Here is a 132,248-nt window from a genome sequence, read left to right as displayed (position 1 = left end):
AGGAAAGTAAAAATAAAAAATAAAAAAATCAACGCTAGCAATTATACTTAATTATATCAAAACGAAAATGAATGTGATGAAGAGGACACTGCCGTCCTCTGCCATCCTGCTTCTTCTTTTTCCACGAGATGGGTCCGTTGGACGGTGCCATCATGCATTTTTTCCATGAGTTGGGTCCGAGAGGAAATTTCCATCATGCAGTTTTTTCCACGGCCTAAAAGATTTTCAGATTAAAAGTATAATAAAATGCAAGAACGAGATGGGTCCGTGGGATGGGAGACCGTCGCCGTCGTGCAGTTTTTTTCACGGCATGGGTCCGCGAAGTCCTCTATAAAAGCCTAAACCTCCTCCCTGTCCTCTATAACAAATATTGATCAGCATTTCTTTTTGATATTAAGATGGGGCTTCTACTTCAGATGTTGATGGTGTTAGTAATGATGGTTTCCCTGCAAGGATGGCTGCCTCTTGGTTGCTTGGAGGAAGAGAGAATCGCTCTGTTGCACCTCAAAGATGCTCTTAACCATCCCAATGGCACATCCCTACCCTCCTGGAGAAAAGGTGACGCCGAGTGTTGTTCTTGGAAAAGTATTGAGTGCAGCAGCAGCACAGGTCGAGTCACCATGCTCAATCTTGGGAGCGTAAGGAATCAGGAACTGGGAGATTGGTACTTGAATGCCTCCTTGTTTCTTCCTTTTCAACAACTCAACACTCTGTCCTTGTCAGATAATCGTATAGCTGGTTTGGTTGAGAAGAAAGGTTTGCTCTCGTATTACAAAACATTTAGATTAGTTTTTTCAAATTAATCAAATAAGGTGTTGTTTAATTAGTATCATTTTGGTTCTCCACAGTAATTCATCGAAGAAAATAGAAATCATATTTAGTAATAAGGACTTGTTTAATTCCTTACAACAACAAGAATTATTCAATTACCAATATTATTATAATCATGACATCATCACTGTAACAATTACTCTTTTTATTTTTACTTTTACCGCCTCAACCTCTTTACTTAAAGTCTTAACAATTACATATCTCTTGATCAATCATAATTAAATTACTTCAATAATATATTTTTTTATTCTTTACGTGAAGTCTTAATTTTTTTTTTGTATAGGTAGTTATGAACAGCAGAGATTGAGCAATTTGGAGCATCTTGACTTGAGAATAAATCACTTTGATAATAGTATTTTATCATTCGTGGAGGGATTTTCGTCTCTTGAATCATTATATTTAGGTTATAATAAATTGGAGGGGTTAATCAATTTGAAAGGTTAGTTTTTTTATGTACTATTACTTTTAATTATCTATTAAATTTAATTTTGTAAAACACAATTTATGTTTTGCAGTGTGTTAATTAACTATTATTTTTATAAATATCAAGAATCTTTGAGCAGCTTGAAGAACTTGGATTTGAGCGGCAATAATATTAACAAATTGATAGCCTCAGAAGGTAATTAGTAACACATTCACATTACCTACCTGGTAGTATGAAGACAATATCTGAACCCATATATACAATATTAATTGTTTTTACTTTTGGAAAGCCTTTCTATACGTTTCTTCTCTAACTTGCAGGTTCAAGCAACTTGAGTATTCTAAGGCTAGAAAATATCACAACCTATAGAAGTAGCTTCCAACTGGAATCATTAGAAGCATTTTCAAACCTCACAACACTTTATCTGAGCTCCAATGATTTTAGAGGAAAAATATTAGGTAAGTTATATATTATATATAGTGATGTTTATATATTTGGGTTTAATTAAAAATTTTAATTTGTTACTTTTGAACAGAATTGCAAAATTTGAGTTCATTGGAAGCGTTATATCTGGATCGTTGTTTTCTAGATGAAAATATCATTCAAAGCCTTGGAGCATTGCCTTCTCTAAAACACATGTCGTTGCGAGCACTCAGTAGCATTGTACCTTCTGGAGGTAAATTAACAAATTTCAACTCCACTATTACTTATTATTGATCATTCTACTTTTATGCCTGCTCGATTAAATTAAATTCATAATATTAAAAAACACAAAGAGACAATTAAATTTCAAATTTAGAAATTAACTCAATTGAAATCTTTGTTTTTTTTAAAATTCTACCATCCTTTTAATATTAATAATATTTCACTTTACATAATGTTTTTAGTTTTTTTAGCCATGATTAATAAGTAATAAATTATTTCTAATTTTAATTCCTTCTACATTAATATAATTTCTTGATTGTGGTAGGCTTCCTTAATCTTAAGAACTTGGAATTCTTGGATTTGAGTTATAATACTCTCGACAATACCATCTTCCAAACCATTGGTAACGTTGATGATTCTTACTCTCTCTCTAGGTTATATATTTTTCATTAGACACTTGGAGTCTTATTTTTTCCTAAATTATAATGTGATCAGGTCTATGTGACTTAAATCATCTCCAAATGCTATATATGTATGGCAATGATCTCAGTGGTTTCTTGCCTCTGTGTCTAGCAAATTTGACTTCCCTTCAACGATTAGATCTCTCTGACAATCACTTGAAGATCCCTATGTCATTAAGCCCATTATACAACCTTTCAAAACTCAAGTATTTTGATGGTTCAAGTAATGAAATATATGCAGAAGAAGATGATCATAATCTGAGCCCAAAGTTCCAGTTAGAGCACCTCTCTTTGAGTGGTCGCGGACAAGGTGCGGGAGCATTTCCCAAGTTTCTTTACCATCAGTTCAACCTACAATATGTGGATCTTACAAACATCCAAATAAAAGGAGAGTTTCCAAATTGGTTGATTGAGAACAACACAAACCTACAAGATCTTTATTTAGAAAACTGTTCTCTTTCGGGTCCATTTTTGTTGCCAAAGAATTCTCATGTGAATTTGTCATTCCTAAGTATATCCATGAATTACTTTCAAGGCCAAATCCCTTCAGAAATCGGAGCTCATTTACCAAGGTTAGAAGTTTTATTGATGTCAGATAATGATTTTAATGGAAGCATTCCTTCCTCATTGGGTAACATTAGCTCGCTACAAGTGTTAGACCTGTCCAACAATGTTTTGACTAGAAGAATACTTTCGAACAATAGTTTGCAAGGGCAGATCCCTGGATGGATAGGGAATATGCCTTCTCTTGAATTCTTGGACCTATCAGGGAACAATTTCGTTGGTCCTTTACCATTTAGATTCGGAACTTCTTCAAAATTGAGATATGTTTATTTGTCTAGAAATAAGTTGCAAGGACCGATCGCAATGACATTTTATGACTCCTCTGAGATATTTGCATTAGATCTTTCCCATAATAATTTAACTGGTAGAATTCCAGAATGGATAGACAGGTTATCTAACTTGAGATTTCTACTCTTGAGTTATAACAATCTTGAAGGTGAAATCCCAATTCAATTATGCAGGTTGGACCAATTAACCCTGATTGATCTTTCTCATAACCACCTTTCTGGTAACATCCTCTCTTGGATGATATCTACTCATCCTTTCCCACAACAATACAATTCTCGTGATTTTGTGTCCTCATCACAACAATCTTTCGAGTTTACAACGAAGAATGTATCCCTTTCTTATAGAGGCACCATTATCCAGTACTTCGCAGGATTTGATTTCTCATGCAACAATTTCACTGGAGAGATTCCTCCTGAAATTGGAAACCTCAGCATGATCAAGGTATTGAACCTTTCGCATAATAGTTTGACTGGACCAATTCCACCAACATTTTCGAACTTAAAGGAAATAGAAAGCTTGGATCTTTCTTACAACAAACTGGATGGAGAACTCCCACCTCGACTTACTGAGCTATTTTCTCTAGAAGTTTTCAGTGTGGCGCATAATAATCTATCCGGCAAGACTCCTGCGAGAGTTGCACAGTTTGCCACTTTTGATGAAAGCTCCTATAAGGACAACCCTTTTCTTTGTGGAGAACCGCTACCCAAATTTTGTAGTGAGGTTATGCCACCATCACCATCACCATCACCAATTTCAACGAACAAGAACAACGAAGATAATGGTGGCTTCATAGATATGAAGGTTTTCTATGTGACCTTTGGGGTTGCATATATCATGGTATTGTTGATGATGAGTGTAATTCTGTACATAAATTCATATTGGCGACGAGCTTGGTTTTACTTTATTGAGGTGAGCATTAACAATTGTTATTATTTTATTATGGATAATCTTCCTATTTTATCTTTGGGTTTTCATAGCCTTGGTGCATCGTTTTGTATTTTAGTTTTAAGACTTAAACAAGTTTAAATGCAATGTTATATTGATTTTCATTTGTGCTTTGTTTTTGTTTTTAGCTTCTATATGACATATAATAATGAAGTTTCTTTACTGATTGCTCTATGATTGGATTTATAAAGCCTAGGACTAGTAGTTTCTACGTGAATTAATAAGAGGATGCCTTTGTATTCTGGATTGGGTTTGGCAGACTGGATAAGCCAGGATTGCCGAGGAAGAGGCTGTTCAGGTTAGGCGAACAGGTTTCCATAATCATTAGTTATATAATCAATCCTAATCAGAATTTCCCAAGAAAGAATTAACTAAAAATTTTAGTTAATGCTGATGAACATGAGTAAATGATTTGCTAAAGAGAAAATCATGTATTTAAGAACCATTGCTATGCTACAAGTTGATCCTAAATTGAGACAAATCTATATATCCAGTTCGGAGAACCTTCAAACAAAAAGAAGAGTTAAGCCTTGTAAAATTGGCTATCATCAAAAGGACAAGAAACAGAACAAGAAGAATCAGCCTCGCATTTCTTACATAAGTAAAAAAATCCATTTACTGACGGAAAGGAGGACTCTGCAACAAGTCTAAAATATCCTCTAGAGTGCAGTGACCCTGCAACCTCATAATTACCTCAGAATGCACCGACATAAAACACACAGGAAATCCCAAACATAAGACTGTCTTATACCTCTGGTAAGTGAGATGTTAATCCTTCTTCAAGCGGCAATGTCTCAATCAATGGCATTATCAAATGAAGCTTCAGTATATCCCCTAATCCCAAGCCAGAGCACATAATTAGCAGAAAAAAAGGTTGTACAATCCTTTCACAGCTTACAGTACGTATAGAATAAGCATTAATAATTACCTTCATCTGGATCACCCGAACTACCTGCAACATATATCATCACATCACGCGGGCCAACCTAAGTGCAACAAACAAGGATATGGTCAATTGCAATATTTGAGCAGAACATTCCTCCAGCACCAATATTACTCAGGATTTATTACAAGCCTTCCAATTTCATTGGTCCTGATGAAGAGGTTACATCATTCATTACATCTGCACCAAGGTCTGGGACAACTAAGTTTCCAGTCCTGAGTGATGAGCAAAAATCAATCACATTAGAATAAAAGAAAATGGCCATGTAATATATACTGGGCCATTTCTTTTAGGTAATAAAAGTGTTCCTTAACCTTTTAGAAGTTATTTTACAAAGAATCATAAGAATTAAATATGTATATACACAGACAAACACCAAGTTATGATTCTAAATTTCCATATAAAAGATGCCCCAAGTTTTAGAATTTACCCCGAGGGCAAGTCTGTGCTGGGAATAACAAGAGCATCTCTGAGCACTCAAAGTTTCATATCCGAAGCGAGTTTTTAAGAAACTGCTCGTGTTTTAGCAAAAGCTGCTCTCCGCAGTCGTATCGATTGGCTGAAACACCTGAAAGAAAACTTCGTTCTAGGTGGTATGATACCCGTTGGTACCGGATTCAAAGGATTAGCGCACTGTTCAAGCCAACATAAGATCATTCCTTTCAAAACCAAAAAGAAGACTTTATTCGAGGGGGGAATGAGAGATATTTTGTTTCACCACATAGAGTTAATTGATTCTTACATTTCAAAAAATTTCTATAATATATCAGAACAATCATTTATAGGATTTAACGATTCCTAAGAGTGGATTCGTCCTTTTAACTGTCGGTGGTCCTGTGATTTCTTACAGCAGGGCATAAGGGGATGAAGGATTTGACAAGGGCTAAGGTGGGTGAGATGTTTCTGTCAAGAAATGATTTTGAAAAATTTCTTGATATTTCTTGAATAACTAAGATAGGAGTCTTGATCAAGGCAGGAACATAGGATCTCCAAGATTATTGACCAGAATGAGAGAAGGGAGGCTTATTCTGCTCCACTGACTCTAAGTCTCAAAGAACAAAAAATTAGTTAGCTCTATATCCTTACTCTTACTTGCTATATCAACTTTTAGAGTTGAAGTATCATCTTTGAGTATGCTTCTTTGTTATAATAAATATACATTGATGAGATATTATCTTCAAGCATGTCTTCAAAAACCTGGAAAGGAGTAGAAGCATCAGGCTCTTCTTTCATCAAGGAACTCTGCCAGACAACAAGATAAAGCAGCAACGTTGCTGATGGAAAAACTTCACTCTTGAATGAGTGCTGAAGTTATAAGCCAGGTCATTAGTTTGAAGGTGTAAAACTGGTTAGTAAAATTTTAGGAAGATCAATTCACATATATGGAGTGTGTAACTAAAATAAATAAATAAATAAACAGAAAGTAGAAACAGGAAATCCAATTAGTCTAATATGATCTTTATGTGAATAGAGGTTTTCTTTATGAAATTATGGAGATGGGAGGAGATAAATGCAGATGCAAGATAACAAAAAAAAAACCCTCTATGAGAGAGATGACCATAAAGCAATTATACAACTTTCTGATGTGAAATTAGCAAAAGTGATTTATCAATTACACCAAATTATTTGCATTTAAAAGATCGGGGGAGGAAGGGGCAGAAGATTAGACTTTGTATTTAAATATAAGTCAAGATAATTAGGAACAAAATAATGACGAGTAGCATAGTAACGGGTGAAAAATTATAAATTAACTAGTTTCTTGTAAAACAAAAAGAAAAAAATTTATAACTCTCGATCGGGTTATTAGAAAATTCTGAAAATTTTTATGGAGCTTTCTAATATGATTCCTTAGCTTGGGTTAAAATTTCATAATTTTTAGAGAAATTCAGAAATTTGATGAAAAATCACAATTTAACTACTTTTACGTTATTGGACGTAATTTTAAATCCGACCATCAGATTGAGCTGAAATTTTATAAGGAACCTTAAAATATATTAAATAAAATCTGGTTAAAATTTTAGGATGAACGAAGTTCAGTAATACTATCAAAGAATAAGAACCATTAAATGAAAGCAAAAAGACTCATTAAGGATAAAATGATAATTTTTTAGGGTGTTACACTAACAAAGGACTAAAAACACAAGTATTTACCAAATGTACAATTAATATAATAGTTGACAGAGTTACATAATTGTGAATCATCTTTAGATTTTGGCTCCTGCAAACATGTTACATAATTTTTCAAAATCATGCAACTAACAGCTGAGTCAATGTTACACATAAGAGAGTGAAAAACACAAAAAATGAACCTGACCTGCATCCAAATGAAAAACTTTTGATCATCTGTATTGAATTTCAAGATGTAAACTCTTCCCAAAGCTTGATTAACCTAAATAACCCAAAGAATTATGAAATCTATGATATTACAATCAATTATTAGAGTCAAAGATCTCCCATCTAAGAAAAACTAAGAAAAAAAAGTGTACCTTCTCAAAAACAGCCTCTTAAAAAAAAAAATTCGATCCTATCAATCAAGACGTCAAGAAAAAGCTATCAAGTTCTCACCAAAAAGAATTTTAACAAAACAAAAAACAGAAAAAGAAATAAAAACCAATGTTGGAAGAGAGAAACAAAATCTCAGGCTCAAAAACATAATAATAAATAGGATACATCTTCCACAACATTCAAATTTCTATCAAGCCACTGGAAATGAAGCAAACCCTCATCACCCTGGAACAATTCAAAAATTTCCACTTCAAACAGGAAACAAGATGCTAGAAACACACTATCTAGTACTTAAGATAAACGAAAACAACAAAAGTAACTAAAAATCTTTACACAGGCACAAACTCTATATAACACAAATAAACCAAAAGACACCAGTTTACCCTTCCAATGCGAACAAGTCCTTTTCGAGAATCAGCAACAACCCTTTTTCCATAGAAAATCATTTTACCAGCAAGAAACTCCAACACAATTTACTACCAACAAAACAACCACAACACCATAACATAACCCCATCAAGAAAAGCATACTTGTACATCCAAAAAAACAATTACAGGCTCTAATTAATATGAAACGGAGATTTTAAGCAAACCCCACAATTTTAAAGGTGATTTTATTTACCTGCATTGCTGAAATATCTTCAACTGATGAAGAACCCATTTTTTGCATACTTCCTTTATAAAGCTTCATTTCTTTCAACACTGCAAAGACGGACAAAAAAGAAGGAAAAATCAAAAACCCAAATCATAATCAATAACAGAAAAAAATAAAAGAAAATCCGAAGTTGGAAAATTAATGGAATTATTTGATTGATTTCTAGAGAAAGAGAGCTTGGGGAATTGGAGTGTTTTTATTATGATGGTTGTGCTTAGTGTGCTGTGTTGTCTTGGGTTCGGTTGCTGTGAGATTACCAAAATGACACTCCAAGTTTGAAATTGCTGTGAGATTACCAAAATGACACTCCAAGTTTGCCAAATTTCAAACAAACAAAGCAAGATGCTTGTGGCAAATGTGGGTCTTACCTGCTATCTATAGTTACCAGTATATTCTTCGCGCTGCAGCAATTGAATATAATTTTTTTAAAAAATATATTAAGAATATAAAAAATATTAATTTGTTTTCAAATTTATTAATAATTATATAAATAATATTAACAATAATAATAATAATAATAATAATACTCTAGACCCAGAGAGCTTGGGTCTGCCAAACCCAAGTTATTTTTTAAAAATTTATTAATAATTAAATAAATAATATTAACAATAATGAAAAGAATAATAATTATAATTATAATTAATTAATTAATTTTATAATTCAAATCAAATACATGGTTGTTTTTCAATAGTAATAATATTTTTTAAAAAATTTATTAATAATTATATTAAGAATATTAATAATAATATTAAACTTGTTTGTCTTAAATTCTTATAATTTTTAATCCTTTCAAATCAATAGTAATAATATTTTTTTAAAAAATTTATTAATAATAATAATAAATAATAATAATAATTTTACCCTTTAAATTTTATGGTTGTTTTTCAATAGTAATAATATTGTTTTCAAATTTATTAATAATTATATTAATAAAAATCAAAATAATAATATTTATAATACTCAGGTGTCTGGGTCTGTAGACTTGTGTGTTTGCCAGCCCTAAAGACCACGGGTCTGGCGTGTATCCCTTACTTGACCCAAATAAATAGAGAATAATTGTGCATTTTAAATGTCAGGAGAAAAAAAAAACACAAACAACTAAAATAACATCTTGCTAAAAATAGATGAAAAATTGAAAGTGAAACTATTATTACAATTTACAATGAAATATCTCTTGATTTACAGTAATTTTTCCATACCATTTAGTTTTTATTATAATTGGACTAGCCAAACAAATCAAACCGATAAATCACCTATTTAGATTGAATTGGGATTGTTTTTAAATTGTTTTTGGATATTAAACTAGTTAGATTTGTGCAAACCAATAACCGGTGATTTAGTTAATCAAACAAAACATGGGTAAAACTGGCTACATCTAGTTGAAGTATGAAATGCAGGGGTAAGATGACTAATCTGCAGAAACACATGGAGGCAAAATAGTGATTTTAGATAAAATAGCACTATAAAAATTTGTTTTTTGACTTAGAAATATATTAAAATAATTTTTTTTATTTTTTTAATATCAGAATATTAAAATAATCCAAAAATATAATAAAAAATTAAATTAAATTAAAGTAAAAAAAATTCAAGATTTTTTAAAAGTACAATTGAACCGTAAAAAAAATACTACCTAAATGAAATAGCAGAGGCATATTTATCATTTTTCAATTCTATCCCCCAGAAACTTTTCTCAGCTGGGTATAATATAAGAAGTGTTTGGGTCAGTGGTTGGATTGTTTTTTTTTGTAAAATTAGCACAGTAAATTAAAAAGATTTGGTGAATTGACAGAAGTTTTAAAAAAATTTGGTGGAATAGTATGTAAATTTAACCATTTTTACTTATAAATATATTAAAATAATAAATTTTTTATTTTTAAAAAATTATTTTTAACATTAACATATTAAAAAAATAATAAAAAATATAAAAAATTAAAAATTTTATATTCTTGCACCGAAGATTCTGTATTTCGGTAAGGATGGCGTAGCTTTGCTGTGGAGAAGGTAACTAGCGAACTTCGTGTAACATTCTGAAAGGTTAATTAGAATGATTATCAGAAAGAAACTAGTTTGTATTGAACCCTCAGTATCTTCCACTAGCTTATTTATCTGCAATGTTGGTTTAGACCGTCAATACCATACAAGCTTTGAACATGACTAGGTCAAAGGCATTTCTATTTTTTGCGGTGGATGGATGTCACTTTGAATTTGTTTTTATTTGTCAGGGCATGTTTTCAGATATCAGGAGGTTCATCTTCAGGCGTCCGAGAGTTTCTTGAGGGTTTCCTCTGCAGCTGGAGTTTAGTGGATGGAAAATACCATGTTCTTGTTGCTGCAGAAGCAGATGTTGATGCCCAGGAAGGATGTGATGGGAGGTATCTTTTGGAAGCTGACAGGTATATATATGGAGGTTGTTGAAGTCTATGCTTTGTATCCGAAACACAAAAAGGTCCCATAGTTTCTTCATATCTCTGTAAAGCTCGCAACTTTTTATCATAAACCAATCAAGTCACCATTTTTATCACATAAATAAAAATCTTAAGATAAACCCAGATTAAACATATTTGCTTGTTTTCTCTTATCTAAATCATTCCCTTTTGATATTAAAAACGAGACAAATCATTTAGAAATAATACATGGAAACCAATACTATACGGAAACCTGTTGGAAACTTTATGGAGAGTTACCTATTTGGAAAAGCAGTACCAAATAAAAATATGTTTTTATTGGATGTTTTTTTATTTTTTATATAGAAAATCAACTTTACTTTACCAAGAATTATCTTCAGGGAGTGGAACATTTGATAGATTATGATTTTTGAAATATGTATATTTCATTACCTAATATGTGTATTTCATTACTTAATACAATTATGGACAATATTATTTTTCTTAACATCACAATTTCAGGAAAAGAATGTTCATGATATTAAAACAAATAAATCATTGCCAGGTACAAGAGTATTGCAAACACAAGGAGAAATACTATAAAAGGATCAAATTGATCCAAATTTCAAGCTTTAGGTTTATACTAGAAAAAAAAAAACTCATATGAAAGGTAAAGACATGTCTATCATCCCAACATAAGATCAACTAAATTCTCTGACAGATGGTGCCAAGAATGTTCTAGATATTCATACTTCTATTGTTCATTTAAATAATAAGTGCATAGACCTTGACTTTCCTATAGCTATTAGAAAACGAGTTCAATCATCTACCAACCATCTCATTGCTAAATATTTATCTTACCAAAGACTTTCAAATAATCATAGAGCTTTTACTTTGAAGATATTTTAATTGTTTATTCCAAAAACTATTCAAGTGATCCAAATTAAAAGTTAGCAGTAATGAAATAAATGAATGCTCTTAATATAACTGACAATTGAATGTAGTTGACTTATCAAGGGAAAAGAAGAAAGCAGAGTGAAAATGAGTGTTTACTATTAAATGAAAAGCTAATGAAAACCTAGAAAAGTATAAGACAAGGCTTGTGTCAAAAGGCTTCACAGAAATATACGATACACTTGCTTTTCTAAATGGAGACTTAAAGAAAATATCTTTATTAGCATACCATATGAGTTTGAAGAGGGAATTAACAAACATAAAGCATGTAGACTAAAAAGTATTTATATGGCCTCATGGTTTGAACACATTGAAAAGGCTATAAGACATCAGACATCATGGTACCGACATTGAATCCGGCCATCGATCACGAGGTTACTTCAAAATCAAGCAAATCATTTTATGAGCAAATCATTTTATGTTTCTATAAACATTCAGGTATAATTCTTATCTTAATTATTTATGCGGATGATGTAATCCTAATAAGTGATAACAATATCGAGCTAGAAAGACTTAAGAAGAAACTTGCTGATGATTTTGAGATTAAAAATTTAGATGCTTTAAAACATTTTCTGGGAATGGAAGTTGGCAAATATAAGAAAGATGTATTTTTCACTCAATGCAAATATGTACTTTATTTACTTGATGCAACAAAATTGTTGAGATGCAAAGCAACTGAAACACCAATTCAAGCCAACTTGAAGATCCAACCTGCCAAAATTGAAGAAGTGGTGAATCAAGAGCAATACCAAAAACTCGTGGGTAAATTAATTTACTTGACCCATACATGCCCAGATCTAGCCTTTGCAAAAAAGCATGGTCAACCAGTTCATGCATTCACTAACATTTTGAAGTCAATAACACGAGGAAGATGAACATTTACATATTAAAGTCTATACCGATGCCGATGCAGATTAGGCTAAATGCATAATTGATAGAAGATCAATTTCTAGTTATTATGTTGATACTTGACAGAGCCAAAAATCAAAGTACTATGACAGAGTATTGCAGAAGCTAAGTTTACATCAAAAAAAAATATTAACAGTGGAATAACATGCATCCATAATATGGATCCATATGTTCCAGCCACCTAGAAAGTTGTTAAGATACTTACAAAGAGACTTGAAAAGAAACAATTTGACTACTTCATCAGCAAGCTGGCGCTTCCTTCTAAGTAGGAAAGTAAGATATATGATTTGATTTAGTTTTTGTATTCTCCTTTAAAAGAAACCGTGTATGAACTATTTTGATTCAAGTCAATATACTAATTTCCAGAGATTACTCTGTCTCTGTCTCCAAGAAGTAAAAAGGAACCCACAAAAGGGCAATTGCATTTATACACTGAGCTATAAGTACAATATATCTCACTAGTTGAAAACGTTTTCCTGGCTATCAATGCATCATCATGACGCAATAATTTACCTCGTCAGGAACACATTACCACCTATTATTAACTGCCGGATAATTTAATGGATGTTCTCATCTGTCTCTTTAGCTCTGGATTCTATGGAAAGAGTTCAAGAATGGTGATAGCACGATACCGTATTTTGGAGCTCATATAAGGGTATGTATGATATTAATTTCAAGGGCGAGCTCGAGCTGCTTGACTGATGCCCTAGAAGAATTTGAATACACGCGGCACCCGGATTCTTAATCTTTTCCACCTGCTTCTAATCAGCAAAGGATGCAGACCAAGTATATGTTCTGGCATGAAATCGTGCCTAGTCAGTATACCCACAACAGGGGACCTCTGCAGTGAAAGAGAATTAACATTAAAACATAGACAGCGTATGTGAATATGCGAGGGGGATCAGTCTCCTCGCTAAAAATAACAAGGAAGGTCCATAGTTACATGCAGAAAGAGGACACAACAAATGCAACCAACAAGTCATCACATATGAAATCTGATAGGCACTCTAGGAACAAGGTATACTGAAATATTAAGTAAATTGAGAGCAAAAGAAGCCAAGAAAAAGTAGAAATAAAGTGGAACAAGATTTGCTAGGCATAGTAATTCAGGAAACTGTGGCAGGGAAAGTTTTGTGGGAAAATAATTACTGGAAAATAGTAATTTGTTGCTTGCAATTTTCTGTGCAAGTGCAAAGACATACAAACTTCTGGAATGGAAAAAATAATTGAGCATGCTTGAAGTAAACAATGCTTTCACGGGAATGAAAAAGGAGGAGATTACAGGTCAAAGGGAAGGGGATAGAAGTTCTTATCAAGTGCAGTGCCTTCAATTTGTGAAATCTACAGGTAGAATTTTAGAAAAGCTAACAGATGGTACAGAAGTTCTTACACCAGATATCCTGGGCATCACCAATAAATGCCTCAAACCAACTTCTCGGAAAAGTATGAGAGCCTTGGCCAGTGACATTGTCTCCACAACAGTGTATGGTGAAGCATTAGTAAATGGATGTAGATCTAAAAACATCTCCATCTCTTCTTCAGTAAATCGTAGTTCCTCTATCTTGTCTCCATTGCCTGAGCCCCTCTCTGCAGAATCACCAGCAGAGAACAGCTTTAAGGCATCAATGCTTGTAGGCACTGGAGCGGACATGAAAGCTTTCTTCTTTAGCAATTCAATAAGATGAGCACGGAGGATAAGACCATAAAGAACTGGAGGCTCGGAAAGTGGAGGCTCATCAACCACAGGAAATCCATTATGCCTTGTAGTTCTCAGAACATGTACTATGTTGCCAACCTTCTCGATGCCCTGAAAGACCTGGAGTGGACCAGTTACTACATCACCAACAGTCAACTGCCTCATATAGGGCTCAGCATGAGACTCTAGGTAAGGAAAGCCCTTTGCTTTCATGATAAGATCAAAAATATTACCATTGAAAGCATCAGCCACAGTCTTGGAAATAAGAAGAACAAGCATTATCAAGGGTAGCAGCAACAGATTATTGGTCAATTCTAGGATAATAACACACAGAGAAACTGTCATCCTCATAGATCCACCTAAAAATGAAGCAGCACCTAGGACAGCATAGAGGCCATGATTAAGACTTGAGTGCGAACCAACTAGCATTCCAACAAAACGTCCATAAGATGCACCAGTCACAATAACAGGAACGAAAAGACCCGCAGGGGCAACAATCCCACAGCTAAAGATGCTAAGAAAAAAGCAGGTCACAAAGAATATGAGAATTGACGAATATTGAAACTCGGAGTTGGTGTTCTTGCTGAAAAGATTTCTTACAGCATCATCATTTGTGTTAAATATAAGGCTGGCCAGATCATTGTAATGTCCAGGAGGACATTGAAATTTCTTGAAGTTACCAGACCGGCCTATTGTTGGACAGGATTCAGATGCATCAGATGGACAAGGTTGGCAAGAGGCAAGCCACGGTAGTCCAAAAAGAAGACAGGATGTGGAAACAGAAATTGCACAAGCAAGAAAAATTTTGTAAGCAATGCCTTTCCTGGATACATCAATGAAAATGAGTCACGAATCATATGTTATCATATTGAGAAATGATTTTGTGCAAGAGAGCTTACTCGTTGATGAGGTTGTAAATCCGAAGAACCTTGTCTGAAAGGAAGTTATACAAACTTCCCAATATGCCTCCTATAACTCCAAGGGCAAGCGCAGGAGGAACATCAAGGAGGTGGTATGTAACACTTGCTGAATACACATCAAACATTATGAGCCCTCCTTTGCCAAATAACCCACATTTTCCACTTAAACAAAAATCAATCAGAGCGCGCAGCACTATTGCAACTACTGCTGTTGTGAAGAAAGATCTCCAAAGAAGGACACTTCTCCACCTGAAGAAGAAAATATTGATATTAATGTTGAAAAAAACTACCTCGGAATTTTCCACGATGTCTGATGGTCAACAAAAACTAAGCCAAATAACCAATTGCTGCATTGATATGAAGAAAAAATTTCAGCTTCAACCTTGATATCTTGCTCCCACCAGGAAGGAACTAGATAGAAATAATTGGCAAGAGGTACAGCTCAAACACATTGCATAGGAGCAAATTCTTATGTCCATATAGATACAGTGCAAATGTAGAAGTAACAGTGACAAATGAAACACGCAATGGTCAGTGAATCAACATGTACAAACAAATGAAAGTGGTGGTCAACGTGCAACAGGCAGCAAACTGTAGAAACTTTTTAGTTATATGAACCGGTCCATCCAAAAGGGGAGGTGGAAGACTATTAACTGACCCACATTAATATTTGCTCAAGTGAACATGGTGATATTATTCTGTCATTTATCTGAGAAGCCACTAATAAAATTTTACAATAAAATGAAGAGGCTTATCCTTTTTTGGGACATGTTTTTCAACACCAAGACAATAAGTACTAATCAAAGAATGTAGTAAGCTGAAATGAAAGTTTGATGTGGATTGCAAAAAAAGTTGTGATGAAAAAATTGGAACCATGACAAGTTAAGTCAACAGCAACAGCAAAGGAAGATTACAGAATGTTCAATTGAATAGCATTTCCAATGCAAGAAACATACCAAGATGCCATTTCTTCAAGTGCAAACAGCACACCTCCAACTGGGGCGCGGAAGCCAGCAGCAATTCCAGCAGCTGATCCACATGTTACAAGATCTCGTCGGTCTCGGTCATTTCTGAAAAAATGAAGCCATCTCCATGTTAATCTAAATCTTTTGGATCCACCCTGACCAAGCAATGCTGCAACACATGCTCCAGTGTGCACCATTGGCCCTGCCTTTCCAACAAAAAGCGATGAGGAAACTGCAGATATGCTTCCAATAATCTGCAAAATGAACAAAAATACATGAGACTTTCTGTAGCCATGCAAACAACAAACTGCTCTTAAATTTAAGCAGAGAACATCAACAAGAAATCAGATTAGCCAAATCGCCCACCCAAATGGAATACATAGTCAGTCAATGCAAGTTATAGAACCCAAGCTATTCAAAACAATCGAAAATAGAAAGAAAAAAAAGAAAAGAAATATTCCAAATCCCACCTTAACAATCAAGGTTCGCAAGGAAAATATTCCTGGCGCATCCACACCATTCAGGTAAGCCTTAACTTCTGGAATACCTGAACCAGCAGCAGCTGGTGCTATAAAAGCGGTGATGATAGATGCAAAAAGGGTAAGAGTCAAATTAGAAACTGAGAACACAAGAAAAGCCATCCCAAACCTGCAAAAAAGAATGCATCAAATACCATTCCCACTCTCCCTGAACTCAAAACCCTTTTCTCCTCTTACAAAACAAGATTAAAAGAATTTTCTTCACAACAAGGAAATCAAAATATTTTCTTAAACATTCCAACAAGCCACAGACAAACAAAAAGAAAAGAAAAAAAGAAACTAACTTTCATAGTAACTTGAAAAAATAATCTAAATTAGCTCTGAAAAACAAATCGTTACAAGGAAAAATCAATTCCTCACTTCATATACATAGAGAATCAGAAAGAAAATTATAATTGAGTCTCAAACTTTGATAAAAAAGTAAAAGGAAAAGAAACGAAGATGTTACCATAAATACTAACGCATTACCTTTTGGCCAGCATCATATTGGAGGTGACCACAAACTTCAAGCCAGCAATATTTTCCACAGCAAGATTGTTAAAAAACCCAATAAGGCTAACAATCAGGCCAATCAAGAAACAAAGCAACCACTTCATGAACACATACTGGAATATTTGTATCTTCCCACCACTCCTCCAATCTTGTTTAAAGAGATCATTCTCAGCAATCCTGCCAAATTCAAAGCCAAAAAAAAAATTCAAATCTTTAACTGAAATAAACCAAAAAAGAAAAAGAAAGTAATGAAAAGATGAGATTTTGGAAGCTGGGTTTTACTCGTAATCAAGACTTTCAATGGGGCAGACATTAGCTCCAACGATGGCAACTTGAGAAGTGGAGTTGACATTTGATCTTTCAGAGGTAAGAAGAGGAATGGTAACAGACTCTTGGTCGTCGTTTGCTTCTCCATTGATAGAATTTGTTGCCATAGTATTTTTTTTTTTCTTTTTAAGGTTATGTATCTTGGTTTTCCTTTTCAGTTATTGACCACCATTGGCACAGACAAGAAGAGAAGAGAGTTGCATGTTGTGATTTGTGAGAAGGAGAGACGATGAGTAAGTGAATGTATTTGTGATGGAGTGGAAGTGTGGAACTTTGCCTCTGATTTTTCTTTTCTTGATTTATATATATATATATATATATATATATATATATATATATATATATATATATATATATACACCCATCAACATATATTATACAATAAACTCAAAGAAAAACCTACTTTCACCGTAGCAATTAACGGTAGGAATGGCAAATTTGTAATTATTTCCAATTTATTCACCGTAGCAATAGCAGATCTGTAATTTTGTGCAATTTTTTTAGCTTTTTAAAAAAAAAAAAAATACTCAAAGAATTTTTCCTTTTATTTAACTGACCAGGTTTAATTTATGATTTAATTTGAACTAAATAAAATTTTCAAGTTTAATTTTTTAAACTGAATTTAATAATAATATCAAAAAATTTCCTACCATCTAAATTTTTTTTATGTTTAATAAAAAAATTTCTCCAACTAGCAGCATAACATGATTAATCATAGTTGATTTTAAAACTCATTAATTTTTACATTAATTTGTTTTAAACCCATCAAAATTTCTTTCTGGTGATTGTTTGAATTTGGAACCTTTAATTTGAATCTCGAAAACAATGTCACTTCATTAACTCATTAATTTTTAGGGTTTGCTGCTTTTCACTCAAACAACACCTTGTAACGACAAAAAAGAGAAGAAGTGCTCCTTGCTAGCGATGTCAGGCTGATTTTTTTCCCTGTATTGTTCTCTTGCAATTCCTTGTCAAACCAGGCCTTAACTTCATCCTGAACATCAAGCAGACTTGTCATGATCCTACAAGAATAGTGGTCTGGAAATGTGAGAGAATTACACGGCTATTTATCATTATGTTCTTCAGCAAAGAAAATTAAACGTCAAGGGCAAGCAAATCTAGCTCATGTTTTGTCATCTCAATCATGGTGATGGTTCTTCTTCTTCTTCTTCTTCTTCTTCTTCTTCTTCTTCTCCGTTGATACATGAGCAATTCCAATGGGGTTTAATTATATGTTGTATCAACCAGTCATTAACCTTATTTATTAGTATATCTCAACTGGGTCTTCAAAAAATCATAAATTCTGAATCAGCTCATTTCATGGAAAATGTCAACTTCCTTCGAAACAACATTATTTTATCGTGCAAGGCGTACCATTATGAGGAAATTCATTGATGATCTCACACGACTCTTTTCCTCTATTTAGTATTCACAGTGATCGATCTCTCCCAATCTCATGAGAGTCACCTATCTGCCCATAAGCTGTTGTCCACGTTTGAGAGGAAGCTTCGTGTGACGCCACTTTGCTCGGAAGCAGGGGACTGGCTGGTGAATTGCAAGCAATTGAGAAAGAAATTCTGATCGATTAATTGGAAAATTTCTTTGCGCGTGAAATATTTTGGATTTTTTTTTTAAAAAAAAAACATGGTTATTGAAGATATTTAATTTCGAATTAAAAATAAAATTTACTTACTTGAAATTTTGTTGAAAGTTAATCTTCAATGTAAATTTTTCAACATGAAACATTAGTATGATTTAAATAAATTGTAAATTAATAAAAAATTGATGTCATAGAAGATAAGCAATTCCAATCAGTCATTAACCTTAAATTAGATCTTTAATAACTTATTAGTAAATCTCATTTGGGTCTTCAAAAAAAAAAATCATAAAGTCTTAATCAACTCCTTTCATGAAAACTGTCAGCTTCCTTTAAAACAATATTATTAAGTATAATTTTAAAAGCCGAAGGTTTTTCTTTGTGCAAAACTATAATGTTCATTCTCTTGTATATTATCGTGGATGGGTTGTATGTAAATATTTTTTTTCTAATTTGGTTCTTAAATTTTTTTGTGACAAGTTAATCCTAATTAAAAACTAATTATTTTTAATTTATTATGAAAGGATAAGATTAAAAAAAGAGACCGAAATGAAAAGGACATCAAATATGGGTGATGTGATATAAATTTTATAAACGACGCACTTTGTTTCTTGAACTTTAAAAATCATGTAAATTATACAATTTTAGTACCTCAATATTTTTCCAGTTTAATTTTGTTACAAAAATTTATTTATTTTTATTTTTTAATTCCTGATTGAAAGATGAAAGAAAGATGATTTGCTAAATTCTAGCTATGGAGAAAAAAAAGTATCGTTGATACCGATTCACATAACTAAAACAGACAATATTTGTGTAAAATAGTTCCATTTAACCAGGAGAGTTTATATTAAATATTTTTTACCTTTAAAATTTGTTAAAAATATATATTTAAACTCGAGTTGATTTTTTATTTCACATTTATTTTTATTCTTAGATGTTTCGAGACAACAAATAAATTTATCATGATTCTTACAATGATTTTGTTATCAAATATAGATTAAAAAACAGTTTTTTAAATCAAATCCACCTAAAAAACATAAATTAAAAGCTCAGTCGCGCAAAAGGCTTACCATTCCGCCGCGGTTCGCATGATTAGTTGTATCGTACAAGGCGTCCCGTCTTGAGGAAATTCATCAATGATCGCCAGCTCTTTTCCTCTATTTACACACAGTGATCTCAAATAATCTCATGAGCTTCGCCCATAAGCTGTTGTCAACATTTCAGAGCAAGAAACTTCGTGCGGGGCCCATTTTGCTTGGTGGCAACGGACTGGTCGGTGAAAATGGCGAGCAATCGAGAAAGAAATATCAATTATCCATTGGTGCTTGCAGGGCTGGAATTATTTTTCTTTTTTCTCCCTTTTTTATCGCTTTTATATTTCTAATGCCAATCTCACTGGTTGGTGGATGCCAGAGCAGGTAGGAGTGATTGAGAAGGTGTTTCATCTTAATTTTTAAAATGTTTTTTATTTAAAAATATATATTTTTAATTTTAATATATATTTAAATTAAATAAAACATTAATCCAACAAAACCCAAACCATCATGTTGATTTTTTAATAATCTAATCAGATTAATTCTAATAATTTTTTTAAAAGATATTATTTCACTTAAAATAATTAAACTAGATTATTCTTCTAGTTGGGTTCACTGTAAAATCATAGTGTTTTTTTCAACGTGATGCCAACTAACTTCACTAACCATTAGACTTTCTGGGCTTGATGGTTGCTTTAGAATAAAAGGAGAAAAACTGATTTAATATAAAGTTAAAAATCAAAATTATCTTTTAATTTTTTAAAAAAAAACTATAGCATATGATTATAACTATGTCTAATTAACATCTTGATATAAAAAAAAATTATATATATAAAGGAGGCTCCCCCCTTTCCCTTCCATCAAATGTAGAGACGGGGAAAAGAAGGAAGGTACGTAACATTACGGAGGCTTCAACAAATATAAAATCAGTAATTATATATATACTCCAAAGTCTGAACCGCAACTTGCCAAATAATTTATTTTTGGCATTGGAGTTCTCATGATGAAGTGAAAGCAAAATCCAACTCTTATCCCTTTTTAATCACACAATATGAATCATTGCTCGTTGACCAACATGACTATTAGATTAAAAAAATAAAAAACCTAAAACATGTGCTGAATACTGTGCAGCTAGCACATGTTACATTCGAACAAATTTATTATTTATTTTGATTATCGAAGTTCTATTTCGAGCAATTTGAAGTTCAATTGATTTGCATCTTTTTAAGTAGAGATAAAATTGAAAGAATAAAGATTGAAATTAAAAAGACGTTAAACATTAAACATAGATGATATGATAAAGATTATATGAAAAAAAAATACACTTAGATCCCTTAAAATTTAAACAAAATCAGTTTCAGTATAAAAAATTATTTATATTATTTTCAATCTTTGATTAAAAGGAGAAGAGAGAGAATAGTTGTTGGATTGTGGCAATAAGAAAAAGCAATCGTTTAAACCATTTCCAACCTTCAAAATGAATTTTGAATAAAGATTATATGAAAAAAAATATACTTAGATCTCTTAAAATTTAAATAAAATCAATTTTGATATAAAAAATTATTTATATTATTTTACAGTTCATGATTAAAAAAAAAATAGAGAGAATAGTTGTTGGATTACGACGAGAAGATCCAAGAAAAGGGTGCCTAGCTAGCAAACTATACAATTTTTATTTCATGGCTTTTGCTCCTGATCATGTGCAGCATATGCATGAGGAGGCACCCACTAAATATATCAATATATTTATACAAAATTAAAGTTATTAAATGGGTTAACATGTCCCAACGATATTGTTTTAAATATTATTTAAAATATAACCTGGATAATCGACCATATTCCTGATTCCCCCATGATACCAAGCAAGGTGCAGATATCGTTTGGTATTGTGTTTGTAATTGCGTTTCATCAAAATTTAATTTTTTTTTTTGTTAAAATTGAGTGTGGTTTGTACTTTTTGAATCATTTTGATGTGCTGATGTCAAAAATGATTTTTAAAAAATAAAAAAACATCATTAACATGCATTTCAGCACGAAAAACTATTTGAAAAGTACCCGCAACCACAATGTCAAACACGCTCATAATAATTGTGTGCAAAATCTTGGCTTCAACCCCCAACATGGCCACTTCAAGCTGGCTAAGATACCTCAAGGTTGCGAATATTTTCACAGAGCCGATTGAATCTAAGCATGCTTAGGGTATATTTGTTTTTTAAATAGCTTTTGTGATTATAATTTAAAAAAACAAATTTAGAAAAAATATTATTAGTTGTAGTTAGTTGAATTTAGATACATGTTTGGTAAAAATTATAATTAAAATTTATGTGTAGCAAAAAAAAATATATAAAATATTTGGATATAATGTTTTTGTTTTTTTACAAACAGTAAAAAGGAGACTAGTAGAAATATTTACAAAACTCAATTAAAAAAACATATAAAAACTGCTGCACAAAACCTAAACTTATATTTAAGTGAGCGTTTGGAAACTCAATTTATTTATTGTTAAAAATTAATTTTTATATATATTTTCGATCGTTTTGATACGCTGATCTAAAAAATAATTTTTTTTAAAAAAAATATATATTATTTTAATATATTTCAGCATAAAAAACATTTTAAAAAATAACTACAACTTCACACGACATAAAACCTAGTTTTATACCATCCTAAATATGTTGCTATGTTTAAAAATGAAGAGAATAGTTGTTGGATTACGACGAGAAAATCCAAGAAAAGGGAGAAGATCCAAGAAAAGGGTGCCTAGCTAGCAAACTATACAATTTTTATTTCATGGCTTTTGCTCCTGATCATGTGCAGCATATGCATGCGGAGGCACCCCCTAAATATATCAATATATTTATACAAAATTAAAGTTATTAAATGGGTTAACATGTCTCAACGAGATTGTTTTAAACATTATTTAAAATAAAACCTGGATAATCGACCATATTCCTGATTCACCTATGATACCAAGCAAGGTATAATAATTGTGTGCAAAATCTTGGCATCAACCCCCAAAGTGGCCACTTCAAGCCGGCTAAGATACCTAAAGGTTGCAAATATTTTCACCGAGCCGATTGAATCTAAGCATACTTAGGGTGTATTTGTTTTTTAAGTAGTTTTTGTGATTATGGATCCAAAAAAACAAGTTTAGAAAAAATATTTTTAGTTGTAGTTAGTTGAATTTAAATACGTGTTTGGTAAAAATTGTGATTGAAATTTATATATAGCAAAAAACATGTATAAAATATTTAGATATAATGTTTTGGTTTTTCTACAAACAGTAAAAATGAGACTAGTAAAAATATTTACGAAACTCAATTAAAAAAACATATAAAAACTGCTTTACAAAACCTAAACTTATATTTAAGTAAGCATTTGGAAACTCAATTTATTTATTGTTAAAAATTAATGTTTTTATATATTTTGGATCGTTTTGATATGCTGATCTAAAAAATAATTTTTTTAAAATAAAAAAAAATATCATTTTAATATATTTCAGCATAAAAAACACTTTGAAAAATAACTACAACTTCACACGGCGTAAAACCTAGTTTTATACCATCCTAAATATGTTGCTATGTTTATTTCCCGGCTAACATGAAAGCTAATAAAAAACAAACGCAGTCTTAATTACCAACTTGGAATTGTATGCCTCTGTCAGTCCACACAAGTTACTACACAGTACAGTTACCAAATTTAAATACGTTGCTTTTCATTCTTAGTTGTCTCTATATTATTCCCTTTTAATTTTTAACCTGCCCTCGATCTGTCCTGGATTATGGGATCAATGCTAAAAAATGATTGGGGCAGAACACTCCTAGGGACAGCAACATGAACTTATCCTTAGGAAGTGAAAGTGCTTGGTAATCTTCATGGGTGTCTCCAGTTGCCCATGCCATCATGTGGTGCCCACTGAGATTCAGGACAACGTTGGATTTTGATCACAGCATGGAACCAACCAATAAAGAAATAATATATTGAGATGCTTTCCATACTGGTCGGTCCGATTTGCCAGAGCATCATAAGCTTTTCCAGAATAATTGGAGACTGCATAGCTCTAGCTCTAGTGGGTACACAATATTTACAGAATAACTTTTTTTCCATTCTCTTGTTTTTTCCAAGATCCAAGCCTCCTAATCAAAGTTAGGAAAAATATAAAAATGGGGCGGTCCATTTTAGGCTATATTATTTTTATAATTTTTTTCAAAATTTCAATGACCATTTACCATTAAATAGCAAACGGGGCTGACATGCCCACTTGTTTCACTTATTTTCTTGTGTATTTTCCTCACAAACCTTATAAACGTAATGGTTTTTCATAATAATAATAATAAAACTTTAATAAGAGTAAAAACAAGTTCAAAAAAAGGGTTCTACCATCATTAACTGTTTTCTATTTAACATCAAATGACCATAGTAATTTTTTTAAAAAAAATGGTAAGATTGATTTTGAAAAACTTTAAACTATAACAAGAGTTAGACAAAGTCTGCCCTGTAACAAGCTTTTTTTTTTTTTAGAATTCCCTTTAAAAAATTGGATTTGATCCTTGTAAATTCATAGTTAATTTGGAGATTAATAAAAAAAAATCTAGATTTCTATATTACCGAGTTAACCTAGACTAATTGTTTTTATTAAAATGGTGTGGTTTTGTTCTTTTAAAAATAAAAGATTTATTGGGTTTGTATCTAGTTAACTAAGTCAATCGGGTAAAAAAAATCTATTCATATCAATTAGTTTTTACCAATTTAACATCTTTTTCTGGTTTAATTTAAAATTCAGTTAATTGTAAATTTTTTAAGTTGATTTATCAAGTCTAAATTAAATAAAAAAATTCAGAAGATGATCGATTATTTAAAATCTTGGATTAGCTTCGCTTATTATATTATTAAATTGTGGTGACAAAAAAAAGAGAAAAAAAAAAGAGAGGCACATGCTTTCTCAGGCTCCCCTTCTCCTAACGTCCTAAGTTGTTTAAGAACAGGGCTGGTTGGTCCATATGGGCCTCAATATTGGACTTAAGAACATTTGAAGTTAAACAAAACGGGCCATACTTTCAACTAGAATATGGGCCAAACTGGGAAAAACCTCAGCCCAGCATATATTCATAAAAATTCTTTTCGCTGCATCATCTTTATTTATTTTTCATTAAAATTGTCATCATTTTTAGAGCAATCAGAACTACAAATTCCAGTAAAGTGCGCCATAAATATTATTGAAAAAAAAATCTTCCAAATAAATAAATATGATATATTGAGTTAAAATTCACTCTTGTTACTTTACAAGTTTAGGATGGTTGGGAAGTAAATATCTTGTTAATATTATTTTTTTTAGAATTTGATCCAATAAAATTTATAATAAAAATATTTTTTATAAATACATCAATTGCAACGAAAATTAGCTTCACAATTCCCATAAGGTGAGAGGCTTGCTTGGACAAATTTATAATTTGAAGATTAATTCATATTAGATTTCAAGTTAAATCGAAAAGATATTAACTCGGCTTAATTATTATATTTCTAGTGTTTTGGTTAATCCCAAGTAGGTTAACTTTGTGAATTATTTTTAAAGAATTAATTGATATTGTTTTAATAAAAATAATTAACCCCAAACCGAATGATTAAAGCCGTTTTCCAGGTTAAATATTGATACATGTTAATAAATGATGATTGGTGGTATTAATGAGGAGGATTACGTTTGGCAGTGTGGTAATTATTGTTTTTCAAATAATTTTTTGTGCTGAAATGCATGTCAACCAACCTAATTCGTGATAAAATGATGATGTAGGAAAACTGCTCAAAATTGACCTTCAATTTATAGTAGAAAAACTGTCGACTATCAGCCTACCAACCAACCTAATTCGTGATAAAATGATCACAAGTTATATGTTTATATCTCTAAATATGAGCAGAATTTATTTATTTATTTATTTATTTATTTATTTTGCAAGTGAATGATCACATGATTGATCAAAGATTTTGTTTGTTGGGTGAAATCATTCTCTTGTTCTTCTTTAATCACTGCTGATCATCATCAAAGTCCCTACTGGGGGAGAAAACTGCGATATTAGGTGCCCTCTAATCATTCGCATAAATTAATTTGAAGATATTTTTACAGTTAATTACATGAAAAAAAATGCTTGAAAAAAAAAGGAGAAGAAAAAAGAACCAGGAACTACTTAGTCGAAATCCATTATATTGAAGAAGGCTTGAATGCCAGTGTTTAGTCTTATCCCTCGGTGTTATTTTTGACGAGAGAAATCTTGAACGTTGTTCAGTTTGAATCTTTTTGGGGAAACTTGATATTAATTACTAATTTAAATATCCATTCTTATTTGAGTCCCAAAATGATAAATTCTATTAATTTAAATTCTTACTATTTCCTAATGTTAAGTGAAAAAATAAAAAAAATAAGTCAAAAGATGAAAAAAACCATCGTCTTGAATTAATTTTTTAGGCTCGTGATCCCGATCATTAGACCGGAAGCACCATACATAATCAAATAAAAAAACTTGAAAGTCCAATCTCTAACAAATCAAATGTTGAAGGATAAAATAGAAAAAAAATTATACAAAAAGATCTAAAATAAAAAATCATAATTAAAAAAATGAAGGTTAAAATCAAAATAAAAAATAAATTAGAAGGCAATAACAAATTTTTGATTAGAGAGTTAAATTGAAAAAAATAATAAAAGGACAAAAATAAAAAAAATAAGGATCAAATTAGAAAAAATAATATATCATAAACTAGGATTAAAGGATGAAATCGAAAACCATCAAAACTTTTATAAATGAGTCAAATAAAAAAAAATAGAAATTAAAAGAAAAAGGATGAAATTGAAAAAAATGATATGAGACAAATTAGAATTAAAAAATTAAATTGAAAACAAACAAAAATTTGACAAAATGATCAAGGAACTAAAAGGACTAAAGTTGAAATATAAAAAAATAAAGAGGACCAACCTATATTTTTCTGGGTAGGAGAGAAAAAAATAAAAAAAGTTGACCGATGTCAAACCATCTACCACCATTGACACACACGGTATTATGAGAAAAAAAGATGCAGTGACGCATCTAATAATATGACGAAATAACATTTTCTTTAACTGAGAGGTATTGTATGTGCCATTTAAAATGTGGTGGTACATCTTACATGCTAGTGTATGTGGTGCACACTTCAATTTTTTTTTTAAATTAATTAATATTTAATTAATGTTAAAAAATAAAAATACTATTGATTATCTCAGTAATTATAAAATACCAAACCTGAACCTGCTATTAATTTATTTATTATTTTAAGGATAAACTTGTTAATTTATTGTGCATGATTAAATAAAAAAAGATATTTATACCTTTTTTTTGCTAGTTTTGATTATGAAGGAAATTAATATGCTTAAGATGGAAAATACAATTATATTTCCAAATAATTTTTAAAAAGTGCAATTAATTTTTTTTTAAAAGAGCAAAAACATCATTTCACGAACAGTACATAAATCGAATTGCACAGTATTTTTACTTTTAACTTCTTATTGTCAAACTCAAAATCAAGTACAGACGTTTATCTTGAATTGGAATGCATGGTGACTAAAGTAAGACATAATCACTTCAACTCCAATAATGTTTTTTTTTTAAATGATTTTTTTAATTTTATTTTTTATAAATATTTTAAAATAAATTTAGATTAACATAAAAAATCCACAATTTAAACTTTCAGACGGAGTGCTAATGTGATAATAATCTGAATTTTTTAAAAAATATTTAATATAAAAATCTAAAAAATATTAATTTAATAATTTTTTAGGTAAAAAACAGGTTGAATAATAAAAATAAATACATAAAAAATAAGATGATAAATAAGTCAATTAGTGGCTATCACCTATATATATATATATATATATAAAAAAAAGTCTAGCGATTTGCCATCTTATCAATGAAGCATTATCAAAGGAAAGAAATCACAAGCATCCAATAAAATATCTCAATCTCGTTGTCCTAAAAAAACCAAAACAAAATACATAAAGAGAAAAGGTCGGATTTATGTCGGCCAACGACTTTTCACTTACTTTCTTGCATGCAGGTAAAAAACACCAGTAAAAAATAAAAAAATAAAAAAACCTAAAACTAAAAAGTTTGATTTCCACGGACACAACTTTTTTCAAAAAAAAATTAAAAATTTAAATTTATTTTTTTTTGAAATTTAATTTAATTTTTAATATTTTTATATTGTTTTAATGTAAAAAATTAATTTTAAAAAATACAAAATACAAAAAATATTTTTTATGTTTTAAATATTTTTAGATTATTTTAATGTAAAAAATAAATTTTAAAAAATAAAAAAATATTAATTCAATATATTTTAAATGAAAAAAAAAATCGAAAGCAACTACTGCAATACCACAGTAACCAAACGGCCTCTGAAAAACCAACGGAAAGAAACAGTAAGCAAACATTTTCTAGCCTCAGAAACTCGAAGCACACAAGAGGAAAGGAAACTTCTCTCTTCTTCTGTTATCATTCACACACACTACTACGTTCTTTCCTTTTCACTGCGTAGCGTGTACTGATCCAAGAACACAGGATGTCCTTTTTTGTTGGCTTAATTTTCGGTCTTGCTGTCGGATTAGCTTTGATTGTCGGATTTGTTAAGTCTGAAAACGCAAGATCCAAGCTTCGGTCTGAGCTTGTAAGTAGCTATCTGTCTTACTTTGATGTTAATTATGTTGTTTTAACTATAAAGTTTGCTTCTCTGTGTTTTTGGTTTCTGGGTTTTGGCTAAGAAGTTGTAAAGTTTGATTTTTTGTTGTGTTTTTATTTATTTGTGTTTGTGTTTCTGGGTTTTTGTTAAGTTATTTCGTTATGTGTTTTTTGATTTCTTTGTATGTTTTTCTGTTTCCGGTTTCTTCTTTAATCATAATTTCAGGCAACAACTATAGCTGCTTTTGCAAGAATGACAGTGGATGATTCAAGAAAGATCTTGCCAGCTGAGTTCTACCCTTCTTGGGTTGTCTTCTCTCAGCGCCAGAAGTTAAGCTCTCGCTTGCTCCTACTCTTCCATTTTTGGTCTCTGTATATGTTATGTATGTGTTAATGATGTTACTTATTTGATTTCTATTGCTTTTTTTATTTCTTCAGTTGGATTGGCTTAATCAACATCTTACAAAGATCTGGCCATATGTTGATCAGGTATTTTGCTACCATGGGGTTTCACTGTTTCACTTTTCTTCTAGGTTATTATAGCATTTGACTATCTAGTTATTAGAAATAAAGGGTCATTGTCAATTGGTTGCGAGAAAGTGAATTAGTGTATCTATAATTTGGTGGGTGTAGGCAGCTTCTGGCCTGATAAAATCTTCGTTGGAGCCTGTGCTTGAGCAATATAGACCGGTTATATTGTCATCTCTCAAATTTTCAAAATTTACTCTTGGAACTGTCGCGCCCCAATTTACAGGTTGGCTTTGTTTCATTGTATTTAACGTTGTTAGATTTTGGTTATAAATTTTTTATTTTGCAACTGGGATGCCATTATTTATGATATTGGTTGTTATGCCTAGTTTATGTCCATCGGCAATTACAGATGTCTTGATAGGTTAGTTGTAGGAGGCATGCAGCATTTCATTTGGTTTTTGATGTGCTCTAGTGGCCCATTTCTGTGTCGATTATGAGTTTCTGTAGGAGAATTGTTTCAGGGAATATTTCTGTCTTAATTGTTTTGATATGGCCGAAATGGTGGTCTTTGTAGATTTAGTTCCTGCATAGGGTATGGCCAGATGTAGAATCCGGTTTTCTGTGCATTGTAATTGTTACAGGTAATGCATATCTAACATGAAATTACCAAAGATCCCTTTGATATTTAAACAAATAGAGCCACTTGGGCTCCAACAATAGAACCAGAAAATATCTTAACATTATATATAGAAGTATAAGTTAAAATTAAGGTAGGCTCACTAATAATGGAAAAGACTTTGATACTCTCTCTCGTGTTTGCTTTCTACATCATCAAGGTCAACCTATCTAACAGTAATATTTTGGTTATGGTCAGATGTAGAATTCTGTTTTCTGTGCATTTTAATTGTTTGGTACAATATTTTCCATGGTACAAACTGGCAATCCTAAATCAATGTTATTTTTAGGAGTTTCTATCATCGAAGATGAAGGCAGTGGCATCACTATGGAGTTGGAAATGAACTGGGATGGGAATCCAAGTATAATACTTGGTATTAAGACTAGATTTGGCGTTTCTTTGCCAGTACAGGTAAAACAATAACAAAAATTCAGAATATCACCATGTCAATCCTTTAAAGGCAAGCTAGCAGAGAATATGGAATCTTTATCCTTAATTTTGACATAATCTCTATACTCGTGCTGTTGAAACTCTGCTTTACCTGCCGAACCATAATACCTATCCACGCTACTGTCTTTTCACATTGGATTTGTTACAACTTAGAAATAGTATTTTTTGCTGAATGTTGTAATCAGGATGGGACTTGCCTCCCTAATGCAACTGCAGGTATGGTTGTCTCCAAAACTTGATATTGTCCTAATCTGCATTGCATTAGAAGACTTCATTAATAATATTAAATGATCTAAATAAACGTTCTGGAAACTGGAAGGTGAAAAATAAAGATGAACCTCTAACTGCTTTCCTGCTCCAAGCAATTTTTCTTGCATGAATCTTCTGAAAATCCTACAAAATATGCTTCTTTCAATATATTATTTCTCGTGTAATCATTGGAAACTTAAAAGGTTTCCTGGCTGATGACATCTTTTATTATGCTTCCGGATTTCTTCTTCTGGTCGAGTGTAGAATGTTAGGACCATCCCACCAGGTGTGCACATGTATCAGCCGTATGTCTTATTGTGTTAATATGACGAGTTTTTCTATTCATTCAAGAATTTATTTTTGTACCCTGTAACATGACATTCAGTGCAGCTTGTCACCACTTCATGCTTTGCCCTCTCTGTTTAGTTTCCTCTTATTTTATTCCTCTTTTCCCTTTTTCTGATCTTTTGTATTCAGGTGAAAGATATCGGATTTACTGGGGTTTTCAGGTTGATCTTTAAGCCACTAGTTCCTGAGTTCCCCTGCTTTGGAGCTATTTGTTATTCTTTGAGACAAAAGGTGCAGTATCTATTCTCAAGAGTTAGAAATTTCTAAGATTTGAAAAGGATATGTATATGAATTTACACCTTGGGGGGGGGGGGGGGGTTCTTTGTGTGTATTGGAGGGGTGTTGCAAGCAAGCATGTATCTAGCAAATTAATAGAATATTTTACTCGCATGTTATTCAAATAAGTTATCTGGTCTAATTACCAACGGACCTTAGTATGCGACTATCTTAGTATCTACTAACATATTTGGATTGCAATACCCACCAACTAGCAGCACATGCGGTCAATTCTATGTTGTTCCCTTCAGATCAACCAACATCCATTTTTCAATCATATGCTTTTGAAATCTTCTTTCTTCCATGTCTTCTATCTTTTGATATATATATGCAAGACATTTTTTTTATGGGACTGGGAGCTTGAAGTGTCATTTGAATGGGAATGGTTGCATCATGCTGTCCAAATCATAGTGGTCTGATCCAAAGCTTCAATCTGATCTATTTGACTACAAAGAAGTGAATTTAGACAAAATAGCTAACTGTGCTAATGTGTTCTTTAGGTCTCTCTTTCTCACACATGATCATGAGCTTGTGCATGAATACACTGAGGAAGTATAAGTTTTTAGCGTACATGGTTTTGTCTTGCAGAAAAAAATGGATTTTACACTTAAAGTTATTGGCGGTGACATCTCTGCAATTCCTGGACTTGATGATGCTATTCAGGTTTGTACAACCCATTGTTGGCCTCCTTCATTTCATCATATGATAAAAGAAATGAAAGTACAACAATTCTCTTATTTAATTCTAGTTCATGCATTTAATTCAGTACTGGATTAAAAGTTTCCAGTCTCATTGGCATTTATATTATTGTCTTAATGATGGACTTAAGATGTTTAGTCTGTCAGTTGGTATCCTGGTAGATTCTGTCAAGGAGATTAAAGTGTACAAGTTCCTAGTTTAGGTTTGTGAAAAGGTACATGATCTTCATGGCTTTGTGAATGATTTGATGATACCAAAGATTTGAAGCTCCATTTGAATTACAAATTGGATTTTTAAGGACAAAGTGCGACAATTCACAAGTTCTTGAATTGAAGTTAATCAAAAGCCATTATCACTGCAATTTGGGATCGATCATTGTGATTGCATAATGAAATATTCTGTTGGCCTATGAAGATTTTAGACCTAGGCTGTGTTGTGAGAGACTAGATTATTTCAAGTAGGTAAATTGTAGATCATGGGTGAAGCATGTTGCTTTTTTCTTATTACAAGGGTGTTTTATATGTTCGGTCATAAGCAAATACTTGATTGCTTGTATATGGTGCTTGTGGAGGATGGTGGGGGCAAATATTCTATTTCTTGAAAAACAACAGGGCTTTACTTTCCAGATTTATGTGACAACATGATTCAAGCATAATAAAGCTGCATGTTTACTCATACAGGAGACAATACGGAATGCTGTTGAAGATTCTATCACCTGGCCTGTTCGGAAAGTTGTTCCAATTTTGCCTGGGGATTACAGGTATATCAGTACACGGAAAGAGATAGAAACCAGAACTTTTGTTGCACTTTCATTTTTCTTTCCTTATAAAAACCTGTGTCATTGATTGCTGGTCTCTCAATATTCATTGCATGATTGTAGAAAAGCATTTGGGTAACTTGAATGATCAAGTGTAACACCATGGGCTCATCACCCAAAAATACTTAATGGATTGGCTTTTGAGGTCTTGGACCAAATTTGTATACTGGAGATCTCCCTCATTCACACCTTTTCACTTCATTGAAAGAGTTTAACAGGAGTCTGATATCACATGATAACTTGGAAGAAGTGTTACAGAATGATTTCCTGCAATTATTCCCAATATGGATGTTAGACATGCCATTCTTTAAATCTTGCAACCTTTGGAGGGCCACAATCTGTTTGCATACCATTATCACGCACTCTTCAGACAGGCTGCTTATATGTCTGCTCAACTTGACACCTGTTCCCAAGCAAACATGGAGTTGTGTGAGGTGGCCGTGGTCCAATATTTCTATACAAGACAGGCATATTTCCAAAAAATGCAAAACAGTTGCTTCTGGAATCACCAAGTACAATAAATGTACTGTTGATCTCCTTGCACACTCACCAAGTGGTGGACTTTGCACTTTGCATTAAGTTTTCATGCTCAAATGTCTGTTGACAGTCTCTTTCTCTTTAAATACATGGTTCAGCTGCCCAGAAGTGGTGATGGCATTGTTAGTGGTTCAGTTTTTCTTTTCAAATAGCTAGAGAGAGGGTGGGACCATAGGACTGCTCATAAGGGGGTGATGGCATCGTTGGTGGTGCTTTTTCTCCTCTCAACCTGCTAGGATGGGACCATGGGAGATGGGGCAGGGTCTGGTGGTGGTTATTGGTTGCTACTGTTTTCTTTTTAGCAATTCATTGAAGTAACTAATAATGTTATTGTGCAGTGACTTGGAGTTAAAGCCCGTGGGAATATTGGAGGTGAAGCTTGTGCAGGCAAAGGATTTGACAAATAAAGACCTCATTGGGAAATCGGATCCCTTTGCAAAGTTATACATACGCCCTTTACCTGACAAAACAAAAACCAGCAAAATAATCGTGAGTGTCACAACACTCTTTGGTAGTGTAATTTAAGATAACCTTTTCCTCGAGCGGATTTTTTGTTGCATAACCTGATTTGAGATATTTTCCCCTGCAGAACAATGATCTAAATCCAATATGGAACGAACACTTTGAATTTGTTGTTGAAGATGCATCCACACAACACTTAGTGGTAAAAGTTTATGATGATGAGGGGCTACAAGCATCTGAGCTTCTTGGATGTGCCCAAGTAAAGCTAAGCGAGCTTGAGCCTGGTAAAGTGAAGGATGTGTGGTTGAAGCTGGTCAAAGATTTGGAGGTTCAACGAGATAATAAAAACAGGGGGCAGGTGAGAACACTCGTTACCTCCTTTCGGAAATACTTTATCATGAAAACTCAGAGAGATCTTTTATCTCCTTGGAACCATGAGGGACTGTCACAATTCTATGGTTGTCTCAACTATTGTATGATTTTAGGTGCACCTGGAGCTTTTGTACTGTCCTTTTGGCGTGGAGAATGGCCTTGTCAACCCTTTTTCCTCTGACTTCTCAATGACCTCTTTGGAGAAGGTACTTAAAAGCGGGGAAAATGGTACAGGAGTTATTGGAAATGGAAATGAAGTCACACAAAAGAGAAGAGAGGTTATTATTAGAGGAGTTCTCGCTGTCACTGTCATTTCTGCAGAAGATTTGCCAATGGTGGATTTGATGGGTAAGGCTGACCCCTTCGTTACACTAACAATGAAGAAATCAGAGATGAGAAACAAAACGAGGGTAAGGTTTCATGCCAAACCATGAAACTTTTTTAGTAATATTTTTAAATGCTATTCACTTGTGATTTCTTCATTAATCTTGCCCTTTTCACTTCTAGTTATTTCTGTTCCTTGTGCATTTCTTACGGTGAATGAGACCCTTGAAGAAGGGGGTTTAATCTATCTTTGCATTTCTGCCTCATGCTCTTGGCTTCTTAAAATCTTCAGTAGTACTGTGATTCTTATTAGCTGCAGAGCATAATTTTGCTTCATTCTTGATTTCCTTGTGCAGGTCGTGAACAACTGCTTGAATCCTGTTTGGAATCAAACTTTTGACTTTGTTGTTGAGGATGGATTGCATGATATGCTTATTATCGAAGTTTGGGATCATGACACATTCGGGAAGGTAAAAATAAAAAAAAACGTTTGCTGTATTTTTCAAGTTCATCATTCATTGGTTACATGATGGTATAGGTGTGATCATTGTTATCCCATAGTTCTGTGGTTCAATTGCATTCTCGCAATTATCCCCACAGGTTGGTGCTATGATGACCTGAAAGAACATTTTAATAAGAAAATTTGTGGCTTTGTTTGAGAGTAAGTCAAGCTGCTCTTATTGTCAATGCTATTGAAATTAAAAAGTTTTCATCAATTCCACTATTATTTACGTTTTTTGGAGCAATCATCAAAATGCTCGCTGTTTACTGCTTGCACATCGTACTCCAAAATTAATGTCTTTGTAAATTATGTGGTGGAACTGACTTCCGAACTGGATGCTTATATGAGTCCCTTGTCCTTGCCCTCCATTAATTTTCTGATGTTAAGCATATTGGTCAAATGAGTGGCTTTGATACTATATAAAAACTGATCTCTGCACCACAACTATGTGCATATCTCAGTATGGGAGTGCGATGGTGGTGCCTGTGCGCATTTTTCCTGTCAGGATCTTTGGTGCTTGGCATTTTCAAGCTTTTAAAAGAAGGGAATCCTGATAAATAACTTAAGATCTAGTTACTTTGATGGATTTAGAGGCTACTGCACTGTGCATGCCCTCGTTTGCTGACCTTGTGTCGCTGTGATGATTATTGACAGAGTTTTTGTTCTTAATTTTATATTTATTCAGGATTATATGGGAAGATGCATCCTAACTTTGACCAGGGTCATATTGGAAGGGGAATACAAAGAGTGCTTCCAACTTGATGAGGCTAAATCTGGAAGATTAAATTTGCACCTCAAGTGGACGCCACAGCATATTTATCGTGATTCTTGAATTAACCTGCCGAGTTGCAGCCGGCGAGAACTTTGGAAAGAGGCTGTGTTAGTTTACATGTACTGTAGTGAATTAGTTGGGATTATCTTAATGTAAATATATTTAATTTATTAATAAAGATTTATTTATTTTTAATATTCATTTATTTATGAATCTAGAGTAAATATAAAGTTTTTGAAACAAAAATGCTTTATAAAAAAAAATTATAAAGTTATAATTATGAGATTTTTATTAAATCAATGTATTGTTTCTAAAATGTTCCTGGTTAATGTTCTATTATGATTGAATATTAATTGAAATTATTAAGACTAATATATATGTTATGTTTTTATTTTTATGAAATGAAACCGTTGTTCTTGTAAGTTAAGATATGAGGGAATACCTAAAACTAATATGTAGGTACTTGTTAAATAACATGTACACTGAATTGATCTGCATAAGAATTCTACATAGAGAGATCACATGTATATATGTAAAGGCTTATGTAATAGTTGTGTAAGTGATTATTAGATTTGAGATCACTAAGTTATTTTATAAAAAGTGTTATATTTTGATATTGCTACACGATTTAATTAAGGGTAACAAATAAATAAATATTGAGTATAACATTAAATATATTAATATATTTAAGTAATCAAGAGGGGATTCATCACTCTAGGTGAATTAGAAAAAAAAAATATTTCATATGTTCTCAAATAGTATTAATTATAAATTTTTATAAGGTGAAATGAGATTTGAAAAAAGTTTTAAATCTTATTTAAATAATTAATGATTATGTTGTTGAAAATAAACATGACTTAATATAGTAAACACACTTTATACTATAATGTCTAAATCAAAACATTATTAATGAATGAATAATTATTACATCTAGACACTGAAAGATTAAATCAAACTGCATTTTTTTTTTAATATTTGGAGGATCATAATATTTAGAGGATCATGACAGGTTGCTATATATTGTATTTGATCTTCAAATATAAATCAATCAATTGTTGAATTGATAATAAAATAATTTTTTTAATCCTATTTTATTTAGAATTATGATTTATATTTGGACTAACTTATTATAAAACCTAATGGGTCACACACATAAGAACCATTGATTAAAAATTAAAATGTGATGATTAATCAAGTATGACATGATTGTAAATACATTTTAGAAATTAAATACTAAAGTGTAACTTATACAAGGAATTACAATTCTAAATCTATAAAAATCAAGAAGAGATTTAATTGAATAAATTTTTAAAATTATATTGAAATAATATATGTGATATTATTCAATGGAAAAATTAATATTTTGTTATTTATAGAGATTTTAGGTTTTTCTATAAATAGAATGTTATATTTTTTATTTTTGTAAAGTACATAGTAAATAGTATAATACACAAAACATTTGAAAAAACACACAAGAAAAGAGTTAGCATTTAAAGACATAAAAATCTCTCTCTCTTAAAAGAGTTTATGAGATTTCTCGCTAGTGGTTCGTGTGAATTACTGTTAGAGGCTAGACACTTAAACGACTTATAATGAGCAACAACTTAGGCATGAAGCAATTATTTAAAGCAAAAAAGAACATCTAATTTTCAGATAATTTTGTATAAACTATAAACAACTTTAAATCTATTTAACAAGAAATTGAAACTCCAGAAAATTTTAAATCTATCATTTTCGGTGTATATATCTGTTCCAAAAAACACAACAGGCTCTTCTTCTACCCATCCAGGAGATGCATATAAATGAAAGCATGCTTCTTAAATATGTATCCTCCAAAGACTGGTCGTGTTATCATCATCGAATACACCACAAAACGTAGAATTAAGACAACTTTCATAGTGATTTGTTGTCGCTCTAGACCTCTAACTATAAGTAGTAAAAAACTATACATGAAGTACACTGATCATTCTATACTCGTACAAAACCTAGAACTAAGACAGCATTCATAGTGAATTGTTATCATTTTCGGTGTCACTCTATGCCTTTGACTGTAAGTAGTTAAAAACGATATATAACAAGTAGATTTCCTATCTTCGCATAAACACAGTTATATGTATTCAAGGCCATGTAAACAACGCTTAACTTCAAGGTAAGGGAGGGGCTCCTTGATAAGAAAACATTTTCTTCCTCTTTTAAGTTATGCTTTTTGCAAATTAACGTGATATTTAAGACTTTTTTCTCCGTCATCAGTGCTAAATTACGTATCGGGGGTCCCCTAAATCCACAAAAAAGACTTGTTTTACAGCTAATCAACCTACGCAAGCCTAGTCTCCTGCACCTTCCAGCCCATCATAATCTTGAAAATACCAGGATCTCTATGGGGTTATCAGCAACCTTTCAATGCCATGCACCCTTTTTAAGCAATCAGCCACTTTATTTCCATGTATTTGCACATTTAGTCAACTATAGTCTTCAAATAGAGGAGCTTCTTTTTGTTTCACAGCAATCACTTCCCATTTATGACTCATCAATTCCACCAATATGTGTATTGAATTGCAAAATAATAAAGAGATTCTAAGTTTGTGAGGGCCTACGACCAAAAAGAAAGTTCAAACAAGGATCCCATGCATTTTCATTTGTTTTTTAGTTTTAAAAATTGTTTTTTTTATTTTTTTAATATTTTAATATTCTAATATGTTATGTTAAAAATAAATTTTTTAAAAGTAAAAAAATATTATTATAATATATTTTTAAATAAAAAATACTTTAAAAAATAATAATTACCACAATACAAAATACCCCTGAAACCTCTAAACAAAAAACAGACAGTCAATGAAACAATAACAAAAAAAAAAAAAAAAACAAAAGGAAAGAGGGAAGTATATAATCAGATCTCATATAGCATCCAAACCTTCCATCTGATCTCAAATACGAAGTTTATTAGCATGATCAGTATTCTCCCTCCTTGACCATCGATCAAGGTAATTCAAAGGTAATTGTTGAAATCTAAGGGAATTGAGAGAAATACCATTTAATTTCATGATGACTCGAGAATATACGATAGAAAAAAAAAATCCAAAGTCATTTTTTTCAAGAGAGAATATTAATGAAGAGACTAAATTTTTTTTAATATTTGTGTGACAATGGAAAAAAAAGAAGAAGAGGAAGTTCATTAACATTCATAAATTGAAAACGGGACTAAACAATATCAATAATTAAGTTTGTGTTTTTAATGTGAATTAAAAGCATGCATAAAACTAATTAAATACTGCTAAAATATGAATGTAATATTCTAATAAACAAATATTGCTAGAGCTTGAGAGATAAATCAAGTCCCGATCCATCTGTTTGATCACTGTTTGGAGGCCTGTTTGGTCGCTGGAGATGATCAGTACTGGGTGGCATATTGAAGGCAATATTTGATGAGGGAGAAGCACAAGGGTTCCGAAATAAGCCACTGTGATCCTCAAACCTTGAAGAAGAAGAAGGAGAAGAAAAATTCCCAAACGGGACGCCAATAAAAGCCTTTGAACTCTCTGCCCTTAGCCTATCAACTGAAGGCTGTGTACTCACCATAACTTGCCTAGACCACCCAACATGCCCATGCCGATACCCTCCGAAGGAATTCCATGGATAAGGCTGTTTCTTGTGGATCAAGGAATCCATCCGCACCCCAACCAACCTATTAAAAGATCCATAATATTGGTTTGTTGGAAGGCTTGAATAGGGATTGTATGGAAATTGCCCAAGAGTTGCACCAACATCCGACCCTTCATGCTTCTTGGCTAGTGCACGCTCCTGTTTGTGTGCGTTTTGGTGACCTCCTAGGGCCTGGGATGTGGAGAACTTTCTCCGGCAAAAGCTGCATGAGAAAACCCTAGGCTCGGTACTTTGCTTCGAGGCCTCATCCATGGACTCTTTTGCATGAGAAGAACCAACATTAATGGGGCTAAAGAGATTGAATTCTAGCTTCGACCCGCGGATCGAACCGTCAGTGTGAGGTTTCAAATCGAGCAAACCACAAGCACTCGATTTATGAAAGGGTGGTGGTTCGGATCCTCTGACAACTCTCTCTTTCATTTTCATATTTTGATCATGATCACCACAATCTTTATGTGGTTCTCCTCCGGAGGCAGCTGCTGATATGCTAGAAGCCTTGGAGGGGCACCATTCTGGAACGATCGAGTCCATTGACAATATAAAAGAAAGATCGATCATCTTTTTATTGAGTCTTGAATAAATCCAGTATCTTTTCAAGAATGGAAAAACAATCCTATTTCGTAGTAATTATTACAAAAAAATAAGAATACATATTCTTAAGCCAAAAAGTATATATTAATTAAAGACCATGGCTGTATAATTAGGAAAAACAAAACAAAGTGCTACGAAAAAGGTAATTAACGCCATGTTCTTTGGAAGTAAGTGGAGCAAGAAGACAACAAAATTGCATCATATTGACTTGCCAACCATGGATGTAATAATACTTACCAAAACAAGAAAACCCTTAAATTTAATAATGTCAATAACCTAAGTATGTAAAGAATGTTTTTAGGAGAAAATCATGTTTTCATTCCCATTATGTAAAAAATATATTTGGATAATAAATTCTTAAAAAAAACATGTGCTTTTTTACTTCATTAAAACAATGTGATTGAGCTTTTCCTATTATATTTCGTACGAAAATGGGGCACTAGGGATTGTTTTCCATAATTAAAATTTGTTTCTAGAATTTACAAAACTGGGCACTAGCTAGGGTTTCCAGCAAGAACTTGCCTTCTTCTTGGGCTTTGAATTCCAAAACCGGGCCTCACTTCTTTTCCAAATCCAAATTCAAAACCATAACAATTAAACCCAGCCCTAACCAAGGTCAATTAAAACAAATCAACATTCCAATTTTTTAAGTTAAAACGTCTTCTTTACTCAATATGTTTGAGGTGAATATTCGTCTAGTCTTTCAGTATGCTAATTAAATTACAATGCCTTCTCCTATAAAAAAATAAAATAAAATAAAATAAAATAATAATAATAATAATAATAATATTATTATTATTATTATTATAATATTTTTGAATCATGGTATCTAAAAGTGTATTTTTCAAATAACATCTCTTTATATATCATGAGTGAGTAAATAATGTGCATATATATATGTAAACAAAGAAATCTTATTCAGACCCTGCTCAGGTTTAGGATAATAATGCATATCAGCATTAGTGTCATATAATATTTATAAATCCTATTATTTTAAAATTTTATTTTTAATTATATATGGTGATAAAAAATCAATAATATAAGTATGAATAAGATTTTATGAATCATTTTTTGTTAAAAGAATTTTTTTAAATATTAATATTAAAATCAGTAAAAAAAATGATAAAAAAATCTTATAAATCATTTCATCGCAAAGAGCAAAAGGTGGCACAAGAAAATTACTATGGAATCAATTTAATACGTACTTTGACAAATATTAACTTGTTTTTAAATATCTTTAGAGTCTTAACATCAAAAATAGAGTGCCAATAAAGTCCCTTCTTTGAAAATTAAAACCTCTCCGTTCACTTAATTGTTGTCAAATATATTTTAAATATATTCAACACCTATATATATATATATCACACATTAATTCAATTGTTCTCTACTAATATTTTTTTTTAAAATTCGAATAACTATGAGATTCTATTAAGTAATCACATGTTTGAGAGAATCATGAATGCTTCTAATTTCACTAATAATTAAACGAATCACACATTAATTAAGAACCTCATTAAAAAATACACAATATCGTCTTCCGTTTATTTTCTGCAGACTACATATCTATATTAAGAAGAAATACTTTACTTATACATACATGTGTGTGTATATATATATAAACTTAATTTAAAATATAATATATTTCAAAAATCTTTGGGGATATGTACATATATAATAGTTAATGAAGCTTGCCACATCAAGCTTGGCATTCCCCAAAATTTGATGAAGTTTTCATATTAGTGCTAAATCTTTCAATTTATATCTATTTCGACTTTTATATAAAAAAAAAATTAATTTATCCTTGAATTAAAATTTAAGACTTATTTTAAATTATATATATGCATCCCAAAATTTAATTACTACTCTATCCATTACTATTTTATTTTATTTCTAAATGTTTCCTAATGATTTTTCTTTTGGCACTCCCTTCCTGATTGTATCCTAGAGCCACCCCTGCATGTATACTTTTTGTGTATCTAACTCATAGAGATCACCTATAAGTCTATAACATAAATATTCAAGTACATATTCTTTAAGGTGGATTATGATCTAGGATCAGAATTCAAAGCGAATCTGTGAGATAAGCATTTTAATGAATGGGCAAATATCTTGCCTAATTAATATTAGGAATTTAAGTACTTAATTAGAATCAATATTGCTCAATAGTTAGTCCAATGATGATTTTAAAAGGATATATAAAGTAGTGTTATTAAACTCTATTTGACCTAATAATTTAATTAATTTGATGACTTGTTAATTCAAAACATATTTTGGATTACGTTTTATTTTAAATTAGACAAGAGTTGATCCTTTTAATTTGATAAACAAACTCACGATTCAATTAATTCAATTAAAACTTAATTTGACTTGAAAAGTTCAAATTAAAATCATTTTAATTTTTTAAAAAAATCTTGAATCTACAATTTATTTTGAATTAATTACTTATGTTAACTTATCCAACTTATAACTTAAATTTTGATTCAAGTTATTTGCCGAGTCGAGTATAATAATGTTGATGTAAAGCATACTAACACTAACTATGAAATTGTTTGTTTCATATATAGCATCATTCATGTAAGAGATCTTATTATCGAAGGTTTCTAAAGAAGAATAGGAAAGAATCTGATTTTATGGCTCTAAAATGGCATGTTAATCTACCAAATCCCTGGCAACTACCTATCTGATTTCCTTGCTTTTGTGTTATCTTCTACTATTTTTCTTTATCAGGGTTTCTTTTTTTTTCTTATTAATTTTCTGTTGGGTTAAGACTTGAATTAAGAGTTGGTGCCAGCCCTCTTCAGTATCATTATGGTATCTGTTTAGAATCAAATTACAGGAAGTAATTTGTTTCTTATTCTCACTTGAAAAACTAAAGTGGAACCTTTGTATCTTTACTCAATTAAGCCATCAAATCCCATCAATGCTTCACACCTCAAAACCCCATATTTAACTTACACCTTCCCCATTTGATCATTTCATTAATTAACATCACTTGTCCATGTAAAATTTTCAAAAACCTACCAACTAATATATGTGTTCTTGAATTGGAAACTTTTTTGAGCAAATATCCATCACAAAAGATTGATATTAGAGGATGTATGATAAATAGTATCGTCGCTTTTAATGAATCCGGATGTGATTTTTTTTCTTTCTTGTGTGATTGATCTATGAAGTAATTATGAATAATTACTCCTTAAATACTCTAGAATTGCTTGCCCGTATAACTCATTAAAAAGAAAAGGCAAAAAAAATGCTTAAAAAAACAAGTTGGGAAAGATTATAAAGACGACCTTCGTACATAGTAAGATCTCATGCATCAAGTTTCACAAGGCCATATATATCAAAAACGAAAAAAAAAAATTGCATTGACATTTATAAATTGTAAACAAGATTAAGATGCAATGAAAATATTAACTAATTAAGCATTTGTGGTGGAATTCTAATAAACAATATTAATTTGCTAGAGCTTGAGAGACAAATCAAGTCCGGATTCATCTGTTTGATCACTTTTTGGAGGGTTAATTTGCTGGATATGATCAGTAACGGGAGGCTTTCTGATCGCGGCAATATTGTTTGATGATGGAGAAGCACCAAAACTGCTGCGAACTATGCCATTGTCATCAAACCTTGGAGAAGATGAGGAAGTAGAAATTCCAAATCCACCACAAAAAGCATTCAAGCTCTCTGTCCTTAGCCTATCAATGGAAGGCTGTGTGTTCATCAAAGTTTGCCTGGGCCAGCCGCTATGCGCGCCATAGCGATGCCCTCCGGGGGATGTCCATGAAGAAGGCGATGCCTTGTGAATGAAGGAATCCATCCGTGCTCCGAGTGTCCTATTTAAAGATCCATAATAGGGGTTTGTTGAGAGGCTTGAATAAGGGTAATATGGCAAGTGTCCTAAAGCACTCGCATCCATCTCCCGACGCCTCTTGGCTAGTGCCCGCTCCTGTTTGTGTGCGTTTTGGTGCCCTCCTAAGGCTTGGGATGTGGAGAACTCTCTCTTGCAAAAGTTGCACGAGAAAACCCTAGACTCGGTTTGCCTCGAGGTCTCATCAGTGGACTCTTTTGCATGAGAAGAACCAACACTCATGGGGCTAAATAGATTGAATTGCTTCGATCCGCGGATTGAGCTGTCACTAGAAAGCTTCAAACCCAGCAAAACTCGAGCACTTGATTCAGGAAGGAGTGCTGGTTCGGATCCTCTGGCAGCTTTCTCTTTCATCTTCTTCGTACTGTCCATCTTTGTTTGATCAAGAGCACCACCATCTCCATGCGGGGTTCCCTCCGAGGTTGCAGATATGCTAGAGCCCTCGGAGGGAGACTTCTCCGTACCACTTGATTCCATTGAGAACTCAAGAAAGATCAAGTTTAAGTTTGGTTTGGCATAAAGATGGTGAAAATCTTCCTCTTTTTATTGAGTCTTGAGTCGATGCGGTATCTTTTCATGGATGGAAAGAATCACGTTGTGTGGTTATTACAATGAATCAATTGAGAAAAGGGGCTTGAATGATGACGAAGCTTAAAAGATTTTGTTTCATTAAATAAGATTTCTCACACAAATATTCCTAATATGTGTTTGGTTGCACAATCCAAATGAGTCAAACTTCCGTACGAGGGAGATAAGGCATGATTTGGTGGCTTTCTGTGAATCAAGGTAAGGAATTATCTTTCCATTTATGCATGAGCTACTGTAGTCAGTTGTTATTTTATTTTATTTTATTTTATTTGGATAATGGCTCATTACAATTACAAATACAATTATATTATATTATTATTATATATTATTATAATTATAAATAAATAAAATAAATCTGATCAGAAACAGAAACAAAACTGTTTACTAAAACAATGTTATACAGTGTTTTGCTTTTTAAAAAAAAATATTTGGTCCTTTGGATTTATTCAATTTGGTTACTAGCTAGCTAGATTTTTTTTATTTGTTCCTTTAATGTTGTGTTCATTTGGGAATAGGTTTTGCAATTTGCTTTGGCTGCCTATCTAGTAGTGTTGGGGAAAATTCTATGGCTTGGTTGATGTTTTGTTTGGTAAAATTAAATTTAGTTTTATTGATTTAAAATAATTAAAGTTATAAAGACGGAAATGGAATAGTAAACAAATATTCAGCTCATTTTTTGTCCTAGGCTGAATTACATAAGCATGGAAAAGGTTAGTAATTTTTTTATTCTTTTAATTTTTATTTTTTTCAATTAAATTTTTTATATTAAATTTATTTGGAATTGGATTATGCCAAGAAAAAATTCAAGTACACGGTTGATGCTTATTTTAGCAAAATAAAATTAAATATTATTGATCTAGAATAATTAAAGAGAAAGAGGGTAAATTTCAAACTTGTTGGCGCTTGTGAAGGAAGCTGTCGCATTCTAGTAGTGCAAGTGGCTTCCCTTGATAGTCGAGCAGCAGCTGTTTTGGTGGCGGTGGAAGCGGCTCGGTAAGTTCATTCCATTAGGGTGGCAATGTTGATCAGTGGGCAATGGTGAGGCTCTGGTAACCCTTTTTTTATTTTCCTCTCTCTTTTCTTTTTTATATTATCAATCTTCCCACTAAACTATCCAAGGTTGCAAAGTGTACTGCCATTTTATGTTTTTTTTTTCAATTTTAGTTTTTATTTTTTTTATTATTATTTGTTTTGCTTTAGAGCTTATTTTTTAATTGAATTTTTTTCTCAACTTCATCCTTTAACATTTGATTTATTAGGGATTGAGTTTTATGATTTTTTTTGTTCATCTTTTATGGGTTAATCCCGACCTCATTTCTAGATCAGAGGTTTGAAAAGTTGATCTGGTTAACTTTGATTGATTGTTTTACATTATTTTTTAAAAATAAATATTTTTTTCAATTTCATTCTTCAATATTAGGCTGATTTAGAATTGGACCACGTGATTCCTTTTTTTTTTTCTATCTATAGAGTTATTCTAATTTCATGACATGGGTTATGACTTCGACAAGTTAGCACGAGTTGGCTTGGGTTTTTTTAAAATTTAATTTTTTTTATTTTTATCATTTAATTTGTTTAGGAATTGAGCTTCATAATTTTTTTTATTTTTTTTTTTATTAGTTTATCTCATTCACATAACCCGAGTTTCGGGGTTGGTTGGCTCATCTAGGTTGGCTGGGTTGTTTTTTTATGTCCTTTTAATTATGTGATTTCTTTTATTTCGTTTTTGTTCTTCTACATTGTGTTAGTTAGTGATTGAGATTTGTTTTTTTATCTAATTTTTTTTACTATGGGGTTATTATGATCTCACAAGTTTGGCCAACTAATTTAGATTGGCTCGGATTTTTTTTTCTTTTATAAAATTAATTTTTTTTTCAATTTCATTATTCAACACTATGTTTGATGAGTGTTGACTTTTGAATTTTTTTTCCTCCTTTTATTTTATGTCAGATTATCTCATTCTCATGTCTCTAGTAACGTGTTGGGCAATTTTACCCGAATTGACTCGAGTTCATTTTTTAATTTCTTTTTTTCTTATTATTCTTTTCTAGTTCCACCCTCTATCATTTTGTTAGTTTATCTTTTTTTTTTAATTCTTAGATGAATTAAAAGTATATTTTAAATATTATTTTATTAAATTCTATCTATTTTTTACTTTGTTATAAAGTAAGATTATAAATCTTTTCATAAAATTGAAAAAATATCTTTTCCAAGTACGTTGTTATCTCTCAATGTTTAAAAATATAACATGATATACCTCAGATTTTGAGTTTATTATCGATTTTTTTTCCTTTTAGAAAACATGTTGGCAATATCTATCTACATATTTTATTTTTACGTTAAAAAAAAAATCCACCCCCAGCACAGCACGATTCAAGGATCTAATGGTAACTATCAATGCTTGCAAGATATCTTCTGGAGGTTTCGAGCAATGATGGACTGGAGCCTGGACTAAGCAGGAGGCTCATGTTAATATAATCCATCTATCCTTTTTATTTTTTTGATAGAAAAACCCATGACAGCATTTGACTGAATGCTCTACATTGATGCGACAGAATACTGCAAGCACTTACAGGACAGGCATTATCCATGGATTTCTGTAAAGAACTATTACAGTTACCAGGATCAAAATGAATCTCCAGTAAGAATGCCGGCAACATCGTCGTGGAGAGACTAGAATACAAGCCACTTTGTTTTTGTAGGCATTTTCATCAATCATGCCGAGTCCATCTGAAAATACAGTTCTGAATTTCTTGAAAAAGTTTCAGAAACTTGAAACCCGACCAACAACAGTCCTCAAATGATGCTTCTTCAATTTTCTCCTTCTCAGATTGCTTCCCCTGTGCAAAATATAACCTTTGTGAATATGAGTTCATTAGCAAAAGAAATCTTGGGGTGCAAAAATATATGGTTTCCAAGAAGTACGCCTTAACTCGATTGAAATAATTAAAAACTACTCCCAAATATTTTACTCTTAAAATTTCTCAATGTTTAGGGGTGCAATGGCACCCTCAACCAAACGCCTAGTCCTGCCCCTGGTTTCCTGGCCGCCTTCTACGAATATCAGTGTTGCAGGAAATGACAATTTTGTGAGCATTGCTTACATATGATTTTCCGGCAGCAGAAAACTTGCCCTTTTCGACCAAAAACACAATGGGTGCTGCATTGTGGCCACATGAAAAAATGCGGTAAATTATACTTACCAGTACTGATTGTGCAAAACAAATGCATCAGTTGGCACTTTTTTCCCATCATCATTACGGTTCCAATGGTAGAGTGCGTGTGTCCTGTTCTTTATCTCCAATGTAGAGTGTCCATAACTGGCTTCTCTGAAAGCAGAGTAATCTGGTTGTGGATCTCTAAACCTGCAGGATGAATGCAACATTTATTCAGGACCACCATCAGCAGTTTCCCTGAATGTAGAATCCCCCCCCCCCCCAAAGAAGGGCAGATTTCCAGTTTTTCAGCTTCAGTTACCTTTCGGCAAGACCTTCTTGATTTCCTCCATCTCCAACAGTGATGTAGACAGGGGCAGATTCGTCAGCTGCTGGGTAGCAGTCACCACCAGATACATTGTAGTGTATGTTTGAGATTCGATACTGAAAATTGGAAAAACAATTAAATAAAATTGTATAATAAAATGCATGATATACATGCTGCACTTATCAGCATGACTAAATGATCAAAAGTACTGAGATTCGGAATCACAATTTGTTCAAGTTGATGGCAACTCAAACTTAGTAATTGGCTTTGACTGAACCAGTGAAATAATTCATCGCAAATAGATTCTCCAAGCAAAATTCTTTCTTTCTGAGCTCTTAACTTACAAACACTAGCAACCATATTAAAAAGCAAAAGGAAAGAAACATACTGATCTTTCATAAGCATGGACATGGCCAGCAAAGATCACATCAACTTTGTAATGAACAAACCACTCCTCAAAGACTGCCCGCATACTTTCACCTTCCATGAAGTGTGCTTCATTACTGTTGTAGATTGGGACGTGCATGAGAACAATGAGCCAAGGTGTCTTCTCCCTGTCAACCCTTTCAAGTTCTTCTTGGAGCCATTCCCACTGAGGGGTATATTTCACTGTTCAAAAGTTTAAACTTCAAGTTAAATCACACAGCTCTGACATTAAACAAGAATGCTATATACTTGGACATTGCAGGGTTTAATGTTACATTTTGGTTCTAACTCCTTGTACTTGCTGAGGATCTTACATGGTTATTTTTTTCAATGGAAACATCTTACAGGGAAGATATGTTTCTGGAATGCACTGCTGATGTCAGTTGGTAGTCTTCAGGTTGCTCCTATTTTGAACATGTTTATATACCAAGGTTTAAAAACCATAGAGGATAACAATATGTTGAAAGAAAAGCTCTTATCACGATTCCAGATGATGCTGTTTGACATCATGAATAGGAAAATAAAATGCTGCAGATACTCCTACTAATACCCTCAAAATTATTCGCTTTAATGATAATTCATAACTTGCAGGAAATATTGATAGCCCTCATGTTTATTTCATGAGAAGCACAACAAACGCTATAAAACCCAGCAGGAGACGCTAGCTCACATGACAAATTGAGGCATTATGACTGCTGGGAAGAGACCAAGAGAGTTGCAGCATAAGACATTTTGATGGCTCGTACTGTAGCTGGTTAACTGTAGCTGGTTTTTTCTCTCCCTGCATTGCGGTATCCTATAGCAAGGCCAAGGGGAACTACCACAAGAGTGCAATACTGATGGACACCCTTACAAACAAGCCGAACACCTAATGTGCAAACTGAACATCTGGAATTTTTACCACGTGAATACTCTAATCTGAGAATGTCCTATGGTTAACATGAAAATCTTAAAGCTTTCTTGATGTTGGGTCACAATCTAAAGATAGGATATTTTCACCTTATTGAAATACTTTCCTCAGGAATTTTTAAGAGATACTGGCTGCCAATCCAGCAGATAGTAGAAATTTAAGACTTCCAGAATCATGCTTGTCAGAGACCCTTGTCAAAATCTTTCACATATTACTGACATTATTATTATTATCAATCACATGAGGGTACAAGGTAGTTAATTATGAGATGGGAGAATGGAAAACTCTCATTTGTTTATGTTAGCGAATTATGTTAGTGAAAATTAATGAAGTCCCTGCTGCAAAATAGAAGAGCAATAGAATGTGGTTCCTTGGCCTACTGTGGTATGGATCCATATTACAACGTATCATAGAATGACTGCTGAATTTATATTGAAGTATAAAAGGGAATGAAAAGTTACCAAAAGGCGAATAGCTGGACAGCACAATTATATGAGCAGATGCACGCCTGATGGCATACCAGAGAGGACTGCTGCTTTTGGAGGCCAAATGAGGGGTTGGGTATCGGTTAAGATAAGATTTGAAAGGAATAACTTCTCCCTGCACATATGTTATGATTATAAATGATTAGGAACCGAACAAGAACTTAAACTGCTAACAGAAAGAGATTTCTACATAGGAACTATATTGATAAGCATGCCATGCTGCATGTATGAAGTAGATGGAAAAAAAAGGAAAAGGAACACAAGCTGAAACTCATGTCTTGTCTTACCAATCTGTCCACAAATTTACAGAAATTTACAGGAACACAAGGACAAAAAAATTGAAAAATTATGGAAAAAGCAGTTACCGTTGGTTCAATGGGACAGTTAATTAAATCATCTTATGTAGGTATGGATGGAGATGGGGATTTACATCCTTTTGCTAAGAATAAGAAAAATATACACAAGGAAAAATAACTAACAGAAAGTGAAAAAAGGAAAAAGAAGACTTTGCATGTGTCCTGGAGACTATATTCCATGCTTGAGGAATAGAATGAGAACAATGGAACTGTGGGAACAGCGGGAAGCAATAGCCGGTAAATGGTCCAGGAGTGTTTACAGTTAATGTTACCAATTCAGTATTCAAGTTCTTTTATACAATAGACAAAATTGCTCGACATGCATCACTAAAAAGTCTCATTGGATCACAATATCCATGGCACTATAGCGGCAATGAAAAAGGAAGGAATATAAATGACCCAGATGCATACTGTATCTGCATTCATATTTTTCCAGTGCAATGAACAGCACATAACAAGATTTCAAGATAGTCTAAAAGTTCTCGTAGCACCAAAAAGTTAACTAAAAAACTGGATGGTGACATCTGAACGGAAAGCAATGCAACATGATGAATGACTGAACATTTTACCAAGTAAGGCATGTATTCTATTTCATGATTTCCAACAGACCACATCCATGGCTGATATGCTGCACTTCTCTCAACGAAACGACCCCAGGTATCCCACCGTATACCAACATCATTGTACATGTATCTATCAGCGTAAGCAAGATCTCCAACAAATAAGACAGCTTGAGCTCCACTCTGCATGTAATGCTCAAGCGTCGAGAGGGAGTTATATGTCTGGCCCAGGTCACCTAGAATAGAAAGGAGTAACTTATTAATGAAATTCATAAGAATATACTTGGTAGAAACATGTTAAGGGTACTCAGATATATGCATGTAAAGAGAAGAAAAGAAAAAGACCCCCAAGGTAAAGTACTTGTGGAAGATAGAGGTGGCACTGGCACCAAGCCCAGACAGGAGGAGTAGAATTTATCGCAGACTTTTTGGTATTTAAAGACAATGGTATGTATATAGAGAACTTATGTATATCAACTTTTAGGTGGTAGAAAGGACAAAAGGAAAAGTACAAGTATAATGAACAATGCTGCAAAAAGAGAAAGTCCATGTTAGATAGAGGGATGCCTTTGAGAGGTTGGATTTTTTAGAAACACATTACTCTGGTACGGACATGCCCTGTCTGATATTAAATTTCAATAACGATCATTTTTTTTCATAATATGCCATGTTTCAATTGAAATACTAAGAAATGATCCAAGACACATTCTGACATAGTTTTGTCTGAAACCCTATACCTTGGTTGCCCATCGGATATAGGGAATATTTTGTCAGGGTGAAGAACCATTTCCTCCAAGTTCTGGAAACTTGATTATATAACTGTGTTTAATAGCCATTATCATGCTTCATATAACATAAACATTTCAAGCATAAGCAGCAAAGATTCCATCAAATCTATGATGCCAAATTATATCCATATGAAAACCAGCAGTACATATCAAAGTTCAAAGCAGCTTGTAAGACTTTCAACCAGAACTCTGTGCAGAAGGAAACAACTCACCAATAATTCCAAACTTGTAAGGAGTATCTGGATTGATCTTCGGAGGTGTTTGAAACCAGAACTCTCGATAAGAATCTCCATTGCCAATCTTGTAATAGTACTTGGTGCCATACTGGAAACAAGAAAGAAACTCAACTAGTTATTTCTTAGACAGTTATGAACCAAAAAGATTTCCAAATTGGTGCTGTGTCAATTGGCGTACTCAGCATGGAAATTCAATCGAAGCATGCTTAGATCCATACTAACTACTCAAAAGTCATTCTTATATGTTTGGCATAGCAGAAAAGCCCAGAGTGCCTATAGAACCTATTTACGACATGAACGAGCCCTGCCTAACGCAGAATCTGTTAAAGTCATTGATGTAAGAGGTTAACAGAATTTATTCAAGTAATTTCTAACACAGTAATCTACTATATCCACTTGCAATTAGCAATTTATATGTTACTCGGAGAAAAGGACAAAAATTATTCAGCAATTCATGAATTCACCTACTTCCATGGTTCAAATTATTAATTACCTCAAGGCCATCAACAAGGCACTGATGAATGTAGCCAGACGTATAATTGTAAAATGTATAATTTCTCACTGCCCCCTCTGCAGTAAAATCATAGTTCTTCTTTGACACACCATATTGCACTTTGCTGGTGCCTGGTTCATCAGGTGTCACCCACGAGATAATTACAGCCTTTCCATTGTAATCACCTTGGGTTATGTGCACCTATGGTTAAAGCAATTCAGGAAAATATGTTTAAATGACAAATAAATAACTATAAAAAGAACCAAAATGCAGATATATATATATATGGTAGATGATACGCATCACCCCATCATCATCTAAACAAAATGATTCCAGGGACTCTCAACGAAAAGTGAGCTTAATGGTAACATACTTTTAGTTTAGTAGACTTCAAGGTATATGAACCACGTAATGTCATAAAACATAGCACATCGATCAGTATTCTTGCTCTTGAATTCTACTTCATTTGTTGTAGTTGCCGTGTAGAAGACGTCCATATTAAAGGTGCAAGAAAGACACTTAGAATATGCAAATGCACCGAAACGCCATTTTTTCCCCTTTTCCATTCACATAATTGCATGATAAATCCATGAGCATTAAAGTTGGGCAACACATACAAAATAATTGAGCAGATTCATATGTCCAAATGCAATCTCACCACAGATCTTTTTTGCACGAGATATTCAAATGTAAAAATGCTTACTTGTTGTGGAGCATTATGACCCTTTGGAACTGCAAATACTTCATGGTCAAGAGGTATGTCATTAGATGGCCACTCTGACCGGATGAAAGTACTCGATATCCCTGCATTTCCATTTTTGACAGAGGCCGAGAGGAAGAAGAACACCAGTATAAGTACTTGAAGCAACATCTGCGTCTCGACAACCTTTGGCATGATTATTGATCAATCAGCCAATAGCAATTGAATAGCTGCATCACATCATCAATGACAAATATCAACCACAGCAGCAAATCAACAAAAATATGTTACTATCCATGTTAGACTGGTAATTATATTCTAAAACCATATTTTCCAATAACAATTGGTTCAATACCTGCATCCCATAATCAATGCCAATATATCAATCACATGAACATGACCCACATAATAACACATAAAATATCACATGACCCCCATAATAACACATGAAAGTCTGCAAAAAAGCAAAGAGAAAATAAACAGCTTGACCAAAAGTTTCATCGTTATCATCGTTTGAACTATGGAATTTATAAGAAAGCTTACCTTAGAAAATGAGCAGAGAGGGTGGTGGAGATGGGTGAGTGATGATGTAGTTTTTCTTAATTAAAAAAAAGCTGGTTATATAGGGAGAGAATACAGTTCAGTTTGTACTTTGTAGTGTGGCTTGTTGATTGTCGTGGAGACAGGAATGCTAAACGTGGTAAGCTGCAGAGGATCACGTGGCTGCCCATAATTTGTTGTTTTCCTTGTCAGGTCCATAACTGGCTTGTGTCTGTAATACGACCACGTGTGATTCATCAATTGAGTGGATGGGATAACTTCAGTCATTATCTTTCTTTTGGCATCAAGTCCAATGTCCATCAACTCCATCTAAATTATTTATTATCCGGCCATAGTTTTGTCATTAATGTCATTAGTTTTTTATATTCTTGAAATAATAAATTCAAGATTAATATATTTAATCAACACATAACTATTATATGTTAGAAAAACCTAGCATATTAATACGGTGTTTAAAAATATAATAATGATTATTTTTTAAAATATTTTTTTATTTAAAAATATATTAAAATAATATTTTTTATTTTTAAAAAATTAATTTTTATATTTCTAGAAATATAAAAAAATATTTTTTAAAAAAAAATCAAGTTTTTAAAAAATATGATTTCAACATATTTGAAATGAACATAAATCATGAAAAAGAGTTACTCAAACTTTGGATAAATGGATATAAGAACAGGACAATCCCATAAAAAGGAAGAAGAAGAAAATCACGAAGCCTAATTTCTAACAAACCCCATGTTAACTCAGGCTAACATTTCAAAAACGCGACCCAAGTCATCAAAACAAGGATTGCCTTATCAAAAAAAATCATAAAGTCTAGTTTTTAACCAATATGGTATCGAATGATAAAATTAAAAAAAAATAAAAGAATCAAAAAGTAAAAAAATAGTAATGAAAAGAGGTCCAAATTTGAAATAAAAACTAAAATGACAAGAATCCCAGGAAGAAGATAGAGAAAAAAGGGAGGAGGAGAAAAAAAATATTGGTGAAACCCCACCATTTCTCCTCCACTGAAAAGTATTGTCTCCCGAAAGCCCTCGTAACCCCACTTATAACGCCACCAAAGAAGCATGTGCTTGGCCACAAGAGGAGGCCACATACACTACAAGAACGCAATGGATTGCCTCCACGTGATGGTGCGGTTAATGCACGCGTCAGTCGAGTTGTCATGATTGTTGACTTTAGCCCACCATATTTGTTTTAGTTTCAATTTTGATCCCTTAAACCTTAATTGTTTTACGTCAACATAATTTTATTTATCTTGCCAAGTTGAATATTAAATGAACGTCAAAATTTCCCTTTGAACCCATATAAAGACAACCAAAACAATCCACCAAGTAAAATCTCAAACGAAAGTAATGTGAAAAGATCAAATTAAAAAGAAAAAACTTTAGTGGCCAAAAAAACAAAAGGGACCTGAAAACTACTATTGATCGTGCAAATCAATCTATAATTCTAGAAGAAAAAAAAAGGTGTGGAAACTTGTTTAAAATTCAAATTCTATTCTCGAAGCTCTAATTCTTTTAAATCAATGAGTTTTTATTTTATTTTGACAAACTGAATATTAGTCAAGCGACAAAATATTTCCTCAACACCACGAGACCCCATACATTTGCATAAAAAAATCTCTACGGCCAGTCCTAAATCAACACAATGTTAAAGAATCGAATAAAAAAAATGAGGGACAAAAAAAAATAGTTTCATTGTGCAACTCAACAATAAAACCTCTCACAAGATACCATTAAAATACCGACTCAATAATGTTTATTGTGCATGTTTGGTATTGCGACACGTGCTTTTCAAAAATATTGTTTAATTGAAAATTTATTAAAATAATATATTTTTTATATTTTTTTACATCAGTATATTAAAATCATTGAAAAACACCTAAACAAGCATCAATTCGATTTTTTTACAGGTGAAAAATATTTTAAAAAGCAGAAGCTATCACAATGTTAAACGAGCATTAAATGCTTGTTTGGTATTGTGGTATACGATACTTTTCAAAAGTATTTTTTACTTGAAGAAACATCAAAATATTTTTTATTTTTTTTTATATTTTTACCATTACAATATTAAAAATCATCCAAAAATAACATCCAAAAAAATATTAATTTAGTATTTTTTTTCAAAACAAGTGTATTTTTAAAACAGCATATAAAAGCTAGAGCTCAAAATAGATCAATTGCAATGGTGGTTAGTTTATCTTGTACTTGTACAATTTTTTAAAACGTGCTTATGATATAGTTCTTCCTTTTCAAATATAATAGAAAATCTTTGATTGTATCTTTCTAAAACACGTGGTTTGTGCTATGTTGTGGGTCAGGTTAAATTTTTTTTAATGTTAAAAAAATATTCAGGTAACAATAATCCAAGACAAATCATGTTAAATTTACTAAAATGTGACCTGAAATATGAGAACGAAACAACCCGCAAAAAGAAAAGTGAAAATAAATTATAAAGTTCAAAACCAATGTCAATGATGAAAACAACATAAAAATAAAAAAAATAAAACATTAAAGAAGAAAACCCGAGTCAACTCTGACTAAATTAACAAACCCACAACCTATAATACGAGATCAAAATAAAAAAAATATATATCAAAAGAAGGACCTAATAAAAAAAACCAAAGTTAAAAAAAAATTAAGAAAAACCAGAGCTAATCCAAGTTAACTTTACCAATTCGCTCTTGAAATAATGAAACAGAAAGAAAAGTGAAAAAATGATAAAGCTTAAGGGAAAATAATTCAATACAAAATGACAAAGCTTATGAGAAAATAATTTAATACAAAATGATGAAGCTGAAAAAAAAACTCGTAAAAAAATTTGAGCTAACTCAGGTTAATTCAACTAACTCGCCACTCACAACTTGAGATCAAGATTAAAAAAATTTAGACTTTCAAAAAAAGAACCTAATAGAAAAAAACAAAGTTAAATAAAAAAAATATTGAGAAAAAAATACAAATCGATCTAGGTTAGCATGACTAACCCGTTCCTGAAATAACAAATAATTTAATACAAAATAATAAAATTAATATTTTTTTATAATATACAACAAGTTTTTATTTAATAAAAATTCTTTGTCATTTAACGCCGTAATGAATTAAGAATTCATTAATGAAATCACAATAATTTTTTTTAATGCAAAATGATAATTTTTAACTGTTTAACTGATGAAGGATTGTTACTAGATATTTTTTTTTGTAAATAAATACAATAAGATAATACGTTGGTAAAAGAAAAGGTAGAAAAATATTTTGTATTAGCACAGGGATAAACTATATTGAAATCTGTAAATCTTCTAAATAAGTAAATTTTTAAAGTGTTTATTTTTATATTTTAAAAGTGTTTTTTTTTAAAAGAAATTTATTTTTTTATTTTAAATTAATATATTTTTAATGTTTTAGATCATTTAAATATATTAATTTTAAAAATATTTTTTTAAAAAAATATATCATTTTAATATATTTTTAAATAAAAAATATTTTAAAATACAAACACTAAAACACCTCAAACATTCACAAAAAGCATAAGCCAGCCCATCAAGTAAATGCCTTGAAGCCCAGAATTTGAAACGACAAGAGAAAGAAGGTCAGCAAAATAAGCCGGAGACGACATCGTATAATACCAGTCTTTTTGTCCAGTCTAGTAATAAAATAAATAAATAAAAACCAAAACCCTAGCTTTCAATTTCTCATCAACACATTATAAATACCACAATAATAAACCTCACTCTCTGGCCGTTTGTGGCAATTAGGGTTTAGTAGAAATCCCTCGTTGTTCTCTCCGCCGTCTCTTCCACTCTCTTTAGCTGTCGCCACCGCTCCCTCCTCAGGTCTTTCTATATAACATCTCATTACTTCTTCTGAATTTATTTATTTTTTGATAAGTTTTCGGTCCGTGTAGAGTATATTTTCTTCTGCTAGCGCTCTTTTGCCTGTGATGGTATTAAATATACTCCGAGATTTAAATATCTATGAAATCAATTTAATCTGAGGCATTTATTTAGGATCTTTTCTTTTTGTTAGTTTAATTATTTTTTTTTAATTTAAATTCTGCTGTTTTAATTGTCTATGGATAAAATGCAGGTGATGATAAAATAGACAGGGACATCAGCTACTCCTTTTTTTAGGGAGGATGATGACTAAGTCTAAAATGGGAATCTCTCTGATGCATTTTTCATAGATTAAAAACTATGAACTTAGTGTTTTTTTCTGTATATATAATTGAATTGGTTTTTGTGCAAATGATGATAAAATAGACAGGGACATCAGCTACTCCTTTTTTAGGGAGGATGATGACGAAGTCTAAAATGGGAATCTCTCTGATGCATTTTTCATAGATTAAAAACTGTGAATTTAGTGTTTTTTTTTCTGTACATATAATTGAATTGGTTTTTGTGCAAATGATGATAAAACAGACAGGGACATCAGCCACTCCAATTGAAATTGGAGAATGTTGACCATGTCTAAATGGGAATCTCTCTGATGCAAAAATCAATTTTTTGGGGATTATTGTTTGATTTTAGTGTTGGAGAAATGCTATAGATAGCGGTGGTTATCTATGTTTCTGCATTTGGGCTTGTTTATGCACATCTCTTATGACCACATCACGTGGTTATGTTATCTGCATGGATGGTTTCGATGCATGACCTTGGATAGTTGCGGCTTTGTTTTGGAAAACATCCTTTTGAAAACTGCTTTGTTTTATTGATTTGATCTATGTAGCTGTTCGTAATGGTATGTAGGATGTCTTGCATTCTAAGCAGCCTTTTGTTTGCAAAATGGTACCGCCTCAGTTTCTGTAAAATTTCTTTCTTATTTCTTTCCTGGATGAATAGCATAGATGAATGATCTGCCAGTGATGCAATCATAATTCACGTATTATCAGATATGAAGATGATGATGATACATGATTGTCACTACCTCTGAGGCAAAGCTATTATCTTGTTCCCACAATGCTTCTTGTGCTACTCTGGGAGAATTTTCCCTCGAAAAGGTTTTTTTTTAATTTTGTTGAACTCCCTGATTTTCTAATGTTAATGTTTTCCCTTGTGATTTGGTCTCACGCGTTGGACGTGTCTAGTAGTGACAAGGCCTGATGATTATATTACAAGAACGGAGATATGAATGGTGCCAGTTGTTGTAGCCTGAATATATATTATTGGGCTCCAGCGGCACCTCATGTAAAAAACTACTGTGGTTGAAAATGAGGGCTTTTCCAACCTTTTGAGGCTCTGTCGATTGATTCCCAAATATGGGGTAGTACAATCTGGAGACCACATCGCCCCTTGATTTTAATATTTATTGCCAAAAACTTATACGGGAGGGGCATAGAGTGATTGTTTAATCAAATTGGTGGTTGCAAAATCTGTTTCTGTTAAGATATAAATAATATAACGGGTTCCCAGAACTTTTGTGGTTGCACATTGCGGGCTGTTTTTCCACTAGACTCTGCATAGATTTCAGATTGATATGGAACTCTGAGCATGATGGATTTGATTTTGTTCTGAGATTCTTATTTTCCTAAGAGACAAACAAGTAAGAATTGCCCCCTGAATGGTCTAAAAGGAGTAATTTAATATATTTCCACAATGGGCTTATAATATTTGAAAAGAAAATTGTGTAGAGCGCTATAAAAAATTACTACATTAATTTAAACCCATAACAAGAAATTAAAAAAAACCCTATAACAGAAACCCGTTAAAAGATTGGGCTTGGCCCAACAGAGAGGCTTGGTGCTCATGGGCCTGTCAGACCCCGCTCGATAGTCGATAGCCTGAAGGGCAAGTCCCCTGACTGAATACTTTATTTCCTTCTGTTTTTTTATTTTTATTTTTGACAACTCTCTCTCTCTCATGAATGTTTTGAAACATAAAATAAAGTTTGATATTAAACATGAAACCTGGAAGAAAGTATCAAAAAGCAAAAAAAACTTAAAACTATAGGGGCTGAGTTGTAATTTTCCATGTCAAGTTGAAAAAAGGATTGCCCTTGTTTGGACCGGTAAATGTGGATGCTTGTTGTTTTAATTTTTTAAAATTAATAAAATCAAATCTTATTTTGTAAAATTGTTGAAAAATTGATGGAGATTAAAAAAGAAGAAGCTAAACTCATTGTGAAAGTTTAATTGATATTGTGGTAACTTTTATTTTCTGTTCAATCATATAAAAAAAAATTTTAGTTAGCTAAATAACTTTTGTTTTTTGAACTAAGCTCTTTAAAAAAATGCATTTTAAATCTTTGTTTTATGGAAACTAAAATAATATTTTTTTTTTATTTATAGAGATCTATTTTTTATTTATTTTGCATATAAAAATCAATTCTATTATAGTTTTAACTAAATATATTTTTTAAGATATATTTTTTAAAAATTCATAACTAAAAGTGTTTTTCTTTTTACCTCAACCATAAAAACTCTCATCATATCAAACAAAAATGATAACATGATATTAAGCTAATGTTAAAAACATAATATTTCAGAATCTCACGCAACAATAAAATAATTTTATTTTGTAATTGTAATGTATGTTTAATAAAAAATATAACAGGCCAGTAAAATACTAGAGGAAGTCATCCTTTTTAATTTAGGCTTTGTTTAGCATTGGAGCTCAATTATATTTTTTAAGTCTTTTTTTAGTTTAAAATTATTTTGTAATATTTTAATATTGTTTTAATATTATAATATCAAAAATATATTTTAAAAAATAAAAAATATATTATTTTAATATATTAAAAAAAAACTTTGAAAAATTCCAATTCTACTAAACATGCCCTTTGACATCCCAGCCTCCACTTAGAAGGCTAATTGGCTGGTGCTTGACTTTTGCATCGGAAATTGACATATTAAACCTGACAAACTTTCTCTTCTACGTCTAATCTTGGGCTGCAAGCACTTGCTGATGTAAAAATAAAATAAAATAAAATAATAATAAATGAAATTGCAAAATAAATTCAATTCAAAATAATTCAAAATAGAACAAATAATAATAAAAAGAATGAGTATTAAATCTAATAAGTAAAAAAATTATAGGAGGATGAAATTAAAAAAAAATATATTTTTACAAATTATTTCAAACAAAACAAACAACATAACAATGACCAAATACAAAGGAAAAATAAATTGAAAGTTTGCTTTAAAAATTTAGAAGGTTAAACGTGGAAACCAGGGGAAGAGAGAAAATATGAAATAAAAAAAAAGGGTGTCAACAACAAAACGATGATTTATTGGCACATGCGTTGTCCATGAATTGAGAGGCTGCTGAAATAATTTAAACACCATTGTGGAAGTTTATGTTTGGCCACCATAAAACGCTGCATAAACAACCTGAAGAGCACTGACGTATTCTATATATCGGCGTGTGTAATCCAATTTTCTTTTTTTTAAATAGTATTTTAAATTTATGTAAATAAAATTAAATTTGTTTTAATTAACTTGATTATAACTAAAAAAAATTATGATTAAAATATGGAAAAGCACTTGAATATCATTTAAAGAAATTTTATTTTGAAAGACAATTTAATTGTTTTACTAATAGAAAATTATATTGTCATGGCAATGCAACGAATTCTCATATAGAAAATTATATTATGAAAATTTGAAACCTTACATCTTGTATATCCAACCTTGCCGTGGTGGAATAAGGTGATGAATCTTCCATCCGTTTTAAGTAAGCCGTTCAACTTAACCCTAACCGGAGTGTCAATTTTTCACAAAACTCTAAAATCGACAAGGTATATTCTTACTTACCATATATATAAATTGAATATATAGAGATACATTTTAAAACATGATCATTAAACTTAATCAAAACAGGTTGATTTTAAATATTTGAATCCAAAACCTGATTTAAATTGAGTTTTTCATTGAATAGGATAAAATATTGACTATGTAAAACTCGGATGATCTAATTGAATTTTTATTAATCTATTTGACTAACATAAATATAACTGGATCAACATCAAAATTATTTTTTATTTTTTAAAATAAAATAATATTGTTTTAACAAAAATAACTAAATCAGATTAATTTGAGCCGATTGAATAGAAGAGAGTTGATAATACAATTCGATGGGCTAAATCTTTTTCCAGCTTAATCCCGAATCTAATATGAAAAACATGTTTCAAAACTGGCATGCATTCCTAGGCCACATCTTGCTGGATTGGAAACAGAAAACAAGGCTACAAATAATACCCAACATAAATTTATTACATCAGTCTACAGTGACACCGAGTCTTGCAATATAGTAAAAAAAATAATTATTATTTCAAGGTATGATATAGTTATAATGTAATGTAACAACATGCCTATAATGAACTCGAGGAAATAATTCTTCTTGATTTAACACCATACAAAGAATTCTCGTCACTTTTATGGAAACAGTGAAAACTTTTGTATTTCCAGCTTTGCCTTAAGCTCTATTTTCGTGTTTTTAAATTTGTTTTTATTTTTTTAGTTTTAAATTAATTTTTAAAATCATTTTAATAGGATAATATTAAAATTAAATTTTTGTAAATAAAAAATCTTTTTTTGATATTTTTTTAAACACTTTCAAAAGCAATTTATACCGCACTCTAAAACAGGTTCTTAATCTAATAAGAGCGCATTTAGATTATGGTTGAGATTGTTTTTTAAATTATTTTTTGTTTGAAAATACTTTAAAATATTTTTTTATTTTTTAAAATTCATTTTAATAACACTGAAAAAAATAATTTGAAGCAAATAAAAAATTAAGTTTTTTTTTCAAAAACATGGTTGAATTGCAAAAGCAAACACAAACTAAGTGCATGCCAATATAATAATTTTTCTTGTTGCGATTAAAAAAATAAATTTTTTAAAAATCTTTTTAGTCATGATTTAAAAAAATACGTTAATAAAATATATATTTAATTAAAATTAATATGATATGTATCTTTACATGAAAAATAAATAAAAATTAAGTCTTCATTAATAAAAAATAAGTTATTTTAATTCTTTCAAAATCAAAGTTTAAAATGTAATTATAGATAGAGCTTAATAAAAAATACATCAGCTATTTGACTAGGCAAATAATTTTTTCTCCGTGGTTGAATAAAAAACATAAATTACCACAGTATATAAGGTAATGAATCTAGTTAATACTATCTTATCCATTTTAATAAATTCATATAACTTAATTAGAGTGTTAGTTTTTTACAAAACTCTAAAATCAATTTAGTAAATTCTTACGAAATATATATCTTATTCATTTTGAATCTAAAGAGTGTCATTTTAAAACATAATATCAAATAAAATATTCACTTAGTAAAACTCGATTGACTTGATTAGAGTGAGTTTTAGTGAATAGTTAACCAAGTTAATATTAAATTTTTAAAAATAATAAAAAAATAGTATTTTAATAAAAATAATTAACTAGCATTGATTCTAGATAATCTATTAACACATAAGTAAACTCAATAACATGAGTTTTTTCCAGATCTATCTAATATGAAAAATATGTTTCAAAATTGGCATGCATTCCTGGGCCATATCTTGCTGTATCTGAAGCAGAAAATAAGGCTACAAAACAATACCCAACAACATAAATTTATTGTGCAAGGGGTTTTTGAGTTTTTTTTCCCCCATCCATGGAGGACACCACACAAATGATAACCCGTGCTCAAAACTGAAACCCCACATAATAAAAAATAAAAATAAATTAATTAGATAAAGGAATGGAAGACAGAGAATTCAATTTGTAATCGAAAGCCAATAATTAATTTGGACCCATTAGATTTAAAAAAGAGAAAATAGCAAAAAACAAAACAGTTCTTGAACCTCGACACCATCATGGTTTCTGATGACATGTGCTTGGTATTGCTGTGAAAGTTTTTTTAAAAAATATTATTTATTTATTTTAAAAATATATTAAATACATTAAAATAATTAGAAAACATTAAATAATATTAAGTTGATATTTTTTAACAATTAAATATATTTTTAAGATGCAATTCTAGATAAAAAAAAAATTGGCAATGTGCTTGCTGAGTGCTATTTGCCGTTTGTATACTCTTAAATCTTCATGAATTTGGTGTCAACTTACGTGCTTGACGGTATAATAATAATTGATTTTTAAATAATTTTTTATGTTAAAATATATGCTAATAATTTTTTTTTAAAAATATTATTTTTAATATTAGTATATCAAAACGATTAAAAATATATAAATTATATTAAATTTTAATAATTTTATTTTTAAAAAACACGATGTAAAACCGTGTTTCCGAACATATTCTTAGTTCGGGATCAAATTTGTTAATTAGTCGCAATCAAGTTTAATAAATTAAGATTGGCACTTTGGAGAAAGGAATGTCTGTTGAATCTTGCACAATATTTTGAAAATTTTAAATCATGAGGATTGGACGGCTATCGAGGCTTGTCATTTGCTCCATGATAATTATATTTTTTTGGACTTTTGAGAAGTTCATTACTGGCTGTAAAATAGGATTGATTATTTTTATCGTTCATCCTATAGCAAGAACAGTTTATTTGTAAAATAAGAGTATCGTGTATATTTTATACATTATTTTGCCTTGTTTTTTTATATATATATAGAATTGGAGCATGTAATGAAGCTTAATGCCATATTCATTTTTTAAATACTTTTTAACCAAATGCTAATGATAAATCTAATTGTTTTTTAGTGTAAATGTACTTTTAAAAAATAAATTTTATTTTATTTTAAATTATATTTTTAAATTATTTTTTATGCGCTGATGCTAAAAATAAATTTTAAAAAATAAAAAATATTATTTTAATATACATTTAAATAAAAATTATTTTAAAAAATAATCTTTGTTATAATAATCAACCGGCTGTTAATGCAGTCATGCGCACACAAGATATTAAATATAACATATATATTTTTTATTAAATGAGTTAAAATCTAGTCAATATTTACAGTAGAAAAATCACATGAATCACTACAACACTCAAATTATTAAACATTATATATATATATCCAAGGATAGAAAAATTATCAAATAAAAACATTCTTTGTATGTATGACGAGGTACATAATCTGATCCAGTTTTTTTTATTTTTTAAATTATCATCTCAGATTTTTTATGGGTCTCTCTTTCTCGACCAACAATCAATTCTTCTCAAGGAAAAACTACTTTGAATAATTGTATAATTCTTTTTATTTTTACATTTATCTTCAATGGTTTAAAAAATTATAATTTATATTATAATCTTTGTTGCCACTTAACAATTTATATCTTAAATTATACTATAGTTTAGTCTATTTTATACTTACTAAGAATATAAAATATAATTTTTCAAATATAAAAAATAAATATAAAAATAACTAAATTATAAAATGGGCAAAGATATATATATATATAACAGAAGGGCACGCTGCATCCATACCTAAACTTCTGTGAAGCCTATGACTGTTCGTTGAAGCTCTATTTCTCAGAAACTCGAAACTCTTCAACATACAAATCATTCACGTCTCTCTCTCTTTCTCAAATTATACTAAAAAGATTCAATCTTTCTCCTTGGAAGTAAAACTAGCGCTGAAATGATGGAAGACCCGTCTTCAAAAGAAGAGATTACACGAGTCCTTAAAGTCCTAGAAGCTCTTAAACAAGCTTCCCATGAGCTACAAACACTACCGAGCACCAACTTGACCGAGTCCAACTCACCTGCCATTAAAGCTTTGTTAGAGCTCGAGACTGAGTCAGATACAATTCTCTCAAAAGACCCATATCTCTCTACTCTCTCTCAACACCTTACTAAGCTCAAATCCCTTGTTGACACTCTACAGAAATGCTGTGATCATGGCCTTAGAAGTTTTTTGACTCGCAGAGTCTTGATTCAGTCTATCTCCCGCGTTGCTGGGTCCATCGAGTCGGAGATTCAAGCTTGGATTGATCGTGAAAGTATAGAGAGTTTGATAAAAGGTTTGAACGAGCCGTTGCAAACTGAGGAAGATGATTTGGTGAGTTTGTTGAGTCAGTTTGGGGACCGAGTTTCACAAGGGTTTAACCGTGAGTTACAAGACTTGGTGCTTAAATCAAAGATTTTTTGTTTACTTGAAAGAGTTTTATGTAACCCCAATTGCTCAAAAAAGGTAAGAGAACAGTGTGCTTTTGTTGTTTCAGCTTTGATTAGATTTAACAAGGATGTTTTTGCTGGTCAAGTGTTGATGGGTCCTTTGATTCATGCTCTTGTCTCAATGGCTTCTTGGGAATCGATGAAAGTACTCTGTTCATTAATCAAGTCAATAAAATCACCACTCGTTGACGAGATCGAGTCTAATGGTGAAATCCCAAAAATCATTAGTTTCTTGGACTACAAAGACTTGCATTGGAGAGTTGTAGCAATGGATTGCATTCTTGAAATTGGCTATTTCGGCCGAAAAGAGGCCATTGAAGCCATGCTTAGAGAAGGGTTGATAAAGAAGCTAATGGAGTTGCAAAGATCAGAACTTGGTGAGGATTTGATTGATATGGGAATGTTTGATGATGAGAAAGAGAGAGGTAAAGGAGAGAAGAAGTTTTCAGAGAGTCATCCATTTGCAAGTTGTGTGGCAAGATTTGCAGTTCACTTAGAGGTGGGAGAAGGGTTAAGGCAAAGAGAGAGGAGGGCATTTAAGCAAGAGATATTGAAGAGAGTAAGGGAAGCTTGTGTTTCTGATGCTGAGGCTGCTACTGTTATAGCTGAAGTTCTTTGGGGTTCTTCACCTTGAAATTGTGCAATAACAAATTTGGACTAGCAAGAAATTGGAAAGGTAATTAATTTTGACATGGTTTGGTGATTTGTTAGAAATTATTTTGTTTGTAATCATACCTTGTGTCCATATATGTATTCATCAATGGTGTAAAGAAATTGTTGAATAAATTGGAATGTTGGATTTCATGAATTGGGAGTCAAGTCACCTTTTTCTTCTCCCCATTTCTGACGATGAAGAAATTTCATTGATCAAACTAGTATTTGTTTCAAATATTTTCCTATTTTCTCTTTCCATTTGTGTGTGTTAATTTACTTTTTGATAAATGATACTGTAAAGATATTTGTTGGAGGATGTCAGGAATCTGTGGAGATTTTGGAACAAGGACCTTCTTTCTACAGTTTGGGAAATCATGCGGATGAATGTATACTTTAAGCTTAAGCTTTAATGCCTTGGAGGCTCGAGATTTGGAGGGGGCATCCTTGCTTGGCATATGCTGTTGGGCTTGAAGATTCTAATTTGTGTGCTTTCATGGTCAACACACCGAGACATTGATAGAACTGACTATTTCGTTCGGTTACAGCGAGGACAAAAGGAGCAGAAACGTATTTTAATGAAAAGATAAGAAAAAAATATAAAATAAATATTTTTAAAAAATAATTTTGAAATAAATTTCTATCATTTTGAAATAAAAAATATAATACAGCAGGTAATTTTAGTTTTGTGCTTTTCTTTTCTTCCCAATAAAACAGATTTATATGCGAATTTACTGATAAATTAACAGGCTAAACAACTGATGGAGTTCAGAAAGTTGAACATCTGTTTACATGCTGAGCTAGATTCTTTGATGCGTATATTGTCAAATACAGACGTTGATAGTTGCAAAATCCAACCTATAAAGGCATACACTAAAGTGCCAGACCCCATGAATGTTGTCATCGTATTGTGGCCAGGCTATGCCCAAAAGCTGCAGTCGTTAGCATTTGGAGTTTGGACAAGACCACCTTTCCTTGGATGCATAAAAGCAGAGAACTGTCCACTACCATCTTAGAGAACTCATGGTCATCATGGTTACAAAATAATCACAGGATCTATGAAGGTTATCAGCATCTACTGTCTGCTCTATTTGATGGTAGCCACTAGCCACCACATTCTCTACGAATTTGCAAAAACAAAGGACATACTTTTCCAGTATTCATGGTTGGTGGGGATCGTAAGCTTGTCTGAAACTATTCATATAAGGGTGTTAGATACTCTCAACGAGTTGCAGTATGATCCCCGGCGATTTTTAAAAGCTTCTGCCCATCTTCTTAGCTGGTTTGCTGACTGCTGATAGATATGCTTTGTACTTATGGTTTTTAAGGACCCCCGAATGCTAGTCATCACGATGACAGTTTAGGAAGTCAGAACTGAGAACCTAAGGAAAGAAGGCAAGGGGAAACCACCTTGACATGTAGCCTCATTGGCAACCAAAGGTGGCATGCAGCCACACAGACTATTACAGTTCAATACTTCGTAACGTTTGGATTGGTGGACTGGGAAAATTGACGTGGATCCCCTCACCAACTGCAGATTGGACACAACTAAAGAAGACACTTGTGTCCGTCTCTCATTGTCAAGGAAAAATATTGACACACGGCTGACGGCCCAACTTTAAAGGGCGTGGTCAGTTTCTAGTGGACCAAGTTTTATCTCATTGTTGAAATTTGCGTTTCTTTCTGGAAGAGGAGTTTAGGCAGTCAACTGTGCAATCGTTGCATGTTAATTTTAATTGGGTAACACGATTAGGTTAACACTTAACATAGTTCAATAATAACAATTCCTAGACACTCAGAAAGTAGGACCATCAAAAGAGATTTTGTTTACCTGTTCTAAGTGGATTCCCTGGATCAAAGTGTACATACTTATTTTCCAATTTCCTGTACAAATATAACAAACAATTTACTAGTTACAAAGCTCTCAGCCCCCGGCTGGCGGGCCAGTTGTATATTCAAGTAACATGGAAACAATATATCACTATCTAGCCGCATTGAAAGACTCATTAAAAAATTGTGGGGCAGAAAAAATAAATTTGAACAGCCTCGGCAAAACTTAGCTCTTCACTCTACTTCTTCATGTGGAAGGACGATTTGCACTAGTTAAGTAAATAAACAGCTTTCTGGCAATGGTTCCATAGCCGAACAAAGAAAATCAAGGTAAGAAGAGGACAACAAAGACTCATCCCATCTTCAATAGTTCCCTGCTTTTGTTTTCAGTCACTTTCTTACGCAAAATGGCCTTGAAAATTGAGAAAATAGCAACGAGAGCAATTTCAATGTGCACTGAGCTGCTAATCTTTATATTAACTTGCCCCATGTTCTGGCTATTCAGATTGGCATTAACAGCCATTCTCATGCCTCGGATTGGTCTAAACTCAGACTGAAAACCTCCACCCAACACCATCTCATTCTTAAAGGAGAGAGCTGACATTGACAGACTGATTCTATCATCCCTCACAGGGTAGTCTCCCCCTTTTAACGTGGCCTCTAAACTCCCACCATATGCCACTTGTTCAGGGCCCCTCATTTGGCCAGCATTCACTACAACTTTGAGTCGCTTCCCAACCGAGATTGTATCTTCAAGCTTGGCACCAACATAGTACTTGTTATCATAGGATGTCAAGGAAACTCCACATTCAATAACATTTTGCTTCAGATTCCTCAGCTTTGTGTTGCTATGAACTGTATAGATCATACCTTTGCCAGACGAAGTCTGAACATCAAGGGCTGCAGAATAAGTTCGGCCCCTAGGATCTGCATAAGCTGCAGCGCACTCAGAATGAATACTGAAATCCTGCTTGTCCTTGCTCATCTGTCCTGTGATTGAGGCATATACATTCCTTCTTATTTCTATAGCTGTCTCCAAGTTTACACCATCAAAGCCCACGTCGTGGTCCCATCCATGAGGATCAAGAACAGGTCTCACAAGCCACTGGTCACTTGTGACAAGGCAGCGATACTTGTGTATGGTGCAATCTGAGTCAAAACTTGGAGGGACTGCCATATCAGGTAACAAAACAGCCTCAGGAGAGGCTTGCTGGTGATCAGAATTATCCCCCACTCCACAATCTTCCTCTCCGGAAAGCCTCCTCTCCCTCCGCCTCTGAGACTCTTCTTTTAATTGTTTTTTCAAATATAGTGTTTCCCGGTAATCCAGCTCGTCAAGGTAGTCTTTTTTCTGGGATTTAGTCAACTTTTCAAACTGTGATTTTGTCAGGATTCGGATTGGAGGTAGTTGATTGTAGTCATCTTCCTCCTCTGCATCTGAAAGTAAAATCTCATCAGCATCCTGTTCCACTCCAGTTGAGTCTGTTGTAGAGCGATGCTTTAGAAGAGATGAGAGAAGATGGGGCAGAGAAGGCACCCGGGGGGTAATCAATGGCCCCAATTCAATGCTACCTTCGAAATCCAAGAGGGTATTAGCATTGCCAAGAACTTTGGTGCATATGCATAATAATAAGAAATGAGATTTCCAAACTTGTCCATTGGGAAGAACACTTTCCCCCATGAAGTTCTTTTTACAGTGAGGATCATTCTCCACTAAAACTACCGGGTTTTCGAGTTTTGAGTCGGATACTGCCTGATTTATGTAATGCTGCATCAAATCTGCACATTGGGTCACATATGATTCATAGGTAATAGGAAATCCACTAGGTCCTTCAGGAGTTGCAGAACCGTGAGTCATGACAAGGATGGTATTAAACCAAAAGGCATTGCCAAAGACTTCAGTCATAAGCTTCAGAAGGGGGAAGTCACAGTAACCCGTGTTGATGAGGTCCAGGCGTTCAAAGAATAGAACAATGTCCGGTGGTGATTTCCTAATGAATCTCCTAACAGAAAACATAATCTTCCTATTTCTTCTCAAATTACTTGTGGATGAAGGTAAAAAACCAGGGGTGTCAATAAATGTTACTTTGACCCCATTGATAGACCCCACAACCTCTTTGATGTGAATAGTGGCTGGTTGAAATGCATCAGTCAGTGCCTTTGTTTGATCAAATACAGAATTTATAGTTGCACTCTTTCCAACACCTGTTTTACCCAACACGAGTATTCTAAGAGAGGAGTTCAATTCGGGTATTCCAGATGCCTCTTGTTCTGCTGCTACAGCTCTAGATCTATCAACTTTAACTCTTATTAAATTCATTTCCTCTGCTCGTATTGAAGCTGCTAGCTGCAATCTATGCAAAACCTTTGCCACCAGAAGATTGTCATGTGACTGCCCAAACCTTAGAAGAAGGCGGAAGAAGTTGATTCGGAGATCCTCAATCTTGGTCAATGGATCCGATTTCTTTACCTCAACCCCATGAATAGATTGGCAAGAATCTTCAGCCACTTGCTGCAGAGATTGAGGAGACCCAGTTTCTTGATTGCAGCTAGAAGAGCATGAAGTATCAGAAGTTGGTGATGAAGACTCTGACCGGGCCATGTAACCTGCAAATAATGACAAACAAATAAACTCTTGCAGAAAGAAAAATCAACATAAAATTCAAAGTCCGATGGCAAACATAAAACAATTTCAAACTATATGGAAACTCAGATCCCAACATTAAAACAATTTCTTTTGCCTTGTCAACATACAGAATATATGATATGAAAATTATTGTCCCTACTTCAGTTAGAAGATGCCATGCTCAGAAGCACAAACAAGTAAAAATCTACACAAATGTTTTCAAACTGGTATGGAGCAAGATAGCTTATTACTTAGCACTAAATTACTACAGTAACTAAAACCAGATGCTCCAGATGATTTAACACCACCACTGAATCAACTACTGCAATGGCAGTGAACTCACGATCCTTTTATGCAGATACCCAAACCAAGCCAAATATCATTCAAAACCATAGAATCAGAACCCAAGAACCAAAAGTTAGTTGCTTTGATTAGTAGAGCTATAAACAACTCCCTCCTCGAACCCTAAAACAAGAGACGGGGCCGAACTAACACCTCGGGCAATTCTCATTTCCGCAAGGAAATTCATATCACCGGATTCCCTAAAATAATTAACAATAATATCTAATATCACAAAGCAATCCTCTCATTTCAACAAGAACACTCATAGTTTTAGTACCTGATTGAAAAAACCATTTCTCCATTAAGCCAAGGATCCTTACAAGAAAAGTAATTATCTAACTGAATGCCGACTGAAACCCATAATAGAAACACAGACAAAACTGTGACCAGTAAAACAACAAATTCCATAGCAAGAGTAGCTAAGGAGCAAAAATAAGCACCTGGGTCATCAGAATCTTCATTAACAGGCTCCTCGCTTAAGAAACTGCCACTGCCTGACAAAGGTCTAGTTGAAGCCAAAGACTTAGATAATAGCTGACCAAAAACCCAATCTCTAACACCCTTCATTCTACCTGCAAGAACTCAAAAAGATGCCATCTTCACAATTTCAACTATTAAACAAGAAAACTAAATGATCTAGAGCCTGAAATAACTTGGAGATTTACCCAAATCAATCCAGAGTGATAAATGATAGTTCTTGAACCCCAATACAAGACTGAAAGGAAAGGGAAAAGAGAGCCTAGTAAAAATCAGACAACTGGGTTTTGAAATTATAGGTCTAAATCAAAAACCCAATTGGAATCAGTTAGAAAAGGAGTGTTTTTTCTTGGATTTGTTGATGACGAGAAGGTGGGAAGGAGAGTTGAGAGGCTGAGATAGGGAGGGAGATTATAGATAAGACAGAGATTGACGATACATACGACACACAGACACAAACAAAGACTTGATTTTTCTTGTTTGTGATTTTGTAAATTAAGAAAAAAAAGAATAGAAAACAAGAAATTATTATTCGAAATGTAAGAAAAAAGTTGGCGTATTTTTGTGATAATTGTGAGATTCGATTTTGAGGTTTGATTAAAAAAATTGGATTATTAGGTTATTGAGTAATTATGTTAACACAGGTTAATTATTTTTTTTATTAAAATAATTATTGAAATTAAATCTATTAGGTTTAATTAAACCAACAAAATTACAAGTAAATTAAATATAGAGATGAATGTTTTTTTTTAATTAAATCTCAACCCTAGTCAGGTTTTAAATCAAGGAGGTTTAACATAGAATATAAAAAGAGTTTAATAACTATAAATTTTATTAAACAAAATCATTTTATACTGTGTTATAAAATAAAATATTAAGTCAGGTATGATTTTATTTTTCTAACTTGTTTTTTTTTCTTTTAATTTCTAAAAAAAGTAAAGAGATTATTTGATATGTTTGATATATTCTTTTATTTATATAAAAATGAGAAAAATTATTTGTTTTGTTTGCTATGTTCTTTTTTATTCATGAGATTTACACAATAAATATTTTCTTTTTAATGGAAGTATATAATGATATCTCGTATAACCATTTTTGCTTGATATATTACCTCCCAATTAACTTATTTTAAAAAATATTAAAAAAATAGAGTATATTTTTTGAGGATAGATTTTTCAAGGTATATAAGGTGTGCTCTAAATGTTTTGGGTTATTGAAAATCAAATTTTTTTAGAAAAAATCCTTGGTCTGAATTTTTGATGACTTTCTAATCGGTTGTAATTAGATAGCCAATAATACTTCGCCTATTTTTTTATATAAAAATTAAGAAGCGGATAATATGTTGCTTATCCTTTGAAAAATAAAAATAAATTCAACCTAGGTACACAAACTTAGGCTTTCTCTAAGTTGAGACACAATAGGTCACCCATATTGTTATGATTTTTTTTTACATCATTTTTTTTTAATTTTATTTTTTAATGTTGAATTTTTTATTTTTTATAAATTCTTATGATTTTTTATTAAAATATGATATAATTTTTACTTATTTTATGAATATGCTTCCAAAAATATTTTATCATCTCAGGAGATATTATTTCTATACAACCCTACTTAATTTTAATAAATAATTTTTCTATGCATATTTTTTTATTAAATAAAATTGTGTTTTCAATAAACAATGTTATTAGATACAATCGGCTCTAAAACCCGTGTCTCAAGATCAAATATATATATTCATATCAATCTCTTAACTTTTTAATTTAATTTTTGGTTAAAATCATTAAGTTTTTACTTGATTTTCATATAGAATAATAATATTTTTCATAATATATAAATCCTTACATAATATATTTTTCTTTGATTTTATTTAATCACTTTTGTATATATGTCTATGTCTATTATCGTCTGATTAAATAAAAAATTAATTTTAATAGATAAAATAATTAAATATAACTAGAAACATGTTGTGAGATCAAATATCTTGATTTACATTTATCTTTTGATTTTTTAAATTTTATCTTTTGTTATTGTTAATAATTTTTTTTGCACTTATTAGGAGAAGTAATTCTTAATTTATTTAATTAAATGTATACATAATATTTTTTTTTTATTTATGATTGATAATTTTTTGTTAAAAAATACATTGAAAAAACCTATTTATTTAATTTTTTTTCTTGAAAACAAATATTCAACCCACTATGAAATATGAGTCAAATAGCTAATAAGAAACTTTAAAAAATGTGGGGTTTTCACCATAGCAATCTACCGTGCCTATAGTTTTTTTGCTTAATTAGGTCATCAATCTTTCTCTTTAGTTGAGTTCTTTTATGCCCAAATTTATGGCTAATTTATAAAAATATTGAAAACAAGTTGTTTTACTGTAATTGAATTTAATTTAAATTCAATTGACAAATAATTAAATTCACATATTTAAATAAGATAAAATTCAATTTATTTTATTATTATATTATCTTTATTAGCTCTCTTATTTCTTCTCAATATGTATTTTGTAAAAAAACTAATTTTAACATCAAATTTCTTCTTTATAGAATTGTAAATAAAAAGAGCTTACCTTAATTGAAATATTTTTAGAAATTAAATTTCATTTTTCAAATCCTAAACATGAGATTTCTTTTATTCAATTCAAAGAATTCAAATATAATATTGCTGAGTCACCTGAATATTTTTTTTGTTACAATCAATTTTTTTTTTCAACCAATTGGGTTGCACGTGTAAACTAGTATTATACCAAGGAGTAAAGAGCCCAACCTTGAAGAGAGTTATTACTAGCTAGGGTTTCGCCAACATTTTTTATTTCCACATCGCATTTTGTTTCCAGCTGGGTTCAGCCCCAGGCAACAGGCATAAGGACACACGAATGAGCAATGGCGACCCAGGAGAAACAATTTTTTAATGGCATATCATCACAACCCAACAAATTCTGAAACTTCCCACGTTAAATTTCTTGAAATGCTAGCACCATTCAAGATAACAAACATTCCGGCTACAGGAAGCAATGCTGAAACCATAGAAATGGTATAGAGCTCCACTGCAATCATAAAAAAAGTGGATAAAACATTTCTTGGGGCCGTGTGATATCTGCTTTTTTCATTAAGTTTAGGAACTATAAATCCCCCAAAAAGCTCGAACAAGTGTGAAAAGTCTAGGGGAAAAAAAGGTGAATTCAACTCTTATATCAGATTTTTGACATAGATACACCGTGTAAGTACTAGCTCACCCATGAACTACACTCCCAAGTATTGCAACTTCTGAGAGGATTAGCGTGAAAAAAGGAATCAACCCACCCACAATACTTGAATGAGCAGAAAAAACCTTTGGGCACTAACTAAATCAAGAATCAACTTCAAGGAATTCATACCTTCATAAAAATAATATTCCTGAATGGATGAACTTTCAAGCGCCTCAAAAACTCAGGTTCGCTTTATGTTGCAACTGCGGATAAGTGATTACCACCTGGAATACTCATAAAGCAAATTGATGCTTGATCTTATCTTTCATTTGTGATGTGAAAATCACAAGTGTTTTTTTTTTTTTGGTATAGAAAATTGGCCATGGCATCCCATGGATGCAGAATTCTTCATCAAACCAAGACTCGTTGATTACTTTGTCCAGGGAACTTGAGTTGACCACCAATCCTCCACTTCCCATTATATCACTGGGGAACTTGTTTCTCACCAGCTTTGTAATAGAGCATCTTCTGTACATAAAACATCATGTACCCTTGTGCAGCCCTCACAATGTTCTCATTGACTTGAGTGATCCAAGAATCATCACACTTGTACCACTGATTACTTAAGCGCAAATAAGTCACATAGTGACCAGAATCAAGTTTACCTGTGTGAGTGACCACAGCAAACAGCTCAAACTCTGATGAAATTTCATTTGAAGCATCTGCTTCATCTCCGTCAAATGGGAAGATCCTATTTCCAAATCGACTCCTCAAGATAGAAGAAGAAAGATAAGGTGCCATGTCCAATGAAAAAGGAAATTGCAGATAACGGTCAACCTTCCTTGACATTTTACGTATGGAAGAATGTTCAAATCTTTTGATATGAAAGCAGGAAACGAGTGGAAGCTTTCTTATAGACATCTGTTTTAGAGACTCCTGCCTCACCTGACACTGTTGGCAGAAGAATTTCTGGTCAGAGCCCAATCTCTCCGGTCTAGTAAATCGGTCCAAGCACCCAATTAGTGTTGATATCCCACCATTTTGGCTTGAATTCGTGCAATCCGCCTCACCATTGCAAGAATGAGTCTTCAAAGACATAGACTTTGCAGAACTCCCCAGGTAAGGTTCCAAATCCAGAGAAATGTCCACGCATGGGTCATACTTAGTAGATGTGAAACCACAAGCTGTGCACATGACATCAGATCGCAAGATTCCAGAAAATACTCTGTGGGCAATGCAACAATCTCCATGGCCTGCACGTCCAAAAACAGTGGAGGTTTCAAAACAGAAAAAAGGATAGGTGCAACAAGAATTCCAGTAAGAAACATGTAGAATAGAATGCAAATCACATTGAAAAACACAGCATGGATCCAGTTATAAACATAAAACTTCTTTAAGAATAAACAAAAAAGTTTGATCTTGGATATCTTCCTGCTTCCGGGAAGTCATTCTTTTTGTGTTGCTTAATAAGTTTATCACAGCTGTTAGAATGAATATTCCTTTTTAAACAAAGAACAAGCAACCATTGTTTGCTAAATTTTTTTGATTGAGATGGCAGAGAATGGACTGTCTATTCAGCTGCCACAAGAAAACACATCCCAAAACTCCTATTTTATTTCATCACTTTCGAAAACACTCTTTGTAGCCCACCAGAAATTATGCAACTACCAGCAACAGGGAGAGGACACATGAAGTTCAGTTCCCTAGGGACAGACTAAAGAGACTGTTGATGCTTAGACTACAGTACTAAAACCAGAGAAATAAACTTAGTACGGACAATGGCAATCTGATATCTCCATCGAAATAAGGTGTCAGAAGAAATGTCATGTGAAACCAGTATAGGCATGCAAGTTTTCTAGGTACAAGTAAGAATAGAAAGCTGGATTTGAACCTAATGCAACCATCTGCATCTTCTCAGACTGGGATGAGCTTTGCAATGAGACAAAACCCTAGTAAGGACAAAGGTTGAATTAAGATGAGTATTATGGCAGGTGAGAAAATCCTATGATGAACCAAGCAGGCTAAGAAAAAGTTGACTTACTGGAACGAAGCAGATGACACCATCAAGCCAGCAGGTTGATGTTGAGAATTAGCCCTAAATCAGACAGGGCTTGTTCAACTCCTAGGGCAATAGTAATGAGACCTAAGCCCACATCCTGCAGTTAAAAGCTGCGACAACTTAGTCTTTAACAATATTTTGGACCAATTGACTGAAGAAAATTGCCAAAAGCAGAAAGGAAAGGGCCATCAACAACTAATGGAGCTCTAGATTGATGATCTTGCAGCTTTAGCGATGACAGCCAGTTCTATTCATGCTAAATGGTCCAATAGTCACTCACTCCAGTGCCTCAAATAAAACAACTAACAGAATGTGCCCTTACGCCCTCAAATAATTCTTTTGCTTTTGTCCCAATAAGAGTTACTACTTAGATACTATTATATTGTGAAAGTCATAATGAATATCCATCCTCAGCTGACAGGCACAAAATTGACTTTAAACTAACAGTGCATAAAATATGACATTTGTCAAAGAACTGAAGATAATGTGGTACTTTAAGCTTTAACATCTCGTCAGATTGAAGTAGTTCCAAACAAAACTAAATTTTCTAGCAAGGTTCTAATCTAAAAGTAATACAAAACCTGATTGTCCAACGTGGCTGTAATCTCAAAATAAAATTATCACACAATCACATAAATCTTCATATTATCTAAAAGTTCACAATCAAACTATGTTTACCAAAACAAGACCAATCCAAACGAAGGAAAGCAGATATCCATCCACATAACGGATGCCAAAGTTATGGGCCCGCATTCAGCCATACAGCAAATAAACACCCTACTTCAATTATCAAATCAGTTGAGAAAACTAGATTTTGCAGTTTCTGATTAAATAAGATGCAATTGAACCCCTCAACCAGCGCATTCCCCATTTGTCAACAAACTGCAAAACACATCTGATGCTTCATGTCTTCCAAGTTGTGACTCCAAAACCTCAAAGAAAAGTCACAGGCATGGCTAATTCAGCATGAAAATCTGCAGAAAGAGAGAATCTCTTTACCTAGACCATGGGTCTTGTGTCGATCCTTCTCCACCTTTTCATGGATCCCATCAAGCATGGAAATGAAAAACTCATGCGCATCCTGCTGTTCGTAACTTGCTAAGTTTGCTGCATGTTGCCACCAACTGCAACAAAACAAACCAATCACTACAGAACAAAAATCTCACAATTCAATGTCAAAATTTAAAATTCAAAAAAAGCCACCCGTCAGGGGTAAAACAATTACATCTACTGTAGATACATTTCCACATAATGTGGAAAACTGCGATCTCAAAACAGAGATTGGTCTCCATATAATGTACCATACCACACTCATTTCGCTATCAAAAACCCACATCAGACACAAGCAAAGCTGCCAACTTCACTCAAAAACAAGCAAAAATCACAATTATGTTCAATACCTGTACAAAAACTTGGCGGGACTATAAGGCACGGAATTCCCCGAAAAAACAGCAGAAAACATAGCATCCATATCACAAGCCAGACACAGCCTCAAACCCTTACCCCCATTACCATCACCACCATTACTTCTCTTTCCACCAACAACCCCATTCTCATTACCACTCTTCTTTTGTTGACAATAATATCTATTATGCCTATCACTCAAAAAATAATTCCGTAAAGGCGGAGTATGCAGCAATGCCTGCAACACTGAATTCATAAAACAAGTGTTCCCTAAATTATTCAGCCCTCTCAACCCCCACGGCCGATCCTCTACAAAATTCAACACACTCGAATTGTTATTCACCAGCACGCGCTCCTGGATATCCGGAAGCCACGGCCGGTACTCAACAATCCTCCGTTTCTTACGGAGATTATCGCTATTAACATTGCTATGAATATTGTTGGCCTTAGATGACAGCACCACCGCCGCGTCGAAATCGCGATCGTAAACATAATCGCGACACGCGCAGCAGAAAAGCTCTGCACGGTCGACATCGACGGAGATCTCGTGACCAGGAGCCATGGAGGCGGCGTGCGCCGCCGCATGGGAGGGTTCCGGAGGCGCGTGGCAGGAGATGGTAGCGCAGGTTACGCAGGCGTAGATGCGGGTGACAGAGGACACGCCGCACGCGCCACAGCGAGGGATCTCTGAGGGGTCACGACGGATCGAGGCGCGGCCGTGAGGTGGTTTGATGCGGAGGCAGTTTTGGAGGAGGTGGAAGGGTTTAGTGCCGTTACGGGAACGGAAATCGGCGAGATGGGGACAGGGTGGATGGATAGAATCGTGACCGTTGATATGTTGGTGGTGATTGATTTTTGATGACATGGAGGAGAGTGATTGGAGATTTGTGGTAGAAGTCGTGGTTGATAGTAGGGAAGCTGGATTTGAAGGACATGGAGAGGGAGATCAACGGCTGTGATTGGTGGAAATGGAGCGAGGGAACATGGAAAATGATGAGGATGAGGATGATCTTGTGTGAGAGAGGGGGCGGGGGTTGGTGGGGGGGCGGGGGAGGGGAGTGTGGTCTGTGTGGTAAAGTTGGGGTTCTTTTTTATTTTCTGTTAAGATTGTTCGGAAATGATATCTTATTCTGTGGGGGTATTATTGGGCTTATCAAACTTTTTATTTCAGGCATTGAATTCTTAATTTCTTCACTTTCGTCCAATCCAACACAAATCATCTACGTGGAAGACAACTCTTTTTAGAATTAGTTTCGATGATAAATAAATTTGTTTGCATAATTAAACATTATTGAAAAGAAAGAATTTTTGTTATAGATTTATACGTTAAAAATATGTAGAATTTATAAAACTGAGGAAAAGGAGACTTAATTTAATTATAAAAAATATTTTTTATTAGAAGATAATATAAAAATATATTTATTTTTATCCAAATGTGCTAATCATATTTGGAAATATTATTTATGATGAAGTTTTTATTTCTATTAATGCATCTTGAAAGCATGAGATGCCTAGCTTCTCTCATCCTTTCCAAGGCTACTTCTATGGATTGTGGAAAGCATCTATTATTTCTACTGTCAATACCATTGTTATTAAAACTGGTTCGGACTCCATAATTTTCATAACCAAAAGGACTAATTTACAAAACCATATAACAATGAGGACTAAATTATAATCTACTCTATACAACAATAGCCGTTGACCGACTAATTAAAAAAAATTAAAAAAATAGTAATTTTATTGTACATTATCACATAAAATAGTATTTATTATTATAATATTATAATTTATTTTTATTGAGTTATAATAGTTTTTATATTTCTGTTATAAATTTAATAAATTAATCTAAATTAATTCAAGTTATTTTTTTTTTATTTTTTTTTATTTTATCCTTCAATATTTGATTAATTAATAATTAAATTTTATAATTTATTTTCATTTATTTATATGTGGTTATCATGATATAATGATATTGGTTATAAATTTCATAAATTAATCCAAATTGATCCAATATGTTTTTATTTTTTTTATTTTAAAAAAAATATTATCTTAAATTTTCTCTATTAAGTTATATTTTTATCGGTTATTGAAATTGTTTTTGAACCTATCAAATTAACTAAATTACAATAAATTAACTCTTGCATAATTTATTTATTTTTTTAAAAAAAAATATTAATTTCCTTTTATTTTAGATTTTGTTTTATCTAACCCATATTACAGCATGTGTCAACCTTATAGTATTTACTTTCAGAATTATTAACTGAATAGCATAAACATTTTCACTTCAAAAAAAAAATCTAATTGTTAATAAAAAAATAATACTCAAACCACAAAAACACCAGAAATCACATCAACAAAGTCATTTTAATCCATCAAAATGCTCTGTATAATTGTCACGAATCCAAATATATGTGCAGAATGGGAATCTAATTTAATTGAGCATCAAAGCAAAAGGGCTACATCACTTTCAAAACTAAATCACATGTTAAATTAAATTAAATTAAATTAAAAATTTATTATGATTTTATGTTTGAAATAAAATATTAATTCACATAATTAAACTTAATTATACTATTTAAAATACAAGTAAAATGAATTGAGTTAGAAATCTTATCTTTTTTATTCTTAATCATTTCTTTTTCTTACAAGAAAAAAATTTATGAGAAAAGGCAAGAGAGAAACTCAAACTGTATGAGAAATACATGCCATTAAAAGGTTAAAAATCCTGCAGCATAAATCATCATGTTTGTGTGTATGTGGAGCTATTTAAATGTACAAACATGAAAACCAAATTCCATCACAACTAGTAATTGAATTAACAGCAGCACCTGAGAAGCATGTAAGCTTCTCCCAGTGAGAGGAACGACGCTGAATATCCAGACTTTGATAATCTGAAGAAAAAAATTTAGTAATCAAAACAGAAGGGTTAAAACCAGCTCCAGTAGGAATATTCCAAGCATAGTAGAACATGATCATCGTTTCAGCATCACCATCACTAAAAATTAATTTAACTCTTGGAATTAAATTCAATTTCAAGCGTTTGAAACAGCTTGATAGTTTTGCAGAAACCAAGGCAATGTCTCAAAAGAAATAAAAAGTAGCTTGACAGGCAACCAAGCAGCTCAATGATGTGGTCACCCTAGTTTAATTATTCAAGCACGGGATTTATGAGCAAAGCGATTAAGTCAAGCACAAATGAGCATGGAAACGAGACATCTTTCTAACATTCAATAAAAGCAATCATTTTCTTCCCTTTTACAGCAACTCTGTATCCCCACATGTTTGGTCTTTCTACTTCTGGTAAAAACTAGGGAGGTTTGTCTTCATGTTTTCTTGTTGCTTGCCCCACCAGTAGAAAAGGTGATATGACGAAACTGGACAGAAACAAGAGACCTGCCTCTAATGAAAGAGGTCTGTTACAGTGGCATATCTGAAGTACAAGGTATGATGGGTTGGCTTCTCACGTGATCATAGAGAAATCGGAAGAAATTGGCCTTGAAATACCTTAGCCCTAATGGCGTATCAAAATGCCTTGAAATGGTTCTAACTTCTAAGATTTCGAATATTGTTCATAAAATTTGGGGCTGCTGGATATGAGGAAAAAGAGTGGTTTGATCTAGTTCACGGCCACCAGATTGAAAGGGACAGTTTTTAGACTTTAAGTCGTGGTCTGTAAGGCCCTGGCCTGCCTGTGCGAAGGGGCTACCTAGCTTCCCATGCCATAATTGGTGCAGGTGCAACAACTACTGAAAACCTAGTCATGCTTACATAAATGTTGCTTTTGCCAAATTGAGGGGCTCATCACCTTGGTAGTTCACATCTTTTTGCATGTTGCAAAAGGAAAAATCTACCACATTTGGATTGATTCCTTCGTCTTCTTCTTGTTTTTTCTGCCCCTTTCATTGAAGATGTCTCAAGTGAAGCAACGTTATTTTTTAATGCGAGAAATAAGAAGTCTACGGCTGAAATATAGGTATATAAATTTTCAATACTCAACTGCAGAAAGCATTATCGCTTCCTTCTGATGAAGAATTAAAAAAGCTGAACTGTGAGAAAGCAATTATGTAAATGATGCAAGCATGAGATGCAAGAGTGTAGCAATCATGCCACAAATTTATCATCTTCACCATGTAAATATCCATAAGATGGACGCAAGTCAATTCTTGAACCAATAAACACCTATTATTTGCATTCCTTCTCTTCCTTTCAGAAAATGACGATAGTACATTCATCAATTTTTTTTGAAGATATTACAAATAGAAACTTCATTTTACAAGTATACAGTAATATCAGTTATTTGCACACAAAACATGTCTGATGCCTGGTTTTTGAAGGCATTGATGTTCGTATTTAACTTGGTAAAAAAAGGATATTCGCAATTTGTTACAAGGCTTCTATTTGTCACCTTCGGTGGAATATATAAACAAAATATTCAAAGAGCGACGACATTCATGAATTTCCTCTTGGCAAAGGCCAACCACCATTTGTTTGGAGTCCCATTGGGTCTGTATGCAACACTCAATAGTCTCCCGCTAGTTTCTTCCCTTATCTGTTTAAGATAATTTCTGAAAAGCTCTGCAGTTCAAGAATTAAAAGGTATAAATAAACAAAGGTTTGGAACAAAAACAGCAAGGAAGTCAAAATCACAGTCCAACCGAAGAACTTAACAGATCCAACGTTTCAGAATTATGGGCTGAAATCAACAATTCAGTAGAACAGTTATAGCAGGAGAACTTGCAGCCAACTGAAACTACTATTGAATGCTATTTCTACACGATATCTCAACTCAGAAATTATAGCTAATACCATAGGAATAATACAATATCATCAGGCTCAAGGGTATTGAACTTCCCTGGTATGACAGAACTCTTCAATAGAAAATAAAGCCATGACAAAGATTATCTCCCAAACAAACATGAAGACTATGAGAGGAAAATGACAAAATCTACATGGTTTGGAATGTGGATAACAATGTCTGTCACACAAATTTGTCATCAGCAGAAGCACGGTAGGGAGGAATAATAGTAAACAGCAATGGCAGTAAAGCCCATATCTTACTGATAGCTGATAATATAAATGGCACTAATCTCATGATCTCTATGATTCAGTCACACACTGAGACAAGACATTAATTCAAAGTGCTAGCATGATTATGGAAGTCACTTGATAAACATCAGACTAAAGTTTAGTACCAAATTTATTGAAGCATAACTCTATGGTTTTTGGTTAAGTCTATAGGTTGAACATAATTTAGTTTGAAGACACTGCTAGTGTGTTTTACTGCTTCGTTGATATAGTTAAGATGAAGCAAGAGAATAATTTGCTTATGGACTGTTTAGGTTATCTAAACTTGGTTCATATACTTTACAAACACGACTATGTAAACATTGCTCATGACATAAAATCTGTTACACTAACTTAACTCCAGGGAAAAAAATCATAAAAGAAACTTTACCTGCTTCCTTCTGAGATTGAGGATCAGCAAAAAGGCCCGGGAAAGGAAAGCCAGACTCTCCAGGAACAGGAACCTTCTCCAAACCCAAGTTAATAACTGCTTTCGTTCCTTCAGCCAAAGTTCTGCAACCCTCAAGCCTCTTCAAAGCCACATTGATGTAGAATGTTAAGTAAATAAGGAGCTTATCAGCTGGGCTCTGAATATCAAAATTTCTAAAGAAAACATTGGCGCGAAAAAATGTGATTGCCTCATCAACTATATCAGTTCTATCTGCATAAAACACATAACAATATCCACACAATCAAGGTAAGAAAAAACATAAAGACAATACTCTAACAATTATTCGATCATCAAAATAAATTATAATGCACGTGTTTATAACCTTGATCCGAAACTGGAGCAGGACCCTTTATATGACTTTTTAATGGAAGCAAAGGGCAGCCGCAAGCTTTTCTTACTCCCTCCTCATCCACAAAACTGGAGTGATGAACCTAGCCATGAAAAAACATCTTTCAAATTTCATCTATAAACAGGAATTTAATTCACATTGCTGCTATCACCAAATATAACCACATGGTATAATTAGAGCAAAAAAGAAAAATCCAAGAACCTAAATATATTTATTATTTAAAAAAACCCAATTATGATGTTAACCAAGTTTTTCCCATTAAGTGACTAAAGACACAAACTTTAACATATCTACTCTTGTGATTTCAATTAAAAATGCCTATCCTATCCCAATAGTGTATATGAATCTCACATGATCAACCAACAATTTATATCATTTTGCGCAAATGAAAATACAAAGATGAAAACTAAAGAAAAAACTAGATTTGCAGATTTGATCCACATACCATTTTCAATTCCAAAGCTCAAAGATTCAAGCTTTGCAATATTTCAGCCAGATAACCGCAGCCCTGAAAACAATTAGAAGAAAGACATCAAATTTACAAATTTTGGGAGCTGGGTTGATGCATTGCAGTGCTAATATGGTAAATTATTGTACAGAATCGGATACAAAACAACCTTGGTTTCATTGGAAATGAAACATAAGAAAAGAAAAAAAAACCAAAGCCCCATGATTTGAAATCTTAAGAAAAGGAAGATAAGATAGAAGCAGTAGAATTACCGAAAAAAATCCAGTCTCTCAGGAGTAGTTGTCGGAGTTTGATTAACGTTGTTGTTTTTAGCCTATGATTTACACTTTACAGTTTAAGCAGAGGAGATCAAACGCGTTGTCGTTTATGTTCTTTTCTTCTCTTGAGTGAGATGTCTTTTGTTGTCGGATCGCAATGAAAGTTCTCTTGCATAATCAAAATGGGTTAATGATGGTTTTTTTGTCTCTTTAATGTTTTATTTATATTTAAAATGTCATTTTATTTTATTTTTTTAATATCAATAATGTATATCTTATTTTTTTATTACATATTTTCATCAGTTATTTTTATCAAAATTATTGAATAATAATTGGAATAGCTGGAGTTAGTGATAAGGGGTAGTCTTCTTTGTAAGGTGAAGGTATCGTTTAGAAATACAGTCCAAACTATATTTTTTTAATTTTTAATTTTATTTTGTTTTGTATAAAATTAATATTTTGTTTTGTTTTTTTAGATTATTTTGATACATTGATATTAAAAATAATTTTTTAAAAAATAAAAAAATATTATTCTAATACATTTTCAAATAAAAAACACTTTAAAAATTAATCATAACTACAATTTCAAACACCCTCTAACACTATTTGAATCATTGCTTTTTAAAGTGGTAGACAATACCAAGAAGAGGTAATATAAAATATTTGGCTACTGTATAAATTTTTTTTTGCTCTGTTATGTTTTTTTAAGATAAAATCCTTTTTTTTCCTTCTATTTTACTGTAAAGACAACTTAATCCCTAACAGAATAATCACCTTAATTTGTCGTGAATATCACAATTCTCACATAATCATTTGAAATTTAATGAGGTTAGTGAGATGCTTTTGCTTGGAGGAAGATCCTGATGAATAATCATTGACCAAGACTTTTGCTGGAAAAAATTAATCAAGAAGATGGCCACATGACTGCTTAGCTTTCATTTCATGTCACCAGTCCCCACCACCATCTGTGATTATTGACACTCTGGCTCTGCAGTGTCCCTGCAACCAGCCACCAGCAATCACAGCTTGGCCTTTGAACTTCGATGATCTGATCCCATCAATTTTCTAAGCAAAGAATCTTAGCTTGCAAGTTACAACGTGTTTCTTGGCTGGCCCGCTCCAAATTTCCCACAATGCTGTATTTGAATTGATTTATTTATAAGAATTTTTGATTCCATGACCTTTTCTAAAATTTAAAGCCAAGATAATAACAGGTTAAAGTTGGTATTTGGATTAATCAAAACCTACCATTCCATGAATAAAATAGGGTTCATATTAATCAAAACCTACCATTCCTCCAAGTCAAAGTCGATCAACCTTTCAAATGAGGGTTTTTTTTTGTTTTTTGAAAGGTTATGGTCAAAGCTTATGAAGGGATCATTTGTGCGTACCATAAGCCACACGTCAAAGGTTGTAATAGCAACTTGACTAATAGAATATTGCTTCTACTTAATAGTTAGTTATGCTGGAAACATCCGGCAAATGTCACGAACACTGCAAAAAGAATTGAAAGGAAATCTAACAAGTTATTAGTTTATAATATTGTTTGCTTGGGGACCAGTCTTGTTCTTGCAACTTAGAGACACCACATTTCATGCTGTGTCTTGAGAAATTCAGATTATCGGTATCATTTTACAAGGAAATCTTGTTTGCTTGGCGACTGCACTCAACGCAAGCAAACTAGATATCTTTGTTGTCAAGTAAAACCATCATCCTAGTCAAGCAAACTAGGACTGTTTGGTTTGGGATCTAGAATAAATTGGGAATTAGGTGGAAATTCACCTCATCTACCTGTCAAATTCATAAATCATAAACTAGATATTAAGTTGAGTTATGAGCCAAGTTATGCTTGGACAATGGTTTCTTTTTTACGTTGAAATTGCGTTTTAAAAGAGTGTTTGTTTTGAAAAGATACCAGATTGATATTTTTTTAATGTTTTTTAATGATTTTGATATTTAATATCAAAAATAAATATCAAAACTAAAAAATATATTTTAATATAATTCCAAACTAAAAAGATTTTTAAAAAATATTCTTACCTGCAATACCAAGCTCGGTGAAAACTTTGATTTCAAGGAATCATTAATGCCAAGTGTCAAACTAAACACCCCAAAGTGAAATAACTTACATATCCTGAAAACTAGAACACTGCAATAATAAGAAAAGAATGATGAAACACAATCAACTCTTACCAGACCTCTAATTAACTCCTCCCAAAAGAATATCCCAAAAGAAAAACAACCTTTACTGACTAATTTAGAGCAATTCACGACCCTATTTTTGGTGTTCAAAGACCCTTGAGGACAAAGAATGATACTACTAGAACTAGCTGTACATTTCATTCTAGCGCTGACACACCTTGGTCTCAGTTGATAATGCGCCTTGGATGATGTAAGGTTTCATTGATCAGATTATGCTTGCGAATGATGATGTCAATATGTAAGGGATATTCGCAAGAGGACCGCGTGCTTGCGCAAGTTCGTGAATGTCCTTCACGATGTCAAATACGGCCTCCGGTTGGGCTAGTTTGAGTGCATTTTCTGACATCCTTTTACGTTCATCTGTTTTCGTGCTAAACCATTCTTTAACGATTCTTGCTGTTTCTTTAGGACTTCTGGTGAAGACACCAGCCCCATTGTCTACAACGTAAGGCACATTGCCCTTTTCCTGCAGTTGACAGATGAAGAAACAAAAACGAGAAGAAATCAGAACTAAATGTTGCCTATCAATTTGAAAAGTTAAGCGAAAGTGCAGAATGTTGATGGCTTACTTGTCCAGGAATGTAGTCATTGAGAATAATAGGAAGCCCTCTAATCAATGCTTCTGCGATTGTGCCAGGTCCAGCCTGTGAAACGTTAGAAGTCACTAAAATCTATTAAGTTCATAGACAAGAAGGATTCATTTAGTATAGAAAAGTGAAGCATCTCAAGCATACTTTCGTAATTATGCAGTCACAAGCTCCCATCCATTTCTCCATCTGTGTCTCAAATCCTCTAACCTGAAATCATGCAAACCAGGGCCTTCAACAAATAAATACTTTTGTCAATGAATGAAGTATATCGTACGCTACACATATTACATGCACAAGAAGTAAAGTCCTCTACCTTAACTGGGATTGTCCATTCATGAGACTCCAAGGTTGATTTGAGAGCCTTGTTACGGCCACAAATGATGATTAATTGCCCAAGTGGTTTTCCAAGTTCTTTATCAAACAGTGATTCTCCAAGAGCCAATGCTGTTTTCTTAACAGGCCCCATACCTTCACCACCTCCCATCAGTAAAACTGCAGGCAAATCAGGGTCCAGTTCAAGCTCTTCTCTTAACTCATCCTACATAACAAGAAACAAAAGAAGCAGTCAGTTTAGCAAATCATCGTAGTAGAGCATGTGTGAATGCAAATGTGTGATCACAATTATGCACCTTGGAAAGAACTGCAAGAGCAAAAGACGGTCGGATGGGCAAGCCAAAAACACGGATTTGAGAATCTTCCAGCCCATCTAGTGCAGCCCTCTTAGCTACCTCCTTTGATGGGCAGTAGCATCTATTCACCCCAGGATGAAACCTGAGAAATCCCTTTGTTAAGATAAAACAATTTATGATTGTGGGGTTAATGAAACATCTTACTTCAAAATAACTCAAATCAACTAACCATGTAGGATGGCAGCTATTGAGGTCGGTGATGACTGTAGCAAAAATCACTTTCTTTTGTAAGCCTTGCCATTTCAGAACCCACAGGGGAATATGCTGCATCAAGGGATGAACACTGATAATTATATCTGGCTTGTACTCCATTAGACCAGCCTCAACCTCCCTGCAATCACACAACAGAATAAGATTAAAGAAGTTCTGTTAGACTTATAATGATAACAAACATTGGATTCACCCATCTTTCCGACATCCAATCACATTTCCAGCTCAAGAAACATATCATTTTAGCTACAGCAGTGATTAACATTATGAGCTGATTAGTGGGATCAGAAAGAATCATTTTCAAGAAGAGACTACAAATGCACGATCAGAAGTGGAAGGGAGAAAGAATAAAGAAGTCCTTAAAAGCTCTGACATTTATTAATCAAGAGATTTAAGCTTTTAATTTATTTTAGAGACCAAATTAATGGATAAAAATGAAAACTGTAAATTAAAACTATAAACTACAACCCACTTGCAGGCAAAGAATTATCATAAAATGTGAAAATATTTCCAAGTAAAACAAGGAGAGAACCCCAGAAAGATTGAGGAAATTAAAGTACTTGGCATAGTAGGCAGCGATTGCGGCAAGATAGCATGAGTGTATCCATCTTGGAGAAGTACTGTGAAATGCCACCTTCCATAGCTGTACATGTTTCACCATGAATTTGTATTGCCCCTCCATATCATTCAATGGCCAGCCTGTGTACTCTTTCCAAACATCCTTCACGATTATCTGTAACCACAAATCCTAACCTCTTAAGTTTAATTATAATCACAAAAGCAATGACATGTAATTAACTAGAGGCCCTTTTTAGCAGAGGAATTGTCCAAGTCAAGAGAAAAAAAACCACCATTAAAACAAAGAGGAGAGATAGGGAAAGGGCCTTGAAAAGAGGAAAAAATGATTGAATGAAAAAGAAAGAAGAAGAAGAAAACAGAAATGAAAGTGGAAATTAAAGAAGTCATCATTTTACATGAAAAATGAAAAAGAAATGATTGGTAACTCAGAGAGACAGAAAAAAAAAACAACAAACAAAAAAATACAAGAAGAACAAGATGGCTGCTACCATGTTGACAAGATCAGCACTTTCCTTCTTTACCTTTACATATATATGAAAAAAACAAAACACCTCTAACAAGAGCAATAAAAGATGAAAATCAGAGGCAACAAAAGACCAAAAAAGATCATGTCATGCACAGAATCGAACTCAAAACCCAGATCACATACGTTGTATTCATCACCATATTCAAGCTTGAAAGCTTCACGAATGGCTTCAGCAGAAGCACGATGACCACCACCTGTATCGCTCATAAGGATCAAAACATTCTTGGTTCTTGCAGCACCAATCTGAACAAGCTCCATGGTCCCATCTTCCTCTTCAAAATCATCTTCACTCTCGTGAACATAACACTTGTGCTTTTGTAGATTATTACTATAAAAGCCGTTGCTGCTATTGCTACTACTACTTAAGGACCCAAGATTCCCATAAACTCTTTGTAAAACCTCTGTAAATGATGATTTCCTTGGAGAAGCCACGGTCGTCATTATAACTAACTTTTAAATATTTGAAAAGTCGGCAAAGAAAAAGCAACGGAGCCCTGGTGAAACCTAACGGTCAAATATCCTTCCCGCCACCGGAAAATGGGGTTTCTCCCGGCGGGGAGAGGGAGAGAGATTGGTGGTTTTGAGAGAGAAAGACGGAGGGACAAGGAGAGAGAGAGAGAGAGTTTTAATCAGGGTTATTTATTGGTGTCAAGGTTGTGCGTGAGTTGGCAAGAAGATGTTATTGTGGGGTTAAATTTGGAGGAGAAGGATGCCAATGTGCTATGGAATTATGCTTGCTGAAACATGGATTTGTGGCTTGTGTGGGGCATTTGGAGGATTTTATAGCCGTCTGATTCGCATTTTATTTTGGAATGTTCCAATGGGAGGATTTAGATTCGAATCTTCAATGTTGCTGTGGGGAAAGTTTTCTTGTTCTTTGCATGGATGGTCATGGTGGGTTTTGGGTTTTGCTTTTATGCCCTTTGTTTTCTTGGTATTTGTAAAAAAAAAAAAGGAAGAGATGAGGTGGCCCTTGATGATGATGGTTCCAAATGCCTTTTATGTTGAATTATGAGTAGACGATGGAATTATTAATTTATGATAATTTCATTAGTGGGAATTTGATAGATGGTGATGATGTGATAAGGGGAGAAGAGGTTTATATGATTGGATTTTCCTTTAATTAATTAAATCTCGTCCTAATTTTGTGATATATATTTGACATCATTTAATAAAGTTTTGCTATTAAAAAAAAATTGGAAACAATTCGTGGAGGGAGTTTTTTTTCCCTTGTGGATTTCATTTTTCACTTTTTTATGTATTAATATTTTTATCTCGTTATTTTTCATTTGTGATATAAGTGGTGGTTCCATTTATGTTGCTGAAAAGTAAATTTATTTTGAAAATTAAATTTAATAAAAAAAAAAGTTTTTGAAAAGATCCTTGGATAGAATACTTAGACCAGTTTGAAAATACGGCCAACTCCTGTTTCTTAAAAATTAATTTTTTTATTTCAAATTAATTTTTTTAGTGTTTTAATATCGTTTTTATATGCTGATATTAAAAATAATTTTTTTAAAAATAAATAAATATATAATTTTAATATATTTTTAGATGAAAAACACTTTAAACAGCAATTATAATCTTAAACACAAATACATTTATTATAGTTATTTGACATATAACATTATATATATATATATATATATATATATATATATATATGACAATGATATAGAGTAAAGAAATGGAATGTCGAATCCTACTTTTTTTCTATCCATCAGCAATCTGATCCTGAAGAACAACCTCTTAGAACAACCTATAAGAGGGTAATTAAAAGGCAATGGATTGAATCCTAAAAATGATGAGACGAGAGGCAGATTATCAATTCCATGTCCCATCCAATTAAAAAAAAGTCAAATTATTTGTGCAATAATAATGACGTTCATGCAAGAAAATAAAAGAAAAAAAGAGTTAAAGGGTGTTGTTTGGTAACAAGGAATGAAATGGTGGGACTAGAAATGGAAGTTTTATTCTCAATTAGTAGGTTTTTAATTTTAAAAAAATGAAACTAGAATGAAAATAAAAGTGATATTGAATATTAAACATAATTTCATTCTCACGAGGGAAAGGTGTTAATAAAAACAAGAAAATGAAAATGAATTTTTTTAATAATATGTTATTTATATTCTTTATATATTAAATATTTTTACCATCACTATCTCAATAACTATCATCCCTGTCACCGTTAAATGATGACTCTATATATATGTGTGTGTGTGTGTGTGTGTGTGTGTGTGTGTGTGTGTGTGGTCAATGTCATGTTTATATTCTGTAATTATTTTTTATTATAAAAACGAGGTATTGAAAATTAAAATTCATTTCAATTCCTTCTTATTATTATTATTATTATTATTATCCAAACACAGTATTGTAATTAAAATATCATTCCAGCTCTTTCATTCCCGTTTTCATTCCTTCATTTAAACGACAATATTTCATTTATAATAACCCAAAAAACACAAAAAAAAAACTACCATGGTATTTAAATGATCAAGTTTTAAATTCTGAAAATTCAAATGAATTCTGAAATTCTCTATGAGCGTATTCATTTTTTCTTATTGATTATGTCTCAAATTTTTAAATTTTTATTGCATTCTAATTTTTCAACTTCAGTGTTTTGAGTATTAGTAGTGGTTGCTTTTCAAAGTTCTTTTTTATCAGAAATGCATTATAATAATATTTTTTATTTTTTAAAATTTATTTCTGATATTAGCACATCAAAAAATTTTAAAAATATAAAAAAATAATTTTATTTAAAACAATTAAATTTTAATCAATCTTCGTTTGGGCCACACTCCCAAACCGGGGCGAAGCCTTGCAACTATTTAAAAAAAGTTTGATTTTTTTATTTAATTTTTTTTGTGTTTTATAATATTATAAAAAAATTAAAAAAATTAAAAAAAATCTTTTTAATATATATTTTAAATAAAAATCAACTTTAAAAAACATGTGATATATAAACTTTACATCCGGCACTCAACCTCAAAGAAAGGTTCCTTGTCACTACTGAAAGGCAAAGACCGATAAATAACTTGTAGCAGACTCCAAGTAAATGGTTAAAGGATAAGCTTTTGACTGATTCCAAATCTTTCCTTCACAGTGCTTCCACAGTCATATCACCTCCAACACCCTTTCTGGCTCTCTCGGTGCCCCCACCACCTCTCAACACCACCTGGGGTCACCGTGAAAATGATTTGGACCGAAACACCTGTACTTTTTTGGAGCAGAGAAAGAAAAAAAGTACAGTAGTCATTGTGGATAAAAGGGTGATGCTACAAATGACAAGGGTATAAGAGCAAAGATCAAGTGGAATTAATGGAATAGCAATGGGTGGGACATGGATTCTCTGGTGATGATCGGAGCAAGTTGTCTAGCTGGTGGTCGGACCAAGTCAGCCTGTCGTCGGTGTGGAAGTGCAGGGGATTAGCGTGACGGCAGCCTCGTTAGTAGGGCAATGGATCACAGGATTGCACCGCTTCATTCAACCATTATTTCACTTGCTATCAAGGGTGAATAAAATAACCGATTCAAGAAATCAAATAAAAAAACGACTAGAAAACTTTAAAAAAATACTCTGGCTTCATATTTGAAAAAATAAAAAAAAACTCAAACCAACTATTTTTTTTTAAAAAAAAAAACTGAAAAGGCAAAAAAAAAAAAAAAAACAAGATCCATAACATTCAAGCTTGTTAAGAAAGCCCAACTAAAAAATCTATAGACTAAGTTTATTTTTATATAAAAAAATACAAACTAAATTGAATCATTTGATTTGAACCTATTGTTCAATCAATATGATTAAATATAAAAAAATAAAGATAATTTAATTTTTTATACTTAATTTCTTCACATGAGTACAAAAGCCTAAAACCTCTTCTTAGTGTTATTTTATCCAACCTTATTCATTGAAAAACAATGAAGATGTTAGTTTTTTAATAGTGTTGCAATTGTGTCATGTTATTTTATGTTAAATTAGTGGGTAATGGTTAAAATATTGTGAATATACACTTGATTTATCAAAAAAAAAAATTAACCTAAACCTAATTCTAAAGCCTTGAAAACCCTAAATTAATTTGTTCTAGCTTGATTGATTATAATATTAAGTGTTGTAGTAATGTTTAAACTATTTTTTTTTTTTGTAATGCATGTGTTATTAACTAAACACAAAAACCCTTAATTTTTTAATTCAGGCTAGTGATCACAATAATCCTAATTGATAAAATTAAGGGTTTGACATATACGACTGCTAGATATGTTTATAATCAGGGTTTCTACTAAATAGGTCTCTAATTAGATTTCTACTGTATGTAAAGACAAGATATATGTTGTCATTTATTGTTGTTCACCATGGTTGCTTGCCACATGTTGAGAAAGGCTGCTTTTATGATTATATGGCCTGTATAAACATATTATTCATATGCAAACAAGTTTTCAATGTAGACATATATGGTTTTAAAATAAGGGATGACAAAGGGAATCAAATATTTGACGATGCATCAACGCTAAAGCTGATGAATATGTATTAAAGAGAAGAAATAATATGCATTTTTGTTGATGTTGTTGCTTTTATAACAATGAGGATGTGGTGTTTCACCGGCAAGATTGAAAGCGGTAGAAAAATTGGAGTAAAATACTTTAATGTTGGCTATTGTGAGCAACAAAGTTATAATGAAATTTGATATGGATGAATTGGATCTTTTTAATGATGATGATGTTTTGGAAGTTAGCAGGAATTTTAATGACAACAGTTTAGAAAGTGAAAGAATTGAAAGGGTAATGTTGGCACTAGTAATGTGCATGATGGAGGTGGTGATAAATATGTAGATGAGAAAAGAGAGGAGGAGGAGGAGGAAGATGATGATGATTATAATCCTTCAAATGATAAAGGATTTGAATTTGTTAACAAATAAGAAGATGAATGGATTGCTAGCTTAGATAATGATACATGTTTTGGTAAAATTTTGTTAAATAGCTTAGAATCAGAGGATGAGTGAAAAATAAGCAATGATGAATATGATGATAATATTATATTTATTGCAAAATTAAACAATAATTTTAAGGGTTCTAAAGATGAAAGTATAAGGATTGAGAAGAAGCATAAGAAGGCAAATGTTGATCCCATATCTAGTTTTAAATGCAAGACATTTAAAATGGAAGCTGATGGATCAATTAATTTCCAGGATTGTCAAATCTTTTATAATATCAACCATTTTCGAGTGTTAAGAGAATATGAAGTTAAACATATCTATTATTTGAAAAGATACCTTAATCACAATAAAAAGGTTACAATAACATGTTCAAGTGTTGCTTATGAGTGAAGGATTTATGCTTCTTAGGAACAATACTTTTATAGTGTGATTCTTAATCTTGCAAAGCTAGCCTAAACATGTTTTGATTCTTAATAGAAGGCCTAATATAAGTATACTTACCTATAAAAGTATTAACAAACAACAACAACTTCACATTTGCAAAATTAGTATTCATATTGTGATTCTTAATTCAAATTCAATGTAATTCATCTTTAGTCCTTTTCATTTCACTTGTTATTTGATGAATTTCATTAACACCTTCTTCCTCTTCGGTTGTTAATTTAATATCATTAATATGTTTGCACCAATTAATGAATGCGTTCTTGTATGACCTATCATCGCATCTGTGAAAAAAGCTTTTTTTCTTGCATTTGTTTTTGATATCTTGACATTTACTTCTTTTTTTTCACATTTCATACACTTTTTATTCTTGAACTTTAGTCCATCAAAGTTGTTGCAAGTTTATAGGTTATTAGCATTTGATGAATATGACAATATTATTATGGTAATTTAGTGTGTATTGGACTTATATGTTGGGTTGATAATTTTAGATAGTGTGTTTGCAGGATTTATAGTGAAGAATTATTAGTGGAAGGTAAAGATATGTTGCTACAATTGTTTTATAACAAATTTATGTAACTAATGTTAGTTCCAATGGTGGTTTTTGTTGGGTTGAAATGATGAACAAAACTAGAGAATTTTTGCTTTTGGTTAAAACTAATAAATAATTTTTTTATATGAACTTGGAAATTTTTTGTTGTCTTCAATTTGATCAAAAACTATTGCTGGATATATTATATACATGGTTTTAGTGGTATTTTTATAAATAGAAAGACATTGTATAGTGACTAGTTTTTTTTTTAAAAAAATCCCAACAATCATACAACCTTTTTCCTTATTTTTAATCGTCAATAACACTTTAGTCATTAAAATTATTATAATAACAAACCTGTAAATAATGGTTGACTTTTATCTTAGCATTGAAAAGAGGGATGTAAAGTAAAATGAAGTTACTAAAGAAGGCAGACTAAAATGTTGTTTGGTGTTGCAATTCAATATGTTTTTTAATTTTTTTTAATTTAAAAAATATCAAATTAATATTATTTTTATGTTTTTTATTATTTTAATATATTAATATAAAAATTATTATTTTAAATATATTTTCAAATAAAATATACTTTAAAAAATAAATTTTACTACACTTCACAGACAAGCACTAAAATATTTCTGCATGATCCTATCAAAGTTTTAGAAAAAATTACTGCACCCAATTTGATGCTTAAAGTTTTAAGAAACATCATAATGCCCCCAAAATTTTTCATATCCTAACTCTTAACCCTCGACTTTGTGCTGATATACACTTGTGTCCTTAACCTCACCTCATTGTTAAATGAGGGAATGACTTGCTAGGTTTTTTTTTTTTTTTGAAAAAAGCCGTATCATTTTCAAGAAAAAAAATGTATAAAATGTAAATCTTTGTGTCAAAATATAAATCTAGACACCAAGATCCCTCTAAACGTCGTCGTTTAGGCACTTAAATTACAGTCCTTGAACTGTTCTACATCTCCTTTTCTTTTTCTCAAAATTCCAAAATAGCCCCTATAAATTTCCTTCTCTTCCAACATTAGCCCAACTTTTATCATTTAGTTTTCCAATACACCCTTCTCTCTCTCTACTTCGATAATTCACTCAAATTCCACAAAGCCCCCAATTCTAGGGTTTCCATCTATCTCAAATCCCTGCCTCTCATCCTCTGGTAAATTCCTTTTTTTTACTCTTTATTAATCAAAGATTTTATCTTTCTCTCTAAACATCCATAAAGATTTCACCTTTATAGTCTTCTTGTATGGTTTTTATTATTAAAGAATTCGAAGCTTATGGTGGTATACTAATGTAGTGACTTTTTTGTTGATTTGGTTTGTTCAATCATGTTTTCTTGAGATTTGGGTTAATGGGTTTTTGTTAAATAGTGTTGGTTTTGTAGATATGTTGGCTAGTTGATCATAGACTTTGGTTTGGTTGACTCTTATTTGTGTGAACTTTTTCGTTTGTTCGTGTTTCGACGTTTTTGTTTATTGATAGTGCTTGTGTTGTTTTTTCTTGTTAGGAGTTTGCAGAGTTTCGTGTTTTGTTGTTGTTTTACTTGTAATGTGGTTGTGAAATTGTTGGTTTTTGAAAATCCAGTTTGCTCTGTGTTGTCAATGGTTATACCTTGGATAAGTAGGTTGGGTGCAATGACTGGGAAGCTTATGACATTGTTATGCTATGTTTGAAAGGCAATAGCTGTGGTTGTAACCAGAATGGCTTCGTTTCCTGTTGTGGTGAAAGGGACTGATGGACCTGGACCAAGAAGTCGGCGGTTAATTCAAAATTAGCTCTTAACGTGTGTTGTAGAATGGGATAAGGATGGTGAGAGAATGTCTGATTTGCTGGCCTATCGGAGTTTTTAGGAGTTAGTTGCACGTGCTTCTAGTGTTTATTCATGATTTGTGTTTGGTGGCTGGCTTGTTCATATATTAGAGCTTTACGTGTCCCTTGAAAGTTAGAACTTGAATAACTATATTTCAGTCCCAAAAATTTAAACCAATTTGGTTTTGATTGGCCCTTGATTTAAGGGCTATGCTATGCCACACTGCTTGCACACAAGCACTTGTTCTGGTAGGATTGAGTGATGTCTTTGCATATAATGACCAACTTGTGCTGTATTACAAGATATTCCATGCTCCAATATTTACAGGGCATGCTCCTAGCCTTCCATATAGATTGTAAATCATCGAATTGCTCCATCAAGATATAAGTAAACGCCTTCGCAAATTGGTTGTAACCATATGTGCTTATGCTCTTCTAAAACTATGATCATTTCACATATAACTTGTATTTGTATGTTTTTACACTGAAATGTAGTCATTTCATGATAGCCTGTGTACATATTTGCTAATTGTGAACGTATGAAATAAGTGTTTTACTTGGAATTTGTTTGTCACACAGAAGTTTATACTGTTCTGGAGATTAAAGAGATGCATGATATGTATTTATCTCCAAATAATTTTTTGGTTATAATGACATGTTTTGATTGTCAATTTGAACCACAGAAGTGATTTCCGATGCCGAGGGGAAAGCTCATACTGATCTGCCAGTCTGGTGGTGAATTTGTGAGCAATGATGATGGGAGTTTGTCATATATTGGAGGAGAGGCACATGCTCTAGATATCAATCTTGAAACCGTGTTTGATGATATGAAGTTAAAATTGGCTGAAATGTGTAACTTGGAATATGAATCTCTGTCAATGAAGTATTTTATTCCCGGAAACAAGCGAACTCTAATTACTGTATCTAGTGACAAAGACCTAAAGAGGATGTTTGATATTCATGGGAACTCGATCACAGCAGATGTATATGTCATGGGAAGAGAAGGTTTTAAACTCGAAGCCTACTACATGCAAGCTAGCAGGTACATTTTTCTACCTTTCATGTGCCTCATGTCTCTAACAGCATAGATTATTGATTTTTCAATTTTAAAGAAGCCTTATTTTATTACATACTGAAAATCAGTGATTGTCAATTTGTATGGAGAGATTTCAATGCCACGACTTTTCTCGGCAAACTGGGTCCATTGCTGAATGACCTTGTTCTCTTCCGCATAAATCGTTAGTTTTTAATTTGGTATATTGTGATAGGTGGCATTTTATTGGTTGCAGCACGTGTATTTTCTCTCTCTCATGCATTGATTAATATTAGTATTAAAACTACAGAGCAAGTGAGATCCAACTAGCTGAAACCGTGCTGTCCCCAGTTCCTATCACAGTTGCTCCTACTGCTGCTACCTCTGGCAATCGTCGTGTGTTGTCATCTAAATCCAAAAGAGCTGCCAAGGCTAAAGGTCAAAGGCAAGTGCAATCTCGACTTGCTGTCACTCCCTCTACTGTTGCCTCTGGCAGTCGTCATGTATTGTCTTCTAAAACTACAAATGCTGCCAAAGCAGAAGCCAAAAGCCCTGCTAGTTCGGTACTGGCCATTACCTCGAGAAAATCCTCTCCCACCATTACCAAGGATCCTGGTGCTGCTACTTTGATTCCAACTGATCTTGTCACTGTTCCTGTTGATACAGCTGCTAATGACTTAGTTATAGTTGATATGAATGCTTCCCCTGCTGATACTGTTAAGAAACGAAGGCGCACTGCATCCTGGAAAATCGGTGCCAATGGTCCCAGCATCGTTCCTGACGACGACAATGGTGAGAGCAACAGTGATAGCAATGGTGACGATGACGGAGAGATGAGAAGTGCATCACGAAAGAGGAACATGAGGACAAGAAAGAGTACATCATGGAAGAAGAATACTTGGGATCATGATAATACCGTTGTGGATGTTGCTATAGAATGGCAATCAGATTATGAAGATACTGAACTATCTGTAGATGTTGTCGACTCTAAAGATGTTTCTGTGGAAAGAATGGTTGCCTCTTGGAAAAAAAGAATTACTGGGGTAGGACAGGACTTCAAAAATGTTGCTGAATTTCGTGATGCCCTGCAGAAATATTCCATTGCACGCCGTTTTGCATACAGATTGAAAAAGAATGACACTAATCGAGCAAGTGGCAGATGTGTGGTTGAAGGTTGTTCTTGGAGGATTCATGCATCTTGGGTTGAATCTGAACAGGTATTTAGGATAAAAAAGATGAATAAGTCACATACATGTGGAGGGGAATCATGGAAGCATGCTACACCAAATAAAAATTGGCTGGTCAGCATTATAAAAGATAGGTTAAGACAGATGCCGCGCCAAAAACCAAGGGATATTGTCAATGGCCTTTTCCAAGATTTTGGGATGGAGTTGAACTATTCTCAAGTGTGGCGTGGAATTGAAGATGCAAAGGAGCAGCTTCAGGGTTCGAAGAAAGAGGCATATAATCTGTTGCCTTTGTTTTGTGAAAAGATAGAGGAGGCTAATCCTGGCAGTTTTGTGAAGCTTTCCATTGGTGATGACAGCAAATTTCAACGTCTTTTTGTATCCTTTCATGCCTCAATATATGGTTTCCAGAATGGCTGTCGCCCAATTCTCTTTCTTGATTCTACAACGTTAAAATCAAAATACCATGAGATTTTGCTGACAGCTACTGCATTAGATGGTGATGATGGGTTTTTTCCAGTTTCTTTTGCTATAGTGGATGTTGAGAATGGTGATAATTGGAAATGGTTTTTGGAGCAGTTGAAAGATGCAATTTCAACTTCACGATCAGTAACTTTTGTCTCTGATAAAGAGAAGGGGTTGATGAAATCGGTGCTTGAATTATTTGAGAATGCTCACCATGGTTACTCTATATACCATCTGCTGGAAAACTTGAGGAGGAACTGGAAGGGGCCATTCCATGGAGATGGGAAAGTTTCTTTGCCTGGAAGTTTAGTGGCCGCTGCCCATGCAGTCCGGCTTGATGGTTTTAGAATGCACACTGAGCAAATTAAACGGGTTTCTTCGAAAGTGTATGATTGGCTTATGCAGATTGAACCAGAACACTGGACAAATGCACTATTCAAGGGAGAGCATTATAATCATATCATAGTAGATGTTGCAGCGACATACGCTGACTGGATTGAAGAAGTGCGGGAGCTGCCTATCATAAGGAAGTTGGAAGTGCTTACATGCAAGATAATGGGGTTGATCCACACTTGTCAAAGGGATTCAAATGGCTGGACCACCAAACTTACTCCATCAAAGGAGAAAAAGCTACAAGAAGATGCTTTCCGAGCACAATTTTTAAAAGTACTATTCTCAACCGATACATTATTTGAGGTTCATGATGACTCTATTCATGTTGTGGATACTGAAAAAAGGGAATGCACTTGTCTTGAGTGGAAACTGACAGGGCTACCTTGTCGCCATGCTATTGCTGTCTTCAAATGCAAAGGCAGTAGTGTATATGATTATTGTTCAAAATACTATACTGTTGATAGCTTTCGCAGTACATATTCGAAATCCCCTATTTTAGACAATTTCAAGGATCTTGATGAAGAAAAGGATGCCCCAGAGTCGGTGCAGGTGCTTCCTCCTACTACCCCGAGGCCTCCAATCCAGCCAGAGGAAAAACGATACTACTACAGAAAGGGAGAACCCACAAGGGTAATGTCTTGCAGCAGATGCAAGGGAGAAGGGCACAACAAGGCTACATGCAAACAACCTGCCCAACCATCAGAACACTCTACAACCCCATCTCCAGCACTAGCCCTTGATGCCCTAGCACTAGCCCTTGATGCCCCAGCACTTGCCCTTGATGTCCCAGCACTAGCCCTTGATGACCCAGCACTTGCCCTTGATGACCCAGCACTAGCCCTTGATGACCAAGCACTTGCCCTAGATGACCCAGCACTTGCCCTTGATGCCCCAGCCCCTGATGCCCCAGCCCCAACTCCAGGTGGCAGAGATCCAACATTGATAGCCGAACCCTTGGAACATGCAGAGCCAACATTGATAGAGCCCTGTCCTGGTAGTCCGAGCTCAGCTAAAGTTACTTAATATGCTCAATTCACTACTAAAAAATGGGACTTTGATGGTACTGTCCTTCCATTGTAGGCAATAATGTACACCTTTATGTTTATGCAGGTTATGTAGTCTCACCATTATATAAGCTCGGAAGTGCTCTGCACTTCATATAATGAATGAAATATTGCTGTGTCAGTGTGAAACTGCCTTATCTTTTTGTTGCCTGAACAGCAGGAATTCTAACATTCGAGTTTGCACTTTCCTGGAACCATTTTTGCCAAAACTGGACTGTGAGATGCTGAAAGTCTACACAATCTGGTTGTGGAAACGGCATTGATTCATAACTCATGGTCCTGAACTCCTGGCACGTGAGGAAAAAAAAGAGGAAATCCTATGGATGCCTTCTACTTCATGCAGGGGATGAGGGCAGCTTCCATAAACTTGGGGCATCAAGAAGTTTACCACCCTGGGACATACTGCAGTTTGCCTCTTTCGTATATTATATTGTTAATGGTACTATTTCACTTAATTCCATATGGAATCGATTTTTGTGATATTTCTTGTAGCTGCATTTCCTTTTAGAACTGAAATTCATGGTACGAATTTTAGTTTGTCAATCCTTGCAAGAATGGAAGCTTGCTTTGTTTGCATTGAATGGAGCCTACCTGTACACAAGTCAATTTGAATCAAGGATTCTTGTAGATGTATGGTACCAGCAGGTATTTCAGAGGCACTTTTCCTCTGTCAAGGGGAAAGTAGTGGCCAACCCTTTAGAAATGTGTAAATCTCCACCCCGAGTGGTCATTTCTCTAATACTTTTGACTCCACCCCTTAAATCTAATTGCAACTATGTGTCTTCCTTCGTTGGCTGCATCTTATGCAGCGAGAGATGAGAGTAAAACATGGTGCCTTCTCTTAAATTAGTAGCTCTCATCTTTTCTGGCAGAGAATTTGACAGCCTTTTCGGCTCATGTATAGCAATAGCTCGTGCTTGTGCCTTGGCACTCTTGTCGTAGTTTTTTGAACTAGCAGCATTGTGGAATTGACAACACCAAAGGGAACGTATTACATGCCACCCTAGTCAATCCTATTTATCCCTTTTCAAAACTTCCATGCAGGAACAACTTGAAAAAAGATGAAGGCATACGACATTGTCGTTCTTGAATTTAAACTGCCACTCTTCTTACACCAATTCAATTACAACATGGTCAACTCATACAACAAAAACTACGATGGTCATTTACTAATATTTTGTATTTGTTGCACCGCCACTTCATACACCAATACAAATGTGTGTACAATGTTGTAAACTCATACAACAAAACCAAGATTGTCATTTACTAATATTCTCCTGAAAAAGCCGCCTTAACTGGTGTCCATACCTAGACAAAAACTATGGTATGTCTCTCTAGGCCTAGCACTAAAAGAGAGATACTGCAGGTCATGCTTCTTTTTCAACGTTCTTGACAGCAATGAGACTGCGAAGGACCGCAGATCAAAATTCTCTAACACAGCTTGCTAAGACTATTTCAACCACCTATACTTCTGTCCAAGTTCCCCATCTTAAGTATGCTATGTCTGTTCTAGATAATTAATAGCATAGACGTGAGTCAACAACACATTACTCTTGTTCTCTGGAGGCATCTTCTTCAGAGAGCAAGCCCAAGCACAATGGACAGGGAGGGTCACGCATATCTTCAAGACTTGTTTTCTGCTCCAAACATTCTGAATGATAAACATGGCCGCAAACTAGAATGGCCACAACAGAGAATTCGCCAGCAGTTAATGCATTTCCTATAAAGTAAGGTTTCCTTCTCACTAGTTTCTGACAGATTCCACAAACTATCTTCAGTGCATCAGATGAAACTGCATCCATTACCAAGGAATTGAATCTAACCCTGTCTGGCCTGCTAAATTCTAATTCCTTGTTTTCTGAAAAGGTGGAAAAGAATTTAAGTCAACGCAAGTAAATGTAAATAGCTGATATTTTGAATCTTAAAGTTGCATTGAAACTTCTTAATAATGAAAAGTAGATGTAAAACTCCTGCATCTTGTGCTCATAGAAATTTGCTCCGAACTTGTAAAAAATGATACCACCTCTGATGTTTTGTGGAATAACAGAGAAATTCTTTAGGTACCCCATTTGTTTATACATGTGTATAAAGCAGCTAGATGCTACTTTTTTCCTTCGGGAGCGAAAAAACATTGTATTCAACACCATGCAATTATGAATATCTCACCTGTATGGCAACCAGGCTCAGAGCCTAGATGACTGTTCAACTTGAATGTAAGCCTCTCATCACATGACAGGGCAGTCTTCCCACGAGAAGTTGATGCATCGCCATGACTCCCTGAGTTTCTCCGAGAGTACTGATGACCATAGTGGTGACGTGATCGTTTCAAGACTATTGAACGGCCAAGGTTGTAATTCTGATGTGCATGAGAATGGTGGACATTCAATAGCTTTAAAGAACCATCCGAAGCATCCACCCTGGGTGAGAGAGGCCTTAGCTCACTAGAGTCTAGCAAATAAGATTTCTGCAAAAGGAAAACAACAAACAATTATATTTCTATTTTTCTTGTTTTTTTTTTATGAAAAAGACAATTAAATTTTTATATGGTCATAGTGAATAAAAAGAAGAAATAAAAAATGTCAAGTCCTGCACCAAGTATCCTGACCCAGACGTGAGTTTTCAAGTTTTCAATTAACCCCTCATCGTCAATCCAGTAGGAACAATCAAAAGAGATTAAAGCAGAACATGCAATCAGAAATTACCATGTCTCATAACTAAGGAAAAAAGGACTAACCTGTCTGGACAATAATTCTGTTCCAGAAGAGCATGGCATGTCATCTGCGCCATAAAATACAGTGATTATTTCAGTCCCAATCATTTCTGCTTGCACTAAGAATGAGCTGAAAAAGAACTATTTTCTATTCTAACCAATTACTTGAAACAAAAAGGTTACAATCCTTCTTCTCTAGCCAGGTCTCATGCACTTTCAACTCACACTACATTTTTATTAACCACTTTGTCGGAAACACTGTCAAGCAGACTTGATTATAAAGTTGAAGCAAAGGAAGAAAATGCAACTAATGAATCGCCACAAAATAGGGCAAGTAACATGAATGGAAAGCTTCAACAGGTTTGTAAGCAGGCCAGCCAGCCACAAATGTAAATGATGTACAGAATAGCTCTATGTGGAAACCCTTTAACTAGAGGCTTCCTAAGAACAGCAATCAAAAAACTCATATAATAACATTTAAATTGATGATGAGAGGACAGATTGGAAGATAAAAATAATCCAATCTATCATTGCTTGGACTAGTTATCAATCTTAAAAGGCTAGAAAGGCACGCGTTGAAATAATGCTCGCGGGTCAAATCCCTGGGAGGACAGATAAAGAAAGCAATCCATCAAATAAAATTACCAATCAAGAAATCAAACCGATCCAGAGTTTAATTGCCAATTAAGATGTATTGACAGGTGGTTCCCTACAGATAGTAAATATTTCCACAGAAACAATTTTGTAAACCCTACGAATATAACGAACATATTGGAATATATATAAGTAAAAATCACTGAAAATGGCGGTGAACACAAGATAGCAATCCCAGAAGAGATCGCAGAGATCAGAAAGCCAGCCATGTACTGAAAAATGTTGTGAGCCAAATTAAGAGCTCAATTCATAGTTTTCTTTCCCTTTACTTTTTGGCTTGGTTAATTAATTTGAACACTTTCACCTTTCTCTTCATTTCAATTTCCCCAATCTGACACTCGAAATCCATGCCCATAGACTTAATCCTCCAAAAACCAATCACTTCTCTCCTCAGAATTCATGTTGCAATTGCACACATTCTCTGCTAGGATCCCAAAACACCATTTCCAACAGATCAAACAATAATCGAATTACTTATTAAACAAAAACGTAGTCGTGATAATTCAATCCAGCCTTGATCAAGGGGCAATAACCCCAAAGCATTTCTCACAGTGAAAAACATCAGAAAGATCCAGAAACAGGAGCAACCAAGGCAAAACAATTTGAAGAAAAGGCAGGCAAACAAACCCTAACACTAAATTTTACTGTTAAGATAAAAAAAAAAAAAGACTCTCTTTTTTAAGACAGAAAAATCAAATCTTTAATCTCCAAAGCTTCATACATATCAGATTCTCATAAACCACAAAATCTCACTTCAAGTAACCCCATAATTGCTTCCCTTCACTACAGTTATAATCCCTTCGTCGAAATCCCATTTCCATTCACTCATCAAGATTCAAAATTCCCTTTTTTCGCTTCATTTCTCACCATTTTGTCCGGCAACCAAACAACCACAAAATCATTTTTTTTTCAAAAAAAAAGAAGAAAGAACAGACACATTACCCGAAGAAGAATTATACTTGTTCTTGTTATGATCACCGCTACTTCTCTTTCTCTTCCCCATAACAAAAACAAAGCAAACTAAAAGACTTTGATGGTTTGGTGGTGGCTAATTGTATTTAAACTGTTAAAAGGGCCTGTGAATTTGCGGTGAGAAGAACTTTTGTGTGTGATGAAGTGAACCTACGGTCATCAAACACATAGGAAGGGAAAGAGAAGCCGTCTTAAAGTGCGAAATAGTTTGAGTGAGATTGTTTGTTTGTGTCCTGGTTATTCGGAAAAAAAATAAAAAACAAATAACTAATAATATTTTATTAGTTATTTTTTAAGATATATTTTAAAAAGAAATAAAAAAATAAAATTTAGGATTGATAAAAATATTTTTAATTATATTTTATTTTTCCTATTTATATCTATTTATTTATTTTAAATAAATCATAAAAAATATTTAATATAATATCACTAATTATTTCACAAATCATAAATTTTCTTATTAATAACAATAGTAATCCATAAATAATTTGATACTAGATGTTGAATATCGAAAAAAAATCATGGTTATTGAATTACTAGGTCATGATGAATTTATATGAATTATTTTTATTAAAATAAATTTTTTTATTTTTTAAAAAAATTATTAAAATTGACCAAGGTTAGTTTTGTGAGGTTGGCGTGGTCGAGCCAATCACTAATTAACCCTAATTTTTCAACTATAATAGTGGTCGGAATTGTTGGAGGCAATGGTATGTTATCTGGCTGCATGTTTTGAAAAATAATTAGCAACATCTTGCTTTCCAGGCACTTGACTACTTTTATTTTTATTTATTTTTATTTATTTTTTTTAAGGCCGAGCGTGTTTGGGCTCTTTTTAAAATCCATAGGCTTCCAGGCTTGATTATTTAGATCTTCACATTTTTTATTTTTTTTATTTAATTGTTTTGTTTTTTATTTTTTAATTAAATTATTTTTAATTAATATTATTACAATGATATTTAAAAATTATCCAATTATGCCATAATTTTCAAATAAAAATATATTTTTATGGTAATATTATCAATTATTTTATAAAGAATTTATGCAGATTTTAAAAAAATCATGAATATTTGATGAGAGTAAAATATATGTTTTTTTTATTTTTTAATGTGTGTGTGTGTATTTAAAAAAATATTCATAAATATTTGATGAGAGTAAAAATTATCACAACATATGTTTTTATTTTAAAAGTCATGCTTCTAATAAAAAGAACTTGTTTTGCAAAAAAATAAAATACAAGGAAAGGGAGTTTTCCTAAAGCAATACATTTTTTTTTCTCGTTGATTTAAATCATTTGAATTCTTAATAATATTTATTTTAATTCTGTTAAGTCTTCATTCAGAAAACCATGTTAATAATAAAAAATATGTATTTTCATAAAGAGAGAGAGAGAGAGAAATGCATTGATAAAAGGAGAATCTTAACTAAAAAAATATTTTTTTCTCTATAACTGAAATCGTTGAAAATCTTTCAAATATTTTATTATAATTACCTTAGAATTACGTAAAAATAGGTTTTGAAAATGTTCCTGTAACTAGTTAATACTAAAAAGATTAATAAGATTATATCCTTGCATAATAATAATAATAATAATAATAAGTATATTGTTAGTTTGAGTATTATAATTTCAGGATTTCTAAAAATTTACATGATTGTTAATTTAAAAATTTATAAAATTAATTGAAATATATATAAACTGATAATAATAATAATAATAATAAGATTATATCCTTGCAAATGTTCTTCAAACCTTTACCGCTTGAGTTTGGGTGGGATTGGGTCACATTTATGAGATTTGGTGAGTGGAAGATTAGAAATTAAAAATAAATAAATTGAAAAGTAATAGTATGGAATTCAATAGGGATAAAAGGTTGTTAATTAATTCATAAGTTTTTTTATAGTAGTTCAGCAGCAGGTTGACATCATCGCAAACTTTTATATTTATGGCGATTTTTATTTATTTATTATATATATATATATATCAATTGCATAATAATTTTAATTAAATACATATTCTTTTACATCAATAAGTATTAATGTTTCTTTGAAGAAACCATGAGCTTAAAATTCCTTTTTTGATGAAAAAAGTTTAATACCTGGAAATTAAAGCAATATATACCAATTGAAATATAAATTCATTGGTGTTTTTATTATGAATTCTTGATACTTTCTCAAAGGCAATGCAAGATTTACCTAATCATCCCCACCCAACCTTAACACTTTCTGGTTGTTTTGATTACATCAAAGGTCCGAAAGGTCAAACTATCTACAATTCAAAACCCCACCCCACCCTTTTATTTTATTTTTATTATTATTATTATATTCTTTTTGCGAATCAATTTTTACTTATCAAGTCAACGACATACCGCTTGACTATAAGCCTAGGTGGGAGTATATCATCGGTCAAGAAATAAATTATAAATGGAAAATTGTATTCTAATTTCTAAAGTTGGAAGATTGCTTAGAAGATAAGATGAAAGGAAAACCAAATGAGATGAAGGTGTTAACCTTTAGGTTATATATTTATATTTTTATATATAGAGGATGATGATAATAATAATATAAAATTTTGATTTATTAAATGCTTGATTGAGAATAAATTTAAAACATGTATATATAAATATTATATTAACAAGTATAAAGGATTTTATTTTGAGTGCTTGATGTAAATTTTTTATTTAATCTTGATAGTATAAAATTAAAATGAATACACGGACTTCATTATGCATACATTTAAAAAAATTAATAAGACGATAATAAGAATTCATCTAAGTTAGAATTGATAAATCTAAAACTATGCATGAATTCTTGGCATTGATAAAGTGTTTTCATCAAGAAAAGAATCTTGAAGAAAGAATATCTTCTAGTGATAATAGAGTTAATGGTCATACAGAGACATTGGAATATTGAATTGTATTATACATTTTATTAAGAAAGTTACTTGTGATATCAAGGTCACTATTATAAACATTTAAGAGTTAGATAAACACTCTCAACATTAATTAGGTGTTTTCATCAAGAAAAAATCTTGAAAATGATATATTTTTCAAGTGGAAGAAAAATCTTAAAGATAAAATATCTTTTAGTGATATAAAAAGTTTAGTGTTAACTCATCAAGTGTCAATTGTAAAATTGAACTTGAACTAGTAAAATAATACAATATTCAAAACCGATTTATCACTTAACTTGTGGATGTAAGCTTGCCTGAACACGTTAAAAATTAACCTTGTAATTTCTCTTTTTTACCTATTTATTTTAAACATTTTAATTATATTATTGATTATTATATTTATTGTGATTAAATTGTATTGTTTTTTATATTAATATAACACTTAATTCACTCGTCTTGATGAGTATTATTACTACCTTAATTTCATAACAACACGAGTACTATATATCATCCAAAAAATTAGGCACTTTAGCCACCCCACGTAGCATAAAAAGCCGAAAGCATCTCCTTGCGATTTCCAGGAAAATGAAAAAACGAAAGTAAATAAAGCCAAGAAAAGAAAAAGAAAAAGGAAAAGGATTCTTGATGTCATGTTTCACTGAGTTTTCCCGATTTTATCTACAACTTTAATTGACTACAAGCATGACCAAATCCATCATGTTAGCAGAATAATCACATAGAGTACTAGAAATATCCCTGATGATTTATCAGCTGATTTTCTTGTATTTACTTTTAATGGCTATATAATATAAAAACATTAAACTTAAATTTAATATATATACAATTAAATCTCTTTTTAAAACTTATTAATTAATCAAGAGGTTTTTTTTTATTAATGTAGGTGTCCGGGTTAGTTTGCGTGCACCTCGACTAATCACACGAGTCCTGAAGTTAACAATCATTTAAGCCTCCAGTAATCATCATATTAACAATCACATGCTTTTAAATTTAATATCACAGGAAGAGTGAATTAGTTGGTTTTAAATTTTTATTATTAGACCACTTACTAGATAATTATTAAAAAGTTATTAATTCATCGAGGCTATGCTATAATATTTCTTTGCTATGAACAAAACATCATTAAATTAAAAGTAGATTTTCCCAGAAGGATATCAGCAAAAACACGAAATTAATTCTCATTTGGAAGATTTAGGTCTAATCTAGCTGATGAAAAGGTGGAAATTGAAGATACAAATAGCTTCATTCTTCAGTACAACAGGTTTCGTTTTTCGGTGGTCAACTCCAAGAGATCTTTTTCCAAAGTAGTAGTGATTACCATTGAAGTTCCTCAGATTCTCTTTCAAAGAAATATCTTATCAGAGACGGAACGAAGAATGAAGAACTTTCCTAGCATGAGTTTGTGGATGGATCATTAATCAATCAATTCTGCTTTCAATTCAAGCCACACAAGGGCAGGGACCTCTTCTCCAAAAAGCACAAAAGTCAACAGTGTGTTCTACCACTTCTTGACAGTTTCGTGTGCTCTTGGTTCCACCTTTTTTGTTTATGATATTGCGTGAGACTTTTGCCTTTTTCTTCAGTTTTGCAACCAATTAGAGATCGACAGCCATCTTCCATCGCTATTGCTCGAAGAATTTCTGTGCTGCAAAGTGCCAGTGATCGGGTAGCGTGGCATAATATGATCAGTAAATGCTTCGTTTTGTATATATCGAAGCTTTTTATATATGCCGGCCCTAGCTAGGATGCATGCATGCCATCTTTCTTTTTATTTCCATGAAAAAACCATGTTTATCTACTATATATATATATACACACACTATATGCAAGACTATTTGTTTTTTTATTATTATGAATATTCGAGTTAGCCTGCATGTATCGTAACTAATTTCATGATCCTTAAAATTAACGACTATGTAAACTTCTAGTGACTATTAAATTTGTGAAACTCAAACTAAATATAGAGTTTGACTGATTGAGTTACACCCCTTAAGATTTTATATGCGAGACTATTATTTAGCAGCCAGATAATACATTGCTACTTTTTTATTCTAATGGTGACACGAGTTGTGTATAATGTGGTTTTACCTTAAATAATTTTATTATAATAATTTTTTTAATTGATAATATTTAGAATTTGTTAGGTTTATTTGATTAGACAACTAGATTATTAGAAGATGATTAATAATTCTATGGTTTTCTTTTGTTTTTCTATTCGATATTATTAGTTTTTTTATTTCACTATGTGAAAATTCATATATCAAGGAAACTAATGACATGGGAAATATCGATTATTGAACATGTGGGCAAAGATCACTTGGTCAGAGGTTCAATTGCCTTTAAAATTAAAACCTAACCTAAGCCATGCTAAGGAGGTTGAAAGCTAAGAAATTTTTATTCTTTTGAAATCAAGGAAGATCCTCCAAATCTTATGTATAAGAAAAAAAGACTTTGATGTATAAAAATTGATTATTTTAAGTACTTTTTCATAGTTGTTGTATTATTGGTTTTTGAAATTTCTTAACATGCAATAAATTTTAATTTGTTATATATTGCGTCAAATAGTGAGGTATTTTTGAAATGATTTTGTTATCAAAATTAAGTAAAACTGTTTAATAATCTTAATACCGCACTCTTTTACTTCCATCTAGTATAATTAGAGTAATAAATTAGTTGTGATTTCGAAGTTTTTGAACTTTGAACTAAAAGAAAAGAAAAGAAAGGAAAAGAGGGAGGGAACTTGGCGAATTTATTGCTCTTAATAGTATATATCCTGGGAACTGCTTCTAGGTCAAGCTCCATTAATGCTCTAGTTTTCTTTTCCATGGCAGAAGGTGTGCTGTGCTGGTGTTAGGCAGCTCGATGGACCAACCCAGCTAACTCGGACCAGTTAACTCCATCTATGAAGTAATATCATGGAATGATAATGGAATAGGTGCAAGAGTTCGAATTCTGAACGTGGAAGCAATCTCTGCCAGCGTCTACTAGCCAGGCCACCCTCCAAGTTCATTATTTATCTTGATGAACTCCATCTTTTTTCTTAATCTTCCTTTTCGTTTCACATCTTCCTTTTGATTACATACAAGCTATCCTTTCTGGGATTTGTTCATGAAATTTTACTCCTTTAATTTCCCCTCTTCTTAATTTTTCACTATGTGGTATTAGGGTGGGCTTGTAGCCCATCTGCTCCAAGTTACGAGGCTCTGTAGCCTTAGGCCTAAGAAACAATAAGGCCCAATAGGTCTTTCTTTACTTTGGCTTTAAATGAAACAAAACGTCAAAAACCGGGTAAAAGGGTTACATTTATATAGTTATTAAACCCGGTCCTTTTTAAAAGGATAAATTTGAGAATTTCACTCATAACCCAGAGTCTTACTCAAGTTAGGTTCAATTTGAATTGAAAAAAATATTAACTTTATTTAAATTCATTCAGGTTAATCAATGAATATTTTTTAAAAAAACTTGTTTGGATGTAAAACAAAATTAATCCAAATGATCTAGTAACCTTAAGGTGACCCAATAATTAAGTAACTCAAATTCTTTTCTGGATTATATATCTAACCAAGTCTAATAATAAAATAATATATTTTCTGGAAGATACAAACCTTTACGTCTTTAACAAGCATTTGATACTCATTGACTAGTTGGTTTGATTCTATGAACCATATATTTAAGATGTGTTTATTTTTATGGTTGAGATTGAGGTTTTTACATGGAGACCCACCCAAAAAGCTAAAAAAATTAGTTTTTATAGTTGATTTTTATATATAATTGGATTGTACTCAACCACAAAAACAAATATAATCTTATTATTATCCCATCATTATTTTCACATTTCTTGTTAGAATACAAAGAACATAGAACCATATCATAACTGGGGGCTTATGCTAACAAAAGTACTATAGGAATGGAAGGAGAGAAAGACATGCACCAAAAATGGTATGAAGAATTGGTTCAAGAGAAAGGCCCGAATGAATCCTGAAAGGTGTAACTCAACTGATCAGGTTCTGGATTTGTTTTTTAAAAGTTACAAGTTTGAATTTCATAAACCTCAAGGCCACTGAAAGCTTCAATGATTTTTAACTCGAGAATCTTTAAAATTAATCAAAATATACGCAAGCTCATTCAAACAACCACGTTAATCTTAAAAAAAATTACCACGATGACTTGATCACTTGAATGAAGGCCACCAATGACAGGGGAAGAAGTTGGTACAAGAGAAGGCTTCATCCACAGCATGCGCAGGCTACCAAATTTCATGACTAGACGAAGCTACTTTTTAGCTCCATTATTGGTTAGAGGACATGGTTCCTATCTTAATCACCTCCACAGTAGCGCTGCAACTCCTCCTCTAAAGTAGTTCGATGGCGATAAAGCAAGTGTTGTTCTTGGAATATCTTGTGCAACACAAAAGTAAATGCCCCGGTAAGCATCGGTCTCTATCTGTCCTGGTTTTAAGAAACTCCCGAGCACGACGATGTATTCCTTCCTTTTCTTTTCTTTTCTTTTCATTTTTTTAAGCCGAGAGGACCTTTTTTCTTTTCTATCTCCATGATAAAGAAAATGCCCATGAACAAGAACATCGCTGAATGGATTTATAAACTAGAACGATAGAGACATGACACTTGAACAAATCCATCCATCATTGCACAAGAATCATTAATTACGTGTTAGTTATTGCTTAATGATTAGGTTATCATTAGGGAATTCTATATATAAAACATAAAACAGATCTGCAATCAATTTTAAATAGATGATCCAGTACTCTCAAGGTTATATATTTTTAATAAATTATGTTGTTATAACTTTCTCTGAAATTCGAACCCTCGATGCTAGTAGACTAAGTTTATTTCACAGCAAATTTTATATTTATTCTCGTACTCGTTTGCAGCTGGCCCTGCCTTGCTAAAAGTTCATGAGACAAGTTGGCTTTGGATACCAGTCATGTGCCCTAGCCCATAGATTACCAATCTGGGCCGTACATGTCCAGCTCAGCTACTTTTCACCTATTATTTCGAAATATAATGCAAGGGCTATAATAAAAGCATGATGCGTATTAGTTTTTTTTTTAATTTTAATTATAATTAGCAGTTTAGCACCACCAAAATGATTTGCCTGCAAACCACGAAGATAGATCAGTGGAGGTAAAATCTAACAAATGGGGGTGGTGCGAGGTCAGCTCATGAAAGAAAAACGGGTTCAGGTCCCACATGACCACTGACCAGCCATGACAGTCCAGTTCTAACCTCACCTCACTAACCAAAGGTCCCCCGAGCCACGACATCCTATATTTTGTTATTGGTGTGTAGTTACAGACTTACAGTGGCTCATGACCCAACCTCTAGTTTATTGTCTACTTGGTATTCACGAGTTAGAGGACAAAAATCAGATTTGCAAGAAATCAAAACTTGTACGGCCCATGGGAAAAAGGAAATCGAATACACCTTCAGCATAATTTTTAATTAATAGCATATCGAAAATCAATACACATGAGATGAGATGATTAATGATTTATATTGTAATAATGGTTTTTTTAAAAAAAATAATTTTTATTTAAAAATATATTAAAATAATATTTTTTTATTTTTAAATTTTAATCTTGATATCTTGATATCAAATCAATAAAAAAAATTATTTTTATTTTTTAACAAGCACATTGAATTGATTATTTTTGAATTTTTTTTACTGTGATTATAATTATTTTTAAAAATAATTTTTTATTATAAATACATTACAATAATATATATTTTTAATATAAATAAACTATAAACAATAAATATATTAAAATAATAGCTATGCAGACTATTGAAAGTCATGCCTAACTACTATTTAAAAGGATGTAAAAAAAAAAACAATATATGTGAAGATATTGCAATCTTTTGTCTGTCAGGTATTGAAATCGAACACAAAGGATCTGGACATAAAGAGTAACTTAGCGGTGTAAACTGTCTAGCTACAACAATAAAATATTGATATTAAGACAATCAAGATTATGATTGCATTATCGTTTTATGTTCTAACTTGATTCGTTGTTAAGAATATATTTTTAAAAGCACGTTAATTTAGATGTAGATGATTTATCTAGAATGTGATATAGAAACATGATCTTAACATTTGTTATTTTTATATTATTAATGTGAATATTTGGATCAGTTTGTGTACCTCAACTAATTTTATGGGCCCTGAAGTTAATGACCATGTAAATTTTTCAGTGACTATCATATTAGCAATTACATGATTCCAATCATCTTAACTTGTGTTTTTGATTTAGAGGGTAGGATAATGGATGTGAGCTGTTCAGATGATGAAGTTCTTAAAATGATGTAATTTTTAGAACAATGAAAAATAATTAAAATTATTTGGTTAAATAAATAGTTGACATTGTATTTGTATTGAAATCAATAAAAAAATATACTATATTATGTATTGTAAATATTTTTTAGATAACATAATAATATTTATATGTAACGTGGCAATTGATTGGTGTCTCGCACAAGAGACGAAGACAATTAAAATAAAAAAATATTTAGCTAAAAACACATAAATATAAAGATAAAATAAATTTGCTATTAAAATGTTCTTGGAATGAATATTTATATCTTTAAATATATTATCTTTGTTTTTATTTTTATTTTTTCGACACCGAACATTCCTATAGATATATTTTAAAAAACAGAGACAAAAATCACCGTTTAAGATTCTAGTTACAGAGAACACTACGAATTTATGCTATATACTTCAGGTGAGGTGTCAAGTTTTGATCAGCAACAAATAGGAGAAAACAATGAAATTAAATTAAATTAAATAATACTTTGTATTTATTCATTGATACCAAGAAGCGGGTCCAATGTTTCAGGGGATATGGCATCAAAATAGAACAGATTCGATCTGCTCTGTGCATGTGTTTTGCGTGGTGGTGGCTGATCGGCTACTGTCAGATTCTGGGTAAATGGTCCTCATCTCTTCCCTTCGGGAATTGAGATGGTCCAATCAAATTAATTTAACAAAAGGATATTATATAAAAAATTTATAAATAAAAAAAAATCAATTTCACCTATTCGGGTTTTATAAATTTCAGTTAGTGAAAATTTATATAATTATTAATTTTAAAATTTATAGAATTAATCAAGATATGCACCCGAATATACATATTAATAATAAATAAAAAAATCTCATTCTATTGTGGCTGTTAAGCGACATGGTATTAAGATAATTCGACATTACAGCCTCAATAATGTGCACGATACCCACATGTACCATGCACCTGTTATTTCGATTGCATGATCCCAACGGGCATGACTGTGCTCCAGCACCTTTCTATATTTATTGGAAATAAAATATTGTTCACACCTTCATGTATTTATTCGGTTTTTGGTGTATTTTTATATTAATTCGATGGATATTAAATATAATAAACACTCGGATTATTCCTTGTGCTCGTACTTTTTCTCTCTCTCTCGAATGAGCATCATGTTCATGTTATGTTGAAGAACTAAAAGAAGCGTGTTTAGGACAGTATCTCATGGACTGGCATCTTCGATGATAGCACCATTGGACTTTCGATCGAGGAGGTTATACCCCAAGAACATTGTGTTTAACGTGTTTATAGTGAAAGATGGTCTTTTAATAAAGTATAAATTTTTATATTTAGTATTATTATGTTTTTTTCTATCTAAAGATAACAATTTTGCTATTTTTATTTATGTAGTTAGTATTAATAGGGTTTTTTATATAAAATATTATAATAACTTCTTGGCAAATAAAAAATAAATATTTTAGATCTCTCCATGATTATATTATTTCTAATTTTTAAACAATTTAACCTATAACAAACTCGGATTGTTAATAATAAAAAAAAAAATGATTAAAAAATTATTGGCATAAAAATTTACTTGAAGAAAAACTTAGAGCTACGGCTGCGTTTTAAATAAAACACCGTTTGCAGATAAGGAAAAAATTAATTTACTGTTCACTGGGCCTCACTTAATTTTAGCAACGCAGGAAAGGAAAAGCAACCCTTTCTTATTTTTTCACTGTTCATGTTAATTGCACTATTTATTAAACAGTGCAATCAACATGAACAGTGTATAGTGTACACTGTTCACTTAAAAATAGTGAACAGTGCAATTCTCTTGCACTGTTCACTTGCCTGCGTGAACCACCACCTCCTCCTCCTTTTTTTTTTTTTAGTGTGTTTTTTTAAATATTTTTTTAAACTAGTTTATAGTGAATTTTATACCTGATAATATTTTATCTTATTTTATTATATGCTAAAAATATTATGAAAACTGTAGTTTTTTTCGGATGTATACGTAATGGAATTATAAATGGTTTCATGGAATAATAAAAAATATTTTATATAAAATATGATTTATTTCATGATATAATTGCAATAGTTAAATCCATAATATTTAAATTAAAAATCATCAGTATTAATATATTTTTTTAAAATTATTTTATAACCTCAATTTTAAAAGCATTCTTAACCAAACACATTAAACTATTTTTTCTTCAACTTCAATTTCAACCGCAGTTTTAACCAAACACCTATTTTTTCAAACCAACCTCAACTAAAAGTACTTTTTATAAAACAATTTTTTTCAAACCACAACCACAACAGCTACCACAATACCAAACACACTCTTAAATCTAAAGATAAAAAAGTTGATTTGTAACTATGTTTATTTTTTAAAATGCTTTTCACTCATAAAAATATGTCAATAATATTTTTTTAAAAAATATTTTTAAAATCAGGATATCAAAATAATTTAAAAATATCAAAAACATATTAATTTAAAGAAAAAAAGTCAAATTTTTTTATAAATATTTTTCAAACGTATTGCCAATCACCATCGTATATCAAATTCAAGCTGATCCCATAATTAGTTTATATATATATATATATATATATATATAAAAAACAAGGTTTCGTTGGCATTTTGGATAGTAAAAAAAAAAACACCTCATTCTTTATTTTAATCAAGTGGATGATTAGCATAAATCCGACAAGTATCAGCCCATCCCTCGGTACCTGGATTGACCTTCCCACACCATGTTAGAGTTAAAACTGAGGCGACACTTCTAAGTTCTAATAAGGCTAAGGAAATCAGTAATGGGACCAAGACTGAGACCTGCTTCAATTCTCTTCTTTGTCGTTTAATCGACTACTGAAAAAATAAATCATTTTCGTAAAACTCGTATGGTAGATAAACACCGAGCTAACCTGTATCTATTTTGATTAAAATAAATATATATAAAAAAGTTAATTAACTTGATTAAAAATCAAAATTCATTCATTAACTTTTTTATAATTATTTTTAAAAAATAATTGAAACGAACCTTTTTTATCTGTGATTTAGTCCTTACTTCAAGTAAACTCTGGAACAGGTTTTACAACTAGTATTTAATTATTAAAAAATAAAAAAACAATAAAGATAAAAAAAGGAAAAGAAATGTAGGATGTTTTTGGAATTGTGGTTGAATCATGCATATAAATTTTTAAAATTTTAAAATTTAATTTTTTTTTAAATTGGTTTAATACGTTGATTTTAAAAAATAAAATAATATTATTTTAAAATGAAAAAAAAAACTATCATTTACGCTTTAACAGTGGCGCAGGAAAGATAAAAAGTCGGATTCTGGAATGCGTCAAAAAGACGCTGCTGTTGTGAGAGTTATCCGAATAAAATCGCCACCTCATGATGAGATCGAAGCCTGGAAATTAGAAACCAATCAATGGTGATGGAGCAGCACAGAAGATTAAAACCCCATCAAGACAAAACAAAACTCTCCAAAATTAATGCTCTCACTGCCCACTGCATCGCCAGATTGACATTCTCTCACAGGACCGAAAGTTGAACGGTTTGTGGGTTTCGATGATAAGGTTTGCTGTGTAGTTTTCAATAAATAAATAAATTTATCCGTTTTAATGTCATAAATTTCCTTGGCTGGGAGAGGGCCTCCAAGGATAAACATCCCTTCAATTTCCTTGGCCTTTTCTGCCATAATTATATCTGTTTTGTTGTAAAAATTGGGTGGGCATCTCCTAATTAGCAAAGAAAAAAAGAGAGCGGGGAGGAAAATGAAAAAACAAAAGTTAAAATAAAAGCTCAACTTAGTCCATGTATTTCTAGGAAGCTAGTAAGTTAATCCCTTGTTATAAGAAACTTATAAGTTAATCCTTGATCATCTATCCGTCGATTTTGAATGTCAAGTTGTTGATTAATCTATCCACCAATCAGCAAATGGATTGAGTTGCATACCAAACGCCAACAAAAAAGAATTAAGGTGTTTGTGAGGGTGATAATGATTATTTTTTAAAGTATTTTTTATTTGAAAATATATTAAAATAAATTTTTTTTAAAAAAATATTTTTGATATCAGCACATCAAAATAATATAAAAACATCAAAATAAATATTAATTTAAAATAAAAAATAAAAACTTTAAAAAATACTTTTAATCGAGCAAAATAAACAAAAGCAATTAGGTAGGAATTGCCTCCCAACAAGGTGCTTCTTTAAAATATTTGTTACTCAAAAAGAACTTTTTTAATTTTTTAATATTAATATATTAAAACTATAAAAAAACACACAGAAATAGAAATTACGCACTATCAAACAAGCAAAGTATTTTTTGAAAATATTTATAGTTCAAAAAGTAATTTTTTAATATTTTTCATATTAATATATTAAAACCATAAAAAAGCACTCAGAAAGCGAAATTACACCCTCTCAAAACAAGCAAAGTGCTTTTTTTTTAATATTCATGGTTTAAAAGTAATCTTATTTTATTTTTTTATATTAATATATGAAAATCATTAAAAAAACATCAGAAACAGAAATTACACACTCCCAAGCACTCACTATGACTCGGGCAGGCGATAAGGGGGTGTGCAGTCGGGTGCATCAATGGCCAACTCAATAATCATTAGAAATATATTAATGTTGATGGGATGTTAATTAAATAAAGATATGATCTTACGCCAGCTTTAGTCTTCAATTTTATTTTGTCAAGTGACACGTCAACTTGTTTACCCTTAACGCATGCCCCTCCATCCATAGTAAAATAAAATAAAATAAAAAATAAATAAATAAATAGTAATCTTTAGCTGTCCTTGTTTTTCCATACTCCACACGTTACATGGTATTTTATACCCGTCGTTTTGCAGTCATTTGTCAATATAAGAAATTAAATATAACTCTCCAATTGACTATTACTGATTTATTGTTTAAAGACACAGCTCTAGAATAACAATGAATCCTTTTAGATTTTATGAATTATTTATTGTTGAATATTATGGTATATAATTTTTTATAGCCAAAGATTCTTTTATAACATGGCGTACATGTTGTTTTTAAAAATATTTATTTGAAAATATATTAAAATAATATTTTTTTATTTTTTAAAATTTATTTTTAATGTTAACATATTAAAACTATTAAAAAACAACATGAGGTAACGTCAACTTAATAATTTTATAAATATATTTATTGTTAACCATGATGCTATATAATTTTTTATAGCCTTTAGAACATGGCATGCATGTTGTTTTGAAAAATATTTATTTGAAAATATATTAAAATAATAATTTTTTATTTTTTAAAATTTATTTTTAACATTAACATATCAAAATAACATGAGTAATGTCAACTCCATAATTTTTTAAATATATTAATATTGATGAGATGTTAATCAAATAATAGACCTTTGACATTGTATTTTATACCCATTGTTAAAATACACGCCCTAAATGCATGTATTTTTCAAACCCTAAATGCATGCCCTCCATCCATGGTTAAGAGAGAATCAGCAATCCTTGGTCGCTCCTGTTTTCCATACTCCAACCCTTGACATTGTATTTTATACCCATTGTTTTGCAGTCGTAAATTTCCCCTTGACGAGTGATTTGTCGAAATAAAAAATTAAATCAGTCTCTCCATCTAGTAATTGTGAATAATGATGTTGATTTATTGTTTTTAGCGAAAGTTTTTTTTTTTTATAATGATTAAGGGTATTTCAAGATCAATTTGTGTGTCAAATTCCAATATTTTTAAATCAAGTTGATGCACATCCACCCCTTAATTCCCTCATAATTGCCTTAATAATAATATTGCATTATCATCCTTAATTTATTACGACATGGATAAACTCTATCAAGATTCTTAATGAAGTTAAGAAGTTACCTTTACGGTAACACTACTTATTAATAACACTTGTTAATTTATTTATTTTTATATTTTAAAAATATTTTTTAAAAAAATTAAATTTTTTTTATTAACTTAAAATTAATATGTTTGTAGTGCTTTCAAATCAGTTTAATGTACTGATATCAAAAATAATTTTTAAAAAATAAAAAAAATCATTGACATACATTTTGGTATGAAAAGTAACCGCAACCACACCGCCAAACAAACTCGGCTAAAAAAAAATTATTTGTTCTGGTAACTTAATTTTTAATTTTTTTTAATATTTTAATGTTAAAAATAAAAATTTTAAAAATAAAATATTATTTTAAAATAAAAAATATTTTAAAAAATAATCTATAATAATGTGAATCATTGTAAAAAGAAACTCCAACACATCCAAAGAAATCGAAACTCATCCTCCTACGAAGAACAAAAATCCAATCTAGTCCAACAACTACCATAAATACCCCAGGTTTGAGCACAAAAAACGCATATTCCCAATTAAACCTTCAGAACCAAAAATAGTAAATTGTTATTCAACCCCATGTGCTGTTTTTGACTTTTACCATCGGGCTGGCCCTCTTTTTTATGAGATCCGTCCGTCACTCACTATAAATAACAGTCTCTCTCTCTCTCCCCTTCACCATATCACACATTCCTCATCAGGAGCGCACACCTCTCTCTCTCCTCGCTCGCTCGCTCGCTCTCTTTCTCTCCTGTTATTGGAGAAACAAACAAACAAGATAAAATCAGGGTTTCGTAGGGATGGGTTCGCCGGTTTTGCCAGATCTGGGAACGGAGATTCTGATTCCGGTATGTGCCATTATCGGAATCGGATTTTCTCTCTTTCAATGGCTGTTGGTCTCCAAGGTCAAGCTTACACCGGGTTCGGCGGCGTCCAATAACAGTGGAGGTGCTGGAAAGAATGGACATGGTGATTACTTGATTGAAGAAGAAGAAGGACTTAATGACCATAATACTGTTCTTAAATGTGCTGAGATTCAAAACGCTATCTCTGAAGGTATAATAAATTATAGTAATATCGCTGCTTTTTTTTTTTTGAAGTTTGGTGGTTTTTGGGCTTGTTGAGTTTAGATCCCTGCTTGATTTGGTGTTTTGGTTTTGAAATGGAAGACAATGAGCTGTTTTTGCTGGTAAAGTTTGGTTATTCTACGCGAGGAATTGCTTTTCCTGTGTATTTTTTTTGTGAAGGATTTTGTATGCGGTTATTTCTAGTCAGAGCTCTATGTGCTGTGGAAAGTATGGATTTTTTTGGGATTATTGTTTTGTTTTATTTGCTAAAGTTTATTTTTTTTATTTAAAAGAAACAAAATCCAGCTTTTATATTCTTATTCTTATAATATTTTAGTCGGTGGAAAATTTCGAGATCTCGCAATTCTTTTGTTGTTTCTCGTGTTGGAAATATGGTAATAATTTTTTAATGAGAACGCATGGATAGGCAGAAAGATTTTGGACGTTTGGTCATAACTACAATGGTAAATGCGATATTTTCAGGCATGTGTGCTCTGGTATTGATATGCTGCCACCGACCAGTCAACCCTGATTCCTACGGGGTGGGAATGGTACTTTTTGCCGTTTTAAGTTGATAGAGTTCCTTGAAATTTTGCTAGATCTACAGGTCTTGATGATGTTATTGCAAATCTTCAATAGATCTTTTACGTTTTTCACATGGTTTTTTTTTTAAAAATTATGGATTGTTGATAAAGTTGATTAGTTACTCTTGGTTTTTTTTAAGGATTTTTGTGGTGAATTTACTTTCCTTAGTTATTATTTGCATTATTGACTGTGAGGACTTGGCCTCATTTTTTTATGTGCTGAAAATTGTTTCGAATGATAACTAGGATGTGAAAACCAGAAACCAGATGTTTAGGGGATCATACAAATGTGTCTTCTCGATCTGTCGTTGACAGATGACTGATAGTTCTCGAGTCCCTTTGGTTAACTTCATGCTTTCTTGGTGAATGGTAAGCTATGAAGTACAATCACCTTTTTGAAGAGGCCATATCCAGGATTGTATCTGACATCTTGACATATGTTCTCACTGTTCAATAATAGTGATTTCTTGCTTATATATAACTGAAAATTTAATCGGCATTGACTTGCTATAACTGAAAATTTAATCTGCATTGACTTGCTATGTTTTCTTGTATTGGATCCTTTTTGCAACATAGTGGTCTTTTTACTTCATCATTACATCATTATGTTGTGACAGTAATTTTTAGTTAATATCATTTTTTTTATACTAATTATGGATGCGGATTTTTTTCACTCTGCAGGTGCAACTTCTTTCCTTTTCACCGAATATCAATATGTTGGAATTTTCATGGTTGCATTTGCAATCTTGATTTTCGTTTTCCTTGGCTCTGTTGAGGGATTCAGCACAAAGAGTCAGCCTTGCACCTATGACCCATTGAAGCTTTGCAAGCCTGCTCTTGCCACTGCTGGCTTCAGCACCATAGCCTTCATTCTTGGTGCCGTCACATCAGTGGTTTCTGGGTTTCTCGGGATGAAAATTGCCACCTATGCAAATGCCAGAACCACCCTGGAGGCAAGAAAAGGAGTTGGGAAGGCTTTCATCACTGCATTTAGATCTGGGGCAGTCATGGGTTTTCTCCTTGCTGCAAATGGTTTATTGGTGCTTTACATTGCCATCAATCTCTTCAAGCTCTACTACGGAGATGACTGGGAAGGGCTTTTTGAGGCTATAACTGGTTATGGACTTGGAGGATCTTCCATGGCTCTCTTTGGCAGAGTTGCAGGAGGTATCTACACCAAAGCTGCCGATGTTGGTGCTGATCTTGTTGGCAAGGTTGAAAGGAACATTCCTGAGGATGACCCAAGAAATCCTGCTGTAAGTAATCCTCTGTAGAAATAACATTTTACCTTGAAAAATGACGTGATTTCTTGTCTTGGTTGTATCTGATTTCCTTCTGTGATTGCAGGTGATTGCTGACAATGTAGGTGACAATGTTGGTGATATAGCTGGCATGGGATCTGATCTTTTCGGCTCATATGCCGAGTCCTCTTGTGCTGCCTTAGTTGTTGCTTCCATCTCCTCTTTTGGAATCAATCACGAGTTTACTCCAATGCTATATCCTCTTATTGTCAGTTCTGTGGGTATCATTGTTTGTTTGCTCACCACCTTATTTGCAACCGATTTCTTCGAGATCAAGGCTGTGAATGAAATTGAGCCAGCACTAAAGAATCAACTCATCATCTCCACTGTTCTGATGACTATTGGAGTTGCCGTTGTTAGTTGGATTGCTCTCCCATCTTCCTTTACCATCTTCAATTTCGGAACCCAGAAAGTTGTCAAGAATTGGTAAGATGTATCATTGATGTTCCTTGAGAAAATTTTTGTGTCTTTCTAGTTGAGTTTTACCGTCTCACTCTTTACATTCAAGGAGTATTTGCTTATAGCATTGAATTCTACTTGCAGGCAACTCTTCTTGTGCGTTGCTGTTGGTCTCTGGGCTGGTCTTGTTATTGGATTTGTAACTGAGTACTATACTAGCAATGCATACAGGTAAGCTTTTTTCCTATTCATATTTCTCCTTATTATTTCCCTAAACAATTAGTTAACTCGACCTTTACATAAATTTGCAGCCCTGTTCAAGATGTTGCTGATTCCTGCCGAACTGGAGCTGCCACTAATGTTATTTTTGGGCTTGCTTTGGGATATAAATCTGTCATTATTCCTATCTTTGCTATTGCAGTCAGCATTTTTGTTAGTTTCTCCTTTGCTGCTATGTACGGTATTGCTGTAGCTGCCCTTGGAATGCTGAGTACCATTGCCACTGGGTTGGCAATTGATGCATATGGTCCCATTAGTGACAATGCCGGAGGTATTGCTGAGATGGCAGGAATGAGCCACAGAATCCGAGAGAGAACTGATGCCCTTGATGCTGCCGGAAACACCACTGCTGCTATTGGGAAGGTCTGAAAAATCTCTCATCTTGAGTTTAAATCACTTCCTTTTTAGATGTAGTTGACATCTGCAATCGCCTTTAATTGTCATGTTAAAATGCAGTTCTGCATATGTTTTCATGCATTGATGTGTTAGTGAGTGGTTTACTGAAATATTTTCTTATGGGACCACTTTCAAGTGGTGCTCTCAGCACGCAACCAAGGAAATAGGCAACTTGCCCCAGCAATAGTTTTGGATTTTCCCCTGTTTTATTCTTTGGGAAATGGAACTTCGGATTTTTTTATTTTATGATCAGACAAGTTGGATGCTTGCCTAGTCGTTGCAAAGTCCTGGACCACTTCTTATGTAATCTGTTGTCAGATTGAGTCATTTTCGCAGCAAAGTGCATTTACATCATTAGTTGTAGAACAGACATCCTTAATCTCGTTTGACTGAGAGAAAGTATTTGGCAATGACTTGTTGCACTGACAGAACCCAAGGTTTTATTCGCAAACTTCTAAATCATCTTTGTGCTGCCTTTTTCAGGGCTTTGCCATTGGCTCTGCAGCTCTCGTCTCCCTGGCCCTATTCGGTGCCTTTGTCAGCCGTGCTGCTATTTCAACAGTTGATGTGTTGACTCCTAAAGTTTTCATTGGTTTGATTGTGGGTGCAATGCTTCCTTATTGGTTCTCTGCCATGACAATGAAGAGTGTGGGAAGTGCAGCTCTTAAGATGGTTGAGGAAGTACGCAGGCAATTCAACACCATCCCTGGCTTGATGGAAGGCACTGCCAAGCCTGACTATGCAACCTGTGTCAAGATCTCTACCGATGCTTCCATCAAGGAGATGATGGCACCTGGTGCACTTGTCATGCTCACACCCCTTATTGTTGGGATCTTTTTTGGTGTTGAAACCCTCTCTGGTGTCCTTGCTGGGTCCCTCGTGTCTGGTGTCCAGGTAAAGGCTACTGGTTAACAGAATTTCTCTAGTTACATACACTTGAGATTATATTTATCGAGGTTTAGGAGTCCTGCTAACGTGTCTGAACATTTATTTCTCCCGTGTCAATATTTTAGATTGCCATCTCTGCCTCCAACACTGGTGGTGCATGGGATAATGCCAAGAAATATATTGAGGTATACATTAAGTGGGCGCAATCACTCCTTCATTTGTAATTTGGCATGCTGAAATCGTGGTTTTGTAATGCTAACATGCCCTGCATTGTTCTGTTGGAAACAGGCTGGTGTTTCTGAGCATGCAAGATCTCTTGGCCCTAAAGGATCCGATCCACACAAGGCGGCTGTTATTGGTGACACCATTGGGGACCCATTGAAGGATACATCAGGACCATCACTTAACATCCTCATCAAACTGATGGCCGTTGAATCACTTGTCTTTGCCCCATTCTTCGCCACACACGGAGGCCTGCTCTTCAAGATATTCTGAGAACGAGACATGACAAGCAGTGAAAATGGTCCACCAGTCCCATCTCTACTGTTTTGTCCTAGTATTTTTCTCCCCCCAAAAGTATATGTGTAGTTCGTAGTTGATGATGGACTTTAAATCTCTCTCCTGATGTTGACTGGTGAAGAAAATTTTCCCTGCCCAAGGGGCTGATTGCGATGATGATAATCAATCTAGTGAAGAGAGCTGGACAAAAAAGTTGTCATTTTATTTTCTAGCAAGAACAGTTAAATTTTTGCAAATCTGTCGCAAATTTTGATTGTATTATGCTTTCTTCTGTTTGAGTTGCCTCTATTTTGTTTTCCTTGAAGATGCAAGTTCAAATTTGAAAACATAAATGGATTCTGCTCCTGGCTATATACAATCCGGTGCATTTCGAGTTATTTAATTGGAAATAAATAAAAAAAGAATGCATGGGGGAGGGTCGCAGCAGAAGGGACAAGACAAGTTCTCCAACGTAGCTGGAAGGGGGTTTATTACTTCCTTTGTCCTTTCGAGCTAACATGCCTCTTAAGGTTATCTCATACCCTCCTTGGGCAAGTACGGAATTTCCTATTTCGAGCATTGTTATCAAACTTGGTTACTAGCATTGAAATCGGGAATCCATGATTCCGTATAGAGTCTCAAGTTAAATTTAGCTAGTAAAATTCAATTTACTTTGTTTAAGTTTAATCAAGTTAATTTTAAAATTAAAATAATTCATACAAGTTGACGTGATAATCTAAAAACTCAATTTTTTTTTCGAGTTAATTACCAAACCATACAGTTTTACTTAATTATGAGCTAATATGATTATTTTAGGTTTCTTATTTTCTTCTCTTGGTGAAATCCCTGATTGTCAAGGCCTAAGGGATTTTCTTTATTTATAAGAAAGGAAAATAATAATAAAAATAAAAATACATGCATGCATGTCTTCAGAATTATTCGATTGATTATTGTTAGCAAATATCCAAACATAAAATAAAATATGATTAGCGTAATTAAATAGCTGATCAGAACCAAGCAATATTCATCTTTTACGGTGCAAACATCTCAAATTAGATTTGTGAAGCTAGAAAGTTCCCCCACAAAAATACGTTTGATGAAACAACAATAAAAAAAAGGAAGAAAGAACAAGAAATTGATGGAGAATTCATTTGTAGAGAGATTCACGTACTGGCAGAATAAATAAAATGATATATATAGCCTAAACATGACATAAAATTCAAGGATGTTCTAACTAGCACATGGATATTGGAGCCTTATCTTTAATTTGTATAGCTTTTGTAGTGGAGATTCTGTTTAGTTTTGCCATGTAGAACTGGGTTTTTGGAGAGTTCGATTGTTAAGTTATTGTCATAAAAAATACCCTTGACCCTTATCTCTTGAAATTAAGTTCTTCAAGAATTTTCCTCAATCATATTACTTCACATGCACACAAAGTTGCAACCATAAAATTAACTCCTGTGATCGATAAAGTGAAAATTGATTGTTTTTTTAAAGATCATGACACAACTCTTGAACCAATCTAAAAACCTACCAAAAAATGCTTCTTCTATCATCTTCGTCTCCCATTTAATCACTATTATTAAAGCCAATCAAATTTGACTTTTTTTTTTTTTTTTAAAACAATCCATGTTTCATAATACCTTTCAAATATCGAAGTATCATTTTAGCAGTCAGAAGATGAAATTTGGTAGAATTCTCCATGTATCTACCAATAAGACTTACTGAATACATTATATCTGATTTTGTTGTTGTTAAATACGTCAAACTCTCTATATTTTATTTGTAAATAGCACCATCAACCTTATTTCCTTTATGATCCTTAATTAGTTTCAAACCAAACTCAATTGGTGTATACTCTAAATTGCAATTTTTTTATACGAAACATCTTTAAAATTTCTCAAATATATTTCTTTTGAAAAATAAATATTTTGGCATTTGACTTAACCATTTAAAGCCAAGAAAGTAATGTAACTTTCTAAAATCAAATATATCAATTTCATTTATCATGGACCTTTTAAATTTTCCAAACATGGTCCCATCATTACTAGTGTGAATTAAATCATCTACATATAAGTATATAAAAAACATTTTTTCTCCATCTTCAATTTTAATAAAAAATATATGTTCATATGACCATTTTTTAACTTCAAGAAATAAGCTTTTATATGATTGTAATAAGCTCTTGGAGCTTGCTTTAACTCATAAAAGCTTTTTTTCAACTTATAAGATATCTTATGCTCATTACTAAATTTCACATAACAAGAAGGTTGATCAATAAATACTTGTTTTTGAAGGTCTTCACATATAAAAGCTGACTCTACATCCAACTAGAAGATAGGCCATGAATTTTGAGCTCTCAAAACAATAATCAATCTTATTATATCATGCCTTACAACCATAGCAACAACTTCTATGTAATTGATGCACACTCTTGCTTGTAACCTTTAACTATTAATCATGCTTTCTATTTGTCAATTTCACCATTCTCATTCAATTTGTTTTATTCATCCATTTTGATCCTTTATCCTTTTAAAAGTTCCATCAACTCTCACTTGTTGTTTTTTTCAATAACATTAATTTCATCATCCATAACTTCTTGCCATTTTGTTTCTTTAACGATATTTTTAAAAGTCATAAGATTACAATTTGAGAATAGAACAAAATGAGTTAGTGAGTCATTAGATTAATCAATTCAAATCATCTCATAATTACTTATCCATGTAGGTTTGTTTTTTTCTAACATGTTGTGATCTTTGACTATTAGGCGTGCTTTGATAATTTGCTATTTGTGATGCTTTTTCTATAAGCTTTTCCCTTTTTTTATCATTCTCACCATCTAAATTCATTGGAATATTTTGTTTAACACCATCATTGCTTCATGTATAAAATTTAGCTTTATAAAAAATAACATTACGACTAATAATAATTTTTTTAGTGCTAGGATTTTATAGTTTATCAAGAAAAATATATTTTTCTCACTTGTCATTAAGTTTTTTCATCTTTCGATATGGAATATGGGCATATGTAATGCACCCATAAATCATGAGATGATCAACCGCCAATCTACTTCCATTCCAAGCATTCTTTATTGTATTATCTTGTATGAAAAGTATGAGATTTCTATTTAAAATATGAATGCTCCCATTTATATATTCAGATACCAATTGTTGAAAACTAAACACATATTTGAACATCTTAAGTGTTTATTGATTGATTCATATTCTAAAATTCATAACACAATTTACCCTTATATTTACCATTGATTAATATTCTAAAATTCATAACACAATTTACCTTTATATTTACCATTAATTTATACTCTAAACTAAACACATTGTTTACCAAGGCTTGCTCTTTGTTGGTCTAGGTTTCTAAAGCTAAAGACTTATATGTTTGGCACATCTTATGGGTAGGTTAATAGATCCAATTTTGCTCTCTTATTGAATGCTTATATATTTTTTTCCAGTCAGTCATTTACAAGATTTAGTACACTGCCTCGAATTTATATTTTTTTTAAATAAGTTTCTTGCTTTTGTTATATGCGTGAGAGCTTTATAACCATTTATTCGTTTTGGTGTTACACAATTTTTATTTATAGAATTGACTATGTGCTTTGATTAGTTTGCGGGATAACATTTGGGTGACTTTTATGAGCTGCACCTTCTCATGCTTGGCTGCAGCATTAAGAGTTCAAACTCCCCTACGTTTGATTTTTCTTTTCTCTACAGCCTTTCACCTTTGCAAACTTGATGACCATGTCTTTTTTTTAATTGTGCAACCATCTCCCACAAACAAATACCAACGTAGGAGAAGAAATTGAGTCAAATCAGGATGCCTCGCCTCCAGATGACACTCCAACATAACCATCTACTAAAAGGCAACGACTCACAACTTCATCTCCTTCAGAGGTAACTTCCTTCAGTAGCGCCTCTTTGGCTCTTTCTTACCTTTTATCTGCAGCTCTCTATTCCTAGCACCCTTAGATTAAGGCCCACTAAGCAGCTTCTCTTTCTCCTTTACCTCTCACCATCGTAATTTTTAAAGCATTATGGTTATATACCATCATTTCGACTGCTTTTACCCTCTTTTACCTTTTCATGTCGAATCTTCCACCTCTTGATGGCATTAACATTGAATATGCCTAACAACCTACCTGCCAGATTCCTCATTGACGTTTCCAAGTTGGTTGTTTTTCTTAAGAAAGCCATACCTCTGCTGCACCTACTTTTAATTAGATGTCACGCCATAATATTCTGTTGTTTTATTGGTTTCATACTGCATTTCTTCTCTCACTTATACTCACATGTGATTCAATCTATAATTTCTCCTCTATGTCCTCTATGTCTCTCCAATCTTTCTGCGCTGCTTCTTGCTTATTTCTGTGCCTTTGTCACCACTGCTCCAGAGGCTCATTTATATTTTTGCCTTGCTTATTCACATAAAGTTGCTGCGCTATTATATTGAAAATCAAATTACTCCATGCATAGGTTGATGCCTTTTTAATGTTGTTGATGATCTTCATTCATCACACCCCTTGCATTGTTTTAAGCCAATATAGCGTGTCCTTTATTTTCTTGGGGGGTTAGTTACTCCTTCACCTTTTTGCTTGCCAACATGTTCTTCCCCTTTCGAATTATGTCAACCCCCATTCCACTAATGTTCAAAGCATGTGTGTGTATGGCTTATGCCATTTTACTAAGTGGATCAAAGCATAAACTTTAGTAGAGATAACCACCAATAAAGCGCTTTAATTGTGTATTAAATAAATAACAACAACATGCCATTTGTGGGCCTACCATTTTAGGCCTAGCACGTATGAGCTTCAACAAAAAAGAAAACCATGTACCATCTAGCCTAGGTTTGTGTGCCTAAGCTTATTTATTTTTTATTAAACTGGACGTGAGCGATGCTGTTCCTCCAAAAATGTTCAAAGCATGTGGAATAGTCGAGTGCAATTTATCTGAGTGGACTTGCAAAGAAGCTTAGGCTGTAATTTAGGGGTCTAGCTAGCATCTATTTTTTAAAAATAAAATATATAATTATTAAAAATTTAAAAATTAAATTTGATATAATTAATAAATAATATGATATTTTAAATTTTTTTTATAATTTTTAAAAAGTATTTTTTGTACAAAATAAAATAAAAATACTTTTATAAAAATTAAGTTAATTTTTTTTTAATCAAAAAATATTTTTTTGTTAACTAACTTTTTTTAACAGCAAAAAAACACAATAAAATTTAGAAAATGTTTTCTAAAAAATTATTTGCATAAAACAAATACAGTCCTTATAATTGACGACTCTCTTGGTGCCTATAGCAAGGCTTTCGATAGATTTGAGGCCTCCATGCTAAAATACAAGGGAACAAAATTATACAAGTTCTATTGGTTCTCATGAATGGAGTTATTTCAACATATGTAAAAAACATAAATGAAAAATGATAGTTCCAACTTCCAAGATGATTATTATTTAGTATCTAAAAAGATTTAAGTATATTCGATTTATGATAGAAATCATGGAAATAATTAATATTTAAAGAAAACATAATTAATAACATGCTAAAATCCTAATACTCAAATAATATATAGAAAATTAAGAAAATTCAAAAAGTAAACATGCCTTAAAATCCAAACAATATATATCTGAAAATTAAGATTTTGACCTGAAATTATTACATTTAATATAATTAATAGAACCCACAGTACATAAACTCTTGCATAAACCCGCACCAGTAAACCTCTTAACCAGGACCACTCCTTTCTTTCTCTTAAAATTTCACCTTTGAATACATCTGATCCATCATTTATTTTTTTCGCAACTAATAAGAACCCTAGAGACTTGTATACTAGCTACTCCCAGGCTGACTTCTGACCCTGGAAGCCCACCCTACTGTAGAAACTGGATGAGCATTGATGGGCTGGACGCCAACATATGTTGGATAATTGGGAAGAGGAGCTTGAGAACTCATTTCTGCTCCTAAAAGGCCACTTGCTACTGCAGGAAGTGGATAAGCATTGATGTAGTAGTGGACGCCAAAATACATTGAAGAGTAGGGGAGAGGAGCATGACAGCTCATTTCTGCTCCTAAAAGGTCACGTTCT

The 132,248-nt window shown here is 32.5% G+C and overlaps 15 protein-coding genes, 1 long non-coding RNA gene and 5 other non-coding genes across 46 annotated transcripts; 11 read left to right on the top strand and 10 right to left on the bottom strand.

Annotated features, from left to right (window-relative positions):
• The first annotated feature begins 268 nt into the window (after positions 1 to 268).
• On the top strand, positions 269 to 4,262 carry LOC133674240 (cuscuta receptor 1-like). The gene is made up of 7 exons (XM_062095270.1): positions 269 to 756; positions 1,115 to 1,270; positions 1,382 to 1,450; positions 1,576 to 1,713; positions 1,791 to 1,931; positions 2,226 to 2,303; positions 2,396 to 4,262. The coding sequence occupies exons 1-7, from the start codon at positions 399 to 401 to the stop codon at positions 4,237 to 4,239; spliced, it is 2,784 nt and encodes a 927-aa protein (XP_061951254.1). The 5' UTR covers positions 269 to 398; the 3' UTR covers positions 4,240 to 4,262.
• Positions 4,263 to 4,569: 307 nt separating this feature from the next.
• LOC133674140 (26S proteasome regulatory subunit RPN13-like) lies at positions 4,570 to 8,481 on the bottom strand. 21 transcript variants are annotated; one of them, XM_062095138.1, is made up of 5 exons: positions 8,228 to 8,481; positions 7,416 to 7,490; positions 6,261 to 6,406; positions 5,087 to 5,144; positions 4,570 to 4,992 (listed from the first exon to the last, which is right to left on the bottom strand). In XM_062095138.1, the coding sequence occupies exons 1-4, from the start codon at positions 8,294 to 8,296 to the stop codon at positions 5,126 to 5,128; spliced, it is 309 nt and encodes a 102-aa protein (XP_061951122.1). In that variant the 5' UTR covers positions 8,297 to 8,481; the 3' UTR covers positions 4,570 to 4,992; positions 5,087 to 5,125. The 21 variants fall into 21 exon arrangements, 1 of the variants encoding a protein (XP_061951122.1); XR_009835137.1 differs by having other exon boundaries at positions 4,619 to 4,992; positions 5,087 to 6,406; positions 7,411 to 7,490; positions 7,588 to 8,481; XR_009835140.1 differs by having other exon boundaries at positions 4,619 to 4,992; positions 5,087 to 6,298; positions 7,411 to 7,490; positions 7,588 to 8,481.
• Positions 8,482 to 12,817: 4,336 nt separating this feature from the next.
• LOC133674904 (putative chloride channel-like protein CLC-g) lies at positions 12,818 to 17,729 on the bottom strand. The gene is made up of 7 exons (XM_062096199.1): positions 17,402 to 17,729; positions 17,096 to 17,296; positions 16,559 to 16,736; positions 16,080 to 16,342; positions 15,103 to 15,372; positions 13,898 to 15,026; positions 12,818 to 13,348 (listed from the first exon to the last, which is right to left on the bottom strand). Exons 1-7 carry the CDS (start codon positions 17,551 to 17,553, stop codon positions 13,214 to 13,216), a joined length of 2,328 nt encoding a protein of 775 aa, XP_061952183.1. The 5' UTR covers positions 17,554 to 17,729; the 3' UTR covers positions 12,818 to 13,213.
• A 10,737-nt stretch (positions 17,730 to 28,466) lies between these two features.
• On the top strand, positions 28,467 to 35,920 carry LOC133674518 (synaptotagmin-5-like). Its single transcript, XM_062095671.1, has 13 exons — positions 28,467 to 28,759; positions 28,997 to 29,103; positions 29,211 to 29,259; positions 29,404 to 29,524; positions 30,207 to 30,328; positions 31,094 to 31,195; positions 31,829 to 31,903; positions 32,620 to 32,699; positions 33,632 to 33,782; positions 33,883 to 34,113; positions 34,241 to 34,537; positions 34,808 to 34,921; positions 35,639 to 35,920. The coding sequence occupies exons 1-13, from the start codon at positions 28,655 to 28,657 to the stop codon at positions 35,783 to 35,785; spliced, it is 1,701 nt and encodes a 566-aa protein (XP_061951655.1). The 5' UTR covers positions 28,467 to 28,654; the 3' UTR covers positions 35,786 to 35,920.
• A 3,114-nt stretch (positions 35,921 to 39,034) lies between these two features.
• Positions 39,035 to 39,943, bottom strand: LOC133674347 (zinc finger protein 3-like). Its single transcript, XM_062095400.1, has one exon. It carries the CDS (start codon positions 39,941 to 39,943, stop codon positions 39,035 to 39,037), a length of 909 nt encoding a protein of 302 aa, XP_061951384.1.
• Positions 39,944 to 43,436: 3,493 nt separating this feature from the next.
• LOC133674262 (uncharacterized) lies at positions 43,437 to 44,321 on the bottom strand. Its single transcript, XM_062095292.1, has one exon. It carries the CDS (start codon positions 44,319 to 44,321, stop codon positions 43,437 to 43,439), a length of 885 nt encoding a protein of 294 aa, XP_061951276.1.
• Positions 44,322 to 46,901: 2,580 nt separating this feature from the next.
• Positions 46,902 to 53,574, bottom strand: LOC133674950 (bifunctional purple acid phosphatase 26-like). Of its 2 annotated transcripts, XM_062096259.1 has the most exons (11): positions 53,413 to 53,567; positions 53,225 to 53,323; positions 52,873 to 53,099; positions 52,170 to 52,370; positions 51,653 to 51,764; positions 50,662 to 50,888; positions 49,713 to 49,851; positions 48,304 to 48,524; positions 47,910 to 48,031; positions 47,636 to 47,797; positions 46,902 to 47,272 (listed from the first exon to the last, which is right to left on the bottom strand). In XM_062096259.1, exons 3-11 carry the CDS (start codon positions 53,062 to 53,064, stop codon positions 47,197 to 47,199), a joined length of 1,452 nt encoding a protein of 483 aa, XP_061952243.1. In that variant the 5' UTR covers positions 53,065 to 53,099; positions 53,225 to 53,323; positions 53,413 to 53,567; the 3' UTR covers positions 46,902 to 47,196. The 2 variants fall into 2 exon arrangements, with proteins under 2 accessions (XP_061952243.1, XP_061952242.1); XM_062096258.1 differs by lacking the exon at positions 53,225 to 53,323 and having other exon boundaries at positions 53,413 to 53,574.
• Positions 53,575 to 57,047: 3,473 nt separating this feature from the next.
• LOC133674086 (uncharacterized) lies at positions 57,048 to 58,859 on the top strand. Its single transcript, XR_009835116.1, has 2 exons — positions 57,048 to 57,268; positions 57,522 to 58,859. It is a non-coding gene; the product is annotated as an uncharacterized LOC133674086 (long non-coding RNA).
• Positions 57,364 to 57,437, top strand: LOC133674967 (small nucleolar RNA Z267). Its single transcript, XR_009835295.1, has one exon. It is a non-coding gene; the product is annotated as a small nucleolar RNA Z267 (small nucleolar RNA).
• On the top strand, positions 57,515 to 57,610 carry LOC133674970 (small nucleolar RNA R44/J54/Z268 family). The gene has a single exon (XR_009835298.1). It is a non-coding gene; the product is annotated as a small nucleolar RNA R44/J54/Z268 family (small nucleolar RNA).
• Positions 57,673 to 57,767, top strand: LOC133674971 (small nucleolar RNA R44/J54/Z268 family). Its single transcript, XR_009835299.1, has one exon. It is a non-coding gene; the product is annotated as a small nucleolar RNA R44/J54/Z268 family (small nucleolar RNA).
• LOC133674972 (small nucleolar RNA R44/J54/Z268 family) lies at positions 57,832 to 57,927 on the top strand. The gene has a single exon (XR_009835300.1). It is a non-coding gene; the product is annotated as a small nucleolar RNA R44/J54/Z268 family (small nucleolar RNA).
• Positions 58,289 to 58,368, top strand: LOC133674985 (small nucleolar RNA snoR122). The gene has a single exon (XR_009835313.1). It is a non-coding gene; the product is annotated as a small nucleolar RNA snoR122 (small nucleolar RNA).
• Positions 58,860 to 64,824: 5,965 nt separating the features above from the next.
• LOC133674106 (uncharacterized) lies at positions 64,825 to 66,702 on the top strand. Its single transcript, XM_062095092.1, has 2 exons — positions 64,825 to 66,187; positions 66,488 to 66,702. The coding sequence occupies exon 1, from the start codon at positions 64,976 to 64,978 to the stop codon at positions 66,143 to 66,145; it is 1,170 nt and encodes a 389-aa protein (XP_061951076.1). The 5' UTR covers positions 64,825 to 64,975; the 3' UTR covers positions 66,146 to 66,187; positions 66,488 to 66,702.
• A 1,310-nt stretch (positions 66,703 to 68,012) lies between these two features.
• Positions 68,013 to 71,894, bottom strand: LOC133674609 (translocase of chloroplast 90, chloroplastic-like). Its single transcript, XM_062095820.1, has 3 exons — positions 71,626 to 71,894; positions 71,401 to 71,532; positions 68,013 to 70,599 (listed from the first exon to the last, which is right to left on the bottom strand). Exons 2-3 carry the CDS (start codon positions 71,525 to 71,527, stop codon positions 68,345 to 68,347), a joined length of 2,382 nt encoding a protein of 793 aa, XP_061951804.1. The 5' UTR covers positions 71,528 to 71,532; positions 71,626 to 71,894; the 3' UTR covers positions 68,013 to 68,344.
• Positions 71,895 to 74,336: 2,442 nt separating this feature from the next.
• On the bottom strand, positions 74,337 to 79,195 carry LOC133674531 (ubiquitin C-terminal hydrolase 22-like). Of its 2 annotated transcripts, XR_009835254.1 has the most exons (4): positions 78,087 to 79,195; positions 77,686 to 77,810; positions 74,817 to 75,880; positions 74,337 to 74,486 (listed from the first exon to the last, which is right to left on the bottom strand). XR_009835254.1 is itself a non-coding variant. In XM_062095693.1 (3 exons), exons 1-3 carry the CDS (start codon positions 78,953 to 78,955, stop codon positions 75,111 to 75,113), a joined length of 1,764 nt encoding a protein of 587 aa, XP_061951677.1. In that variant the 5' UTR covers positions 78,956 to 79,195; the 3' UTR covers positions 74,602 to 75,110. The 2 variants fall into 2 exon arrangements, 1 of the variants encoding a protein (XP_061951677.1); XM_062095693.1 differs by lacking the exon at positions 74,337 to 74,486 and having other exon boundaries at positions 74,602 to 75,880.
• A 3,055-nt stretch (positions 79,196 to 82,250) lies between these two features.
• LOC133674091 (actin-related protein 2/3 complex subunit 3) lies at positions 82,251 to 84,868 on the bottom strand. Of its 2 annotated transcripts, none has more exons than XM_062095072.1 (5): positions 84,675 to 84,868; positions 84,400 to 84,462; positions 83,928 to 84,036; positions 83,546 to 83,815; positions 82,251 to 82,665 (listed from the first exon to the last, which is right to left on the bottom strand). In XM_062095072.1, the coding sequence occupies exons 2-5, from the start codon at positions 84,400 to 84,402 to the stop codon at positions 82,523 to 82,525; spliced, it is 525 nt and encodes a 174-aa protein (XP_061951056.1). In that variant the 5' UTR covers positions 84,403 to 84,462; positions 84,675 to 84,868; the 3' UTR covers positions 82,251 to 82,522. The 2 variants fall into 2 exon arrangements, with proteins under 2 accessions (XP_061951056.1, XP_061951057.1); XM_062095073.1 differs by lacking the exon at positions 84,675 to 84,868 and adding an exon at positions 84,572 to 84,618.
• Positions 84,869 to 86,810: 1,942 nt separating this feature from the next.
• Positions 86,811 to 90,230, bottom strand: LOC133673708 (monogalactosyldiacylglycerol synthase 2, chloroplastic-like). 2 transcript variants are annotated; one of them, XM_062094577.1, is made up of 8 exons: positions 89,600 to 90,228; positions 88,932 to 89,104; positions 88,331 to 88,492; positions 88,102 to 88,243; positions 87,786 to 88,010; positions 87,617 to 87,679; positions 87,452 to 87,526; positions 86,811 to 87,348 (listed from the first exon to the last, which is right to left on the bottom strand). In XM_062094577.1, the coding sequence occupies exons 1-8, from the start codon at positions 89,915 to 89,917 to the stop codon at positions 87,088 to 87,090; spliced, it is 1,419 nt and encodes a 472-aa protein (XP_061950561.1). In that variant the 5' UTR covers positions 89,918 to 90,228; the 3' UTR covers positions 86,811 to 87,087. The 2 variants fall into 2 exon arrangements, with proteins under 2 accessions (XP_061950561.1, XP_061950560.1); XM_062094576.1 differs by having other exon boundaries at positions 88,102 to 88,492; positions 89,600 to 90,230.
• A 6,180-nt stretch (positions 90,231 to 96,410) lies between these two features.
• On the top strand, positions 96,411 to 101,465 carry LOC133673725 (uncharacterized). 2 transcript variants are annotated; one of them, XM_062094598.1, is made up of 3 exons: positions 96,411 to 96,541; positions 97,878 to 98,236; positions 98,538 to 101,465. In XM_062094598.1, the coding sequence occupies exons 2-3, from the start codon at positions 97,890 to 97,892 to the stop codon at positions 101,293 to 101,295; spliced, it is 3,105 nt and encodes a 1,034-aa protein (XP_061950582.1). In that variant the 5' UTR covers positions 96,411 to 96,541; positions 97,878 to 97,889; the 3' UTR covers positions 101,296 to 101,465. The 2 variants fall into 2 exon arrangements, with proteins under 2 accessions (XP_061950582.1, XP_061950583.1); XM_062094599.1 differs by lacking the exon at positions 96,411 to 96,541 and adding an exon at positions 96,574 to 97,194.
• Positions 101,466 to 102,419: 954 nt separating this feature from the next.
• LOC133673726 (uncharacterized) lies at positions 102,420 to 105,891 on the bottom strand. Its single transcript, XM_062094600.1, has 4 exons — positions 105,643 to 105,891; positions 104,071 to 104,114; positions 103,503 to 103,800; positions 102,420 to 103,194 (listed from the first exon to the last, which is right to left on the bottom strand). Exons 1-4 carry the CDS (start codon positions 105,701 to 105,703, stop codon positions 102,884 to 102,886), a joined length of 714 nt encoding a protein of 237 aa, XP_061950584.1. The 5' UTR covers positions 105,704 to 105,891; the 3' UTR covers positions 102,420 to 102,883.
• Positions 105,892 to 121,411: 15,520 nt separating this feature from the next.
• On the top strand, positions 121,412 to 126,423 carry LOC133674735 (pyrophosphate-energized vacuolar membrane proton pump-like). The gene is made up of 8 exons (XM_062095941.1): positions 121,412 to 121,788; positions 123,065 to 123,639; positions 123,731 to 124,110; positions 124,228 to 124,314; positions 124,395 to 124,725; positions 125,242 to 125,652; positions 125,772 to 125,831; positions 125,935 to 126,423. Exons 1-8 carry the CDS (start codon positions 121,533 to 121,535, stop codon positions 126,139 to 126,141), a joined length of 2,307 nt encoding a protein of 768 aa, XP_061951925.1. The 5' UTR covers positions 121,412 to 121,532; the 3' UTR covers positions 126,142 to 126,423.
• The last annotated feature ends 5,825 nt before the right edge of the window (positions 126,424 to 132,248 follow it).

Source organism: Populus nigra, chromosome 15 (assembly GCF_951802175.1).
Source record: "Populus nigra chromosome 15, ddPopNigr1.1, whole genome shotgun sequence".
In the NCBI taxonomy this organism is placed as follows: Eukaryota; Viridiplantae; Streptophyta; class Magnoliopsida; order Malpighiales; family Salicaceae; genus Populus; species Populus nigra.
The sequence above is the reverse complement of the archived record's forward strand: the minus strand, read 5'-3'. Positions and strand labels throughout refer to the sequence as shown.

Bases quoted from the DNA above. Each gene is read 5' to 3' on its own strand.
- LOC133674240 (XM_062095270.1), top strand. From the start codon at position 399: ATGGGGCTTCTACTTCAGATGTTGATGGTGTTAGTAATGATGGTTTCC. The intron at 1,271-1,381 runs GTTAGTTTTTTT...ATAAATATCAAG, and splicing joins GGGGTTAATCAATTTGAAAG to AATCTTTGAGCAGCTTGAAG. The intron at 1,451-1,575 runs GTAATTAGTAAC...TCTAACTTGCAG, and splicing joins CAAATTGATAGCCTCAGAAG to GTTCAAGCAACTTGAGTATT.
- LOC133674140 (XM_062095138.1), bottom strand. From the start codon at position 8,296: ATGAAGCTTTATAAAGGAAGTATGCAAAAAATGGGTTCTTCATCAGTT. The intron at 7,491-8,227 runs GTAAATAAAATC...TGGGTTATTTAG, and splicing joins AAGATATTTCAGCAATGCAG to GTTAATCAAGCTTTGGGAAG. The intron at 6,407-7,415 runs GTCAGGTTCATT...TTATAACTTCAG, and splicing joins AGTTTTTCATTTGGATGCAG to CACTCATTCAAGAGTGAAGT.
- LOC133674904 (XM_062096199.1), bottom strand. From the start codon at position 17,553: ATGGCAACAAATTCTATCAATGGAGAAGCAAACGACGACCAAGAGTCT. The intron at 15,373-16,079 runs GTATGTTTCTTG...TTTCTTCTTCAG, and splicing joins CTTGAAGAAATGGCATCTTG to GTGGAGAAGTGTCCTTCTTT. The intron at 15,027-15,102 runs GTAAGCTCTCTT...TGATGTATCCAG, and splicing joins ATTTACAACCTCATCAACGA to GAAAGGCATTGCTTACAAAA.
- LOC133674518 (XM_062095671.1), top strand. From the start codon at position 28,655: ATGTCCTTTTTTGTTGGCTTAATTTTCGGTCTTGCTGTCGGATTAGCT. The intron at 32,700-33,631 runs GTATATCAGTAC...GTTATTGTGCAG, and splicing joins ATTTTGCCTGGGGATTACAG to TGACTTGGAGTTAAAGCCCG. The intron at 33,783-33,882 runs GTGAGTGTCACA...TTTCCCCTGCAG, and splicing joins CAAAAACCAGCAAAATAATC to AACAATGATCTAAATCCAAT.
- LOC133674347 (XM_062095400.1), bottom strand. From the start codon at position 39,943: ATGATCGATCTTTCTTTTATATTGTCAATGGACTCGATCGTTCCAGAA.
- LOC133674262 (XM_062095292.1), bottom strand. From the start codon at position 44,321: ATGGAATCAAGTGGTACGGAGAAGTCTCCCTCCGAGGGCTCTAGCATA.
- LOC133674950 (XM_062096258.1), bottom strand. From the start codon at position 53,064: ATGCCAAAGGTTGTCGAGACGCAGATGTTGCTTCAAGTACTTATACTG. The intron at 50,889-51,652 runs GTGAGTTGTTTC...TTTCTATTCTAG, and splicing joins TTACAAGTTTGGAATTATTG to GTGACCTGGGCCAGACATAT. The intron at 47,273-47,635 runs GTAAGTATAATT...TATTTTGCACAG, and splicing joins GTTTTGCACAATCAGTACTG to GGGAAGCAATCTGAGAAGGA.
- LOC133674106 (XM_062095092.1), top strand. From the start codon at position 64,976: ATGATGGAAGACCCGTCTTCAAAAGAAGAGATTACACGAGTCCTTAAA.
- LOC133674609 (XM_062095820.1), bottom strand. From the start codon at position 71,527: ATGAAGGGTGTTAGAGATTGGGTTTTTGGTCAGCTATTATCTAAGTCT. The intron at 70,600-71,400 runs GTGCTTATTTTT...CATTATTTGCAG, and splicing joins TGAAGATTCTGATGACCCAG to GTTACATGGCCCGGTCAGAG.
- LOC133674531 (XM_062095693.1), bottom strand. From the start codon at position 78,955: ATGTCATCAAAAATCAATCACCACCAACATATCAACGGTCACGATTCT. The intron at 77,811-78,086 runs GTATTGAACATA...GTTTTGTTGCAG, and splicing joins CCCGCCAAGTTTTTGTACAG to TTGGTGGCAACATGCAGCAA. The intron at 75,881-77,685 runs GTAAAGAGATTC...TTGGACGTGCAG, and splicing joins ACACAAGACCCATGGTCTAG to GCCATGGAGATTGTTGCATT.
- LOC133674091 (XM_062095072.1), bottom strand. The intron at 83,816-83,927 runs GTTATAAACACG...TGTTTTATGCAG, and splicing joins TGCTCCAGTTTCGGATCAAG to ATAGAACTGATATAGTTGAT. The intron at 82,666-83,545 runs GTAAAGTTTCTT...CTTGAACTGCAG, and splicing joins TCAATCTCAGAAGGAAGCAG to AGCTTTTCAGAAATTATCTT.
- LOC133673708 (XM_062094576.1), bottom strand. From the start codon at position 89,917: ATGACGACCGTGGCTTCTCCAAGGAAATCATCATTTACAGAGGTTTTA. The intron at 88,011-88,101 runs GTGCATAATTGT...CTTGTTATGTAG, and splicing joins CTCTTGCAGTTCTTTCCAAG to GATGAGTTAAGAGAAGAGCT. The intron at 87,527-87,616 runs GTATGCTTGAGA...AACGTTTCACAG, and splicing joins GTGACTGCATAATTACGAAA to GCTGGACCTGGCACAATCGC.
- LOC133673725 (XM_062094598.1), top strand. From the start codon at position 97,890: ATGCCGAGGGGAAAGCTCATACTGATCTGCCAGTCTGGTGGTGAATTT. The intron at 98,237-98,537 runs GTACATTTTTCT...TTAAAACTACAG, and splicing joins TACTACATGCAAGCTAGCAG to AGCAAGTGAGATCCAACTAG.
- LOC133673726 (XM_062094600.1), bottom strand. From the start codon at position 105,703: ATGGGGAAGAGAAAGAGAAGTAGCGGTGATCATAACAAGAACAAGTAT. The intron at 103,801-104,070 runs GTTAGTCCTTTT...TTCCTTTTGCAG, and splicing joins CAGAATTATTGTCCAGACAG to AAATCTTATTTGCTAGACTC. The intron at 103,195-103,502 runs GTGAGATATTCA...CCACCTTTTCAG, and splicing joins TGAGCCTGGTTGCCATACAG to AAAACAAGGAATTAGAATTT.
- LOC133674735 (XM_062095941.1), top strand. From the start codon at position 121,533: ATGGGTTCGCCGGTTTTGCCAGATCTGGGAACGGAGATTCTGATTCCG. The intron at 124,726-125,241 runs GTCTGAAAAATC...TGCCTTTTTCAG, and splicing joins CCACTGCTGCTATTGGGAAG to GGCTTTGCCATTGGCTCTGC. The intron at 125,653-125,771 runs GTAAAGGCTACT...TCAATATTTTAG, and splicing joins CCCTCGTGTCTGGTGTCCAG to ATTGCCATCTCTGCCTCCAA.